Source organism: Paramisgurnus dabryanus, chromosome 12 (genome assembly GCF_030506205.2).
Source record: "Paramisgurnus dabryanus chromosome 12, PD_genome_1.1, whole genome shotgun sequence".
Lineage (NCBI taxonomy): Eukaryota > Metazoa > Chordata > Actinopteri > Cypriniformes > Cobitidae > Paramisgurnus > Paramisgurnus dabryanus.
The window spans coordinates 24,226,165-24,350,611 of NC_133348.1; the positions used below are offsets into that span (position 1 = coordinate 24,226,165).

At 35.9% G+C, this 124,447-nt stretch overlaps 5 protein-coding genes across 6 annotated transcripts; 4 read left to right on the forward strand and 1 right to left on the reverse strand.

Annotated features, from left to right (window-relative positions):
- The first annotated feature begins 27,620 nt into the window (after window positions 1-27,620).
- c1ql1 (complement C1q like 1) lies at window positions 27,621-29,566 on the forward strand. Its single transcript, XM_065256740.2, has 2 exons — window positions 27,621-28,120; window positions 29,282-29,566. The coding sequence occupies exons 1-2, from the start codon at window positions 27,650-27,652 to the stop codon at window positions 29,459-29,461; spliced, it is 651 nt and encodes a 216-aa protein (XP_065112812.1). The 5' UTR covers window positions 27,621-27,649; the 3' UTR covers window positions 29,462-29,566.
- A 2,445-nt stretch (window positions 29,567-32,011) lies between these two features.
- dsc2l (desmocollin 2 like) lies at window positions 32,012-47,135 on the reverse strand. Its single transcript, XM_065257277.2, has 16 exons — window positions 46,871-47,135; window positions 44,056-44,158; window positions 43,296-43,489; window positions 43,101-43,211; window positions 42,852-43,007; window positions 42,598-42,742; window positions 42,278-42,432; window positions 41,994-42,128; window positions 41,666-41,851; window positions 39,943-40,190; window positions 38,344-38,486; window positions 37,652-37,873; window positions 35,540-35,776; window positions 35,153-35,271; window positions 34,750-35,052; window positions 32,012-34,293 (listed from the first exon to the last, which is right to left on the reverse strand). The coding sequence occupies exons 1-16, from the start codon at window positions 46,910-46,912 to the stop codon at window positions 34,081-34,083; spliced, it is 2,712 nt and encodes a 903-aa protein (XP_065113349.1). The 5' UTR covers window positions 46,913-47,135; the 3' UTR covers window positions 32,012-34,080.
- Window positions 47,136-68,199: 21,064 nt separating this feature from the next.
- dsg2.1 (desmoglein 2, tandem duplicate 1) lies at window positions 68,200-80,583 on the forward strand. Of its 2 annotated transcripts, none has more exons than XM_065257279.2 (15): window positions 68,200-68,395; window positions 70,688-70,816; window positions 71,556-71,717; window positions 71,824-71,965; window positions 72,857-73,020; window positions 73,216-73,347; window positions 73,453-73,638; window positions 73,827-74,091; window positions 74,808-74,976; window positions 75,087-75,229; window positions 75,818-76,039; window positions 76,415-76,654; window positions 76,773-76,900; window positions 76,980-77,267; window positions 78,276-80,583. In XM_065257279.2, the coding sequence occupies exons 1-15, from the start codon at window positions 68,342-68,344 to the stop codon at window positions 79,263-79,265; spliced, it is 3,414 nt and encodes a 1,137-aa protein (XP_065113351.1). In that variant the 5' UTR covers window positions 68,200-68,341; the 3' UTR covers window positions 79,266-80,583. The 2 variants fall into 2 exon arrangements, with proteins under 2 accessions (XP_065113351.1, XP_065113350.1); XM_065257278.2 differs by having other exon boundaries at window positions 73,827-74,076.
- Window positions 80,584-81,791: 1,208 nt separating this feature from the next.
- dsg2.2 (desmoglein 2, tandem duplicate 2) lies at window positions 81,792-97,112 on the forward strand. Its single transcript, XM_065257280.2, has 14 exons — window positions 81,792-81,897; window positions 83,969-84,085; window positions 84,198-84,347; window positions 84,660-84,801; window positions 85,120-85,289; window positions 87,719-87,853; window positions 88,062-88,247; window positions 88,587-88,879; window positions 89,067-89,209; window positions 91,290-91,511; window positions 91,832-92,053; window positions 92,191-92,306; window positions 92,393-92,674; window positions 94,834-97,112. The coding sequence occupies exons 1-14, from the start codon at window positions 81,847-81,849 to the stop codon at window positions 95,569-95,571; spliced, it is 2,967 nt and encodes a 988-aa protein (XP_065113352.1). The 5' UTR covers window positions 81,792-81,846; the 3' UTR covers window positions 95,572-97,112.
- A 1,173-nt stretch (window positions 97,113-98,285) lies between these two features.
- On the forward strand, window positions 98,286-121,513 carry LOC135739028 (desmoglein-2.1). The gene is made up of 14 exons (XM_065257282.2): window positions 98,286-98,652; window positions 101,493-101,594; window positions 102,042-102,200; window positions 106,146-106,284; window positions 108,794-108,963; window positions 109,049-109,183; window positions 109,413-109,598; window positions 109,730-110,379; window positions 110,507-110,649; window positions 111,747-111,968; window positions 113,285-113,524; window positions 115,982-116,100; window positions 117,162-117,467; window positions 117,599-121,513. The coding sequence occupies exons 1-14, from the start codon at window positions 98,596-98,598 to the stop codon at window positions 118,481-118,483; spliced, it is 3,513 nt and encodes a 1,170-aa protein (XP_065113354.1). The 5' UTR covers window positions 98,286-98,595; the 3' UTR covers window positions 118,484-121,513.
- The last annotated feature ends 2,934 nt before the right edge of the window (window positions 121,514-124,447 follow it).

Here is a 124,447-nt window from a genome sequence, read left to right on the forward strand (position 1 = left end):
TTTGCATTGTCTTAATTCGCACTTAACGCTTCATTCGTGTCTGGTGTAATGCTTTGAAAAGTTGCCGTCAACATTTTTTGATTTCCTCAAGTTTCACAAAATGCCTTCCAGGAAATTTTTTACAAATTTATCAAATAAAAAGTAGTCCCTCTGCTTTCAAAAAAAAAAAAAAAAAAACGGGAAAACAAATTTTCATCCTATCTATATTTTTTCTCTGTTCATTTTAAATATGGTTCTTTTTCTTAAAAAAAAGAAATTTTAGCAAAAGCTGAAATAATTGCATTTTTGTGAAGGAATTTTGTTAGAGATCAGATTCAGAATGATTATCAAAACACACAGATTGTAAAATTAATGAATATTTTTTTTCTTCAGTTTTTTATTTATTTGTTAAGTGTGGAAAATTGCGGTATTCCAGATAACCATAAAAACTCATCAGGAAAACACGTTTTTTTCATGCAAATGTTTTCTCTTAATTTACGAGATAACTCATCAATGGCGGGGAAACAATTAAAATTAAATGAACAATAAACAAGAACAAGTCTTTATTACAGAATAAAACTAAAATAACAGCCTTATGCAAAGCATTCTGGAATCCAAAATCGGAAAAAAAACAGAAACATTTAATTTCTGGTTCCCAGAATGCTTTGCTCAGGCTGTTATTTTATAGTATTATTTTGTAAAGACAAGGACTTGTTAATGTTTAATTTGAATTTACCTTTGAAGAAACTGTTGCCAGTAAATAACATAAATTAAAATTTACAGTAAGCTACTGGCAAACAACTGCATAACTACAGCAATTTTTTTTTACATTTTTTCTGTTGTGTACATACTGTATCAGGCCCAAACGGAATCTGCCCCTGCAGATTTCCTCAGAAAACTCAGAATTCCGCTGATTTAATGGCGGTCATTGACAAGCACACATTCTTTGCACTTGAGCGTGTTTGTGAGCAGTAGCCGTTATTGACCAGCACACATATCCAGAGCGTTTGTGAGCCGTTATTGACAAGCAGTACTTAAACCCTGTGCATGCTGTTTTCTTTGACCGTTTTTAATAATAGAGAGCATGAAGCATTTGAATTTTGAGATTCAACTGACGGTGAAGTTAAGGAGATCTCACTGTCTGATCTCACTGTCTGATCTTACAGTCAGCACTTAGCAAATGATCATTTCAAATCTGTTTACAAGACAAGTGCTTTTGTTATGTTTAATATAAAGTTTACATTGCGATGAAATTATGAAATTATTTTGATACGTGCCAAATTTATAATGAGAATTTTTTTATTATTTTTTTATTATATAAAATATAATTATATCTTGACATGCACATTATATGCTACATGTTGGTCCTGTTTAATTCAGAGGAGTTATTGGTTTAGTGTATTCATTTTCACTGTAAGCATTTAAAAAGTAATTATTTTAGATGCAATTTTGTAATATTTACAGCTTAAATTCTCTAATATCTTTTTAAAGCATTTCAAAACATTCCACAAATTTTTCACAAAAAAAAAAATCAGCAGAAAAAGTTAAAATCTCCAGATTCTGTCTGGCCCTTTGTTTCTTTGTCTAATTATGCTGTGTTGTTTTAACCCATGGCTGGGTAAATATTGGACAAAACCAACCATTGGGTTATAAATATACCTGTTTTGGGTTGTTTTTGGGGAACAACCAGTATAGTTTTGTTTTAACTCAATCTTTGGTTCTGTTCAATATTTACCCAACCATGTTTTAGATCACGTTTAGATCATATTGTCAAATGAATTACTTTGACCGCTATATTGCTTCCTAGGCCAGATTTCTTTTCTTCCACTAAATTGCACAAGATTTGGAGCATTCGTTGATCATGCTGGGATAACATGGATCATCGGGTTTTGCGCATGATGTCTACAGGTTTCTGGAGTTCATGCCAGTTTGAGTGCATGCTGTGCATGGTGTTCATGTAGCTAAACTGGCAGAGCGTTGCATTAGCAGCACAAAGGTTGTAGGTTCATGCCTAAGGAACAAACATAAAATTGTACTTTGAATAAATGCATCAGATAAAGTGTCTCCTGGATGCATACATGTAAATGCCATAGGATCCATAAAACAAAAGGGGTACTTAAATCCTAAAATAGCCTGAAAAAATGCTATTCTCATAAAATATATAAATATAATATATAATCTTATTGAAATAAGAAATCTGCAAAATATTTGCATTTTCACTCTCCTGAGTATGTGGACCCCACTGTAACATTACAATGAAAAAAATCATGAACAAAGCATTCCTGGGAGAATTAACAAGATGTATAAAGCTGGGATTTTAAAGAAAACACTTAAAACCTGCTAAGCTCCACTTTGATTATTTCAAACCGTTGCTTAATATAAAATGCTTAAGGAAGGGCCTGAGGCAGACTGGTCCTGTTGAGGCTCAGTGCTTCTTTCTCTTTAACACACTGCAAACAATTGCAATAACAAAACTATCTCACTCAAACAAGGTAAACGCAAAAAAGCTTTCATGCATTATAAAGCACTGTCAGATCACCAAATAAAAACCAAAAATATAAAAAGCTGTGATGCACCTTCATACAGAATGAAAGTGCCATATGAGTATTAAAAGGACGCGCGCACAATAAAAAATAGACTGCACAAACATTTCAAATAAAGCTCATAGAGAGACAGATAAATAATCTAAGCTGCAAAAGATTTTCTTTCAAATGAATTGAATTTCAGGAGAACAAGTTTGAAGAAGAAAGAAAGATGATTGAAATAGGTATTAATAGAGAGAGAACACAGCAAAAAATGGTAGTTAAAAGAAAAGCTCAAAGGAATCTGGGCCATAAAAGCCTTTTTTCTTCTTGAGATATCACTTTGCTTTTATTCAGCTACATAGGGAGAGCTCTCAATCAAAAACACATATTTAAATATTGGTTGTACACGTTAACAATAAAATACTCTCTTCACTAAAGTCCCTATTAATGGAAGCAGATAAACATAAAGACTAATGCATCTGGCCTTCACATACCAATGTTTTTTTTCAGGGGCAATTCATCATATTTCTAAGAAATGCACATTTAATATGTTTAGCATGATTCATTGACAAGGTACTTTTAGCTCCAGCTCATTTGGAAGGCTGCGTCCTCCGGAAGTCGCATTTTTATAATTCTTACGCTGAAAAACCTTAAATGATTAGTTCACTTTTTACAATTTACTCACCCACATGTCATCCAAGATGTTCAACTTGATTGCATTATATGTAAAGTCCCAGATGCATATCCCCGAGCTAGCAAATTGTTGTTAAAAGTACTTATTTTTTTTTTGGAAAAAAGGACGATAGTTTTGCTAGATAAGATCCTTATGCATTGGTTGGGATTGTTTAGAGCCCTTTATAGCCAGAGGCGTCATGCCCATTCAAACTGAGGGGGCATGTGCCCTCTTGGTTTTTTTGAGCCAAATGGAATTTGCATGCAATCTCAAAATGAAAGAAGTGTCCATTAATCTGTTATTTGACTTTTAATCTGTTTAATACGCACAATATTATCAATTCTGTGCTGAATCCTTGTAACTTATCGAAAATTTTCGCCGTTTTTATAATGTTTTGATTGTGTTTTATTACTACTTTGGCGGCAGGCGCTGCAGCCAGCGCAGTCGTCATCAGCGTTTGAGCGCGCTCACGAGCTCTTTGCTGTTGCTGCTGCATTTTGCTATCTGAGGAATTAAAACATGTTAGAAACGCTCAAGACATTTCCAAACCCCAATACGGTAATGTGCAGTTAACCTCCTCTGTGTAGAAAATGTATGGTTTAAAATGTGACCGTCTCGATGTTATATTAGTAGATTTCTAGATTAATCTTTTTGGTACAACGCCAAAGTTCGCCAGAGTTCACATGGGCGCGGAATCACACATGTTCATGAGGTAACATTTGATGCAATAATGGTTCCTCTAATAATTTTATCTAAAAAAAAAATTAAATCATTATTGAACATTAAAATCAATCACGTGGCTATAGCTTTGTAATTTTCGTTGTTTATACTTTATGAATTTAAAATTACATTAATTTTATAGGATAATGCAGTTGTTGTGCAAAATGCATTAATGACACAATTAAACAAGTCATTTATTAAAACTTAAATAAATAAAACATGCCGTTTCATGTAAATATGATACCAATATCTCATTATTCTGATAGTATTTGATATGAAACTTAGTCAACACTTTTATTTGGGGGGTTTTTGCATAAAAGCAAGGGTGTTCAAATTGTTAGAAATGTAAGTGCCATGGAAAAGACTGAAAGCTTTGTAATATTTCGTTTGATGTTCGTGTATGCACAAATTTCTGTGAGCTGTGCACTCTGTGCCCCCTTAAAAAAATGGTGCATGACACCCTGTTTATAGCTGCATTGACACTGCAGTTTGGACCTTGAAACCATTGGGCTCCATTGAAGACCACTATTTGGAGAACAATCCTTGAATGTTTTCCTAAAAAAAAAAAAAAACACTGAACATTTTCTACTGATAAATTAAAGACATAAACAACCTGGATGACATGGTGATGAGTGAAGTATAAGGACATTTTGTTATGAAAGTGAACTAATCCTTTAATGATGTATTGTCGAAGCCTCGAAATTGAAACCTGTGTAAAATTACTGCCACAGGAAAAACTTTTACATATGCTGTTATGATGCTCAAATATGAGTTTTAAGTGGCTACAGGGGGACTTTACACATTTCTTAAAAAAATTTCCAAAACCAGATTTAATAGCTCTATATTCTTACGTTCTCTTTGGGAATTTTAGGTAAATCATTATACTGCACTCCAAGTATATGGGCACCATTGGTAAATATAAGCAAAAGAAGGCTGCAACATTGGAAAAATGCAACAAATTTGTTTAAAATATGATCTGCTGTCATGTATTTCAAACAATTGCAAACACAACAGTTTTATTGAAAAACCAATAAGGAGCTCAGATGAAAAATCCTCTTAACGTGTCCTCTGTCAAATAAAGATAATGATATTAACCAAATGCTTTTGGCACTTATTATATTTTCATTGAATACTTTCCCTTAAAATCTGCTTAATCCCAGCATCAAGAAAATCAGAAACGGCGATTTGTCAGCAGAATCCATTAAGAATGTTAAAATAATAATAATAATTTACAAGGAAACATGTCAGATGCACTTTGAGGGTTTTGCATTTGAGCTCTTCAAATGTATTTGTTAAATGTGGCACAATTTGAGCCAATAATTTGTGTACCCTCCCTTTGCCAAGATTCTTTAACATTTCTTTATACATTTGGCAGATGCTTTCGTCCGATAGCACATTCGATTTACACATTTTATCAGCATGCCAACACAATGATCTACCAACTAACATACAAGAACATTATACAGAAACAGCTCTAAATCATTTTAACAGTAAAAAAATAAGCGTGGCATTTTAAGAAGTTATTTTACACTTTATTTGTACTTTCTGTGATTCCTCTGAAAAGTAAATAGAGCAAAATAGGTGCCATACTTTAGATCCAAAGATAGACGTTTATGATATAAGACAGAGATGATGAGAATGGGAATAAGGGACATAACCAAAGTGATTGGTAGAGTTCAAAAGGCTTACATGACTGTCCTAAAGGGGCTTTAGGCAAACCAAAATGAAAAACAGATGAAAAAGAGAAAGCAGGTGATTGACAGATAACTATAAAGTGACAAGGATCATATCTTAGTTTTTTATTCTCTTGTAACTGGTGAACAAAACACAGGGTGGTGCATCGATAGAGTCAACAGTGCGAGTTTCTTCTTCTTGTTCAAAGTTTCAACACGAATTGCATCAAAAACATGAGACTCCCCTCAGCAAGACTGATCGACAGACTCATTGGGACTCTCAGCGGGAGCTACAGAACATCACCAGTTACACATACACATACTTAATAAACTCCTGAAACCCCTCAATACACCCTTAATACAATTTATAGGGTAAGTCTGGCACTAACATATTAAACACCAATAAAATGCTTTACACAAGTTTTTCGTCTTTGAGTGTTTAAGTGATACTTTCGAAAGACTTTTTAAAAGTCAATGCCTTGTTTTGCTCACTTCAATGCACTGATTCACATTTTTCACTTGGTGAATTCTCTCTTAAGTGCACTTGACAGGTTTGCTGCCTTTTTTAAGCTTATGACAGCACCAGCACATAGCATATCATTAAAAACGATAGATCTACTTAGTTGCCTATTGTAGGAAAATGATGCTTAAAGGAATATTCCACTTTTTTTATCTCATCTCATCCAAGATTGTAATGCCTTTCTTTGTTCAGTCAAGAAGAAATTAAGTTAAGAAAAACTTTTCAGATTTTTTCTCAATTTAATAGACTATTGGACCTCAACAGTTTACAGTTTCAATGCAGTTTAAAATTGCAGTTTAAACGCTGCTTCAAAGGATCTAAACGATCCCAAATGAGCCATAAGGGTCTTATCTATCAAAACAATTGTCATTTTCGGCAATGTTTTTTTCCTTTTAAACCATATTTTTAAACCAAAACTTCTCGTCTTGCACCAGCCGTGTGACGCATCAGCGCGACCTTACGTAAAGCCGAAGGTATACTAGGGATGTCCGCGTATGCGCACCGCCAACATGACGTCATATTCGTCATCAGGAATATCCGTGGCCGTCTCCGCGGACCATCCGCGTGCAGCCCAAAATTTGAGACTGCGCTGACAATGGGCGTACAGTCTGCGTACTGTACAACAGCGCATGCGCGTGAAAATATTTATACTCCACTACAAACAAAGGAAATAGACAGCATTTGCACACACAGTATCGTTTTTCTTCTTTAATTTTTACTTCTTCCAAGAACAGAAAGCTTTGGAGCATGTTTGTTACCATAATGTAAGGTATACCCGGTCTTAATAGGTAAGCACATCGAAAGGTCACGCATGACGTATGCATAACCGCCCCAGTGTTTACTAGTGGAATGATACTAATTAATGTCTTTGTGTCAGTTTATTGTTATCGACCAATTCATTAATTGTTAAACAAAATGTGCATTTTACACAGCTATTGCAAGACAAGAAGTTGTGGTAGAAGTGGATATTTTTTATTTTTCTTGCCGAAAATGACAATCATTTTGATAAGACTCTTATGCCCTCAGTAGAGCCCTTTAAAGCTGCTTTAAAACTGTAAACTGTTGAGATCCAATTAAAGGGAGTCTATTAAAGGGATAGTTCGGCCAAAAATTATATTAAACCCATGATTTACTCACTTTCAAGCTGTCCGAGTTGCATAGGTCCATCGTTTTTCAGACAAATACATTTTCGGATATTTTAGAAAATGTTTTAGATCTTTCAGTTGAATGTAATGTTACGGGGTCCACGACCTTCAAGTCCAAAAAAATTGCGTCCATCCTTCACAAAATAAATCCAAACGGCTCCAGGATGATAAACAAAGGTCTTCTGAGGGTAATCCGCGCGGTGTTGAAAATATCCATATTTAAAACTTTATTAACGTAAATAAATACCTTCCGGTAGCGCCGCCATCTTAGACTCCTCTGTATTCAGGAGAGAGTATTAGCGTAGTGTACGCACTTTTCTTAGTGACGTATGACAAATTCGGAGGGGGGGGGGGCACAGATGCAGAGTAACCTCCGTAGGCTGCGTAAGCTCTCATCCTGAATGCGGACGCGACTAAGATGGCGGCGCTACCGGAAGGTAGTTATTAACACCGCGCAGATTACCCTTAGAAGACCTTTGTTTATCATCCTGGAGCCGTTTGGATTTATTTTGTGAAAGATGGACGCACTTTTTTTGGACTTGAAGGTCGTGGACCCCGTAACATTACATTAAATCAACTGAAAGATCTAAAACGTTTTCTAAAATATCCGAAAATGTGTTTGTCTGAAAAACAATGGACATATGCAACTCGGACAGCTTGGGGGTGAGTAAATCATGGGTTTAATATCATTTTTGGAGAAAAATCCTGAAATGTTTTCCTAAATTTTTTCTTAGAAAATGCAATATTACTTTAACACTATTCCCACAGTCTTATGTTAATAAAGGACTTTTTTGCTAACTGTTTGACAATGTAAACTGCAGAAGGGGCAAAAAAACAACTGAATTCAAATGATAATTCATTCGATTCATTGAATGATTCGCTGATGATTTGTAATTTGTGTATTTGACCATTTATTTATTTTTACAATGTTTTTCAATTTTTCTGTGATTATTTTCATTGATTTCAAAAGAAATTTGTAAAAAAAAAAAACAATTCAGCCGCAATTTGTTTAGTTTTTATAGTTTTGTGTGAAAGGGGCCTTTATAAAGGCTGTAAGCACTAATAAATTATAAGTGCTATTTAAAAACATCTGACCTCGCTGTAGCCTGGAAATGGTCTCAGTTAAAACCTGTTTTATTATGTGTGCGTGTCCATGTGTGAAAGTGTGTTAATGCATGTCTGTGTATACACGCATGTCTCTATGTTCATGTGTGTGTGTTTACACAGTGTAAAGTGGATAAGTGCTCTCTTTAAAGGCAAGCACACAGAGAGAATGAAGCCATTTTGTTTTTGCTCAAGGCTCTTGTTTGAAAAGGTTCCACATTCAGACCATCACATTTAACATTTAATGGACACTCTGTACAAGGACAGCACTGTTGTTCAAAGTTAAAAAGAGAGACCCGTGAATGTGAAAAGAAAACAGATGGAGAGCAAAACAAAGTGAATAAGACATAAAGAGCAACAGTGACTCAAAGGTCTTCAGAAGCACTTGAACCACAGAAGCAAAACACTTTTGTAAGCATACCCCGGTGAGAACAACACCTGTGAAAAACTATATTTTCTGTAAAGCTAGGTGATTGAATATCTCTGCCAATGTGAATATAAAGCCTTTATTCCATTGGTTTCATATGATAGTATAATATTTTAGTCCTGTGGTGCAGTGGTTAAATCTACTGGCTGGTAATATAACAAGGTTATTACAGTAGGACAATCCCAAGAGGATCAATGTGTCCTTAAGCAACCTTAAGTTGTAGATATGAACTATTTACTTTGGTTGTATTCAATGTTTGTGCGCAATCATGTTTGTTGAACTATTTGTGTATGGAGAGAATCAACTTATAGGGATAGTTGCCCCATAAATTCTTTCATAAACCTGTGGAAAGTCTGTATTCTGTTGAATACAAAAGAAGATATTTTGATAAATGATCATAATCTGTTACATCCACTATAGCTCTGGTGGCAGTGGCACAACTGAATGCTTAATGCATGTTATATTTGAATTATAGGTGATACACCTGAAGGTTATTACGGGTGTATCGGTGCTAAAGGATGCGCTTTGGTTGTCAATTGTCCCATTCTCTTGCTTTGTCACATCCTGGCCCGGCTTATGCTCAACTTCTTTGAAAATGTTAATCAAATACATTTCTTAATATTGAACTTGAGCCATTTGGTGTGTGTCTCTCATTTATGTCATGGTCCAGTGAGTGTCGACCCTAACATAATTGGGGGCTCGTCCGGGATCTAAGTTGGGTTAAATTGGACTTGGACTTTAGAGAGATTAAACAAGACTTTAGAAAATGCTAAGTTGGTGACTGTGAGTATTTTGATAGGCTTGAGGTATTAATAGGGACTCTTTGGGTACAAATTTGTACTTTTTTATAAGGTTAACACCTCAACTTTTCAGTTTCCAGGCTGGTTTTTGCTGGTTTTTATTTTAAATAAAGCCTTGAGATTTTTATTGAGAATATAATTGAAATGCCAGGGGAGCTTAAAGTACTTCTAATCACTGAAGGATACAGAGACTGCATGCGTAAAAAGCTGCAATACATTTAATCAACTCCATGCTCAGTTAGCTCTACTGTTCTACATTATTCAGGTTTTGCCCATCATTTACTGCGTGTAAAGGGTGAAAATGAAAAACATCTCTATCTGTTCATCTGACACACTATTTTATTTTCTGTGAAATGTGTGTATGTGTGTGGGTGTGTCTCTACTGCAGCCAGATTTCTGCAAAACCTCATGACCCTGCATGCAAATTAAATTGCAGGTCCTCATCACTGAGCTTAGTGACCACAAAATGACATTCTGGACATTCTTAAAGCTACGATCTTCTAGTTTGCATGCATGGGCATTGTGGTTGCTGTACCTGCTAACGTGCATTTCACAGTTTATTACTTGTTAAGTATGGTCAAGGAAGGGTGGCCAGCAACTGTCAGTTACGATAAGTAAGTAAGTTAGTTATTTTAGACATTACAATCTCAGGATTGTCATGCATTCATTCATTCGTTCATTCACCCATTCCCTAGCTGTCACTGAGATAGCACCCTTTCAAAAATCACACATTTGTACATAGATGTGTAGCAAAGAGTGCACATTAGTACTGCAAAGGAACAAATTGGTACCAATACACTGTAAAAATGCAGCATTATATTTTATGCTACTTAACTTAAACAATTAAGTGAATTGACTTGCAAAACCAAGTTGTTTTAAGTTGTTCAATGTATACAAATTTGTACCTAAATATGATCGTTTTAGGGGTACTGCCCCAGTGACAGCTTGATACCATTTTTTGCCCATTTTTTTCTGACAGTGTACAATCACTCAAAAAGTTGTTTTGTACGCTAGCTCATAATTTGATTCATTTCCACCTTTGAATATTTGCTTCAGCTAGAAATCTCTCGTGGTGACCATTAAGAAGCGACTAATTAATCTCACATTGTGATAATTTGTGTGAGTTGTCTCAGACTTTGCCTCTGAGGTAGAGTAGTGGCCGCAGCATTAGCATCGCTGCTATCAGGCACATAATGGATGTAGTGCTTTGCTAATAGGAAAAAAAATTGTCTGACATAATTCATTTGCAAAAATTTAATTGCTATATTAACGATGTGTGGTTCAACTGGCAAGTGCACTGGCCCTGATAAGAGATTTTCATTCAATTCACTTGTTTACAATGCAATCAATTTGGTCAGGCTATTGTCATGTGGATGTGAGAGGTAAGCAGATGCTGTGTATGAGATTTCTGTGTGTCGGACTGCAAAGTTGTAGGTTTTTCTTATTGCGATTACATGCATGTATGTAAAAATGGGGTCCACTAGCGAAATTGCGTCAGTTACACGTATTTGTAGTTTTTACTTAAAAGGAAAATAAAAAGTTGCATTATAAATGAATATTTTAATGAACATTTTGATGACATTTTAATAAATAATTTATTGTATGTCTTGCATTTTGCTTCAATGATAACACATCACAGGGGTGAAAGCAAATCGAATTCATACAAATTAGCCACCTTATAAAATATGTACAAATTGTCATGAGATTGTGTTGCAACATTACATTTTTTTTTAACATTTGATCAGCTTACATTTGACGCATTTCGTCAATATTTGACGACACTTGACCATTCGTCATATGTTGACGTGAAGGGTATACCTTTCGCGTAATTTTTTGACGAACTGGGGACTTCAATACTATTACGTCCGTTGCATTCTCTTTCCTATTTTATTACCATTTGCGCGTCGGTTTAGGGTTAGATTTACATAATGACATCCCTACTCAAACCTAACTCTAACCCCAACGCCAGGTGACAACTGTTTCTAACCCCAACGCCAGGTGACAACTGTTTAATTTCGCGTACACTGTTTAATTTCGCGTACACTGTTTAATTTTGCGTAATCTAACCCTAAACCGACGCGCAAATGGTAATAAAATAGGAAAGAGAATGCAACGGACGTAATAGTATTGAAGTCCCCAGTTCGTCAAAAAATGACGCGAAAGGTATACCCTTCACGTCAACATATGACGAATGGTCAAGTGTCGTCAAATATTGACGAAATGGGGTGAGACTGTTTAGCAAAGGAAGGCAGAAGGACACAAGGATCCAAGTGCAGCAAGGAACAGAGAACAATAAGCACATAAAACAGGAACAGATGTAAAAACTGACCAAAAACACAAGGCAAACATAAGGGCTTTGTATACAGACATGGCTAAGGGTAACAAGTAAATAAGGAACACCTGGGAAGACAATCAAGGAAAAACAATAAAAAAACGGCATAGGAAACAGGAGTCAAACTAATGGGCTCTTACACCATTTTCAACTAAAAATGGAAACCGTTTTGTCCATTTTGCCTGTCATCTACACAACAACAGCATTTTGGGAGCCGGAAAAGAGAAACTTTTGAAAACAGGGTTCAAAGTGCAGGTTTAACAAAATATAGCATTATTGTCACTTTGTTTAAATGTTAAGTGTTCAGATACCTGTTGTTGCATCAACAACTATTGGCCTGACATTCATAATACAGCATTTTAAAACTCACCTTATATGAGAAATTCACTATTATATGTTGTTTGAACATGCAGTAGTTGTGTGTCGCCTGTGTGTGTACACAACCACCGTGTAATGCACAGGCCACACCCACAACTGTCCAAAGTTAGGTTTTATTTCTATTTTAAGTCTTTTTTTACATACTTTACTGTTATAAACAATGACGTAAGGTGATTGTCTCATTAAAAACAGTGTTTGTTTTCAGTATAGATAACAGTAAACAGGGAGGAAAGCAGCAGCTCATTTACATTTTAAGGGTATGTGAACCTACGTGCATCACGTGCCTTGTCGAGATAAGTGCCAGCTACAGGTCTAAAGGGTTTATGATAAAAAAGACGCTCACGTTTGCCAGATACTAGCATAATCTCATGCGTAATCATAGAATACTGTTAAGGGAGTGTCTTACGTGTATTTTGTGAACGTGAGCATCTCTTTTATCATAAACAGTTTTGACGCGTGTGCAGCAGGCACTTATTTTGACAAAACACGTGATGTACATGGTTCACATGACACAACAAACACATATTTTAAAAACAAGAGCAACACACATGACACTCCGAACACAAATTTTGAATTTGCGCCCATCGGAAGAGCAGTCACGAGTCAAAACTGATATAAGTTGACCTTAGTCATTTTCGCAGATCTGCATGAAGAAAAAACATTTTGTCAACTACATACGAAGCTTCAATCATGCAAACACTGTAAAAAATGATTTTGTGGCTTAGTAAATTTAACTAAATAAAATGAGTAAGTTCTATTTAAAAAACTAATTCTTGTTTTTTAACAATTTTTTTGTAAAAATAACACAAAAATGTGAGTAATTCTAAATGAACATTATTTAGTTAATTCAACTAAATTTTAATGTAAAATTTGTAAGAAGGAAATTAAATTAATAATTTTTGGTTGAAACTACTAGAATTATTTAAGTAAATATAACTAACTAGACAGTGGACTAAAAATAATTGGCTGTATTTGCTTAAAAATATAGTGCGTCATTTTTGCATCCACTTTTTAAAGAAAATTTTTACATGGAATTTTAAGCAATTGCTTAAATGGCCTAAAATTCCATGTTAAACTTACTCGAATAATTGAAATTGCTTATTAATTGCTTAAAATTCCACATAAACTTACTTAAAAAGTGGATGCAAAAATTATGCAATTTTTTAGTAAATCCAACGTATTATTTTTTTCAGTGAAGGAAACACTTTCCATTTTAAACCTTTAAACCATTCTTGAAACCTTGTGCAAATTCATCTTTCAACACCACTGCCAACTATTTTCTTCTTCCGAAGACCGCAAAATCTCCTCAGTTTTTATGTCACACACATGTAACTACATCATCACAGTTGAATAAGTGGACCAATAGTTAATTCCATATATATGTATAAATGCCGCATAGACTCGAAATGATTGCAGCACTGCTGTCTAACCCCGTTAGCTTCAGTGCTAAAACAAATCAAAAAGCATCTATTGTCATATATATATATATATCTATAAGGTGGTGCAAAAGAGTGGAGGCAATTTCTAATTTGCATATTCATATCTATGGTCCAAAGTTTGCAGTTGAGTGGAGGCGGAGACTAATTTGCATAGGAGAAAACTTTTACCTGTGCTATTATGATGCTTAAAGAAGAGTTTTAAGTGATAAAGTTATCAACTACGAGGGGACTTTAGAGTGGTCTCAGACGGTATATTTGTGATTGTGTGCGGTTAGGTTAACTGTGCCGTGTCACTTTATATGTTTGACATTTTTCACCCGCTGATTTTCTGAGCGATGAAACTCCCTCTTCTGCTGATTTGCTCTGTCATTTGTCGCTAGAACAAATCTATCCAACACTTGCTAAGAAAGAGACAAATTCTGATGCTTTCCCATTTACATAGAAACACATTTCCAAATCTATTTTATTTCCAAATCAATCTCTATGTTAAAGCATCCGTCTGATGTCCCTGTAAGTATATGTGTGTGTTTTTCAAAACGAATCCCTAGCGGGAATGGATGAAGGCCTGTCTAGTTGTGCCGGTGCCAACTTTTCCATGTTTGTGTATCTGTGTGTGTTATTGTATGAGGCCTTATTGCCAGTATTCACAAGCACGGGCTGAAGTTGCTCCCTCCATCTCTATTTCTCCTCCTGTTAGTGTCTATGGAACGCTGCCATTGACTGTCATTGTGAAAACACACATTCAAGTAAACAGATTCTGTGCTGTGACTTCAAACGCTTACGGCCTCTCGCTCTGTCACACACACAAACAAAAGAACAGCCAGGGAGACTCATAAACTCTGTGAGATTGTCGAGCGGTGGGGAAGCATCTGATGTAAAACGCTGTGTGAACAGACCCAGCAGTCCGGCTTCTGCCAACTGCCTGTCCTGATGCCGCATGCAGAGATCCGGACGGAACATCAGAGGAAAGCCTTCGTCGTACCTGCGTTTCAGACTGATGTCACATTGATTGATGTCGCTTAATAACATATTCAGTCCGTTTGATTTTAATAAATGGCTGTGTTTAAACAGACATCTTAAGTACAGAGTCATTCCAGCCTTTTTTTAATGCGAGCACTCAATCAACCCCACGGCACGAAAGAGAGAGAGAGAGAGAGAGAGAGAGAGAGAGAGAGAGAGAGAGAGAGAGAGAGATAGCTGGGGGGAGGGGTGGGATAGATAGATAGATAGATAGATAGATAGATAGATAGATAGATAGATAGATAGATAGATAGATAGATAGATAGATAGATAGATAGATAGATAGATAGATAGATGCATTTTGTAACTTAAACTGAAAAAGTATCTTTTGCACATCTATAACAACTATACCAAAACATCAGTGAAAGGTTTAGGTTGCATTTAAAACATTTAAGTTGCATCACTGGTGGTACGTCAACCTCACTCGCAATTGCATAAATACACCACAGCAAGGAGTCTACATAAAACACAAAAACTCCTGTTTGTGGAGATAATCCTTACCATGACACCATTGATCTCTGTTTTTCACAGCAGCTCTTCAAATGCCAGGGTGTTGACAAATGGGCACAGGATTTTAAAGGAACAACATTGCCACCTAGAGGCTACATGGTAGAAAATGCCTGTTTTTAAAATACACAATGGATTTACTTGAAGAAAATGGCCATTACTTGTCGGTTCTGAGCATCTGAAAATTACTGACATTAATTAATAAATAAAAATTAAAAAGTGTAAGGGGCTTTGGGGCATGTGGGGCTTACAATCGTATTATTGTTAAAGGTACTGCACAATGGCATATGTGGCACTAAAATGGCACTATTTTCGGCTGAGAACCTTTAACACACATTTTTGTTTCTCAAATGATTTTTATGGTGTAAAATGGTTGACTGAATGACTCTCTGAGAAACTAAAATGCATCACTGTGAAATTTTTAAGATCCTTTATTAAAAATGCATACCATTGGACATAGTCTCCTCTTTAACTCATTCCCTGCCAGCCTTTAAAAAAAGTTGCCAGCAGCACTTTTTGTGATTTTCACAAAAGTTTCACAAAATTCCTTACAGGAAATTTTCTTCTATAAATATATAAACATACAAATATATCAAATGAAAGAACAGATCCTCTGCTTTCAATCAAACAAACAAAACAGGAAAAAAATTATCTTGTTCCATTTTTGTAACCTCCTACATATGGGTAGGTTTCTTAAAAAATATTACATATTGAGCAAAAAGCTGAAATAATTGCATTTTGGTAAAGCAATTTTGTTAGAGATCAGATTCAGAACTATAATCAAAATATACAAGTAGTTTAAAATGTTGTTAAATTCATTTTTGCTTCAGTTTTATAAATTAGGTAAGCCATCTAGTGGATAATAGCAGAATTACAGATTACCGTTAAAACTCATCTGGGAAGCGTCATGGGCAGGGAAATTATAGGTGTGTTTGACCTCATGCGGCGCAGCGCAGACCGATCGGCGGCTGACTTGAAGCAGTGCATTCCGGTTAGTAATTATGTCCAACTTCAGCTGGCGCCACAGGCACGTGACTGTGTCATATGGTTTTTAAGTATCGGGAGAGCGTTTTGAGAGTAGCCGGCTAGCTCAGCCGGTGCAGCTTCTCCAGAGCGGCTGCACGGAGTTGTGATGACGTAACAGCTTAACTTGATTGGCTGCCTCACTGATGACAACGATCACGTGCGTTTCAAGTTTAATCCAACCTTTAGTTCCACTAATAAACATTATAAATTAATGTTTTAAAACAGGAAAAAACACTTTAATATGCTTAAATATGTTATATTGTGTCGTGTAATAAAATAAAAATGAAAATTCCAAACTCTATTTGTATTTTAATAATATAGACTTGTTTCCCGTTATTTTCGGGTATACAGTATAAGCAGCAATTAAAATATTCGATATAAAATGTTTCTGGTTGCAACTTTTTATTAAAAGGTTTGTTTTTATCAAATTCAGCATCTAATTCACTTCATTTGCGATTAAAAACAAGGAAACACGGCGCACATGTCACTACGGCAAGCAGCAGGTGTCCGGCTTGACGGCTCCGTCTTCAGTTCCTCCCTCGACTGCAAGCGGCAAACCTCGCCGATCGGTCTGCGCAGCGCTGGATGATCTCGAACACACCTAATGTTGACATTTGAAATCACCTAAACAAACACGCCCCTACCCCAATAGAATCTGGACCTTCATTTGATAGACCCGCCCCAAACGCAACCCAGGGGCACGTTCTATAGCCGTTTCTCAATGTCAAGGATACTTCCTTGGCATGACTAGTCCTTACAAGTCACTTCCTTCAGAGGCGAGGCGAGGCTCCTTTTAAGCATTCGGAGAACACGTTAAATGGAACAGGCTAGCAAGTGCACGTCATTACGTCATTACGTGATTGAAAGGTGTGCTTTCGGTGCTGCGCGCAGAGGATTGTGGGTGATTTCAGCGCGTGAAGAGCGCGAAGGATACAAATTTGCATCCTTTCCTGTATATGGGATATTTGTCGAACGAAGGACTCAGTCCTTGGCTGAATTTTCGAGGATCCTCGACATTGGAACAGTCCTTCGACGGACGTCGATGACGTAGCATCCTCGAAATTCTAGCTTCCGAGGATCCTTCCTTGACATTGGGAAACGGCTAATCTCACACCGGTGCGCAACGTTTTGCTACGGTTTCCGGGTTGAACGACATGTTTCCTGGAAACGGTGTGCAACGGAATGCAACAGGTTTTAGAAGCGTTTTCTCTTGTTTGGTGGGTGTGTCAGAAATGTCGGCCCAATCAGCGGCAAGATGTTTAAAACCACGCGGTAGTAAAGAGACAGCTCGCTCAATGGGTTCAAGTTGGAATGTTGTCTTTCATTCTGGACAGCAAGGTCAGTGACTGTAACATCGAGGGTATTTTACAGTATTAAACACACATTTATAATGATTTCATCAGGCTTCAGAAACATTTAAAAAAGAACACAAAGCATGGCCTCTCAGCTACCGTAGTTGCATCTCTTGCGTCATCACAACAGGGAGTTCAATGCATCACCGTTTCTGTTTAATAAACGTTGTGCATCGTTTTGTCGGGGCTGAACGCAGCCCAGGTAACAATGCAGACATGCCCCTTAATGCTGATTGGCTACAAGTGTGTTTTGGTAGTCGGCCCGACTCACTTTTCTAAAGTGTTTCCAAAAATCAAGCACCCCGGTTTTAATTGAGATAACTCGTCAATGGCAGAGAAAGCATTAATATGTTGTTCTAATGATGAAAAGATTTCCTTATTTATGTGTCATATGTTATTGTCATAGGGTTGTAATACTATGGTATTGTCACCATAAAAAATGTCTGTAGAAATGGCAGTATTACTGGCAGCTGTTTGTAACTTACTGTAGATTTAAATGTTATTTACTGGCAACAGTTTGTTTAAAGCTAAATGAACATTAAAGGCGGTGCATAAAATCTGAGAGCCATGTTAATATTTGAAATCACCTAAACAAACACGCCCCTACCACAATAGAATCTGGACCTTCTTTTGATAGACCCGCCCCACACATATGCAACTCAGGCAACGATGACGGTTAGTAGACACGCCCCTTACTGCTGATTGCCTACAAGTGTGTTTACTCGGCCGGACTCCCTTTTCCAAAGTGTTTTTTTTTTATATCAGGCACCCTGCCTTTAAACATTAACAAGTCTTTATCTTTACAGAATAAAATAAAATAAATTAAATTAAATTAAATCGCAGCCTCATGCAATTCTGGAAACCATGAAGTCCTCATCATCACCTTTTTTTGTTTGCATAACTGCAGCAAATTTTTCAGTAAATGTATAGAAGTTTCTGGAGTCTCAGGTGCAATAACAAGATTTCAGAAGTACTGAGCAATATATAGAAATGTGCTATAAGCTGATAAATGCTCTTGTTACATCTGAGACTGTAAAATCATGTTAAACATTAGCATGTATCTAAAGCCTGTATCTTATAGCAGCACGGCTTATGGTGTCCTCCAGGCTGATATACACAGAATAGCAGAAATATAATCTCATCTGGAGCACAACTGATGATGTGCCTTACTATTCGAAGCCCCCTCTTACTGTCTTTAATGCAAAGAAACATCTCTCACAGTCTCAAAGCAATAAAGATATCTGCTAACATTCTGTTTTAATAAGGCACACCGCTGCAGACAGAAACGGCACGGGCTTTCATCGATTGCATTATTTTTCATTACACACCTCAAAAAGATCCTCTTTTGAGAATAAAATGCTAGTTAGCTGCCGACTCTTAAAGCTTTATTCCCCGTACCTTCGTAAATCAAATGAATGAAGCAGATACTTCTCTGGCGTGAACAGCAGCCATTGGAGAGGTTTTGAATGTTTGCACATGGCAGTAAAAAGAAAATGCTTGTAAATGTTGTGTCTCACTGAGATGAACACGATTAAATCAGATTTATAGACAAATCAACAAATCCAGGATATGAAAGCATCCCACAGGGGGACGTTTACAAGAGGTTCTTTTTAAATATGGATGTGTGCACCAATAGCAAACTGTGGTCTTTTACATATGCAAGCAGCGGAATTCAACTCAACTTAGAATCACTTAAAAAAATGCAACAACTTTGTCTTGCAAGTCAAATCAACCTAATTTTTAAGAATTGAAGTGTGAGTTGACAAAACAAGTTTAAATTGTTTCATCTAATTTGTTAAAGTACATTAAACATAATGTTGATTTGATATCATTTTTAGAGTACACGTTTACAGTAATATACAATACATGATTCATCTGATGAAATCCAACCCAGACAAATATTACTTTTATTAAATGTGGCCACAAAATCTGTGCAAACAGACGTTTTAGAAATCTCGCTCTCTCTCTCTCTCTTTTCAAGTTCCCTCTGGATGCTTTGGTGAGTGTTACCTTCTTTAAGCTCTTAATGAGATCCTATGGGAGTCTAAAATAGCAGAAAACTTTTCCTCACTAAAGATCCATTTTGTTCAAGTGATCGTGTTTAATTCTTCATTCCTAAAGCACTCTTTAAAGACACCACCTTAATCGATGGTGGCTAATTAAATCTTTTGGGGAAATTCGGTTGAATAAATGGAATAGAATAGCATAGTATATATATAGATACACGGGTGGGTATTTATTTCATCATGTAGTAATTGTGACTGTATTTGACTGTGTACACCTTTACACATTTTCATATAACTGCATGCAGAGTGGATCTCTTCACATAAACATGCTTAACACTATAGATATTTAATGGGTCTTGTATCACCTGGTGGCCGGATTTGGCTGTAGGCCTACACATTTTTGGGTCAAAAAGTGACCAGTTAAGTAGTTGGGTTAAAGGTGCATTGTGTAGGCTAACTTTTAGGATGATATCTTGACATAAATGCGAAATAATATACATAATATATTGGGCATATATGTTTGTCCTGGCATTGACTGAGCTGTTGGTTGCAATTCGGAATTTCACCACCAGATGCCGCTACAAACCCACACCGTACCTTTAAATGAACCCAGAAAATGATTATATTTGACCCACAATGGTTTAAAATAACCCAGCATTTTGGGCATAGGTTAAATTATAACCCAGTGGGTCCCTTTTTGACCCAACGGTGAGTGTACTCAAATGTATGTACAAAATATATTAATTTGGTATGTTTTATCAGCTTATTTGAAAGAATTGCATTGCAAACAGGTTTTTAAAGTATTAAACTGCACCATTCAGGAAGACTTACTGTATCTGGGTGAGGCTGTGTTAATAATTTCAGGCTGTTGTTATTTGTGAATAACAAACCTCTGAATGTCACCACCGACCAATCAGAATCAAGCATTCCAGAATGTCATGTAATAAAACTGCATCTGTCTAATAAGAAACGACCTAAATTTTAGGCCTGTTAATGCATTTTAAGCCATGCAATCTGGTGTTGAAGTGCAGGAAGTGTTATTGTGCTGTGTGTCAAATTTTGACTAGGCATATATTCACACATTTATCTGCTACAAATAAAAGTGGTTTTAAAATCTACCACTCAGCCCCGCCCATGTAAATGAGTGTCAAGTACAAAGAGTCTATTGTTACATTCCAGAGTGGCTTATTACATTACCAGGAAGCACAGACAACAGTAAAAATGTGCACTTGGATTTATTGTTGCAATCAAATTTGTACAGAATAAATGTTGTGTCCACCACCCTCACCTCACCATCCATTTAAAGTTTTATACAAAATTAGACAAATTGAAAACAAACACAGAACAAGTGCATACAACGAACAAACCAAGCCTACCGAATCTAAAAAAGATATAATTCTTCATATTCTTCATATAATATTGAATTCAGTGCAAATACAATGCCCAAGTGTTGCTTCATGGTGAAGATTTATTAGATATTGTTTTAATACAACAGTTTGACGGCAAACTTTAAAAAAAAAAAGAAAACTAGAAAACAACAATGGGTTGTCATTAAAAGTCTCTTTTTGAGGAATTCCTTTCTTCCGCCATGGACTTGACAGGTGTCAGAATGACAGGTAACAGTAGATGATAACTCAATAGTTATAGCCTAATAGTGCTTCTATCAATCTAGAAAATGTGAAAAAAATCAACCCAGTAACTTAGTTTTGGTAAACCATTCTCTTCAAACATGTGAAAAATAGGTAATTGAAATTTGTCTCCCCTTGTGATGTCAGAGGGGGATAATACCGCCCCTTAATCTGCACTATCCAACCACAGCACTGCCATTTAGTGCACGGATCAGCTCATTTACATTTTTTACAGTACACACCCAAAAACAGAACATTTTGCTCACACCTACAAAGTGTCAATTTTAACATGCTATAATAAATTATCTATATGGCATTTTGAGCTAAAACTACTTACCCTGGAGACACCAAAGATTTATTTGTCATTTTAAAAAGTCTTGTGAAATGTCCCCTTTCTCTCATTTGTTATTATTGTTTTGGCGGAGGTTAAGTTAATTTCTATAACTTAAATATACTAAATTGTCATGATTCACAAGGAGGAACGGGACCCAAGTGCAGGTAAGGTTGAACTCAGAAGGGGTTCAATGAAAACAAAAGCCTGCATGGTTTTTATGACGAGCACACACTATTAAAAGATAAGATTGACTTGACTTGGACAACTTTCTCTAACAATAAAAAATCTCACACAAAGCAAACAAACCAAAATGATCCAGCACAGGCCCGAACACACTGGGGCCTTTAATAGGGAAAAGTAAACAAGATAACGAGGGAAGGTCAGGTGAGGGGAGGTAACCAATAATGAATAATTAACAAGGGGCGGGGCAGAGACAAGACACGGCAGCACACTACCCAAACAAAAGGCCATGTGCTACCACACCATGGGTACTGTCACGATCCTGCCACATGAACTATGAAATGCTTTGACACAAAGTCGATTTGCTATTTAATCTTAACGCTGTACTAGAGCACTGTCTTTTTTACTGGACTTTGTTCTTGTCACTGCTACATTAAACAGAATATTTTTTTTTTATATTGTACGTTATTCAGTTTTTAAAAAATCAACGGAAAGATGTTTCTATGTGATCCTTATGGTGTCGTCTCTTGTTTTAATGTTCATGTTACTGGAAAATAAGTCATCAAGTGTCCCCGATGTAATGAGCCAGTGTTCTTAACATTACCCAAGCCCCTGTATGCTAATTCCAAGATCCATTTTTGCTCCATTTCAATGGCACTTCTGGATGGGGACGCGCGTGAATTTGCTCCAGATAAAGAGAGAATAATTGTTTTCATTGCACTATTCGCCAAGTGTATTCTAATTGGCCACATTATGAGACACAATCTCACAACTCTTTTGTTTCAAGTTTGCACATCAATAGTTCTGATATTCAACTACTCTTCTTCTTTGAGAGACAGATTTTAAAATTGTAAATATGATGCGGGACAAACTTTTAATCTAAAACTTATGTTGTTTTTGTTACTTTTTGTTATAGGTCATATATTCAAAACATGCATTTAAAAAAAAAGATGCACACTTCTTGTATCCCGTATTTTGCCTTTTAATTACTAAAAACTGATAGTTTCTTTTTTAAATATTTTACAAACAATTGCAGTTTAATATTGCAAGAGACAAATGGGTCATTCTACAGAAACGTACACTTTTGGTATGGCAAGAGGTCTTAAAATGTATTTATTATGTGTCAGGATTTAGAGGACACAAAACACGAACCCAAATGCAGACATAAATAACAAAGGGATTTATTATAAAAACAGGGGAAAAACAGGAAAACAAAACCCACGAGGGGGCAAAACAAGACAAGGGAAACAACACTACACTAAATTGACACTAAACTTTAACAATACTAACAATAAACTTCTTAAACACAAAACTAGTGATGTTACGTCTGACACCGAAGCTTCGATGCTTGCTTCGGACTCGAAAAGTCCTCGCAATGAACCACTGTTTCGGAGCTTGTATCGTTACGTCACTAGTCACGTGAAATACGACGTCTGAAGCAAACACACTGGTTCATTTCTCTAGTGTACCACACGACATGCTTTGACAGCCCAATCCGGCGTTAACAGGTTTGAAACTTGGCGGCTTTATTTTTCACGCAAGTGAAGCCAAACCATAGAAAAGCTTTCTAAACAATTTTGTGTACTCCAGCATCATCTGTTTCATGCGAGAGAATATTCTCCAAAGCTGGTGAATTTGTAAAAAAAAAAAAAAAATTCGCCCACATCACCAAATGTATAGCCTAACGTTAGAATATATTATAAAATTATTAAAAATATAAACATGTATTATAATTAATATAAAATTATATTTCTGAATAAAAACCACATTATCCAAGCCCTGTCCAGTTGCCCTCTGCCACATTATAAATACATTTTTAAATGCATATATGTCCAGTTAGTAAGTTGTAGAGTGCTGTATCCTACAGCTAAATATTCACACACAAACACATCTCAGGCTCAATGTTTTATTGAGGGTTTGAAACATGAACACAATGTCAAAGCTCTGACAGCCAAAATGGGGCGGGTACATTAGCCTACTCGCATTGTCAGCTTTGTTGCATTACATTTACTTCACCAGCAGATGGTGGTGTATGGAGCTAGAAGAGTCTCAATAAAGATAAATGCACACACTACATTCACATATGCACACACAGGATTCATAAATACACACACAGGATACACAAATGCGCACAAAATTCACAAATGCACACACAAAATTCACAAATGCACACACAAAGTTCACAAATGCACACACAAAATTTAAGAAGCACAGAAGATTCACAAATGTACACAAAATTCAGAAATGCACACAAAATTCATAAATACACAACCAATTAAGAAATGCAAACAACATTTACAAATGCACTCAAGATTCACAAATGAACAGGACAAGATTCAGAAATGTATTTCTGATGCACACACAAATATATCTTGATTTACAAACTGTTTTGGTCTGTGAACTTTACTGCATCCCCTGACTTGGCTCGACACACAAATGCCTTTTTTTAAACTGGGAATGATCTGCAACCAAGGAGATAACTAGCTAAACACTTTAAGTTCTACATACCGCTCCCCTGTGGTTGCCAGAAGCCATGTTGAGGTCTCAACCAACCAACTGACAGACAGAACTCCACCGCGCTAACGTTAGCTCGCGCCCGCACCACGTGCATATCACGCTGTGTAAACTTCTTCTTCTTCGGTTTTATTGGCGGTTGGCAAACCAGCTTAAAGGTTATGTGATTGGCTCATAAGTAAACAATCCCCCACGTGGGGTGAGTTGTTGTGATTGACTAAAACAAGGGAGATATCTGATTGGTTGCAGATCATTCCCTGTTTAAAAAAAGGCATTTGTGTGTCGAGCCAAGTCAGGGGAGTCTCAAAATTCACACACAAATGCAGTAAAGTTCACAGACCAAAAACAGTTTGTAAATCAAGATATATTTGTGTGTGCATCAGAAATACATTTCTAAATCTTGTCCTGTGCATTTGTGAATCTTGAGTGCATTTGTAAATGTTGTTTGCATTTCTGAATTGGTTGTGTATTTATGAATTTTGTGTGCATTTGTGAATTTTGTGTGCATTTGTGAATCTTCTGTGCTTCTTAAATTTTGTGTGTGCATTTGTGAATGTTGTGTGCATTTGTGTATCCTGCGTGTGTATTTATGAATCCTGTGTGTGCATATGTGAATGTAGTGTGTGCATTTATCTTTATTGAGACTCTTCTAGCTCCATAGTATGTGTGCATTTTCTGTTTGAATGAAGCTTCGAGTAATGAACCATTTTCGGCACAATTGTATTGGAAAGCAATAATGCTTCGAAACGCTTCATTTGGCCATCACTACACAAAACAGACCTAGACTTGGAGATATACAAACTTACAGGAATCGACAGGGCATGAGACAAGGCAAAAGACAAGACAAACATGCAAAGAACAGCAAGCACACGGACAATAAATAGGGACAAAGTAAATTACATACACCTGGAAAATAATCACGAGTAAGGGATCGGGGAAAAAGTGACGAGACCCGGGAAATGCGTGGTCAGAATAAACCAATACTACAACCACACATTTCCCACATAGAACATATGTACTGTCAGAACCCTGCCATGCTAAACTAGATCTAAATACCAACAGGATCCGGCAGGATTCTGACAGTATGCTAACATTTAAACTTAGACCACATTATTAGATTACTCTTTGACTTTATAAGTAAACATAAATGACAGCTTAATGATTTTTTATTTTTTTGTGCATGTACTTCAAGACTGCATAGACCTTTTTTGTCACTGGTGTTACCTTACTTCTTTAGCAATATTAAATGTGTTTATGAAACATTATTTTTATTTATTTTTTCAACTTTAAAGCTTAATTCTTAAGTGTAGCAGAATTCAATGAATTAAAATTGATCATCATGTCACATGTGAAAGATTTTATTTAATGTGAAAGAAAAAAATCACAGTAACACCAGTGACACAACAAATCACCAGTCACTGGTGTTAGTGATCTTCACTGCTGTTACCCACAAAGAAGGTAACACCAGTGACAGTAACACCAGTGACAATATTCATGAAAACTGCATTTTACAAAATTTCTGATGCAAAGTATCAAACCACAGGTTGTCCATCATTGTATATTCACTAAATTAAGTAGTTTAATCCATTTGGATTCTAGTTTTTTGCAATTCCCAAACAATAAGGGAGGTCATAGCAGTGACTTAATCTAAAAGCTTCATGTGAAATCATGAGATAAATGAGAAGATGTCTGATAACGGAAAAGAGACAGTGGACTTATATGGACGTCTCTTCATAGATCTCCAGGAAATTGAAAGAAGAAAGTAAAGTGATGTCATCAGTGTGATTTTGATTTAAAAATAAGAGCTTTTTTGTTAAACGGTAACACCAGTGACACAACTCCAGGGGACCACTACTTTCATCATATATTTTATAATATTTATTTAGCATTTTGTATTTTAATGTAATTTACATCATATATTGCAAGTGCAAGTCTAAACAATCAACACATGTAGAGCGCTTAAACTTCCTTTGTTTGTAATTGTTTAACTTTCATAAATAGTTACATTTCAAGTATTCACAACATATAGCCAGTCTAAAACTCCACTTTATGTTTTCTTTTTTTGAAAATATTTTATAGATATGTAGGCTAAACTGCCTTTCCATTGTACACTACATTCGGACACGGCGGTCGGAGTTCGCCCCCTAGTGGCAGTTGTAATGAAATTTCAGTTAAATCGTAAACCCGTGTAAACATGGAAGAGAAGCTCATAGCGCAAGAGCCTTTAATCTGCAAATCTATTTATAATTAATAATTTAATGGTTTTTAAAGGATTCAAGTGTTACTGATAAAGTTAATAAAAAAAATGGTTAATAATTTTCACCTTGCACACAGTGTTTTGACTGGAACGCACTGAAATACATCACTTCCAGTCAGCGTGTCACATGCAGTGTAGTCGCACAAGTTTATTTTTTATGCATCCAAACCTCAAATTCGATCCAATAATTACGCACCCGCAGATGGTTGTCACCCCACCCAGCCTCTTTCCGACTCTCCGTTATTTCATCTGTCATTTGTCATGTACAGTGGAAAGATAAAAGTAACCATGCTGATTATAAATGAGACAAAGATGACCGGCAGGGCAAATAAAGATGATTGAAGGAAAAGATGCTCTTTTTTGCCTGGCTAGGGTCATATTTTGACATTTTTTTCTGACAGTGTATGATTAGAACTGAAGAAACTGAGACCTCTGGTGGTTACATCTGACTCTGCTGACATCTGAAGCTCCAATTATTTATATATGGTTCATAATCCAATTAATCCTATATAGATGTGAATTATTTGATTATTAAATGTGAATGTGTGTTGGATTATGTGTGTGTGAATATGTTCACTATAGATCTTGACATTCAAGAGCTGTGACATTTGGAGAATCTTTAATTTCATGTGACATTTTATGAAAAACGTTGCAGGCATGCATATTATGAATTTGTACAGGAGCATAACATTTGCATCCTTTTCCACTGATTCAGCCTGAGGCCTGTAAAACTTATCAAGCTCAAAAAGCCTAAAAAGACATTTTAGATGTTCACCAGTTCTTCTTTCAAAGCTATAGATGTAAAAATGTATTTTATGTTTGACTAAACCTGCAAAAACAAACAATCAAAAAGAAATGTGGATCTGTGGTCTGAGCTTCTAACAGCATTGTTGCATAACAATGAAACTTTTTTTTAAACATTTAGGGAAGTTTTCATAGTATAACATTAGTTTTTGCTGATGCTAATGAAAGTTGAGTCAGGTGATGAACCATTTCTCAACTCCATCATGTGACCAACTAACTCCACCAATCACAGCATCGATCCTGCTGATGAGATCATGAAACTTTCTTTAATGTTTCTTCATCACTTCTTCTTACTATTTATTCACCATGGCCAAACAGTGGTTAGCAGCTCTTTTTACAGTTCTGTGTTTGACTAAATCAGGTCTCTGTGGGAACAATGGTGAGAACCAGCCAGGATCCTGCAGGATTGTGTGTGACCCTTCAGCAGATCGTTCGAATGACCGAAGCAGTGGGTTGGTGATTCCTCTAGCCTCTGCAGGAGTAGGTCCTCCTGGCCCAGCTGGACCTCCAGGTAAAGCCGGGCCCCCTGGCTTACCTGGAGCTGTGGGGAAAAGTGCCATAACAAATGGAGGTGTAGCTTTCTATGCTTCACTAAAGGATGAGTTCAGCAAGAATGAAGTGCTGAAATTTAATAATGTGATTACTAATCTGGGTGGTGGTTATGACTCCTCGACCGGGACGTTCACATGTAAAACACCAGGCGCGTACCACTTCAGCTATCACATTGTGAAGTCTGGACAGAACATGCGAGTGGACTTGATTCTTAATGACCAAACGGTAAGGTCTCTGCATTAACCCCATTGAGACGGACTTAACATTTCAATTCAAATTTCTTTTTGCATTGTTGTAAACAGTTTTACAGTATATAAAAAATTCCCTTGTTGTCACTGCGATGGAGTACCCTTTTAAAAGGTCCTAATTTGAAACATTTAGTTACAGTCATATACCAATTCCTCTGTATGTACCTCTGAGGTACTAATATGCACTCTTTGGTACCAATATGCACCACTGAAGTATGAACTTTTTAGGTGCAGAGGTGTTCACAAAACGAAAAAATATTGAAAATGTATCGAATACAGCACATATTGCAAACTCCCAGAATTTTATTTTATACATTTAAAAAATGTGTATATATTCAAGTGCGTCATGAGCAACAGATTTAACTCTGGGCGCGTTGCCCCGCCCTAACACGATCGCGAGCATCCGAGAGACGGCAGCTTTCAGTGAGTGGGCGTGGTTTCAGCGGACACGCCCCCAGCATTTGATAACGGATTTTATTTACTTTTCTTTTTATATTTTTTTCATATTTGTTTGAGAGGTAATTAACACATTTTAATGTGGTGTGACAAACTCCGAACTTTTTATATCTGAATTTACAGGGACTTTTAACAATAGCCTAATGTAAGATTTTTTATTATTTACATAAACAAAAAACATAATTTTAATGAATAAATACTTTTCTTCCTTTAAGTCAAACATATCTAGCTGGTTTACTGATTCAATGGCATGTCATTTTTTTCATGTTTAAACTTTTGAAACAAAAAGCAAAATTACTTTTGATTTAGGAACTAAATATGCATATTGATCGAATGTGTATTTAACAGACCTAATGTTCAGTTGATAAGGAACTGAGACAAAAATATTACATAGGCTAAATCAGCACATTCTCAGAAGAAAAGGTAAAAAATGGTAGCCTACTGTGACTGTACCCTTTTCAAAAGTACACATTTGTGCCCAAGGGTGCATATTAGTACCTCAGGGCTACATAATAGTACCAATTTTATTATCTAAACGGTACATAAGACCTTTTTTTTTTTTTAAACAGTACCATGCTATTTTTTTTCTGAGAGTGCAGTGACTGGACTGAATTAAACAAATGAATTGGACAGTAAAAAATATTTGAACAATCTGAACATTTCCATTGTTGTTGTGTGTTAGGTTGTGGCCAGCGCAGTAGCTGTGGACGCCCTGCACACTGACACCGCAAGCAACAGTGCAGTTCTGCAGTTGAAGACTGGAGACCGGGTCTTTGTTCGTCTGAACAACGGCGAACTAGTCAAGAGAGAAGCAGAAAACCCCTTCAGTACCTTCTCTGGTTTCCTGTTGTATGAGATCTGAGATGATAGATTCTTACTTTCTCTTTTAAATTCTTTAAATTTCAAAGAGACTTCTTTACATTCAGATTGTGAGTCTGTTTTTTAATAAAGGAATGCATTTTTGGCAGCCTGCCTGAATGACTTTCACTGAATGTCTTTCAAATCTTTCTGTTTGTAAAAAAGCTAAACCTTAATCTGATACCTTACAGGGCACAAGCATATATTTTAAATTTTACACATTGAGATAAAACAACAGATGTACATGCAAAACTTAGCCTTAGTCACAATCTCACTAGAATAAGCAAACAACACCAAATCATATTCTTTCTAAGGAAGGAGAAAACCAAATACTGAATTATTGATCTCACTTAACCCCACAGCGAGCATAAAGAAATCCACTTAATATTTAACAACCTGGTAAATTCAAAAATAGTAACAAGGTCATCCCACAGCTTTCAAACATAGACGCATGTAAGTTTGCACAATCATTCCTCAACAAGGGCGTAGGTTTGATTCTGGCATTGGTGGGGACATAAATAAAATGGTTGCATTGCAAAAACTGTTTATCACCGTTTACTTGACACAAACAACAGACAACTCAGTATGCACTTTACTCAGTAACATCTGACTCGCCACCCCCGGCCATCCCAAATTTATAATAAACAATTCGTTATGTCCTAGAGCCTAATAAACAGTAACTGTTTAAGTCTTTGTCAAAAAAAAAAAAAGAAAATCACATTGTAAGATATAACCATATTTACTTTATAACATTGAAGAATATGCAATTAATATTTAATTCTTAATTTAAATTTGCCAAAAAAGTCCCAGTGTTGAAGATGGTATGTATATCATGCTGTTTCCTGAACAACGTTTATTAACGTTTCTGTAGTTCACATTAAATCTTCTTTTCATTAACAGACAGTTAATCAGTGTGAAAAAAATAATTTTAAGTTAAAAATGCAACCTTACATTATGTCTACATCTGTGCAAGTAATGACCACAGTGCAGTAATGTAAAGTATTCAGCAATCATGACATGAATTCATGTTTTTACCATGTTGGGGATGTTTCAGGGATTAGGGACCCCTAAATAACCTTGCTACCCCATTTATAAAAGGTTGACAAAAGTTTGCAACTCCTCAGGTTAACATGGGATTGTCGTGTATTGGTGAAAATACTTTCCTTGAATCATTATGTGACACAACTTGTTCCGTATTTTGTGAATGAAACAGTTACAGTGGGTATAATAATACTTTCTTCCTCACTTACCTGTAGCCCGAATAATCACGCGCGTCTTGAGTGAACTTTGGCGCGTTGTACAAAGTGAAACCATCCTATCACACGTAGCGAGTAAAGACAAGCCCATAAAGTGATGTGAATTAGAGAGGCGGGACTCAAGAAATGCTAATCCAATCATATTAGCAATAAGAATAGAGAGGCGGGACTCAAGAAATGCAAAGCCAATCATATTAGCGATGTGAGTTACGGAGGCGGGCATTGCAGAGAACGAAAGTTGTTAACCGTTTGTGTACCACATAGAGCGTCATTTTTACAGAACGGGATTGCAAAAGATTTCTAGTCTCATTTAAATGATTCCTGAAAAAAATATAATAAGTAAAAAATAGAAAACACAAGAATAAGAAGGACATTAGTGGTTATATATAAATACAGATTAATTGTTTGGTCGAAATGATTGCTAGGGACAATTCAGTCTTCCCTGAATATTGCTAGGGACATGTCCCTAGCGTCCCACCCTAAATCTACGCCCATGTTCCTCAAGCTATATCAAACTCTTGAGGTGTGATATTTATGTATAACCCTATAGGCTATAGAACCAGTATGGCCTGCATTTTGTGTTTTTTTATCTGTGTTGACACTGTATCTGTCGCAACAATGTATCTCACATTGTTTATGTTACGCAAACAGTAAACAGAATCACAAGTGCGTCATTTTATCTGGGGGTGTGGTTTAGTGTGGGAAAGAACAAACGCTGGTTACCATAGTTTCAAAAGATTGAGTATTTTAGGGTGAAAACATGCCTTAAAGTGGGACCAATTGGGACCAAAAATCCCAAACTTTTTTTTTCTCGCCAACATATTAAAAGCCACACATCAATCTTTTTTTTACCTTTGTGGGCCACTAAAGGGATAGTCACACAAAAATTACAATTCTGTTATCATGTATTTACTCTCATGTTGTTACACCTTTATACATTTATTTGTGCTGATGAACACAAAGGAAGCAATTTTGAGGAGTAAATGAGTGGCCCCATTGACTTCCATAGTATTCTTTATTCCTACTATGGGGCTTCTGATTGGTTTGGTTACAAACATCCCTCAAAATGTCTTCCTTTGTGTTTATCAGAACAAAGAAATGTATACAGGTTTGTAACAACAAGAGAGTAAGAAAATGATGACCAAGTTTTCATTTTTGGGTGAACTATTCCTTGAAGTATGTTTCTCACATAAATTTGTTTAAATAATCAATTTATATTAATGTGTAAATGTGTAAACTATATTTAATGCCACATCTATATGTTTACTATAAATGTTTACAATACATAGGACAACAAATCAGGGTCTGTGAACAATTTTATTAAAATATTTACAAAACATATCCTCTTAAGAAATCTGACATTAGAGCATCCCCTACATGAATTAGTTATGCTATTGATACGGTTTCCCGCAAATACAAAAGAAATAAAAACAAACTTTACAATAAAACAAAACGGAAATATAAAAAATCTGCACTTTTAAGTGTTGTTATTTTTATCTATTCTTCTAGAGATGCACCCTTTGCAGGGGGTGCAGGTGCATGCCGAAAAGTGGTTTGAGAACCACTGATTTGAAACATCAATGTTTAACATTTTTACATAAAAAAAGTGTTTTTGTTAACTAAAATCACTATACAATTGCAACTACACAGTTTTAAGGTTGTCAAACAACAAGACTACAGTAATACCGCACAGGTTAAGGATAAATTCTGAGTCTTTACACTTAAAAAAAACAAACTAAAATGTTAATTTAAGAGCTATCTTCCATAAAGAATCATTTGGTTGCACAAAACTGTCTTTGTAGTGTAAAAGAAAGAAAGAAAACGTCCTAAAGCTGCGTACACACAGCCAACGACTAGTATCATGACCTCACTCATTTTAACGGAAAAATGGATCATTTCGACGACATGAGCGACAGTGACCCTTGGTAACAGGAATATGTTGAAAAGTTGAGCAACTTGAGAAAATCTCAACTTTATGCAAACCAATAGGAGTAAAGCAGTGGAGTTGGTGTCATCTGTTTTTCTTCAGTTATTGCGTTAGACGGTTACTCATTGGTTTATAATTGTAGGCTAACCAAAATTACAGTATTACACGGCTCGTTGGAATGCTTAATTCCAATTGGCCATCCGCAACATTTTCAGGTTGGTTAAACCCAGATAACAATCACTCAAAACTAATAACAAAGGTAACCAGATGCTCCAAATTATTTTGACAGGTACAGTTTAATATTACACAAAAATTAAATATGAATGTCTAACATTATATTTGCAAATGATTAAACCAGATAGTGTGTACGTGAAAGTAAACGGATTTCATCGCGGAAGGTCAGGATTGGTTTAAAATTAGCTCATTATATATTTCAAATCAACATTTAATGTTCCCTACCTTACTTATGAGAAAAATAGCCATTATGTAAGCGGGATAATCCCTTTCAGTTTGATATAAAACCTCTGCTTCGCACCGGGTCCTGATCACACTGTCAGGGATTACAGTAATTCTGCGATAACAACTGGCTGCATACACATCATCCCTTACTCAGTAACGCCTCCTATTGATCTCATTAAAAGAGATGGGAGACACACAGTGACAAAGTCGCTGGTGATGTCCACGCAGCTTAAGAGTCTTTGACTGAAAGCTTCTTTGGGGAACAAAAAAATGATATGGGATTACTGCAAAAAAAACCTTTTTAGCACCTTCATTTTAAATAGTGTATGTCAGTGCTTTTTGAGCTGAGAAATGCTTCACACATCCCAAATATTAAGTGTCACATTCATCCTTTTCTTGTAAATATAGACTCACGTAATACTTCACAGAGCTGAGAATTTCAATTGACCAGAAAAATACAAACGTCTTTTCTTTATACTAATATTTAAACAGTGTCGCTTCTCTGCTCTGTGAGGATAAAGTGTGGTGTGCAAAGCAGATCCACGTGTAGCAAACATCATTAAAAGGCTTGTTTGGTTGTAACACACTCATACAAAATGTGAAACACAGGCACACAAACACACTCGCACATTATCTAATCCAGCAAATCTTGCACTCCTTTTAAAACAAATTTTCTTCATCAACAGATCTGACGTGCATCTAAACAAAATAAACATCCTTATAACCAGATAAATGTACTTAGATTGCAAAAATATAAAGGTAATATCTTGATATACCTTACACTTAAATCTAATTTATTGCAGTGTACCTAAAACAATAAAAATATATCCTCACAATTTTTACTTCTCAAGTAAATAAATCTTGTTATAAGGATAATGGGATATTTCTTAAAAATAACACAATAATATTGCTGAATATATATTTTGCAGTGTGGTTTCAAGGTCCAATGAATAAAGTACTCTTCTGTGCCAATCAAATCTATTATTTCCCACCACGAGTTGGCCTGCTGCAGATGTCGGCCAGGGGTTTGAATTTTGGTCCTAGAGTGTTTAAAAAGTCTGATGAATCCTGTTCTTCCAGCATGCTACAACATCCTATAGAGCCTGCGGCAGACCCCCTGCCCTCGTTCCCGTAAACCTTTATCAGGTCATCTGCATAACGCCCCTCCTCTTCGTCTCCAAGGTAGGCCAGTTTCTGTCACAGAGCAAGAGTCAAAGGTTAGGTCACATGAAGATAACATTAAAGCACAGATAACATCAAAACCCAGAGTTCCTGTTTACAAGTGCTGAATACAGGAAAAACATTTGCAGTCCAAATTCAGACACTACATTGGGATGTACTGTACGTGTAAAAATCACATTTGTAGTGCAAACTCCCACTTCCAGCTTTTTCTGTTAACCTTTTGTGCTTTATCAACACACTGAAACCAGAAACTTCCTGAAATCCGATCACAAGCGGTCATCTGAGACAAACACTACACTGTCAGAAAAACGGTCCCAAGCTGTCACTGGGGCAGTACACTTTAAAAAGGCCCTATATATACTGATACTGAATATAGGTGCAAATGTGTACTTTTTAAAAGTGACAGCTAGGGGCCATTTTTGACAGCGTACCAGTTGTGTTTTATGATTTTATGACAATTTTGCTTACTTTGTCCAACAGCTGCTTATTCATTTTCCACGCATTCAAGGTTCCATGTCTGAAAGTGTTCATGCTTCCTTGCTTCCTTATCATGGTGCTGGAGCCATAGAGATTGGTATCAAAAATTCCAGATGAGCGGATATTCTCTGTCCCAAACTCCTGGGTGGTGCTGTTGTAGATGCCTCCACCGTGGAAAGATTGCTGACCGTAGCGACTCCCAGACATACCCACATTCTTAATGTCCACAGCCATGTTATTCTCTGACCCATCCATGATATCTACACTCTGCAGCTTCATGAAAGCTCCATCTTTCTACAGAGAGAAAAGCATTTCAGACAAATATGGTCATTTTCTCGATGGTCTTTATGATTTTACTATAGAAAACACATTTAAAACAGAAAGCTTTTCTTACCACTTCTTCCCCAGGAGCCTCAGTGTTGGATTTAAGCAGCATTCCACCAGTTCCATCAACGTCATCATTTATATAAACCTTTTCTCTCTTAGTGTTGCAGATGAAGATGAGCAACAAACCTGATGAAGACAGAACAACACTTTACTCAGAGAGCGATTTCAATAGGGCAGTTGGACTATGAGTTATCATGTCAATTTAGTTGAGGTACATAAGTCTGAGACCATATTGAAAATCCATGGTTATATTTTTTAACATAACCAAAAAGTCTAACCGTAAAGGAAATACGTTTTTTAAAGAAGGTTTTGAAAAGTAAGAAAAAAAAGGTATTATTTTATATACCATATACTGTAGATGTATCAAATATGTGATGCAAAATGGGGAACTCACATAACAATAACAACAGCAGGCCAGAGAGAACTAAGGCGAGAATGCCCCAGCTTCCCAGAGCGGCAGAGGCGCTCCGAGCCCCGCATATTCCCAAACCATGTTCCTCCCTCTCGCAGGAACAAATTCGCACTTTCACATTTTGCTCTTTCCCACTTCCCTGCAGATCCTTCACCATCAGCGGTACACTGTACTCGCCGTTGGGCAAGAATTCAGTTTGTTCCAGCACCACAGAGGAACCTGCCAAGAGAAAAGTGAAAGGTATGATGTTTATCAGCCGTTTATCAAAGATCTCTTAACTCATTCCCCGCCGGCCATTTTTTGAAAAGTTGCCCGCAAGCGTTTTTTGTGACTTTCACAAAATACCTACCAGGAAAATGTTCTTCTAAAAATATATAAACATACAAATATATCAAATGAAAGAACAGACCCTCTGCTTTCAAACTAACAATAAACAAACAAACAAAACTTTTCATCCTATCTATATTTTTTCTCTGCTTAAGAAAATATTTAAACTCTTAAATATGGGTATTTTTTCTTTAAAAATAGTTTTTTTTTTTAGCAAAAAGCTGAAATAATTGCATTTTTGTGAAGGAATATTGTTAGAGATCAGATTCAGAACAATTCACAGAGTTTAAAATTAGTAAATAACGTTTTTGCTTCAATTTTTATTTGTTTTTAAAGTTTTCTCTCTTAATTGACGAGATAACTAGTCAACTAGTCATTTAAAGAGTTAAAGGAACAGTTCCCCTGATTTTTCAGTCATTTCCTTGTCCTAATCAAGCGTTGTAATAAATGTTGAAAATATGGTCGCGTTCTAGTAATGCAAATCACTTTTAATAATGCTATTAAATGAATATGGGCAGTTTCCCGAACTGGGCTTATCTTAGTCCCAGACTAAAATGCATATTTCAGCTGGCTTAATTTAAAGGGGCCATGACATGAAAATCAGACTTTTTCCATGTTTAAGTGCTATGATTGGGTCCCTAGTGATGCTATCAACCTAGAAAATTTGAAAAAGATCAACCCAGTAACTTAGTTTTGGTAAACCATTCTCTACAAGCACATGAAAAAATAGGTCGTTGAAATTTGGCTCTCCTTATGATGTCATAAGGAGCTCTTATTATAATAATCCAACCCCTTAATCCAACCACAGCACTGCCATTTAGTGCAGAGAGAAAATAATTCACAGAACAATTGAGTTTCAATTTCAACAAACCACCATCATTGTGATCAGTGTTTGCACTTGATCTGCACATGTGCATTTTAGAGGACACACCCAAAACGGCACATTTTTGCACACACCTACAAAGTGGCAATTTTAACATGCTATAATAAATTATTTATATGGTATTTTGAGCTAAAACTTCACACATGTGCTCTGGGGACACCAAAGATGTATTTGACATCTTAAAAAGTCCTGTGACATGGGCCCTTTAAAAACATATCTAAACATTTATCACTGCTGTTGTTTTGTCTGAAGATGCACACCAGTATTGTTTTTTGTAAGGTATGTTTGTAAAAACTACTTAAGTGTCCCAATATAACTAAGGCCTAGTCCTGGATCTAAATCGCCCCATAAGTATAACTTACAGTTCAAGCTCTAGTCCCCATTCACTATAATTGCATGAAAAAGGCTTTTTAGCCTATAAATTAGCTTTAGTGATCCTTATGCGAAACTAATATGGGTTTGCAATGGCCTCCTGATTTTGCCAAGTGGTTGATGTCCTCAGGGCAACATTATGTTGACCCGGGGACAACATTTCAATCAACCAATCAGATTTCAGAAAAAGGTTAACAGTTTGTTTTAAGTTTAAGCTTACAACCAGGATTAGCTGTTTCTAGACCATTGTTTTTCACTTATCATGTCCATCTGATTTTAGGGTTTGGTTATGGTGAGGGTTGGGGTTTGGGGCGTGTTTGGGTTTCATTTAGAAAAATGTTGTCCTTGGGTCAACACAATATGTTGCCCTGAGGACATCAACCACTTGGCAAAATCAGTTTGAGCGGTTTGCAACAACATGTAAGTAAACGAGAAATGTTTGTGTAACTGTTCCTTTAATTTTTAGTTAATGAATTGCATGGTTCATTTAAAGTTTTCCACCAATCTCTTACTTGTAGTATCCTTTAGTTTCCATTTGCCATCATTCTCTGGTCCGAGTTCGAAAATGAAGGGAGTTGAGTAAGGTGACTGGTCTTTGTCCTCAGCTTCGACCAGGACCGAGCCCATCTTATCAGCCTGACTACACAAGACCAGCTCAGATGTCGGAATAAGAGGCACGTTATCGTTCACATCTTCGATCAGCATTATAACCGTTCCCTTTCCTTTCTTCTTACCTGAGAGAGGAAAAAATTGCAGTGAGTTTTATTTGACTTTTGATACACTTTCCGATGGTTGAATACCAATGTTGTTTGTCATTAACGACATTAAAGACATATGTCAAATATCTGATGACAACTTTTTTTGGTTTTGTAAAAGCTCGGAAATGTTTTCCATCTCTTCCTGGAATGCCATTAAACAACATTCTGTCCTAAGAACATGTACGATCAAGTAGGGCATGTCGATTATCATCAGATGACGTGTTGCATCACTGAAACAAAACCCTGATTAACCTCTCAGAGATCTCAAGCAAATTCTAAGCACTGCAACCACACCCTGCGAACAGGACCAAATGGGCTTACAACACCCAGGGAGAACACATAAGCATTTATAGAATAAAACAAGGGTGTGTTCGAAACATCTTAGTACTGAATAATGTGCTGCACGTCTACAGCTCATTAGGTTTAACTGTAACTGCATGACTCACTTTCATCCATTGCTTCCACGGTTATGTTGTAAAGGTCGTTGTGAACCAAAGGAGATTCACGGTCAATAGTATTGGCCACTTTCAGTTCTCCAGTGTTCTCCACCACAGTGATCCAGCTTCCTGGGTCACTGAGCTTAGTATACCTAACAAATACAGGAGATAAAAAAGTTAGGATGCGAGAAAATAATTATGACTTTTAGTATATATTATTAATATTATCATAATACAATTTATAATGTATTTTGCAGCCAGATGCTATAGAGAAATATTTGTGGTGGTCACACAGAAATTCTTCCTATTCTCTAATTCTCTGGATCCGAAAAACCAGAAGTTCCCTAAAACCATATAGCCAACCCAAAACAACAGAGGTTCAAAATGTTCAACTTAAAAAATCCCACATTTATATTTACATCTGCAATTACATCTACATGATATGACGCTTAAAATTACTTTTGTTGGTATAACCCCCCTTGATATGTGTAACTACATGAAGAATAACAACAAAACACTTTTTACAGCACTAACCCCGGCTTAAATCAGTGTGGTTAGCTGGATTCCCAAATTTGGTTAAGCTGGTCTAGTCTGATGGATTTGAGAGCTTTTGTACACTAGAGCAGCTGACTGATCTAGAGCAGCAAACAAACCTTTGGGCGTAGTCCATACTAAACCATGCCCAAGCACGTTTGACCCCCAAAGCCTGGTTGGTTTGACTAGTGTGAGCGTTGCGTACTGTACATGCACAATCGCACCCTGGCGTGCTTGTAGAGGTGGACTTAGGCACGGTAGCTGCGTTTCCATTAAAGATTTGCGCAAAACTTTATCGTTATTTTGTAAACGTCGACAAAAAACTATTGCGAAATGACAGCGTTTACATGAACAGATGTTATTCGACTTAAAAAATAATTTAAAAAACCATGGCGATGAGTGTGTTCGACCTCATACGATGCTACGCGACTCAAAAGCACACAAAGCATTCAACTCCATAATTGCTCTGGCTGTATTTTGATGTCATTTGCTTGTTGGTTCTTGTGAAGAAGTCAAACACATCACTTCTGTCTTGTCCTCCAACCAAACATACCACGCAATTCTAAAAGAATGATCATGTGACTTTTACGCACAGTAGGTGCTTAAAATAACGTTTCTGTTGCAGTTTTGCGAAATTGCCTTTTTTTTAATTCGCTATTTCAATTTGCGCAATGGAAATGCAGCTGGTGTTAGTGCAAATCGCACCGGAGCGCAGATCAAAAGGCAAGACATCAATCATTTAACTTCACATATGTCTCTATAAAAATCTTCTAATGCATGCTGTATGGTAACGTTTAAATGTCTAAGCATCATAACCGATAGATCGACTATTCGCTGTGTTATTTGCAACATACCACCGTGTCCCAAACGACTTGAACTAAAAAGTAACAAACGTAACATTGTGATGGGCTCCATTGTGATGGGCTCCATTGTTCTGAGAGAGTGATTTCATGTTTTTTGTAAACACAATCGTATCCTAATGACGAAAGCGTGCTCAGGCTCGATTTAGACTGGTTTACGTTCCTGTTCTGAAGAAGTAAACTCTTAAAGCTTTAACATTGACACAGAACATACTTGATTCCCTTGCTGCTTTTGGTCTCTGGGTCCAGAGCCGTGTAAGTTCCAATGACGGTTCCATTTGGAAGGTTCTCCTTGACTTTGAGACGTAGAATGGAAGGATTGAACTCTGGACCCTCATCTTCATCTCCCACAGAGAGCTCCACAGGCACAGTGTTCCAAGTGGCTTGAACCCCAACCAATGGAGCTTCATTACGGACAGTTACTACCAACTTCACCAAAGGAGTTTGTTCATAATCCAGTGGCTTAGAAGAAAGAAGAGGGCAAGTAAGAACAATACAGACATAAAGAGAGCCAACCCTACCTCAAGGCATTTCGTGGTATAGTCACGAAATATTTGATTTATTTATTCGTGTTCATGGACACGATTTTCCTCTTTTTTCATGTCATCGAGCACAGATTTCTATATATTGTTTTTCGTGTCCCCAAGCACAACTTTATTTTTTGTGTTTTTAATGTATTGGTTTCTTTTTTTTTCTTTTTTTTTAAACCATTATCACTTGGGATTAGATTTGGGGTTTTGGATAGAATGTCATTTTCTGTATTATTTTTTCTTTTTTTTTCTCCCCATTGTTAAACTATTGTGGGTTGGGGTTCAGATCAACCACGGTAGAGGCATCAAGCGCGAGTGATTTCAATGTTAAGTCAATGTAAAGACGTGTTTACATGCGTCTGAAGGTCTAGACGCGATTCCTCATATGCGCATCTAGTTCGCGAATGCCGCGAATTGAGCGTTGTTTGGGAAACGCGTGAGTTGAACATTTTGAACTTTGGCGGAAAAACGTGCCACGTTCACCAATCAGGAGCTTGCTCTAGTAGCGGAGTCACAGAAGCCTATGGAAGGCCCTTCATGAAGCAATTTCCGCGTGAATGTCTCAATGACTAGAATTTCATGCGCGAATGAAGTGAGTAAACTTAAAATTTTCAAGTGGCAAACTAGACGCGGTACATGCGACTTTGACGCCTTTAACGCGGGTGGCGTGAACCCGGTTGCCATGATTTCACCAAGTAAAATGTGATCCTGGTTAAACATTTTTTGTTGATCCTGGATCAACATTTTAATCAAAGATACCCCAACCTACCCTTGACTCAAACCCTAACCATTTTTAAACCCTCAAATTAGTGTGAAATAATAGTTTGAGGAGTATTTCTTAAAAGCCCCTAACCCAATCCTGAAAATAAATCTAACATGCACACTAATATTAATCCTGCAATCTGATTGGTTAATGAAAATGTTGATCCAGGACCAACAATGGTGTTGATCCAGGATCACATCATACTTTAAAAATCACATTCAACAAATGGAGAAGATTGTGCTCAGCGACACGAAAAAAAAAATCGTTTCCATGAACACAAATAAATAAATCAACTATTTTGTGACTATACCATTGTAAAGTGTTACAAAGTTTTTGTGTTAAAGTGTTTGCTGAATTATTTTCCTTAAAAAGAAGATGATGCCTGGCGATTGTACTTCGGTTATAAAAGAGGGTGCGGCTGGTTACACTTAGTGCGAGATCCCAACATGCATATCACACTGACAAGCCTTTTCACACACAGCTCTAAAATGGTGAGCTAACCCTGCAATGCTGCTATAAATAATGTCAACACAACAGTGTCAGGAGTTAACAAGAGCTCTCAAGACCACACGAACACAGCCAACTGGCGAAGAGCAAAATGCATTCAAAAAGACCTTTTTGTAAAGACTTCCCTATTCTCATACCTTTATAACATAGAGAAGCCCTTCGTTGGTTTTAGGGTCTGTTTCCATTCTGAAGTTGCCACTCTCGTTTCCTTTGGTGACCTCATACAGGGCCCGCCAGTTAGGGGTGTTTATTAGATCCCTGTCCTCCACTGGGATTCTAAGAACTAGCACATTTTGTTGGTTTTCCATCACCGTACCCTTATACTGTTACAAATAAAACAGCAAAAGTCTCTTTAAACAGCTGACAAAACACAAGATACATTGGAGGTTGATGCCTAATACAAATAAAATTGTGTTGTGTTTCATATTGTTAATTGTGTGTTATATTTCAGTAAATGGAGCGTACCAACTTCTCTTTAAAAGTGGGTGGGTTATTATTAACATCTGTGAGTGTAACCACAGCAGTCCCCCTGTTGAAGAGCCCAGTTGAAGCGCCGTTCATATCTCTTATTTCAATGCCAACGTAGACTTTCTCCTCAGCCTTGGGAAGGAGGAACAGAAACATGTTTCACAAGCATATCTGCGCATACAATTCCCACGCTATGAAGGTTTGGCAATAAAGCAAGACATTACAGGCATAACACCAAACAATTGTCTGTGACTATAAAAATAATGCAAGAAATACTGTACCTCTCTATCTAAGGTGTTGGATTTAGCAGTTAATGCTCCTGTCTCACCATTGATGGCGAACAAGTCGGTAGCATTGAAAAGACTAAACTTGATCTTGGTGTGTAGGGTTCCAGCCTGATCTTTATCTGTGGCATTTATAATCCCTATAAGAGTACCTGTAAAAAAAATCAACTTTTGAGATGCTAAAAGATCACAAGGCTCGTCAGGTTGGCTAAGGTCTACATATGGCTTACAACTAGCTGAATTTGCAGTTTACACAGATCTGCCTTAAAGTAAGCCAGAGATTTTAGCATAAAAGATTGTTTGTTTATTGTCTTTACCTGCAGAGCATCGTTCTTGCGCAGTGAAAGCACGACTTCCGGAAAACTCAGGGGCGTTGTCATTCACATCCTCCACATTCACAATAACGGGCAGAAATTCGTCAGTTTCTTTATTGGTATCTTTGTCAAACACCTGAGCCTTAAACTACAAAAAAGGAGGAAGAGACACATTCAGTTGTGTGATATTTCAAGCCACTAGCTGTCCTGTTTCCTTTTATTGTTTTCTATATAAGGCCTGGAATGCATAGACTCACAATATATTGTGGGTACTGTTCACGGTCAACGGGCCTGGTCACACGGATCATGCCGGTTGTCTTGTCCAGCAGGAACAGACCAACAGGTTCCGTCGTAACACCCATCCCGCTGATCACATAATACACGTTGTAATCTACAGAAGAGTCGGATGCAATCTGGACAAAGAAAAAACAGCAACATACTGTACAGTCAGCAAAAAAGCAAGAAAGTAAAAACAGTATTTCGTTTAGCTCATATTATAATCTCACCATTTCTATATCCTTAGGGAATGGAGGAGTGTCATTTTCAACGACAGAGAAAGGCAAAGGTCTCCATCTTCTCTTGAAACGCCTCTTAACCGCCACGGACTTCTGGGAGTCCTGCAAACATAGAGGGAAAATCCTTAAGCTGCAAATCCAGTTGAACAAACATTAAAGCTGTTGGTAAAAATAATAAGATTTTACCTCATCTATACATGTCAGGGTGACATCCAAAATGGATTGCAGACCACTGTCATCCTGCACCAGTACATAAAACCATTTTGTGGTGATCACCATATCACGAACTGTGGTGATGGTTCCATCTGTATTTACAACGAAGTCTGGATCGCTTGAAGTAAAGGCCACTGGTCTGACCCCTCCACAGCCTTTTAAATTTACTGTGAAGAATTTAAATTCAATGTCATAAATAGTATATTTTTCTCTTATCACAAAATTCTAGATGTGTAGGATTTTACTGTTTATTTGACTGTTGCTTTCCTGCAATCATTTCATTACTTTGTTAATTCAATGTCAAGCACTGTTGAGCAGTTACTACACCACTGTGTCAGCAAAATGTATTATTACAGCGAGTTTGACAACGCCATGACTTAAGGCTAAAACTAATGATTTAATTAATATATTTTTTTATTATATTTAGTTAATAGTTGTGTTATGTGCAGAGTAAAACCAAATAAAATCAACTAGTTCAACAACAGTCATGTAGTAAACGAATAACATCAGATAAGCAGATTGTAAAGAAACACTTTTGTTTTCACACGCTGCCATAAATTTCCCACTTTCTTAGACCTTCTTTGTTCCCTGCGGGCCAGCCTGAAAGCTTTAGTATAATCTAAACACTGCTGTTAACCATTTAGTAACCAAAGTCTTTACTATTACTAAAACATCAGACACAACAGATAGACCAATTTGTGTCACTTAGATTTTAAGAAAGCATAAAGCATACATTCATCTGTTCCTTTTGAGATAACGTAACCGGCAGGCAGTGTCTTAGGCACAAAGGCATGAACAGGCCCCAGCTCACACGATTCACTGAACTGAAACAGCACCTGAGGGAGTGAGAAAGAGCGAACGAGAGAGAGATTGCAAATGAAAGAGAATATTAATGAACGATGTAAACGAGTATCACATACACCTGTTTGATTATGCAAATCTCTGAATAATAGTTTACTAGCATGTGTAAATGTAATTTAGAGACTCAAAGCTAATGATTAAACATGTCAAAAAATCTTAAGGAAGTTCCCATTCTGATAAAAAATATTTTTTAAAGGGACATTTCACAAGACTTTGTTTAGATGTCGAATAAATCTTTGGTGTCCCCAGAATAGATATGTGAAGTTTTAACTCAAAATGCCATACAGATCATTTATTATAGCATGTTAAAAGTTGATCCCAAAAAGTTGATCTCTGCAGTAAATGGCATAGTGCAAATTAGGGGCGGTATTATCCCCTTCTGACATCACAAAGGGAGACAAATTTCAATGACCTAATTTCACATGCTTGCAGAGAATGGTTTACCAAAACTAAGTTACTGGGTTGATCTTTTTCACATTTTCTAGCATGATAGAAGCACTGGGGACCCAATTATAGCACATATAAATGAAAAAGTCAGATTTTCATGATATTTCATGATATGTCCCCTTTAGGTATCTTAAATGGTAAATGATGAAGTATATGAAGGTAATATATCTAAATATCTCCAAGAGTACTATCTAGTTTCTATTTTCTATTTATCCTTATGGACAAAAACAGCTCTGTAATAATGATATTTCTTGTTACACTGTTGTGCAACATTATATATTTCACGTTTTACTATAAAATGGATGCAATGGATGCTTTTTATACATAAGATAGAATCATTTTCTTTACTACACTGTAAAAAATACTTTGCTGCCTTAAAATTGTTTGTTAAATCAACTCGGATTTACAAGTCATTTCAACTTACTATTATTTATCTTGACTAGAGATGAGTTGTTATATCTACAGGTGAGTTGTTATAACTTATAAAATTAAGTTGACATTTCTCAACTGTATTTTATAAGTTGTGACATCTCATTTCTGTTGACATGAGTTGATTTAACAAAAAATTCTAAGGCAGCAAAGTATTTTTACAGTGTACAGTTTTACAGTAAAAAAAATCTAAATGTGTTAAAAACAAAATCAATTTGCCTAAGATATAATAATGCAACTTATTTTCAATGAAAACATTATTTGTTTTGGGGGATTATTTAAAAGTAATCATACCTATGTCTTAATTCAACAAAATTTAGTGAATAAATAAATAAATATCTTAAAAACGTTAACGAAGGGTTATCTGCAAAGTTTGCACTTTTAAAAGTTTGAGTTCATTCAATTTAAAAATATTAGGTAAATCAAAAAAGTTCGGTAAACATTGTTGTGTCAAGTAATGTTTTTAAGTTGAATTAGCTCAAAATATTAAGACAACTTTTTTAGTGACGGAGCTATAATTTCTCTATTGGAAGTGATATGAATTACCACCCCAGGCCTTTTTTATGGTTTTAACATCAAAAGGATATCATAAACAGTTACATGTGCTACAATCATTGCATCAGTTTACAGAAAAGAATAAAGCTTAAAAATAGCTTGAATATTGCTACCCAAACAATAATAACTAAATAAAATGTGTAAAATATTAGGACAGATGTAAGTCCATCAAGGACACAAAATAACAAAGAAAAACCTTTATTCACTAATAAACCATACCAAAAACATAAACATTTACAGTCCTGAATACTGAAGCCCAAATAGGCTACAAACAAAATATCAATAAGTAACTATGACTTCTTATTATGTCCTCGGATGTCCTTTACTGAATTTACTGCATGCATGTGTTTGCCATTACAGGTACAGGTACTGTACAGTCTGTATGAATGCCTCAACAATCTCAGGAAAGTATTGCATTTCAGTATTTGGGTTTCAGTGAAATCATTTACTAAACTAATTCAACAAAACAAAAGCTACCTTGGAGCAATGATAAGTGCTATAGAAATAAACTGTAAACGATTAACACAAATCTGCCTTTACACAACTGATTGACCTGACATTCACCCTGCATGATATAAAGTAGATGTAGCAGCCTATACTTTTGTATTAACTAGTAAACTGTAGAATAGTATAGTAATTAGCCTAATACATTTATATAGTAAAGTGATAAACTGTAGTATATACTGTACTGTAAGTATACTTAACATTTACTATAAAATACTACAGTATCTATGAATTTTACTATAGTAAATACTAAAGTACTACAGTATTTTTTCGTGGAAATGTCTGATAAAAGGAAACTTGGTAAGAACTTGATAAACCTAAAAAACTTTCAATTAAAGAGTTAAACAAAGTAACTTAGAAAAAAATATCCATTCATAACACGTACTGTAAGTCCCCCTTCATGTGGTTTAAACCAAATAACCACTCGGTTATTACTACAATAAAATGTGATAACATGATATTAACCCCGACTACGTTGACAATAAACTAATAAATAAGTTGCTATAATCACCGAATTATTATTTAATTAATAAAATCCTAACAAAATCCAACGTAGTTAGCAAAACAAAATAACGTTAACGTTAGCTTTTTGAGAACAATATGGTATCATTTAAACGGAAGGAAATACGACAATGAGTAGCTTGGCCTATATTAATATATGACATCAAAACAAATATTAACAAAAGAGCCAAAATAAATGAGCAAACGAACTTTTGACTTAATAAAATCATAATAAATGACAATAAACTTACCAAAACAATGAGGCTAGCGCATATGAGAGCGCGTCGATACATCCTGATGTGTGTCTATGTGATCTGCTGTGGATGAATTTCAGCACACTGTGTGTATAAAGTCCTGTGGGTGCGGTGAGGTGGTGGCCGTTTCATGCCATTGAGGTTTTAAGCATGGGTGGGGCAGATAATAGCGGTACAGCCTCCGAGTTTATGTATCTATAAAGCTAAAAGCGACAGTTCGCTGAAATGAAATGAACAGGTTAAACTTTTTCAGAACTTCAGTCCGTGACGTCCAGTTAGACTCCTCCCCACACTGCCCCTTGAAACTCTCTCTGACTTTGCGTGTGTCTGAGAGAGAGAGAGAGAGAGAGAGAGAGAGAGAGAGAGAGAGAGAGAGAGAGAGAGAGAGAGAGAGAGAGAGAGAGAGAGAGAGGGGAGGGGGAGACAAAGCTCTTTGCTTGTGAGAGAGAAGAGTCAGGTTATATTTTAACAGAGCAGACTTTCACCAGTCGTACCACGTGACTTGCTAGACATGATTAATGCATGACACTTCTAATCTCCATCTGTTTGGGTGGAGTACAAGAGGTATTCATCTGTAATACACAAAGAGAGTCATCATAAAATTTACACATTCAGCAAATAAATTATTGTTTCTGTTCAACCCATTCGCATGAGTCAACTGATATAAAACTAAAGACATACAGATTCATCAAACTTGGAAGCACTTGCAGATTTCAACATCATTGTGCTTTTTTATTCACGTGGGAAGTTTTTCCCAGTCTAGGTGTTTCTTTGGTTCTCTGTGTCATAGGCCTCTGGTTTTCACTATGCCTGATACCTGTGGTGCATTCGGATTTCACAGAAAATATTTGACCTTTCGACCTAAAGACTGACAGAATGTGGCTAGCTGTAGGAGGAATCTGAGAGGAAAGGGTTTAGTACAACTTGAAAACTGTGAAGTCTGGACAGGATGTGTTTCAGCTAAACAAAACTTATAATGCACTTAATATACACAAAAACTTTGAAAGGGTGACTCAGGGTGAGCAAGTGAATGAGAAGTAATTAAATATACGAGAGCTATATACATTTTAAAATGAAATGGAAAGTGTTGAACACAATTTAAGACCCTGTCAGTCATCCATTTTTAAATAATTTAAATAACTAATTTGCTTTACTAAAAATCCTTAAAATGCTGGGTTATTTTCGACCCTGCGCTGGGTCGTAAAAGGACAAACCCAGGGTTAAATTAACTCTATTAACACTAAATTTTGATATTTAACTAGGGCTGGGTATCGATTCAGATGTTCAAGATCGATTCGAATTTCGATTCACAAGCTATCAAATCGATTCGATTTTGATTCATGGTCTGATTTTCGATTTCCATTCTCGACTCGATTTTTATACTCGATTCTTGATTCAACTCAATGAATATAGATTATATAGAATATTACATTATATTATATTGTATTATACCACGGGTCTGTTGAATGCTGTATTCTGATTGGTTGAGAAATGTTCCGTGGGTATGCATTCATTTCTGATAACCGCACACCTAACTTGTCAAATGTCTTAAAAATAGAAACAAGAGCAATGTTTGTGGTAACCGTGGTATAAGAGAAATAATTGACTCCGGTCCTTTGAATTATTTGAAATAAAAATAATTAACGACGCGAATGCACCTTGGGTGTGCATTATTTTCTTATAATTCAATGGCCCGTCGTCAATTATTCCTTACTTATTACACGGCTCTCTGGAATGCTTGATTCTGATTGGTCAGTTGAGACATTTGCAGGTTCGTTCTTCTCAAATAATAACCGCTCCAAAGTAATAACGCATAGCCGGTACTACTTGTACGATTAAAATCCCTCCGCGCCAATAAAGATTACTGTTTGGTGCCATCTTGTGACAAACACTGGACAACCACAATTAAGAATGGATTTTGACATTAATTTTAACATGTACGAAAAAAACAAAACATTTAAACAATGTATAGAAGAACGAACAACGACAAGAACTTGACAAAATAGAGCATGACAGCTACGAAGCCAACACACAAAAAAATACAGAATGGGCATTAAAAGTTCTCAAAGACTGGCTAAAAGAGAAAAAAATGGAGACAGACAAGTATGAAGCAGAGGATCTTAATAAGGTATTACGATCATTTTATGCATCTGTGCAAAGATTCGCGGAAGGATAAAAATGTTAATTTAAAACAAATATGCCAATAAAATGTTTCAAATTCATATTCATGTCCAGTTTTTTTTCTTATGTGGCAAGTAGCCGTGCAATAAGCGGGATAATGTAGAGGCAGCCGGTAGTTATAGGGAAATAAGCCCCTTCAGTGTGATCACACTGTCGGGGCTTATTTCCCGATAACTACCGGCTGCCTCTACATTATCCCTTACTTATAGTATATTAGAATGTAGACTGAATGAATGAATGACAGACAGACTCGCCTCTCGCAACTTGATAACAACGCGCAAGGCAAAAAAAAGGGGTGACATCTAGTGGAGAAGACTAGTAATTAGATTTACGTTAATCTTACGTATAATGTGTGCAGAAATAAAATGGGGAAAAATCGATTCATGGCCTGTGAGAATCGATTTTGAATCAACCACAAAAAAAAAAAACGATTAATCGAAAAATCTCTTTTTTTTGCCCAGCCCTATATTTAACCCAGCAATAGGTAAAAACAACCCAGGTTCATCCCTTTTTACCTAATGCTTGTTCATATCATCAATTAAGCTCAATCCAACATTTCTTTTTATTCACTATTTGCTGTTAAAGTAAACAATGGCTTAATTTTTTAAGACTTTAAGACTCTATCCAATTTAATGTAAATGGCCATTTTTTAGCTTTGAGGTTGTTTAAACCATTGTTGTGTTCCTCCCTGAAAACATTGTTGATAGTTTTGTCCAACTGTTCAGATTTACTGACAAACTGATAAGAAACGAGAGTGAGAGTGCATGCGTGAGTGAATGAGAGATAGAGAGAGAGAGATAGGGAAAGAGAGAGAGAGAGAGAGAGAGAGAGAGAGAGAGAGAGAGAGAGAGAGAGAGAGAGAGACAGAGAGAGAGACAGAGAGAGACGACAAAACAGGTAGTGTTTGTTCAGGAAAAAGGCTGCATTTCTTGTTTCTGTCTGTCATTTATCAGGTTTAAGGACAAACTGGCATGTGCAATAGTGTGGAATTTTGGACCACACCACACTGAAGATGTGCATGTTTTAATCTGTTAGTGTCTGTGTGTGGTGGGGAGTTGGAGGATGGGTTTGGAGGAATGGAATTTGGCAGGGTGCTGTTAGTGAGGCTTGAACACAATTCTGCACTCAGTAACACAGTTTAAAGAACAGCAGCTGATCTATTTACCCCTTCACTAATCTGTGTGAATGGTAGTTATATACGCTCTTAAAAATTAAGGTGCAATATGATGATAATGTTTTCTTTTAATAACTTTTTTCACTACATAGAACCTTTTTTGAAACAGAATAAAAATTTTATGAAACTAATATCAGTTTGTTGAATGACAGTTTTGCTGCCAGTTCAGCAAATGCCCACCCGCATGATGCCCAACTGATGACTACACACAGCCTGGGTTACACATGCAATAAAGTGACAGACTTCTTAACATGAACTAACAATGAGCAAAGTAGCTTCTCATCATTATTGTTAATGTTAGTTCATGCAAACACAATGGTTAATGTTAGTTTATTGTGCATTATACAACTTTTGACTTTAAAACTGTATTAGTAAATGCTGAAATTAACATGAACTAATTGCTGTAGTAGTATTGTCAATGTTAACTAATTCATTAACTAATGCTAACAAATACACACTTATTGTAGCGTGCACGTGTCATCTATCATATTATTTGAATAAATGCCATATATGCAAAAGCGCAAAAGGTCATGGGTTCAGGGAACATAAGTACCAATAAAAATATATCGCTTGTAATGCACTGTAAGTCACTTTGGATAAAGCGTCTGCCAAATAAATAAATAAATAAATAAAATTTTATTTATGATAAGAACACATTTTGCAATACACTGTAACAGGTAAAAAGTTGGATAAAAGAAGTTTTTTTTATTTTTTACTTAAACATGTAACATTTTTTTAACAATTTAGTTGTTACCTTTTATGTATTTTTGTAAGTTGATCCAACTTTTCACTTTTTATAATAATATAAAATATAATTATAATAATGCCCTGTATTTTTGTGTGTGGGGGGGGTATGTAAAGCTTCTTTACATGAATACAACATTGTAAAAATGGCTATAAAAATAAATTTGAATTTATGGAACCATACAGCCAAAAATGCTTTTCTATGTATGCCATCATCGTAATTTATAAGCATTTATATTTATGCATTTAATGCATTTCTTTAAATGCATGTTCCTTTAAAAACAATTCATTGTCGTTAATTAAAATTATTTGTCATCAACAATTATCTATTTTTAAGTGTCAATTACTATAATATTTATCTTATAATCACGTTTTAATCACAAGCTACTCACCAAAAAAAAAAAAAAACAACACACAGCAATTTGAGAGAACAAAGGCTAATCATGCAAAATAACATCCTACTAAAAATCAGTACAGTAAGTCATTTTTAATATACATTGAAACAACATTAAAGGAATGTCAGCACATGTAGTACTACTGTACTTTCTCTTTTTTACAGAGCTCATAGCCTAAGGGTGTCCTATCACCAAGGGAACACCTCAAACAGTTAAGGGATGGTTTTCACATTGGTTCACACTAAGGTCTGCCTATAATTATATATATTGCGACACCCCTGTCCTGCACCGAAGGAACACCCTGTCCTCATGGAAACAACAGCAGGTCTTTTATCGTCTATATCCCTTTACCACATTTTCCACTTTTCTTCAATGTCGTTTTTTTTTACTTTTGGACAAAATGTGTGTATCATCTGCATGTGTATCAAGTTTATGTGAAGTTACAACTGCAGTGTTCTCTGATACAATGCATTATTTGTTTAGTCTAAAGCACTACAGTAGTAGTGAAATTGCTTTGTGAGGTTTTAAAGTCTCCAGTCTCACCCAACAGTATACTCGTAATCATCATTGCCACTTTTAGTAATAGGCCTACAGCAAACGTACTGTATACACATGCAGTTTAATGACAGTGAAACTTCAGATTTGTTATTCATATTAAATAGGCCCAATCCTGACTGTGATCATGAAAGTTGTTTAATAATGTCAAAATAAATTTGGGTGTGTGTGTGCCACACCTGGTCATGCCTTAATGAAAGTAATATGAGGCGTGTTTTTATTTTATGACTGCATCATGAGAAACATCTCAGTGTGAAACAGGGTTGGGCAAAATTTAAAAAGAGAGGAAGAGATACCAGTCACTGAGCCAAGTGTGAGATAATTTAAATATGAGGGCTCAGATGCAAAAAAAAGTGTGTCTGATATGATTTCTTGTTGAATAGCATTTTGATATCATTCTGCCTTAAAAACAATAATTCTGAATGCCCTGAGGGTGGGATTAAACAGATTTGATGCAAAAGTATTATAGTTTGTGTCGAGCATTCTGTTTTAATCATTATCTCATTTTTGACGAAGGTGGCGTTTAGCTGCATTTGCATCTGAACTCCTCATGCAAACATTCCAACAGCCTTCAAGCCCCACCACAAACCACCAACTCACATCACTCCAAAACAGATTATTTAAAAAAAAAAATGTTACAGCATTATTTAACACTCTTTTATTTAATGTGGCTAATGTGGTCTGCCTACACAAGCACTGATGCATGCACGTAACTCTAAACGTGTAGAGTACAGAGATCCCTCAGCTCTGCCTTTGTTCGATTTCAAGCCCAGGTATGTGACTTTCTCTCATTTCCTTTCCTCCATTTGGCAACGAAACAAAACAGTGTGCAGCATAAAGGGCAGGCCCACGCAATAACAATTAAATGTGTTTTACACAGAAAATTTAAAGGATAAATAAAATGTTTTAGATAATAATACATTTCTGATATGAATATTATGCTTTTATATTAGAAATCATTGTTTTAGAAATAAGGTCATTAGAAGTCTTTATTCAAGACGTCACATGGGTGTAACAGTGTAGGTGTGTGACAGGTACGTGACTGGTGACGAATGAGTACAAGCTGCACTTAGTCACTGTCACAATTCAGACTCATTGTCTTTCTGTCTGCACATCAATACACGTTAACATTTTTTAAAATTGTTTACTGCTGCAAAGTTTCATAACACTGAGTATCACTGAGAATGTTTTCGTTTATAATGTTTCTGGGCATACACTTCATTGTGGATTTTGTGTGTTTGAAGAGTGTTGATATGTGATCTTGAAATCCAGACTAAAGTCTCATAATCTAACTTTAACATAGAAGCATCAAAGTTTGATCTTACTCAATGATTTCACATTGATGTCAATCTTTAACATGACCTAGAATTAAAGATATCAAGGTTTGTAGCAACTCATAATGTAATAACATGCACATAATGTAATAACTACACATAATGTAATTATTGTAATGAAATGTACATAGTGTAATGATTTTTTTAAAAACATAATTAAGCTCATAATTTAATAAAATTATTACATGAAAAATGTTTTACATTTCACTAACCAAAAATATTGTCATATTGTCATAATTGTAATAGGCTTTTTAAACATAAAAACGTTGGTAAAAATTACTCACAAAATGCACCAAATTTAAACATTTGTGTAATAATAATAATAATAATAATAATAATATAATAATAATAATAATAATAATAATACATGCGCAGAATAGACAGGTCTTGATCAAACAAGAACTCTGGAGGCATTGCAAATATGGTAGCGCAGTGACATGACTTCCTTAAAAGGACTTTGCTATATCTCTGTATCATAGGGTGTTTCTACATATAGTTCATTTTAAAAGAACCAACCCCAGTTCACTTAAAGTGAACCACAAAAGGAACTAGCCGAATGTGACCTCAGTCCTTTTGGAGTTCACAATTTAATGAAGTTCACAATATAATGGACTCAAAAGTGGACCCAGTTCTTCTCAGACCCCAGCTTTCTGTGCAGCAGTTGATTTTGATACATATCAAAACCACACACAAAGTGGACTGGGACCTCATTGCTTTCACATGTCAAAAAAGAAATCGAACCAAAAAAGAACCCAAAAACACCCTCTGGATGTGGTTTGAGTACGGTTCGCTTTTGGGTTCTTTTTGGGGGGTCTGAGATCTCTTGGTAACACTGAACTGCTCCAAGAGCATTTGCAGGGCTCAAACGAAGTAGATGTGAAAACACCCATAAAGACATGTGGGTGGTCTTGTTTCCTTTGTGGCATGGACTGTAATAGTTGGTGGATGCTAGGGCTGCACAATAAATCGCATGCGATTGTCACACGCTGGGCAAGCTGTAATATCGCATTCATAATTGCGGATGAATCGTCTGCAATTATGAATGCGATATTGCCTATTTTCAGTGAACTATGACTTTGGCTGCGTCCGAAAACTTAGGCAGCTGACTTGTTGTCTCGCTGCCTCATGAGGCAATGACTTCAGAGACATGAATACTCATTTCTTGCTAGATTGCAATTAAAAGGTGTAAAAAGTGACGATAGTGAAAAAAGTGAAGAAAAAAAAGTAAAAATACATATTTATTTACACTAAATTTTTGCTCCAGTTGTTTCCTTGGCCACCATTTTATTTTTTCGAACCCGACCAGGCTCGACTAATCGCATTCCCCATGCGGGCACACGCATACAATTTTGGGACAAGATTTCAGGAGTCAGTAAGTAAACCTAACATTGGATTCGGACATACCTTGATGCTAAGCAATTTAGAGTTTTTGGACGCAGCCTTTGTGTAGTAAATCTGAAAGCAGGTGATGGAGATTTACTACTAATCAATGAACCGGCTTTACTGTTGAGATGCAAGTGACAATCACATTCGATTTATAATGCAGCCCTGGATGCCAATTTACCCCTCGGAACCACCCTTGCAACCACATAGCTACAGTAACCACCATAGATATGTATATAAAGGCTAGATGGCTCGTCCGCGCTGATGGCCAATTGAGTTGAACGTCCGCATTTTGGCGGCCATCTTAGGACAGGGCGCTCGCTCACTCGTACCATTGAGTTTTAATGATGCAGGTACTTTTAAATGACCATAACTTGCTTAATTTTTTACCGATTTTCAAACGGATTGGTTTGTTATAAACGTCAAAGATGTACCTATGACACTGAATACGTATACTAAAAATAAATAAAAAATTCATGAAACATGTTAAAGCATCCATAATTATAGCCACGTTAATAACGTTTGTAAAAAACCAAACCGTTTGTAAATCCGTCAAGAATTCAGCAAGTTACGAGCATTTTAGTTGGCGTATGTCACTCACCTTCCGTCCACAGCAGCAGGGAGCAGCACTATGGCAGCACTGACCTAAGATGGCCGCCAAGTGACGACACAGCTGACTCCGCCTTGAGCCATCTAGCCTTTATATACATATCTATGGTAACCACCCCTGGTACGCTAGCAACTGCATAGCAACCACCTAGCAACAAAGCAGAATACCTTACCAGCCGTTTAGCAGGACCTACACAGCAAATTTTGCAAAGTTAAAATTAAAAAGTAAAAATTTTAACATTTAAAATAAAAAAATTACAAAATAAAAAAATGGAAAATTTTACAATTTTAAAATTTAAAGTTAATTTAACACAAATTAGTGCAAGCTTGATTGTAAGCAAATTAAGTGTTGGTTTTAAAACAGTTTGGTCAATGTGCCAACACTTTCAAAAGTTTTTATATTAAAATGTCCCCATGGGACACTTTTAAAGTGTTAAAAATAACCCTTATAGGGATGGTTTCCTGAACAGGGATTAGTTAAAGACAGGACTAGGCCTTAGTTAAATTGGGTTATATAACTAGTGTTAACAAACATGCCTTACTAAAAACATTAATTGTGTGAATTTTAAGGCAAAACAAAAGGCACTGATGTATTTTAAAATATGTCAGTGCAAGTTGTTTTCAGTTTGGACACCTCTTACATTTATTTTAGTCTAGGATTAGTCTAATCCCTGTCTGGGAAACCGCCCCATAGAGTTATTTTATGTTTCCATATTTTGATGTATATTTCTGATTGTGCACACAGATTCTATATATGATTCTAGAAAACAGTAAATCACAAAAAAATGACATTATTAGCTGACACTATAATCTGTGAAAACTAAAGTCAATACTGGGTCACATATTTCCTATAACAACAATACTGTCAGGGCTTTCTGTCATTCTGCTTGTTTCTCAGTGTCAGCGACACACTGTGTTTGAATTGTGTTGAAATTTATTTAATCTGTTTTATGGCCATTGGCAGACTTCACAATTACTGTTACTGCTTGTTTTAAAAAATGTTTACACCATGTTGTTCGTGTATAAAAACATGATCACACTTGCACAGCTATATTTGCATGTGAATTAACAAACCATAGCCGTGCTGATATTCAGTAAATCAGCACATTACAAACATTAGTAAACATTTGACGATATGGAAGCCAATGTGTGCCCTTAACTTTGTAATTACGGTTATTTATCAAAATATCTTCTTAAAAGAATAAAAGAAACTCATCGTTTTTTTTAACAACATGAGGGTGATCAATGATGACCGAATTTTCATTTTTGGGTGAACAATCCCTTTAATATAATAGATCAAATAGAAACCATGTGAAATATTATTTAGTTATGCTCTCTAATTGATTAAATAATCTATCAAATGTACACAGTCTATTTATAGTAGACAAAGTAGACTTTGAACATTGTGTGTACGCTCTTTTCACTCATGTTAGCAAACAGGACCTCCCGACTCCCGAGTTTTGCCATGGCAAGCATCACTTCAAATTTTCTATAAGTATTATTATTATTATTATTATCATGGTTCATTACTTTTTATATATAAATAAACCAAAAACATGACAAAATCTGTTATTTCCCACAGCACAGTAAAACATGTGAAAACATGGATTCAAAATAAGAAAATAAACTGGCTAAATTAAAGGGTGAGACTGTGAGTATTTGGGAAAATAAACTATTGGGTGGTTTCCCGAACAGGGATTAGACTAGCCCGGGCGGCAGTGGCTCAGTGGTTGATGTTAGTTTGTCTACAAACCGGAAGGTTGGTGGTTCATTTCCCGGCTCCACCTGACCAATTGTCAAGGTGTCCTTGACCAAGACACCTAACCCCAGCTGCTCTCGACGAGCTGGCTGACACCGCCGTTGGTGTATGAATGTGTGAGTGAATGGGTGAACAACTTGTAAAGCACTTTGGATGGCCATAGGTCTGTTAAAAAGCGCTATATAAATGCAATCCATTTAGTCCTAGACTAAAATAAATGTAAGAGCTGTCCAAACTTAAAACACAACATATTTTAAAATAAATCAGTGCGTTTTGATTTGTCTGAAAATGCACAATGTTTTTAGTAAGACATGTTTGAGTACCACATGCCTTTCTATGAGTACCATGAGTACATGAGAATAATCTATCAAATCTAATCACAGTCCGGGAAACCAACCCATTACATATTATTGATTTTGTGGAAATTTGTGACCATTCAGGAAAGCAGATCAAAGTCTATATAGCTTTAAATGTATGGGCTCAAATGGCATGAATCCAAGAGCATGGTCACAATGTAACATTTGTTTATTTATATAGAAAAATAATTATTATATTGTAAACCAGTTATTTGCTATTGTTACCTTTCGAACTGTGTTAACATTAAAAGTTGCCACAGTGTGTTCATAATCTAATACATTTCTCATACAATAACCTATTACATTATGAGTTGCTATTATATGTTTTTTTATATATGATTCCATCTAGTAAATCACAAAAAAATGACATTATTAGCTGACACTATAATCTGTGAAAACTAAAGTCAACACTGGGTCACATATTTCCTATAACAACAATCCTGTCTGTGTTCAGGGCTTTCTGTCATTGTGCTTTTTTCTCAGTGTCAGCGACACACTGTGTTTGATCCTATGTTTTTTTCATCTGTTTTATGGCCATTGGCAGACTTCACACTTAACTGTAACTGCTTGTTTTTACACCATGTTGTTCGTGTATAAAACATGATCACACTTGCATTGCTATATTTGCATATAAATTAACAAACCATAGCCGTGCTGACATTCAGTAAATCGGCACATTACAAACAAACATTTGAAGGTACCCATTGATAGTATTTGTTATTTACTTACTATGGAAGTCAATGTGTGCCCTTAACTTTGTAATTATGATTATTTATCAAATATCTTCTTGTGTGTTTAAAAGAATAAAGAAACTCATAGTTTTTTTTTTACAACATGAGGGTGATTAATGATGACCGAATTTTCATTTTTGGGTGAATCCCTTTAGTTATGCTCTCTAATTGATTGAATAATCTATCAAATCTACACAGTAGACAAGTAGACTTTGAAGATAATAGATTATAGATTGTAAACACAGATTGTGCATTTAAGAAAACATTTATTATTAAAAGTCAAACATTGGGGTTTAATAACGCGTGAAACTGTTGATCGGAATCTGTTGACGTCTATGTGCTGGGAAACACTGTTTACTTGAGACTAACTATCGACACGCCCCCCTGACCGTCTCGCCTTATCTCACAGCTCAGGTTTCAGTCCGTTGCCATGGAGCTGTTTTCTTTTGGACCGAGAGACACAAAGAGCCAAAGAGACAGTTAAAATAAAGTAAAAGACAGAGTTAAACTGAGAACGGGTGGAAAGAGGGAGTCAGAAAGAAAGAGCAAAATCGAGATTGTGTGAAACTGAGAAAAAGAGTTAATAAAACCTAAAAAAAAAAAGAACTTACAAAAGTGCTGTTATGGAACTGAAAGAGAACTGTGGTGCGAAACAAGAAATAAAGAGAAAGACAATAATTATAGGGATGAAAAGAGAGAGTGGAGAGTCATAAGAATGCAAGCGAAAGAATTCTGTAGGCATGGGCGTATCTCATAGGTCAAATGATCAAATACAGACAAATATTCACACACAGCACAATGGTATCAGGTCTTACTTTGATTGTTAAACTATATACAATTTACATAAAATCATCTTACATAACTGTGTGAAAATATAACCTTGCTATCTTTAAAGGGATAGTTCACCGAAAAATGAAAATTCTGTCATCATTTACTCACTCTCATGTTGTTACAAACCCATAAAAATGTCTTTGTTCTGATTAACACAAAGATATTTTGAGAAATGTTAACCAAACCGTTCATGGACTCCATTGACTTCCATAGTAGGAAAAATAATACTATGGAAGTAAATGGGGTCCACGATCGGTTTGATTACAAACATTTCTCAAAACATCCTCCTCTGTGTTCATCAGAACAAAGACATTTCTACAGGTTTGTAACAACATGAGAGTAAGTGAATGACGAAATTTTCATTTTTTGGGTGAACTGTTCCTTTAATAACTAGATCATGTAAAATACTGAAATTAATGTGAAATTAAACATTCGATTATAAGACCTTGGCCTGGATTTCACAGACAGTGTCACATTTGCCTTATATGCAAAGTTGTTTATTATTAGGTATTTGTTACATGATTATTCACACCAACAGGTGGCACTATAGCTATGCAATTTAAACTGCTTGATGCATGACTTTCATATTCATAAATACACAGCAATTTACGAATCTGTCATCATAAACTAGTGTTGAAGTCTCAATACTGTACCATTTTTGAAAGCCTTGGTCTTGTTTCGGTCAGTAGGAATTACAGTAAATTGCTGGTGTGTTGTCTAATTTATACATTAACATCATTAATGTCACTGGATCTATAAAGCAATGAATGCTTTAAAAGCATGTTTTTTTTTTTTTTGTTGTGCTGGTGAGATGAGATGAATGGGGGACTGAAATCTATCAACATTACATTTATACAAAGGCCCACAAAATCCAAAATGTGATTGCAAGAAAAGGTACTTGCATGAGATCTTATTTATTTATGCTGGAAATGGCAGAAATTCACTGGGGGGACTCTAGTTTGGAAGTGGGGGGGGGTCATTTTAGATAACTTATTTTCCTAAATGGGTTTAAAATAACTAATAACATAAAAAAATTATGTTTCCTTCCATGTTTTCTTGAGTATTGAAGTTACACAAACTTTTAAAAATAATTTTGTATTAAGGTTAAAGAAAAATTTTGTAGAGTGTGAAAATTTGGAAATTTTATTAAAGTAGGCCTAATTACAAAATTGAATAGGAATATTTTAAATAGGTAAAATCTGAAATGAAACGGATACATCAGTCAGACAGTGTCACTGTGACTGTAAGGTGTCATGTGACAGGTGTGATGATGCATTATAAAGTAATAGTAAAAAATAAATTACTCATAATGGGTAGTCATTTTAAAATGACTTATCCGCGTATATATACATTAACATAAATTGTTAAAAGTCGTACCTATTATACACTGTAAAAAATTGCTGTAAAAAAACGGGGAATTTTGGACAGTAATTTACCGTTTCTCATAAATACAGTTGAATACTGTAAATAAACATTAATATGACAAACAAAATAATAACAGCAAGCTCCTGTTCAGTCTTACGGGATAATACAGTATTTTTTGGTTTGGTCAGGCATGTCAGACATGTGACGAGCTCATCTGCAACCATGAGTAAAACTGATTTAACTACACTGTTTTTCTGCATTTTATTATACGAGAAGGAAGCAGAATTAAAGACTGTCTATCCATTTTCACTCCGATTGTGACCCTACCAGCACTGAGATGGACGACGAATTCACTTATTTTTTACTCCTCGCCTGTATATCAAGGTAAGCACAAACTGAACAGAGTCTGTGTTTCTAAGTGAAATAATTGACAAAATGTTATATATATATTTGCTTATTTTTGAAATATTTCTAAAAACGATTTATTTAATTTTTAACATATTTAGGGCAGATTGTTAAACGAATTGGCAACTAGCTATATAGGTTTAATACAAATAAAGATGCTAATGTTAATTTGCAATCTAATCAAATGTCTGACTGATGTGCGATTATCTATTGATATTTTTTTTAAATCTACATGAGGGATTGGGCTCTGTTTCACCATTTGTTTATATCTTTTTTCAATGTGTGCACTTTTAATCTTTGTACAGCGCCTCGTGAATGTGTTAACATTTAGCCTAGTCCCATTCATTCCTATGGCTCCAAACAGGGATGAATTTAGAAGCCACCAAACACTTCCATGTTTTCCCTATTTAAAGACTGTTACATGAGTAGTTACACAAGTTTGGCACAAAATAAAACTTTTGTTTGGAGCCATTGGAATGATTGGGGCTAGGCTAAATGCTACATTCACGAGGCACTGTAAAAGATGAAGTGCACGCATTGAAAAAAGATAGGGCTGTATTAATTCGTCTAAGTTGAGGTAAGAACATAGTAAAATATTGAAAACGGCTAGTCCAAGGCTGATACTGCTGGGTAAGTGTAACACTAAGGTATGGAGTATAGAACAATAAAACAGTATGCCTATAAAAAAGTCTTTCAGTCTGTCTAAAAAATCTCTTTCTGAAATTAATATCATTAGCTTTTCTAAGTAATGGATTTGCAGCTGTATAATATCTGATAGTTTTTTGGGACATTAACTATAATTGTTGTCTGCATCAGTTGCTGGTGATGAAGTCACATTTGGAGGTTGGATGATCAGCAGTGAAAACAACATCATCTGTGAAGGAAAGATGAAGCTGCGAGGACACTGGAGTTTGTTCAAAGGTAAATCCTCTACTAGCTGTTCAAGAATGTCACATTGCGTTAAATTAGTGTCTCTTTCTTTTTTGTAAATTGACTTTAATTGCATTAGGTCTTTTAAATAGTAAGTCGAAGTTTAAGCTAGCATGTGCATATAGACATAACACTGGGTTTTGGCTAAATTTGTTGTCATGCTACATGTTTTTGAATAAAGTATTTCTCTCTCATTACTGCGAGAATGGCAACAACCAGAATATTTATACTGTGAATGCAGTTGGTTTTATCTGTCTTCATTGCAATTAATCTTTACTTTTCTCATTGTACTTTGTAGATGCTTAATTGGTGTGAACCCTAAGAGGTGAACAAAAGCCAGGCAGGTGAAGGTGTCCGAGAAGACAGGAAAGCTTGTCCAGAAAAACGCAGCAACTGTTAATCCCCATGTGACCACCCTCATCAAAAACTTCATGGACTTTGAGTGGCTTTCACATTGTATTCTGCAGTGTTGTGATATTTATGTGACATCACAGCATTATGTTTTATTCAGCCCAGTCTCATTAGTGAGGCAGAAACTGACATTTAAGAATGCACTGAATTTTGTTATATTTAATAAAAACAGTGTTTTATCATCATCCTTTGTTTGAGAATTTTTTTGCAAGCAATTTTAAGTGTTTATTTTAAAATTACATTTTAACAGTGCTAGAAAAATCACATTCTACAGTATAAATAACAGCAGGAACCCTAAAATAACAGTATAATGCATCCAAACATCTGACAGTATTATACTGTGCAGCTCCCTTTTTTTACAGTACTGTCTCGTAATATTTGTACAGTAAAAAACTGTTGTTGTAAATTACAGTAGGTAATCTGTAAAATTACAACTATATGCTGGCAAATCTAGCTGCCAGTATATTACTGTAATTTAACAGTGAAATTTTTTACAGTGTATAATATATCGTCTAGAACCAGCTCTGTCTGGCAAGTCGTACCTATTATATAATATATCCTCTATAGCAGTGGTTTTCAATCTTGTCCTAGGGGACCCACAGCTCTGCATATTTTGTATGTCTCCCTTAACTGACACACCCAGCTCTGTTCATGGATCTCTACCTTAATGAGCTGATGATCTTAGGCCATGTTTACATTAGAGCATTTGCGTTTTAAAACGGCATTTTAAAATGAAAACGATCCTCGTTTATACTGGCATTTTAAAAAGAATCTTCATCCACACTATACACCACCATAAACGCATGAAACATGACCAATCATGTAACTGGGCATGCGCATAAAAGTGTAAAATAACTTATTACTCTAATAATAGCTTACCTGCACGTTTACGCATGCAGCCTAGGGGTGTGCGATATTGACAAAAAGTCATAGCTAGATCCTTTGCCGGCCACTACAACAGACACTATTTTTTAACCTATAAAAATGTGTTTGGGAAAGTCTTATACTGCTCTATCTACCCCCTACAACATATTAATATGATTAATAGGTTAATTTTTATTTTATAACTAAACAGAAATGTCTTTATGATTTAAAAAGAAAGCATTCAAGTGAACAGTACTAAACAGTAGCGAACTTGAAGCAAAAAATAAATTTTAGTAAATGCAAACTTCAATCAAACATAGTAAGAGGTGAAGTATTAATTTAGCCTACCAGAAATGCTTATTGCATTAATTTTTAAAAGTGTGCGAGGTCCGTGCACGTCCTCCGCTAGCAACACACAAATAGCTAAAAGCGCAACGCCTAAAAGAGCATTATATATAAATGACGATGAGTTTATTGTTTTTATTAATTTATATTCACAAAACTTATCAACAAAACATCGATTCAAATTAAGAGACAAATTATCTGAAACGAAATTAATTTTAAAGTAGCAAACAAAACTTACATTAAACTGGAAAATAATTTCTGACCCATTACAATTCTCCCTTCATATTAGCCTTTACAACGCCTATATGGCATTTAAAATTACAGTCTATCTTTCGTAAGCTAACTAAATTTAAACAAAACATAAACACTTATACTGTTCTAGCTCCCCCCTACAACATATTAATATGATTAATAGGTTAATTTTTATTTTATAACTAAACAGAAAGGTCTTTATGATTTAAAAAGAAAGCATTCAAGTGAACAGTACTGAACAGTAGCGAACTTGAAGCAAAAATAAATCAGCAAATTCAAACTTCAATCAAACATAGTAAGAGGTGAAGTATTGCTTTAGCCTTTACCAGAAATGCTTATTGAATTAATTTTTAAAAGTGTGCGAGGTCCGTGCACGTCCTCCGCTAGCAACACACAAATAGCTAAAAGCCAAGCGCCTAAACGAGCATTATATTAATGATGTTGAGTTTATTGTTTTTATTAATTTATATTCACAAAACTTATCAACAAAACATCGATTAAAATTAAGAGACAAATTATCTGAAACGAAATTCATTTTAAAGTAGCAAACAAAACTTACATTAAACTGGAAAATAATGTCTGACCCATTACAATTCTCCCTTCATATTGGCCTTTGCAACGCCTATATGGCATTTAAAATTACAGTCTATCTTTCATAAGCTAACTACATTTAAACAAAACATAAACACATTAAACCCAACAACACTCAAACATTCATATAAAACAGACATTATCTATAAGGATACATGTTAAAACTATCCGATATAGCGTTTATAATAGCTGGTTGGTAGATGTTTACTATTTTTGGCAAAACCTCCGTAACAAACCAACATTTACATGAATAAAATAATTTTTACTTTGAAAATGATGCGCTGTCACGTTAACATCAGCTGTTCGTTTACATAAGACTCGTCTATGTTCATTTACACTCAGAGCAACGTCTGAGTTCTCAAACTAAAACGGGGTCTTCAGCGTTTGCGAACGAATCCGTTTATGAGGGTCGAAAACGGTGATGTAGTGTAGATGAAAGGCGTAAACATAGCAAAAGTAACGCGTTTTAAAGGATAAACGCATTAATGTAAACATAGCCTTAATCAGGTGTTTTAGATAAGGGAAACATGTAAAATGTGCAGGGCAGTGGGTCCCCTAAGACAAGATTGAAAACCACTGCTCTATAGAACCAGCTATGTCTGGCTCCCTCCCAAGGATTTTTTCCCCTCTTAGGACTGTTCTTCCATAGGGTTTTTCTCCTAGGGTTTTTTTCAACCCCTAGGGAGTCTGTTGACATTGGCTTAACTTAACTCTTACATAGGTTACATTTTTACTACGCTCGCTAGTATGGTTAATCTTAAGCGCTGTATTCTGCTGTTTATGTTTTAAGATTTTTCTGTGTTTTTTCCTGCATCTATTAATGTAAAGCTGCTTTGAAACAATTAAACAATTGTGAAAAGCGCTATACATATAAAATTGAATTAAAATGCCATTAAGTTGTTTAATATACACTGTAAAATGTAAACAGTTTATTTCGACTTCAAATTTTAAGATTTGAGGTGAATTCAAGGTGAATAAACAAAAACTTAAGTTTTTACAGGGTTTCCTTTTCAATTCCATCATCTTAACAATTTTAACCAGTTTGGAGTAGAACACCTTCCACCTGAAAATTCACTCCCTGGACTCCCCCCCACCACAACCCCACACACACACCATATTATTACTATATTATAACATCTGACATGATCTGAAAATGTGATATTAATTTTATACAATCATTCAATAAACCATCAATTAATAAGCAACTTACATTTTAGACACAATTACAAACAATAACTAAAGTTTTTGTTCTATTTTGGCTATAGTCCAAAACTTATTTAGAACAAATCAAAACTTTTGTGCACTTCTGAGCAACACACAACTTTTGCTACTGAAAATATAAGAACGCTTAGAACATGATTCTGTAACTAGTGTCTACGAAATAAACAAAATAATCAAAACCCTTAACCCAATTGCAATGCCAAGCACACCAACAAAGAACTTATAATAGTGTCGATTGCTCCACCCTGTTCTCAGGAAATTTCCTTGGTACTGATTCACCACCCCTTTTTTTCACTTTAAGCACGACACAACATAACCTAAGATGTCAGAGCCAACCCTAAACCCTCAGGTCCTTCCCAAAATTAACATTACCTACATTACACATTATTAACAGAATTCCTTGGAAGCATCAGTTGCTAAAAAGTACTGCCGATGTAAAGTTTCACATTTTACTTCAGTCTGAAATATTTCAGTCACGTCCATTACTAGGGTGATTAACACGTCTGCCCCACGGCTCCAACATTTTAACGTGTACTCGTATAACCTCTCTTCACTCGGATTGTAAAGAAAATGCATAGTTGAATCCTGTAAGGGGTTGCCGTACTTGGGTGTTGGCTGCTGTGCGACACACCCTGCATGAGGCAGCCAACACTCCCACATGTTTGTGTGAGTCATACGTCTATTGTGCATAGGTGACAAGCATGTGCATGCACCATCTACAGATACAGACCTGTGAGTGTTTATCATCCAAACCCAAGGGAGTTTCCTGCAAGACTGGTTTTTAGTTCATTTTAATTTCTCTCTTACTTTAAAAACACCTTCACTTCTAGCGAACATAAAATCAATATTGATTCCTTGGAAGATAATCAATTGATTACATTTGCGGAAAGTTTCTTACTTTCACTTTAGGGTCTAATGACCTGAAACAAATGTGTGGACCCCCCTCATTGTTCAGCAGTGGTGTCTGAGAAACTGAATTTATGGTGGCCTAAACAGTGCAAGGTTCATCTGAGTGGAGATCACATTCAGGATATTCACTTAATGTATGCAAATGGCTTGCTATTCAGTTGTTTCTATAGAGCCCCTGTAACCATCCTTAAAAAACGTTTAATGTCAGTCTGTTTTCCCTTTCTGTACCTACTTGCTTTTCCTATTTGTACACATTTATTAATTTATTAAGTTGTATTTGTAAACATTAGTTAATGCATTAGATACTGTAACATGAACACTGAAAAAAATGATTCAATGAATTTAATCAATTTTTCAATGAATTTAATCAATTTTTTAAGGTAAGTGGTTGCAATCAATTTATTTAAGCTACATTTAAACAAAAGTTTTATATTTTATTTTACTAATCTTTTTTTGTTTAAATGTAGCTTAAATAAATTGATTGCAACCACTTACCTTAAAATGTTTTTATTAAATTCAATGAATCATTTTTTTCAGTGAACTAACAATGAACAAAACTTCCACAACATGTTCATGTTAATTTCAGCATTTACTAATACATTTTTTTATGTTGTAACTGTTAACATTAATTAATATACACAATGAAATATCATGAACAATTGTATTAACATTAACAAAGATTAACAAATGCTAAAAGTTATAATATGGCTTCAAGTCAATTTAACCTTGTGATAAGTTGGCGTAACTTATAAAAACAAGTTGAAATTGTTTAACTTAATTTGTTAAGTTAAAGAAACATAAAAATATATGTTGATTTGACATAATTTTTACTATGTTGTTAGTACATGTTAATTACTGCATTTACTAATGTTATCAAATACAACCTTATTGTAAAATGTTACCAAAATTAGCTAAAGTAAAATCTTCTGGCAACCACTCTTTTGAGTTTACATCAAAAGTAGTGTTACTGTATTTACAAATATATAAAATGTACAAAACAAATTTGTGGTATGAAAGCTAAATTTTACATCTGAACGATGTAGAACAGTATCAAGTTTGATTTGTGATGATGTTATAAGAGGTCAGGCAACAAGTATAGACAGGTTCTACTGCTTCATACGATATCACAGCCAAACTTAAAAAAAACACTATAGTTTCATTACACTGAGACGATCAAACCCTGTAGACTGTGTTGATTCACACACATCTATTAAAGGACAATAGACAACTATCTGATAATTAAATGGGCAAACCTTAGAAATGTATTTTAGTTAAGCCATCTTATGTATGACCAGCTATAAAAATCCATGTACCATAAGGTGTGTGCCTTTGAGAAATCCATTAATACTACTGTAAGTATCATTGATACACCCCAGAGAGCATTATATCTGGTCTTTAATGAATTTTAATGCAGAAAATCCTGGGCCGGCTCAACAGTGTTTCATCATGTAGGTATATATCTATACATTGCAAGTGAAAGCTCTGTCCTGATAACAATTCCACCCAATTCAGAATAATCTGGGTGTGTTTCACCACAGATCATTATACCTGTGATCACTATATGTATTAAAGAATGTGTTTACTAAGTGCACAATGATGACCAATTTTCCTCAGAAAAATAAAGGTTTCGATTAGCAAGGTGCATGATTACAGTTACGTTACTCATAAACTTCAAGAAGCGGTGTTACTGTTTACTAGTAAAATTGTTTTCATGGATCCATGACACCGTGTCTATGATACATTAAATGTAAAATGCAAATGAGTTAACCCCCATGACCCTCTCTCACTCTCTCTTCCCTACCCACATAAGCTCACTCACTCACTCAGAATATGATTGAAACACATACTCTCTCTCTCTCTCTCTCTCTCTCTCTCTCTCTCTCTCTCTCTCCCACGCACACACCCAGTAGCGTTTAGATCCTCCTTTCAAACCGCAAGGTATATGGGTGTGGGGGAAATAATTAAAGAGCTTCTCTAAAACTTTGCACATCGATCTCAATCTCACTATTGTCTATCACAAAGCAGCGCAGACACATTTGGGCTCTTGTGGATTTTATAAGCAGGTGTTGATAGCAGCGAAGCGGATCTCAGGTGATCAGGAAATAACACGAGCTCCTGCGGCCATGGCCCGGCGTATCTCGCCTGCTTTCGCTTTTCTCTTTTGCTTTGTTTTAGCGGTAAGTATTTTTTTTTACATATATTCATATGATTTCTAATGTTAACACACTTCCTTACTGACTTTCATCTTTTATAACATCACTTATCGTACAAAATAATTGTCATTGTCTATTGTAAGCTAATACTGAAACTGCTCGTGGCTTGTTTTGGGAGTTGGTCTGTTTAATGTATCATTTATTTATTTTTTTGTTGTGTGTGTTTGTGAGGCTAACGTGAAAGCAATTCGCGGAACTGTCCGTCTAGCCTACTTTGAAATGAAGGGGAATTTTACACGTATAGCAACCAGGTCCAAGTTATTCCGTATATTTTACTGTAGATTATGACAACAACATAGCCTAACTGTGCTGATGTCGCACTGGCCAACACAATTGGTTCAAACTGAGTAATAAAGAAATAATAGAGAATTTATGTAGGCTACGCAGCATTACGGATATGTTTTACAACTGTTAAAGATATCGCATGTTTTATAATGGTTTACACTATTTAAGGGAAAACTAGCATCACCACGGTAAAGTCTAGAGTTTATTCAGAATATACAGAGTGTGATAAAGTCATCAAACTGGATCTGCAACTATACAGCCTATTTTAAACAGATCGGTTCAGGACTAAAATCCCCACCCTATGGCAATTGCCGATGTTTGCCATTTTACTCCGAAACTGAAATTAAAGGAGTAGTTCATTCAAAAATGAAAACTCAGTCATCGATTGCCTACAACTTATATTGGTCATAATCTGTGAAAGATAACACGAATGTTGGTTAATTTGGTGTTTGTGGCATTCATTTCAAATACTGCGTGACTGACAGCTCCCCATTCACTGTCACTGTAGGGCAAAGACAGTCTTGACAGTCTTTCTCCTCTTGTGTTGTATAGAAAAAAAACTCATATGGGTTTGCCATGTCTATGGATTTAATATTTTACTGCCTCATCAGTATTTGGGTATATTTCCTAACGTCTAGAGGGCTTCATATCTGTATTACGCTGTATATTTATATCTGGTTCATTGTTTTGGCTTTTGTTTTGGATATTCCGCAAACATTAAGTCTGTGTACTTTCACTTATGTGTCCGCCATTTGGCGTTGCTTGTGTTTATAGTACCTTGTATTGCTGTGTCAGAAATTCAAAGGTTAATTTCACCTATTATAAAAGTTATTATTATTATCATGAATAGGCCTTTAGGGTAGTGCATATAAATAATGTAAATGTGATTTTTTCATGTGTCACTTTACACGTGTACAGCAGCAGGTCTGACATTATATATGCAAACTCAGTGTAATGCGGAAATAAGTTTTGTAAAATGAAAAACAAGAATTCTGTCATAGTTTAGTCACACTTAGGTTTGTTTGTTTTGCTGAAAACCAAGGGTGATATTTGTAATCAAGCAGGAAATCGGAGCACAATTGACTTCCATAGTAGGAATTAGAAAAGAAAAAAACTATGAAGGTCAGTGGTGCTCAAAAAGTTTGGTTAACTTAAGGGTAAGTTCTCGGTAAACTACCCCTTTAACATAACATTATTAGTAAGGTTTTCTTTACCCTCAACGCTGTGTATTTTTCACATCAGGGTTTGTGTGGCAGCAGTCACCATAGGGAAACGGTTTAATAAACGTGCTAAATAATGGCTTAATAAAAAATGCAGAACGGTTTGCGGAAGGGTTAGGCTTAGGGTTGGGTATAGAAAATACCACTAGCTCACTGTAAAAACAGACAGTTTAAAGGCATTGCATGTAATCCTATAGTTAAATAGAATACAAGATGGTTTTGATAATTTTTCTTGTCCAGTCCTTGTGAATAAGAAGTTTTAACACTAGGCCACACAAACTGAAATGTCTGACAACGTATTTGAGGCAGCATATCAAAGTACAAGTTTGTGTTTATTTATATAGCACGTTTAAACACAGCAACCAGGGCTGACCAAAGTGCTGAACAATATAGACTATTAAAAAAAAAAGGAAAGTAATGGAAAGTTTTTTTGCAGTTGGTAATCACAGGCCTTCAATTAACTCTAATATCACCGTAATTTGATCAGATTGGGGTTTTTTGTGCTTCTGTTGAATAAAATAAACGTATCTATTAAATAAACTATACTATACTGTACAGACAGGATGATCTTACTGTACATGAGTATACGTGTGCAACAAAAGAGTTTCAAAGAAATCGACCAGCAAACGCAGCAAAGTCAATTCTCCCCTGCCCTGCCCTGTCCTGTTATGTATGAGTGAAGCGAGAAAGCTGATTGAAAAGGTTGTATTTCTGTCTTTACAACCTGCTGATCACTTTTGTTTCTCTTCAGCATGTGTTTGAATCTGAGGCCAAATATGAACACGTTGTGGCCCTCCGCAGGCAAAAGAGAGAATGGATCATCCCACCTCAAATTCTAGAAGAGAATGTAGATTACACCAAGAGAGATTTCATTGCAAAAGTAAGTGAGCCTTTCTATGTGTTAAATGTGTTGCTTAGAAGTACTCTTATGTATTGTATAAAAGAAATTAATGTCAGAGATTCATACAAATACATGGTTTTTTTCTGATGTTGTTGGTATAAATCATTACATTTATTAATCTATTAATGTATCAGTATTAAAAGTTTAGCACCCTAATGACAAAAAATGACTAAACAAATATAAGAACTAAAGTAGCACGAGGCACAATTACAAGAATAAACACAACATTGCCAACATTTATAACTTAGAAAGTCTAGAGGCAACGGGGCACTCGTTCATTTCAATCATCTTGGGCATAATCTATCTTTGAACAAGAGATCTTTTTGGTGTTTGTATTAATTAGCGCCGGGCATAGATTAATCTAGATTAATCGCATACAAAAGAAAAGTGATTTTTTGCATAATATATGAGTGTATATTTGCATAATATATGAATAAATACACATACATTCATGTATGCATTTAAGGAACCCTTTACATGTGTATATATATTTATTTATATATTCTATATTATATATAAACAAAACAAAAATTAGATATATAAATAAAAATGTTCTGAAATGCATATATGTGTGTGGGTTTAAATACACATAATAATTACACACATTACAAACACATATATTATGCAAAAATGCACTTTTATTTTGTATGTGATTAATCTAGATTAATCTATGCCCAGCACATGAGATGATGTTAACATATACTTGTAATTCATTTAGATTCGCTCAGATAAAGAAGAATTGCAGGGGATAGGTGTGACATACTCACTAAAGGGCATCGGAGCAGATCAGAATCCTTTCAACTTATTTGTGGTGAATCCTGAAACTGGACTTGTGAGAATAACAGAAATCCTTGACAGAGAGAACATCGCCCAATATAATGTAAGTGATGATGAAAATAATGAGGTGCTGTAGCTTTAATATCTACTCTTAACGATTAAGGAAATTGACCACAGTCGTCCGGTTAACCCCTTTCTCGCCTTCGCAGCTGTCTGGGACTGCTAAATTCAAAGACGGCAGAATTGCAGAGAATGATATTGGATTGAGAATAAAAGTGAAGGACCAGAATGACAATCCTCCTGTTTTTGGTCCAATGGAACTTGCGGCTGTAGATGAACTCAGTGCAATAGGTGAGTGACACCATCTTTAGAGCAGAGCAACTTAAGGCTTATGCAGTTATTTCCGCTTAAATAAAAAATGAAAAATATCTCATTATTATCTTACCCTCATGCTATCCCAGATGTGTCTTTCTTCAGTATAGCACAAAGAAGCAGATATTATACAGGGCCATATACAAGATTCAACATTTTGAAGATCCAACAAACGCATACATTTATTCCTGAATGTCTATTGAAGAAATGTTAAATGATAGCTAGTTACAAGACAAGCATATCTTAATTTTGCATCCGGTTTTAATAGTAAAGTTCAGATGCAAAACCCTCTAAAGGGGTTCGCACACCAGGACGAGAAATCCCTGTTGCGCCACACATATAGTTTAACATTAAATACCATCATATTTGTCCCAAATCGTTAGCGATTAATATTGGCTGCTAACCTATATTTTGTATTTTGAAGAAGACACTTTCTGACTAAGCTTGCACTATTTAATGTGCACATCCGGTGTACGATACCTCCGAGTTGTCCTGGAGCACTGCCTAACCATTTGATGAAAATATAATATGTAATATAATACATTTTTGATGATGGTGGTGTTTAGCAGCATTTTCAAATTGTTCAAATTGTTTATTATTATCTTTCTTAAATCTATTGTTTCACATCAGAAGACATTTATAACGCATTCCAGTTCAGTTATATTTCTGATGCATGAGTTCCCATATAGGAAGATAAAATGACGGCATTTAAATATAAAAGTATTTGTTTGTGCTGAAGAAAGTCAAATTCAAAAGGCATAAGGGGGCAGTATATTATTATTACTTTTTTGGGTGAACTATTTTTTTGTAATTTGTAAGATTTGAGTGATTATATCTACTAAAAATATATGTAATCATCAAATTGTACAGGTACACAAGTGATGAAGATTAATTGCAAAGATGCTGATGAGCCTGGAAACCCAAATTCTCAAATCAAGTATGAGATTGTCAGTCAGGAACCGAATGGGCAACAGATGTTTACAGTTGACAATGATGGAGTGGTTCGTGTTGCCAATGAAAATCTGGATAGAGAGGTGAGAGATCACGATTGGTGCATCTGTCATTATGCACATGGGTTACTGATATGCAACAAGTAACTTCACATAAAGTGCCATGTTTTAGCACCAACATTTCTTTACTTCTTTGTATCAAGTCCATGTTTTATCAGCAGTGTAGATGAGATACTTAAAGAGGACCACCTTTGATTAACACTGGATTTCTCTTTACAGACAATTGATCAGTATGTGGTTTTGGTCAGGGCATCGGACCTGAATGGAAGGCCAGGTGGACACACTTCCACAGGGACAATGACCATCAAGATCAATGATGTCAATGATAACCCGCCTAAGTTGGAAGGCCCGGTAAGTCAACACGATTCTACACTGGTTTAGTCTACACAGTATGATGTTGTTACAGAGTTTTAAGTAAATACATTATCTGTTTAATAACATGATTTCTTTTTGAAGTTTGAAGGCAGTATAGAGGAGAACACGCAGCAGGTGGAGGTGATGAGATTTAAAGCAACTGACCTAGATCTTGAGGGGACAGATAACTGGGTGACGCAGTGCAATATTAAAAGAGGCAATGAGGCCGGATACTTCAGCATTAAAACTGATCCCAAGACCAATGAGGCAGTTCTGATGCTTGAGAAGGTTTGTATTGGTTTTGCTTATAGATAAAGCAAAGTGAAAACATGATCTCCTTATTAAGTATTAAGGTCTTTAATCCCTTTAAATTTCTCAGTTGTTTTACTTAAGATGAAACAGAGAGAAATTTGCTCAATACTCCATTTTCTCAGATTTATATAATACTCACCTCTATTATTTTCTTTCCTCCATAGGCTGTTGATTATGAGGATGTCAAAGACCTTAAGCTTGACATTGAAGTAGGCAACAAGGCTCCATTCCACTCCTCCGTGACTGGTTCAAGTCAAGAGATAACTGTTGGCGGTGGAGGAATCGGGGCTGGAGCCGGGGCTGGAGCCGGGGCAGGAGCCGGAGGCACGGGATCCGGAGGCGCGGCCGGAGCAAGTGCTGGTGAAACAAGTGCTGGTGGAACAAGCGGTGGTACATGGTTATCGGGGGCTAGTGGTTCGCAAATTCCAAGTAACCTCTTTTTTTATTTTTGGAATGCAAAAAATAACTTAACTTTAACTTAACTTAAAATATTTGACTTCTTATGACATATTTAATTATCGTTTTTAAATTTAGTTCTTAAACCCTTTTTGGATAAAGAATTAATTAAAACTATAATTTTACTGTACTTTTTTCCTTATTGCTCATTGTCTCAAGTTAATTGAAAATCTTTTTTTTATTTCATGAGACTTTATTCAGAGAGTAAAATTTGATAAGTGTTATTTATGTGGTTTTTAGCAAAGAGAACCACTTATTGTTTTATGTTCAGTTATATTTGAGATTTAGAAGTGGTTTAATATTTTTAGGTTTTGAGTGTTCTCATTGTGCAAAGGTGTGGTGCTTGTTCATAGGCTGTGGGTAGCCAATGGTCATGATGTGTTGCATCACGCAATAAGCATTAAGCTAATGACAGTACTGAGATCACTCTCTTCTTTTTGTTTATGACTTAAAAGTAAAAATTATTTGTCTTATTTGTACTGCGTAAAAATATTGAGTAAATAATGAGTTTAGTTTCCAGTTGGAGCTTTATTAAATGTGTAGATTAAGACTAATTGTATAAGTGGATGTAAGAAATGCAATTATGAACGACAACTCATTTTAAGTAACACTAGGTTAACACATGATACACTTATTTGAATTAGGGCGATCACTTTCCTGAATTAAACTGAACCTTTTTGATTTTACAGCCTATACTGTTAATATAAAAGTAAAAAACCAACCAGAAGGACCAAAGTTCATACCTGGAACAAAGGCCATTACTGTTTCAGAGGATGGGGCGTCATTTGACAGTAAGAAGATCATTGCCAGATATCCGGCCACTGATACAGACACGGGAAAAGAAGCGACCAATGTAAGGTAAGTGGAAACTTAAAAAGGCGTTAAAATGTTCAAAGCAGAAATGTTTCAATTCACGGTTTCTTTCAAAATGAGATGGCTTGAACAAATTATGTTGCCTTTTTTAACAGGTATGCTAAAGGATATGACCCAGATAACTGGCTGAGTATCGATGAGACAACTGGAGCCATTACAATGAATAAAGCTCCTGATCGGGAGTCCAAGTTTTTAACTAATGGAACTTACTACGCCAAGATTTTCAGCATTACTCAAGGTAAGTTTTATTGGTGAAAACGTTATGAGGACAAAAGTTTTCGTACTTTTTTTGTGTTAGATTTCTGTTATTATTCAATATATAATTTTTAATTGAATACAAGTCTTTCAATGCCTACTTGTGTACATTTAAAATAGATAATTTAGTCTGTAAATAATGATCACTTTTGACAGGGCATCCCATATTCATGTGCCACGTTGTTGCATTGCTTGGCAACAATAAACAGCGTATAGCCAAACAATTGTTTTATTGAATATAAATATTTTTTAGTAAATGTTTTTTATCCTATTTATTTTACGCTGCATTGCATAACAAATAATATACTGCATTATTTGACAGAAAACTTTATGAAATACAACTAGTTCATCAGGTACAGGTACAATAAGTGTCCTTTTCAGGCGTTTTTAGCCATTTTCAGGAATACTAAGGGGTTAAAACTATTTCAATATAGTAACCACAAAGTTTCAATTGAAAGTATACAAGCTGTCCTAAAGGTGGCACCATTTTCACATTTAACAATAGTTACTGAAACACTGTGACAGTGTACATATGTATTTTGTCTCTTAAAAATATTATTTTCCTTCACAGACTTGCCTTCTAAGACAGCAACAGGCACCATTGCTATCCAGGTCGAGGATTTTAATGATCATTGCCCCACTTTGACAAGCAGCAATCAGACACTGTGCACTGACAAGGATGCCGTCATAGTTACTGCAAAGGATGGGGATGCAGATCCTAACGGAGCTCCATTCACGTTTAACATTGTCGATGATGGAACTAAGGGGAAGTGGACAACTGAACATTTAAATGGTATGTGTGTTCAAACATAAAGTTCAAACATATTATACCTAGACAACCAAACCCTCCCTACTCCCCAGAAGCACGCACTCATACTGTACTTTGATCGGGCACGGTTTCGTCAGTAGGATGTGATTATTTTGAAGAAAAGTAAAGTGCCCTCTCAACACTGGAACCCATCGTAATGTTAAGTCTGTGTTTTTTTATTCTGAGTTGTTAGGTGCACGATGACACACAGCCCTCTCACATGTCTATCATATTGCTTAGTTGATCTGTCACGTGTGCAGCTCACACATTCACGTATCCCTGCTGCGTGCAACAAAAGGTTTTTAAGAAGGCAGATAAAGGTTGATGCTATTGTCACATGCTGTTTATTCTTCTCCTCAGACACCACTGTCATCTTCAGAACCCATGAGAAACTGTGGCCAGGACAGTACGAGCTTACTGTGGAGGTCAAAGACCAGCAGGGACTCTCATGTCCAGTACCAGAGAAGCTAACGGTGGATGTGTGTACCTGTACAAGTCAGGGCAGTTGTAATAGAGTCAGCGGGCCCGCAGCACGGAAGGGCTCCACGTTAGGACCTGCTGGAATCGGGCTGCTGCTTCTTGGTCTCCTTGCTTTATTGCGTAAGTCACTGAATTTTTTCACTAGCAGTTTTTCACTACTTACAACAAGACTTTTCCTTATCATTTCTCCAACGTTTCTTGGGGATATCCAAAATAAATGAGTGTTTCTCTTCTACAGTCATACCCCTACTGTTGCTGCTCTGTCAGTGTGGAGCAGCTGGCTTTGTAGGTCCCTTCGCAGACATGCCCTATGACACTAAAGAGCATCTCATCGCGTACCACACAGAGGGCCAGGGAGAGGACAGAGTAAGAATTGATTCATAACGTCTGCTTTTAAACTGTAACCCATTATGATTAAATACAAGTTAATATCTTTCTCTGATAGGATGTTCCAGTACTGCCTGATGAGCGTGATGCTAGGGGTCTCTACTCAAAAATAGATACGGTTGGTGGTGTTGCTGCAGTGCGTGATATGTTAAGTATGGCCAATATGAATGAAGCTGGGGGCTTCGTGAGGTCCTCTTTTGGTATGCGTGATACCATTGGAACGTATGGTGGCGCGGGAATGTACGACGGGAATTCGGTGCAATGGACCGCCGGTATGACAGAAGAGGCTGGAGGTTTCGATGGGATGGCCGCATCTGAGCAGTTCTTGGATGAGTACTATTCACAGGTTTGTGTATATATAAACACATACAACCAACCAATGTATTTATGGATGCTTAGAAAATACAGGAAATTTGTAAGCAGTATTAAAAAAAACTGTTTAGTGTGACATTCTCTTAAACTTAAACAACAGAAGGAACCTGCAGGCTCTCTTAAAGTGATACTCCAGCCAAATATCAAACTTACCCCATTATACTCACCCTCAAGCAATCCAAGAAACATATGTCCATCATCTTTCAGATGAGCACATTTGGAGTTATTTTAGTGTATGTCCTTGCTCTTCCAAGCTTTGCAATGGTATAAAACTGGGATGAGGGAACAACTTTAAACCTCCAAAAAGTGCATTCATCCTTTACAGAGGTAATCCACACACAGGGGTTAATAATGTCTTTTGCGGGTAATTGATGCAATTTTGTAAGAAAAATATCCAGATTTCTAACTTTATAAACGTTAATAACTAGCTTTCGGTAAAGATGCCATCATGAGAGTTTTAGCGTAGTGAGCGTTCGTTGCCATGGGTAAGTTGCGCGGTGAATCAGTCCAAGACGGGTCATTACTGGAAGCTAATTATTACAGTTTATAACGTAATATTAATATTTTTCTTACAATATCGCATTGATTATCCCCAAAAGACCTTTATTAACCCATTGAAGCTGTATGTGGATTACTTCTGTTAAGGATGAATTGGGCTTTAAAGTCAGAAGTAGTTCCCTGATCCCGGTTTTCTCCCATTATAAGCTTGGAAAAGCGAGGACGTTTACTAAAATAACTCCAAATGTGTTGGTCAGAAAGACTGATCACACTGAATACTGACTTTTGTCAGAGGAAGACATTTTGTTTGTTTATTTCTTTTATTGTCCGTTTTTTTTTTTTTTTAAATAAAAGAGTGAAAATAAATATGGATGGCCATGAAAGTTGGCTAAAACTACAAAGATGGTGCCCTAAGACTTTTGCACAGTGTTGATATACAGTACGTTCTCAAAAGACTAATGAATTGCTCTTTTTTGTTTTACAGAAAAGCCGGGCTATAGAAGATGGTTTTGCTAAAAACAACATTCTGGAGTACCAAAATGAGGGAATGGGTTCTCTTGCTGGTTCTGTTGAGGCCATTAGTATTGTGGAAGATGACAACGATTTAGCCTTTCTCAATGACCTTGGACCAAAGTTTAACACTCTTGCTTCAGTATGCGGAGGTAAAATGACCACAGTTGAGCAATATGTGCCCCCTCCTCCCCCTCCTAAACCTGTGGAACGTACTGTCGTCAGCAGCGAGAATGTTGGCTTCAACAGTAGTATGGCTGCAAACACGGTGAACATGGCTTCTAGTGCTGCATCATCGACCCGGGTGGAGAACGTGCTTGTGACGGAGAATCGCCCGACAGTGTATGCCAGTGTGCAGCCCACTACAACGCTTCTAGTGCAACAACAGCAGCCCATGTACTACATGGTCGAGCAGCAGCCAAGCACCGTACTGCTAGCCGAAAGGCCCGCCATGAGCTACGGGCAGAATATGTACGTGCTAAATGGCGGCCAGATGGGCGAGGAGGTTGTGCTTCAGGGTGCCAACGTAGCGTCCAACCACGGCGAGAGAATGGTGCTCCTGGAGAGAGGTGGAGCTCAAGCTGTCAACACTGGGGTGCTACAAATGGGTAGTTTGTCCGGATCGCAAGTTCTGCTGGTGGATGGGGGTGCCCAAAGCGGCCACGTCCTTCAGGGGACCCTGAAGAGGGGGGTTGCAGGATCTCAGGGTGTGATGGTTGTGGAAGGTGGACAAGGGGGTGTGGTTCATGGGTCTCTTAGAAAAGGTGTTTCCACTCATGGAGGATCTCAAGGTGGGGTGTATCATGTAGAGAATAGAGGGGGGTCAGGGGTCATTCAGGGGTCTCCTCAAAAGAGTGCAGGGTCAGTTAGTGGTAAAGTCGTATCGAGTGGGTCGACCCAACGAAATGTAACAACACAGAAGGTCATCCAGGAGAAAATTGTGACATCACAAACCACCATGTAACAATGCAACACTGATAGCCAACTTGCGCTGTTGTAACAGTGTTGCAGAGTTTGAAATATATATCTCATGCCTTTCGAAAATCAGCTATCAAAATGATTGTATTATGAATATTTGAGCTCATCTTGTCATTACACACTACAGTAAATCATGGAAAATCCAAATTATTTCTTGAGAAAACCAGTTTTAATGCCTTTGAATGTTTCTCTCTGTATTTGTAGTACATGATTTATATATATATATATATATATATATATTGTGCTCCTCTCTACAGGAAATATATATTATATATATATATATATATATATATATATATATATATATATATATATATATATATATGGAGTTTTTCTATTTTTTCATAAATATGGTATGTGATTTTGAATGTGTTTGTGGGTGCTCAGTTCTGTGTGTTCTGCAGAAGTTATTTGCAGATATATAAGCAGGAGATTCGGTCTTCCCGAGGACCTATAGTGAAGTTCATGCAAATGTGCCTGAGCCCAAAGCTATTTTAATATTAGGCAGATATATGAGAACGTTTGCATCAGCCTAGTAAAGTGGCCCTGGAAAATTAGATCAGGTGCCAGAGATATAAAGTTACTGTAAATAAAGTTTCATGAATCACTTCTGGTATCAAATCAAGTACAACATAATTGGGAATCCGTTATGCTTTTCATTAACAACAGTCTGCATCACTGAATAGCACTGGGAAAGTTTTTTTATGGTATTATATGATTTCATTTGTTTTCTCTGTCACTTTCGGTGGCCAATGTTTGTAAATACATAATGTAAGAAGTATAGATAACAGCTTGGGGTGTTTTTTTGCACTACACTATAATTCATTAAAGAGACCAAACTTCTATTCCAAGCAAAAATGCTAATACATATTAAATGAGTGTTTCTTAAAAGAATAATGTTTTATATTTTTTAAAGTGCTTGTACTTAATAATGCAATAGCTAAACTGCATACCATTTCTTTTATAGTAGGAAGTAAAGGTTAAAACACTAGAGTGGTGTTGGGCTCTTTTGTTTTTGTTTGTTGTTGTTTTTTTAGCTAAATAGGATGGGCAGTTGGTTTCAACTTTACCAAAACTGGACCCATTAGATGCATGGTGGGAAATTATGTTATTGCTTTTGGCAGTAAAATATAAGTTTTTATTTTAACTTTATATTTGTAGCGCACACCATAAATAGCTTTCTACTAAAAGGAGTTAAATAGGCTAAATTTTAAGGATATTTTTATGTTTCTTTTATAAATGTTTCATATGTTTCACTTATTATGGAAATTGTTTTAAAGGACAATAAAGTCTTTTAAAAAGAATTCTGTGTCAGTGTTGCATAACTGAACATTTTTTGGACAGATGTGAACTAAACCAGGTAATGTAAATGTGGCCAGCCATTTTTATAACGCTAGTGCATTAACAGTTATATAAAAGAAAGACATCTGCTGATATTAACAACTGCTTCAATCTAGAAATAATTTCTGATGGTATAAGCAAAATAAATGTCAAGTAAATTACCTTATTTGAAATCAAAGCTAAAGCACTAATTTACTGCACTGACTACATGTAAAAATAATGTAAACAATGTTAGCTACACATATTTTCGAGACCGTCTGACAAACCTTTTTTGCACAGCGGTGATCCATGCTTGCAGTCTCACCTCGTCATTAGGAAACCATATTTTTATTTTATTTTTATGTTTGAAAAGGTATTTGTTCGAGAGGTCAGTTTAGTCAGTCCAGACCGGAAGTTAATCTTCGGTCCATGCAACCGTGGCAACGCGGTCGCGCAGCCGCTCGTGCGTCCGATGAAATCTTCTAAATATAAATTATAACACTTAAGTGTCTTTTCCAGTTCAAAATATTGTTTTGTAGGGATATATAATTTACAATGTATTTAGGGTTCAGTTTATGATTCACTGAATCAAACCCTTCCTAGCTACTAATTAATACAGGAACGAACTTCACATGCTAGGACAGAATCAATAAGAATCATTTTTAATTAAAAATTTAATGCAATCCTTTTTCTTTAATTTTACATTTCTAAGCTATATTCTATTTCAAATTAATTTATTTCATAGGAATATGCCTACCGGTATACTATACCAATAAGCAAAAGCAATATCGTACTGTTTAAATGTATTATTACAATAGCCCATTGTCCTTTATTTAGTTTAAGAGAAATTATAAATTTACCCAGTTTAAGCTGTACTTTACTTCATTCACACACATTACATACATTTATCCATTACGCAGACACTTTTTATCCAAAGAGACTTAAAAGTGCATTTAAAGGCATACATTGTTTAATCATTGTGTGTGTGTGTGTGTGTGTGTTTGTGTGCGTGCGTGCGTGCGTGCGTGTGTGTTCCCTGGGTTCAAACCTATGACCTTTTTCCCTGACCTGTTAAATGCACTACCACTCATCTATACTGAAAGCATGCAACAAACAATAAGCCTCCTTATTTTAGGGAGGAGTCAAAGATGATTTGAGTCAAAAACTCTTGCAGTTTCACAGTTTAATATATGTTTTGCAAATGATAACAGTTTCACAAGAAGGATTTGTTTCAGATGGCCTAAAATATGCTTTACTCTTTGCTGTGTCTGGTCTTCTTACTGTTCCTTACTGTCCAGGTATGTAGAAAGAGATGATGAAAAAGGCAACTCGTATAAACAATATTCTTGCAATAACGTGTTTGTGGATTGTGTTTGTGGTGTTTGTAATGTAAGGAGAGTTTTGGTAAGACTTTTTAAAAATACTAAATATTTACACTGATAGCTTGTGGAAGGTTGTCATATCTACAGTAATATTAATACAGATCAAATTTATTTTTACTACTTTTTATGGATAATAAACATTTAACACACTCATGGATGTATAGTGTTTTGTATTTTTGTGCCTAAACTGTGATTTAGGGCTCTATCTTACACCTGGCGCAATGCAGCGCAATGCGCGACGCAAGTGGCTTTCGCTAGTTTCCACCCTAATTTTCACGTTTAGCGCCGCGTTGTTTAAATAGCAAATGCATTTGCGCCCCCTTTTGCGCCCATGGGCGTTCTGGTCTGAAAACGAGGTGTGTTCAGGCGCTTTGTTGGCGCGTTGCTATTTTGAGGCAACTAAAATAGACTACGCCATTGACCAACAAAAACCTGGTCTAAAGTCTAAAGTCAATGGCGCAATGTGTTTTATGTTATTTAAAGAGCGCAATAGTAAAATGCGCCTATACACGGGAGGACAACGCGGGTTTGCTTATCACAAGGTACATGAATGCACAGCAGCACAAACATGCTTTTAAATATGAAAGATTAAAGGATTGAATGTAAAAGATTATTATTGAGTCTCTTGGACTTAAATGAGGACCGATAATCAGACATTAGAAGACGAAAAAGCGCTGCTTCACCTGCAGCCTGGTAAGTAAATAAATGCTTTGCTTTAAACAAATGCGTCTGTTTTTAAATGTTTTTTTTAATGCTACCTCACGGATTTATTGTATATGATGACTCTGTACCTGTGGATATGGTGAGATGAGAAACATTTTTAAGTGATGCTTAAAAAAACTCTTTGCTAAAAAAAAACGCTGTCCAAAGTGCTGAAACGTAAGGAGAGCCGTTTGTAAATTCTTTATCTCCTGTTTGTTACAAATAAAGTATTTTTAGAGTACAAACCTTATCTTACATACTTGTAAATTATTTTTTGATGATATTGGATAGCCATACATTTAAAGCAATTACAAGCCTGCTTTTTACTTCCATGACTAAAAGAAAACGGGTTTTAAAAGGTTTCAATAAAAAAATAACAATTTCAATACAAGTGAAAAACAACACAATTATTTAACATTAATCTTAAACTGGGAATCTTCTTCCTCCGCTTAGTTTTTCAGTTTACAAAGTCCGTCATCTAAATAGGGATTAGACATAATGCCAGCGCAACTGGCTTTTAAAGGGGATGAGAGCTGTGACTCTCATTGGTTTACTGCACGTTACGCCCAAAATACTCCCATTAAAATAGGACCTACCCTTTTCGACCATGCGCTCGGCGCAAAAACCATTTTTCCCGACGTTAAATTAGCAAAAGTGGATTCGGACACGCCCATTTAGACGTTGCGCTGTGCGCTTTAGACAATGCGCTTAGATCGTTAAAATAGGGCCCTTAAAGTCACTTTAAGGTAAAAAAAATCACTTTTAAATATTTTCGTACAGTTTTTCTTTTTGATATGCTTTAATAAACACAGTAGGTTGTTGACAAGGCAAAATAAAAGTTAGCCACAAATGTTCAATTAATGCAAATGCACTCTGCAACTGTGCCATAAGCAATAACGCCGTTTGTGACAAAGACAAATGATTCATACAAATGTTCGTGTCAAAGCAAATCATTTTAATTAAATACCTGACAAATCTAAAAAATATTCAAATAAAACAATTTCAGGTTAAAATATGCTCATGTTGTAACATTTAAATTACCTTGTGGTTTTTATGTAAAAAATAAGTTTGTTAAATCAAGTTTAAATGGATCCCTAAAAAAATTTGTGTAGCTATAAAATAATGAAAAATGTTTGAGGGTAAAGACTATGTTAGAGGTAGGGTTATGGTAGGGGTTAGGACTTGGTTGTGATGGTTGTATTAAGTGTCATCACAAAGATAGTTATGCAAACGTGTGTCCGTGCTATTGTTACTCTTCATTTTACTCTTTATTTGTTTGATCCAGAGTACTGGAGACTGTCGCATACTATCAAACAAGAAACGACACAAAAGAGAGTGGGTAATACCTTCTAGAAAAGTCACAGAAAATGTGGACTATACTCATGATCCCTATGTGGCCAGGGTAAGGCAACACAACATCAAAGTATCAAAGTCAGTCATTCAATTTCTTTTTTCTACATTTTCTACACATTTTGTCTAAAAACGCAGTATTACAGCAATACTACCTTTCATAGATTCGATCAGACATGAGCGAGTCACTGTACTACACTCTAAAGGGGCCAGGAGCTGATGAGCCCCCGATTGGCCTGTTTGTGATAGATGAGCACAAAGGGATGGTTCGCCTTACACGGCCTCTTGATCGTGAGGAGAGAGAGATCTACACAGTGAGTAAAACATATTACACACATTTAAAAAAAGGAAAAATAAGAAAAAAACACATACCTTCCACAACAAACCAGGAGTAATATCTTTAAAGATTTCGTGAAATCCAAATTACTGATGACTGATCTCGAACTGCACGTTTTGTCCAATCAAATGCCTTCTATTAAACCCTGCCCCATCCTCTGCTATCTGCAAACATGACAGGAGCTTAGCAGTAATTTAACATCGCCTATATTGGCTTTAAAAGAAAAGCTGTGACTAGCAATTATTCTACTATTTTCAAAAATATAATTTTATTTTTATGTTTTTTGTAGCTTAGGGCAATTGCATGGTTCAGTAATAACAGCATAGCAGAAGGCAATATTAAAATAAATGTCACAGTGGAGGACCAGAATGATAACCTTCCAAAATTCATCAAGTCAGAACGAGGCAGCGTTTACGAGGGAAGCTCAGCTGGTGAGACTGATGTGCCAAAACTATTTTATCATATTTTATGAATGTGACCCAGTCTGTGAAATCCAGGCTAAAGACTCATATTCTAATAATGAGTTTCATTTTAATGTCAAATTGATTTGACATTCTCAGTAAATATTTTAGACATCAAGGTTTTCAGAATGTTCTTTACGGTGATTTCATCAGTAAATCACAAATAAAATGACTTTAGTTGGGTTTTTAAAGACTGTGTTTTAAATGATATACCTGTAAGATATTTATTAAATTTCTTTCATTGCTAATCTAAGATTATTTTTGTAATTTCTATGTCCTGATTTCTAGGAACCTTTGTAATGCAGGTTGTAGCCAAAGATGAAGATCAGCTAGGCACACTAAACAGTAAAATAGCTTACACGTTAGTCAAACAAGAGCCAAACAATGGCAAGCTTTACTTTGCCATTGATAAAGACAATGGAACGATCTTCGTGAAGGACCCAACGCTTGACAGAGAGGTATTTACTTCTAATTATATTTGTAAAGGTGTGCTTGTGTTTTTGTACTTTTGTTCTTACATGCATACCTTTCTAAAGTTTTGTGTCACTTGACTAAAATGTGTTTATATGATCTTGAAAACTGTTTAGTTTAAATGTATAATTTGTCCTGCATAATTGCTCCAACATTTCTTTCATTACAAAACAAAATGGGTAGCACTTTACTTGAAGGGGTGTTCATAAGACTGATATGACACCTTCATAATTATGAAATGATGTGTTATGAACATAAAGGATGCACAAATTTTATGAACATTTATGACAACTGTCATTAAGTGTCATTTGTTCAGTTATGTCATTTTTAATGCAAAGATGACATTGTTTGAAATGTCTTTGTTATGACAACTTGACATAAACCAATATATCATAACTGACCACTTTTCATCAGTGATACAAATTGAATTTGTCATTAAAATGTCATTAAGTGTAAATACTCTGTCATATCGTTTTATGACAGCGTCATGAAGATTTTTCTTGACCTCAACTACAGTGGTATAAATTAAATTTGTCATTAAAATGTCATTAAGTGTTAAGCTCTGTCAAGTAGTTTTATAACAACATCATGAATATTCTTCAGTTCATGGTGTTTTTTTAAGTTTCCTCCAGGTGTTTAACAAATAAAATCAATAATTCAGTAATAATAATAATTAAAGTTGATAAAATTATATTTTATTGCATTTGGAGACAGATTCATCTAAAATTAAATGAATACAGTACAATAATAGGTTAAGCCATGCAACGTTGGGTCCATATCGTTGCAAAGTTAATAACATTAATTTAAATTGATTACATGTTTTGTTAGTTTTTTCTTGTCAGAAAATTTCACAACCCTTTGTGTGAGGAAGAACAAGTTCTGTTAGTTGTCAGATTTTTTATGTTTTGTTACTTACTGACATTTAAATGAAAATTTTATGCAATGTTTTTAACCCATAAAGCTAGGTAGTTTCTTAAGTTTGATAATTATTCTACTATGTCACGTTTATGACAGAAGTTATGATGTATTGGTTTATGTCAAGTTGTCATACAATGTAAATTCAAACAATGCCATCTTTGCCTTAAAAATGACATAATTGAACAAATGACACTTAATGACAGTTGTCATAAATTTGCATAAAATCTCCTTCATGTTCATAGCATGTGTAATGAAAGCGTTACCACAAAATATTAAAATTGTTGTTGAAATGGATTTCTTGCACCAAATATTGAAGAAAGTGGCCAAAAAGAGCCCAGAATAGATGGGAAATCATTCAATACTGTTTTTAAAAAGCATCCCACGATGAGACTTCAAGAAGCAGAGTACATTTATGCAAATTCTTCGATGCTTTGAATATGATCAAATATATCTGATATAGTTTAGATTTATTGGGGGTTTGGTTGAGTTATAACGTAAATCAATTAAATTTGTGTTATTTTACACACATATTTTATGAGTTTGCTATCTTTATAACTCAGCCACCCTGTATCCCATGTATGAGCAGGTGTTGCACCATCACATTTATTTAGAACAATTTATAAGCTGTGAAGCCCAAAATATGGTTAGCTTTCTTAAAAGTCCCATCAGATTTATATTTATCTTCTCCTGTAAAGCTCATTGGTGGAGCATTGCAACATTAGCAGTGCAAAAGGTCATGGGTTTGAACTCAAGGGTTCAAGGCAAATTGTACCATAACTTACGAATGCAGAATTAATAAGAATTAGCAAACTTTTTTTCGAAAAATGTGTACGAATTCTCGTGAGATAGTGTTGGACATACTGATGAAAATGTATATACCTTGTAATACAAAACAAAATGTTTCATGAAAAATATTTTTTAAATGGATTTCTTGGAACAAACAGTAGTAATTTTGGATAAAATCTGGATAAAAGCTTTTAATGAATGCATAAATGTCAAATGTTTCATAACAGAACATAATAAGGTTAAAAAGAAGTCTTCAACCACCCACTTCTGAAAAGTATTTGCATAATGTTCATAAAATTTTATATTCTAACAAACTCACAAAACATATATAAGCCATATGTCAAATAAAAGCTCTCACTCTCAAGAATATGTTTACTGACACCTAGTGGAAACAAAAGAAACTGGGACATATTTAATATATATACACATGTTTTATGATATATAGTTTATATACTTAAATCTAACTTTTCATTTGTGTTTATCATTCATTATGAACGAATACAATAGAAATATGAATTATTCCACCCTAATTCTAATTCTGTAAAAAATGCAAAGTATGCACAAGAGCAAAAGAGTATATTATTCCTAAATATGGAAAAAAAGAATACGTTTTTCAAAACTTTTAAATGGTAGTGTACATACAGGTATGTAACTTCAGAAGACCTCTGCAATTTCTGGATGCATCAAGGTTACCAATGTTTTCCACTCTCAGGAACAGGACTCGTATATGCTTACACTGCACGCTGCTGACATGTATGGAAGTGCTGAAGGAAATGTTGACACAACTACTGTGTTTATAGACATCCTGGACATCAATGACAATTTTCCTACCTTGGAGAACAATGAGGTACTGAAAGCATTGGCATGTTTTTAAATCCAGCTTGTGCATTTTCTGGATCAAACTTAAGCGATGGACATTAAATAGTGCAGTTTCCATCATATTCCTCTTAAATTGTATTTTACATTGAGATAAAAGTAGTATTTCTGATCTTCTGATAGTTGTTCAAAAAGACCAAGCTGTGTAAAGTGTGATTTTCGTTTTTCCCATTTAATAGTTTTCAGCGAGTATTGATGAGAATGTGGCACATATGGAGGTGTTGAAAATCCAGGCACTTGATGCAGACGAAGAAAGGACAGACAACTGGTTGGCTGTGTTTGAAATAGTCTCAGGGAATGAAGACGGACGTTTCTCCGTTGAAACTGATCACAGGACAAATATGGGAGTGGTGTTCTTGAACAAGGTTAGGATCTGTTTTGTACACAGTTATAGAAGGTTCAGGAGTTTCTGATCTCTTTGTACCCAATTTTTTTCAGGTATGTGGTATGTCTGACTTTAATAAATCTTTAATAAAAATATAAAATTGGAGCTAAAAGCAGACAAAAATTATTCTTTAGGAACTTATTTTCAATTCAAAAAGAAGCATGTCATAATAAAAGTCACCATCTCATGTTATTACCATTGCACACAATTACAAATCCCTACATCATCATACAAATTTGTATATTAATTTGTATATTAATAATTTTTTTCTAATAGTCAAAATGTCCCTAATTAAAGTACATTTTGTTCTCTCCCTCAGGCTGTTGACTTTGAGGCTGTATCTAATCTGAACCTGAGCTTGGCGGTTGCAAACAAAGCTCCTCCGGGTGCGCCTCTGGGCAGATCAGCAGGTCCTGAGGGCTTAAATGCATCTGAGCAAAAGTTGTACTTACTAAAGATCAATGTGGAAAACAAGCGAGATGGACCAAAGTTTGAGCCGAGGGTCAAGTTTGTATTTGTGTCAGAAGACATCCAAAACAATTCAATTCCAGGAGTGATTGCCACGTACACTGCTATAGATGAAGACACGGGAAAAACAGCAGAAAAAGTCAAGTGAGAGGATTTTGTTTGCTTGTTAAAATGATGTCTTAGTTTGAATATAGGTTCAAATGCAAACTGTGCTGACTATACTTAATGTAAATGCAAATTGTAGTACAAATATTTAGAAGCATTAGTAAGTCTTTATTAAGTTTTCAAATGTTCAATAAATGGAGTTATCCAGTGGTCCCTGTTTGTTTAGATATGCAAAGGGATATGATCCTGATAACTGGATTTCTGTTAATAAAGACACGGCTGAGATTACTCTCCACACTGTGCCAGACCGCGAGTCTCCGTTTGTGGTGAATGGTACTTACTATGTGAAGATCCTCTGCATAACAGATGGTAAGTATCACAGTAAGTCATACCAGCGGAGACAGTTTTATTGCAGTTTAACATTGCAAGAGCCAAATGTTAATAGTTTGACTATGAACATTGCACAAAAAAGTGCAAATAAGCAACACATTTTGTATTGCAATAACTGTTGCAGAGCTCCTAAACTTCTTTTGTTTATAACTGTTTAACTTCATATATTGTCACATTTTAAATATTCACAACATATCCTAAATCTTATCCGAATGACTAACATTGCACTTCATGTTTTTTATAATATTTTAAAGATCTATAGGCTAAACTTTCTTTCCATTGTACACTACGGCAGCGTCTGAAAGCTTAGGCAGCTGACCTGTTGCCTCGCTATAACATGAGGCAATAACTTCGTATGAAGGCAACTCCAGGAAATGCTTTTGGAGAGCCTTCATAGGCAGCGTAATGGATTTCAGTTTGAAATATAAACAGAGAACGCCCTGGGTGCCAGAGTTATACACTTTCAGACTTTAGAAAGAAAAACATCAAAAAGCGCCTTTTAATTTTTGTCATTATTAGAGGACTGACAACAACACATACAACCATGTTTAGCACTTCAACAGTGTTTTATGTCATTTCAAAGGGTTACCTGTAAAATTATACCAAAATTTTGTATGTAAACCTCTCCATGTGGGTGTGGGAAGCCTTGAAATTGGGTAGGCCGAATTCAGGTGGAGGTTAATGCACCCAAAGCTAAGATTGTATCTGAAAACTACGCACCCACTCAACCCCTTTCCAACTCTTCTTCCAGTTTATCAGCCATCATTTGTCATGTACAGTGGAAAGGCGGCTTTAAAATAACCATGATGATATTAAATCAATCAAATATGACCGACGGGCCGGATAAAAATTATTGAGGGACGCATTTCGCATTTTTAGGCATTTCTTTTTTATATATATATATATATATATATATATATATTTGCCTCTTTCGGGAATGCTAGTGGAAACTATTTTTATGTAAATAAAATGTATAAATTACAATGAATCCAAACTTAAAAGTTTATATTTCATTTAATATTTAAGTACACACAATACTTATACGTTTCACCTTAAACAGTGTTTACCATTTTTTTAAAGAAACAGACAATGTGACTCGTTTATTTACGTGTGAAGATACTGAGCAAATGTGCAGTGCCAGAATCTTTCTAAACTTAACTGACAGATTGAATGCCATAAACCACCAAAAATTTTAATTATTTGCAGTGTTTGTTAAAATTAGGCTATTGTATTGAAATAACTATTTGAAGGTTATAAATAAAATTTTGTTATAGATAAAGTTAAGATAAAAGTTAGCTAAGTTCTTTGAATCATTATATTTGATTTGCTAAAACTCAAAGTGGTGAAATCGATGAACATACATAAAACTTTTAAGCTGAATAAACTTTTTTCACTGGTTTGAGTACATTTCACTCATTACATTGTACTGTTCAAGTTTACAGTGTACTATTTAAGTTACCAGAACTATGAAATAAAATATAAGTATTTAAATTTCATGCTATCTTATATTTGAGCTTCTTCGGATCAACAACCCTTTCCCAGGTTGTTGACCCAGGTTATATTAAATATTAAGTACAAAAATACACTGTCAAAAATAAGCTGTAATTATGCAGTTGTTTGACAGCAACTTACTGTAGAAGATAAAGACTGAAAATGTTTCATGTTTATTTAACTTTTAACAAACTGTTGCCAGTAAATAACATAAATGTAAAATCTACAGTAAGTTACTGGCAGCCAGCTGCCATGCCAGTGGCACTGTAATTTCTACAGAAATTTTTTACATTTTTTTTTATTTAAAAGTTATTTTAAATAAATTAATTCATTGACACAATTTTGTACGTTACAAAACTTATTTAAGCATAGTTTTTTTACACACACATTCAAGGCTGTGCAAACTTGTACTACACTGTAAAACTTTTTTTAGCTGTTTTAAATTATGAAGGTTAAGTCAGTCTTTTACAGTGTATCCAAAATGCATACTCCAAAATAAGATCACAGATGGTATGTGTAAGATTTTTCTTTATTTAAGATGATTCACTGGAGCATGTTTTTTGTTTAGAAATACACTCTCGGACATCTACAGGGACTATAGCCATACAGGTGGAAAACATTAATGATATCTGTCCAAAGCTCACTGACAATGTGAAGTATGTATGCAGCGATGATAAAGTCGTGAACGTCACAGCAGAGGACAATGATGCAGATCCATATGGAGCTCCTCTGGAGTTCATTTTGATACCAGAGAAGACAACAGGAAAATGGAGTCTGCGGAAAATAAATGGTAACACCAAACAGAACCTCTATCTAACTATCTTTACCATAAACAGTTGGAGAAAGGCCTCTTTAAGATCTAGTTTGAAACAATATAATAATTACATTTATGCATTTTGCAGATGCTACCCAAAGTGACTTTTACACTGCAGTTAGGGTAAACATTTAATCACTAGATGTGTTCCCTAAAATCCTTTGCATTACCAACTGAGCTACAGGAACACATCAATTAACCAATTCCAAGTTTATATATTATAATATACAGTATCTCCTAAACAAATAACATGTTTTTAAAAAAAATTATAAGGTTGCTGTTTCTTACCTCCTTAGATGTAAGTGCTTCCTTGCTAACCTATGAAGATTTATGGCCTGGCTATTATCAAGTGACAATGGAAATCAAAGACAGTCAGGGTCTGGCCTGTCCTGATGAGCAAGTCCTTCAGTTCGAGGTGTGCACCTGCTCAGAAAAATCTTTTTGTGCTCCACAATTAGAAGTCACGCTTGGGGAACCAGTGATTGTTTTGCTGGGTCTAGAAATCCTCTTCCTTCTCTGTGAGTATGATAATGTTCACTTCACACTAAATTTAAAAAGTTGTGTTTTAGCGCCAGTAGCCTCATGAAACCAAACTGCACACTTCAAAACCTACAGAACGACTTTCTTTTGTTTGTTTGTCTGTCTGTACTTTCAGTGCTGGCCTTGATCTTAATAAAATGTAAATGTGGAGGAGATGCGTTTATTGACATGCCTTTTGAAACCAAAGCCTGCTTCATCTCTTACAACACAGAAGGAATAGGAGAATATAAGGTAAACTCTCATCTCACATAGACTGGAAAACATCTCTATAATAAAGTGACGTTTTTTGGAGCATATAGCGTGTGATCTCTGTGCAGGATGATCTTCTGATGAGCATTTCACCAAAATTCACCAGTGAAAGGGGAAATGAGTTCATAAATGCATCCACAGCAACAGTCATGAACTTCAAAACACCAAGGGATGAAATTCAGACCCCCAGTTCACACGTGACTGCCAATGTGAGTGCTATAGGGTCAGGAATGATCCACAAGATGTTTGGAAGTCTCTATGACGAGCTGGACATGCAGGAAATACCTGTCAATTATCAAGCTATAAATTATGCCTTGCCAGATGCAATACTGAAAGAATACTTCATGCAAGTAAGTGATTCATGTTTCATTTGATTATAATAAACAATTTACAAATTCTAACGCACCACTCTCTAAAAATGTCTGGGTTATTTTTGACCCATAATGATTAAAAATTGGACAGAATACATGCTTGGTTAAAAATGACCCAATTGGGTTGTTGTTGTTATGCAACCATGTGGTTGAGTCAATTTTAACCTAGCAGTGTGTTCTGTCCAATATTTACCCATTATGGGTCAAAAATAACCCAGACATTTTTAGAGTGTAATGTCACCAAAAGATAAATGAATAGTAATTTACTAATTTAAAACACTGCATGTGTCTTCTACGGCTGTCAAAATGCCTGAACAAGTTAAGTAAATTTCTTAAATAATAATAATATTCACATTTTAAAGACATCTTTATGCTAGAGGAATAAAGTAGTGTACACTATCAGAAAAAGGTTTAAAACTGTACCTTTTTTTGTCTCCTAAGCCCAAAAGAGGGCGCAGCACGGTGAGAAAATACACTGTAAGAAGTTGGAATAATTCAATTAATTCGTTTTTTTATTTATTTCTGTGTTTAAATTTTAATCTGACTTCAATTTATAAATTATCAATATTATTCTGAAACTGATCATAATTAATATATTTACCATTGTTATATTTTTATTCTCTTAATTATTTATTATTAATTACATTCACATAGAGATCAAGATGTAATTCTGAAGGTGCTAAGGCAATTCCCTACAGCTGGGTGTTAAGGGATTCATAGAATGAATAAACAATAAAAAATGTTGCACTTAAATCAATCATTTGGTTATTCAAACCCAACAATCAAAAATATCAACATTTATGTTAAACATCACATTAACTAAAAAGATCAGCATAGAAATAAAAGTCACAAAGTCAAAATCATACCTGGCAATCAAAGAGACACAGCCATGCACGAAGTTCTTAATACAGATTTTTTCTTGAATCTTTTGCCAATGTATCTTAAATGCTAACCAGAACAAAGACATCATAAAACTATATGGCTAAGAAAGAAATTTAGTTTGCCCAACTTCAAGTGACCTTATAAAAGCATGGTAAACATGCCAGAAGTACTCTGGCAAAGCTGCACCTCTAAGAAAAATGCATCTTATGTCCTAAGTTTAAAACTTTGGTCCACATTATCTTAGACTTATGAAAAAATTGACCATTTTACCACACATTAATATAAAATTGCAATCTTAGAATCACATATTAAATACATAAGGTCATATATTTTCAGCAGATACCCATTGATGTGAACCTGGAGGTTAGAGGACTGTTTTTAGGTTGAAAAACTTTGTGATGAAGAAATCAAGAGATCAAAGGGGTTAAACGTCTGTAAACAGCAACACTTGAGGTTTTATAGTTGTCTCTTCTTAAAACAAACTTATTTATTGTTTTACCAGCTGTCTTACAACTTAAAAAGTAAGTTACCTGATAGTCTTAAAATTTGAGTTAATTCAACTTAAATATTAGTTGACACTTTTTTTGACAAATAATATTTACTCAACTAATATTTTGAAGTTGAAGCAACAAACCTTTATTCAGTGTATAAACAACATCATACATATTTTACGAGTTGGCTAATTTGTATCAATTCATACGACCACATTCAAGTTTTGGTACGATTTGCCTTGACCCCTGTGGCATTGGGGTTAGGTGCGGGGGTAGGGGTTCGGTTTCGTTATTGTTTTTTCATGAGAATCATATGATTTTGCACAATTAACTTTGTATGAATTGATACAAATTAGCCAACTTGTAAAATATGTATGATTCCTTAATTAATTAATAACTTTTATTGAATAAATCTGAGTTGATTCAACAAAAATATTTAAGGCAGCAAAGATTTTTTTACAGTGCCGTGATGAACCGTGATGTAATGTAACTTTTTCTGTGTTGTTTTAACCCATTGTTGTGTCAAATATAAACATTTTCTAGTTTTATTTAACCCAGTGGTTGGGTTTGTCCCTTTTGACACAACACCGGGTTAAAAATATACCCAGCATTTCTTAGAGAGTTGTCATCGTTCTTCAACAAAGAAAGCAATGTTTGGAATCAACACAGAGCCACAAAGTTTAAAACCTTGCTGATGCAGTGACTCCACCTTAACCACATCAGCAAACAAACAACTCATTTCCATTTCTCTTCACGCTTCTGTAGAAAGCAAGATGTATATCGGGAGCTGCTTATTCAGAGGACGAACCGATGAATTATACATATGAAGGGGAAAGATCTGGTACAGATTCATTGAGCATCTGCATCTATAGTGAGTTTGACAATGACTTGGAGCTCTTGGACGACCTGGGTCCAAAGTTTCACTCTTTGGGTGAGGTGTGTGGACTCAGACAGTCTCCATCAGTACCTACTGGGACACAGGCTGACCCTAAAGTTACTGTTAATACTGTCACGACCAAACCAGCCACTCATGAGACTCCAGTTAATGCGGGATCTTCCAGTCACGTGACAAAACCGGTCCAACCCAGTCCCGTAGAGAAGTCATTACCTGTACAAGCCACACCTAATGACGAACTAGTCACACCTGTATACTACACGATCAACAAGCCAATATCTAGCAACGTTGTACTTTCACAGAATCTGTCATTTGGGCATGGACAAGGTGTGTACATAATTAATCGTTCTTTGGAAACTGAGGGACAAAACATTGATCACCCAATTATGTGTTCACAGATTGCTCCTTACATGCCCGTCATGGTTAGACAAGGCTTAGGTGAAATTATTTCTATTCCGAATCTGTTAACAAATCAGAACCTTGCAATGGTGCAACGACCAATGTTAATTGGTTCACCACAGCTGGTAGAAGTACCTGAAGGATTGGTTGTGTCTGGAGAATATGGGCAGGGTAGAGTGAATCTTAGACATTATTTTACTGTACCATGAGCCCTCAAACACTTTCAGCACCAAGTTCAGTGCTGGTCAGGTAGAGGACAAACCTGTAGAGGTATGCATCATGTTATACACAAACAGAGTATTTGTGAAATCCAGAGTAAAGTCTCATAATCTATTGATGAGATTAGGAGGATCAATGTTTTATTTCACATTAATTTCAAACTTTGACATGATCTTACTCAGTCAATATTATAGAATATCAAGGTGTTATATTTTCACAGAATGATCTTTACATTATGTAGGATGATTTTATGTAAAAACAGCACATTACAAAAATATGACCTTATCAGAGTCTGGGTCACATTAAATAGTAGATTCTTCTTTAGAATGTTAAAACAATGGACATTTGAGTCCAGGAGTGCTAAGGCGAGTGAGAGATTTTAGCCTTAACAGATATTTTTAATAAATAATGTGTTTGTGTGTTTTTAAAACAAATAATGTGTTTGAAAACATGACCTTTACATGCACCCCTGCTTTAAACCATCTTTCATTTTATTATTTCATTACAGATATTTAACATATATTTTTAAAAGTGTATAAAAGAATTGTTAATTTTTTTTACAAAAGTTGTCACTGGGACAGAACATTTAAAAAAAGTTCCTAATATGTAATATTTTGGTACAGATACACTATTAAAAATGAAAGCTGGTAACGCTTAAAAAAAGTAAAAAAAAAAACTTTTAGTTAAAAATTTAAGGTGATTTTTTTATTTTTAAAATACTTCAATATTTAAAATATTTAAACATTTTCAACTTTTTTAAACTTTCAACAATTTTACAGCTAAAGTGAAAACATTTAAGTTGAAAATATTTTACATTTTAGTCGTTACCAATTGAAGTAATTTTTAAGTTAATCCAACTTACTATGTACCTTTGAACTACCAATATGCATCTTTTAGTTACAAAAGTGTAATTTTTGAAAAAGTACCACCAACTTTTGTAACTTCTTGTACCTTTATTTGAGAGTTTGCTAAAATAAATATTTATTTCAGCATTTTATCTTTTGGAATTTGGTTGAAGAGTCCTTGTCGTATTCTAACAAAAAGTTAAAAAAACTGGTAACACTTTACAATAAGGTTCATTTTACACTAGTTAACATGAACTAATAATGAACTGCACTTATACAGCCTTTATTAATCTTTGTTCATGTTATTTTAACTTTATAAAGTTACTTTATAAATACTTTATAAAAATCTTTTTAACGTTAGTTAATTCACTGTGAACTAACATAAACAAACAATTAAAAGCTTAATTTCTATTAACTAACCTTAACAAAGCTTATGAACCTGTAAAGTGTTACCAAAAAACTTAAAGATGTATGGTATGTGTGACTATGTTACTGTTTCACTTTATGGGACAGTAAAAATTTTTGGGGCTTGTTTTTATTCAGCCTGAACTACTTTATGGAAATCACGGAGACGCATTGGGATTGGACTTTATTTACATTCATGCTTTATGAAGAAATCACATTTCTTGCCCTGGGTTATTGATGAAAATTGCATCTATTTAAAATTTAATAAAAATGTTTATTTATATTGCATTTTATTTTGAAGTTGCATTACAGTATTTCAGAGCAGCTTTACTTGTAAAATAAAAACAAATATCACGAAATTATAAAAAAGCAGTCACTCCCATATGGCAAAAATATATAAAATTTGTACAAAATACAAAGTTTTTTTAATGCAACGTGAATATAAAATTATTGCAATTGTAATTTTTTAAAATTATTTTATATTTTGAAATATATTTCATTTTAAAATATATTTTTTTGCCATATGGGCTTAGGGTGCTGTGGTACCTTTAAAAAAATTCACCTTTTTTACCTAAAGGGTGCATATTAGTACCACAAAGGCACAAATTGGTACCAAATGTTTCCATATCTGTACCAAAGTGGTACATATTATGACCTTTTAAGGTACTGCCCCAGTGACAGCTTTCATACCTTATTTTCAGGCATTGTCAATTATAGAATAGAAGATAAAGTATTATTGCAAACTGTTCTCATAAATATATTGTAATCTAATAAAACGTAACATAATTTTTACTGAGACAATAGGACATTTGGTAAATAGAAATGAGCCTTAAAAAGAGAATATTATTAAACGAGAAAAGTATAACATTTGAATTGTACCTTAGCATTACATACTAAACAGGTTAAATAGTGATGTATTCTAGTGCACAATTATTTTGTGTTTAGAATTGCATAGCTATGTACATAAAATAACTTAAACTTATACTGTATTCACACTTCACTATCATAAAAGCAATAAAGAACAAGCTTTTGACCTGAGTGATATTTTATCATTGGCTCCATCTTGTGGTGTGGATTGATCATATATTTCGCAAGCTGCATTTTGTAAGACTGTGAGGAAAACCTAACACAGGTTTCTCAAAGGTAAAGCTCTTTAAATATCTACCAAGCTGTTAAAAATCACTTTGCATTTTATAACAAAATATCCAATCCAGTGACAATATATAAATACAACCACACGAAGCGTTTCACAAAAACGACAGAAATATGACAAAATGACAGATTTCAAATGACAAAACAATACATATAACATTCAAAAACAAAGTAATTGACACTTAAGTTTAAATTTTGTTTTTACTATTTATATACTTTTATATAAACATTTTAAGCATGACAAAAGTCTTACGTAAATAATTTGGACGCCATTGAATTCATGTCCCATGTAACTCTGTTTTCTGAGATACTTACACGCCCATGCAAACTCTTCTGAATCACACAAAAACCCTAAAGCCACTCACTATTTGTTCAGTTATTTTGTTTCAAATCTACTGGATTTGCATATAAGGAGAGAAAAAGAGGTGTGGTAGGGGGCTCCTCTGGGTGTGCACTAGAGAAAGTGTTGTTTTACAAGCCCCTCCCAAACAGTAGCTAGCCCCCATTTTTAACCCTCCACACGAAAACAGCTCTGCTCAACAGGTCACGGCCGTGAGAAAGAAAGGACAGAAGACAGGAGAACTGGATGATTAATTCAACCATTGAGCTCTTATGTCTCCAGTTTGGATAGCCAGAATATGCTTGGTTCTGCTGGTCTGCAGGATTGTGGTAAGTGACAGCGTAAATGTATATTTACAGGTAAAGCAAAAAAGTGATCAATACTTGCTCTTGTTTTGTGTATGTCTCATGCTAAAATATTTTATCATCTTCATCAAAACCCTTTGATCTTTATATGGCTTCTATACACATGAGTTATATATTTTGTCTGAGTATCATTGCGTGTAAATGTATGTATCCCTGTACATTCATTTGAGCAAGCAAGCACCAGATTGAGGTAAGATGAGTGTGATACTAAAAATCTAATTGATGTGGCCTATTTAAGCATTGGAATGCAGAGGTATGTACCACTTTTTACTATAATATTGAGAAATGCCTGTGGGCAGCATCATCTCAGGTTTAAACCTGTGCTTGGTGCTAAAGTAACAGGACATCCTTGTGGTAGATAGACAGACGAATAGGAGGAAGTACTCTTACCTCTGTACATTGTGTACTTATTCAATTTACAGTAACTTACAGTATAAAATAGTTACATAAATGATTTGAAACAGGCCACTGGATTCCATTTATTTATAGATATTAATTTTGCAGATACTTATTCATATTTCCAAATGAGAGAGGATTTATAATTTGGTCTTCGGAGCCAAGTGTAATACATTTTAAAGAATGCTGCATGTTGGGGAAATAAATTTAATTTAATGCATCATTAAAAATGTTTAAATTGTAAATGTTATAGATTGATTTTAAAGTTGATGTAAGAGGTACATTTTTTGGGCCTTTAAATATTAAGGTAATAATGAGGCGAATTAAGTAGCTGATTATAACAATTGTGATCTTGCTTGTGAAAATACAGCTAAAGTAATGTTTATGTTATTTTGTGTTTTTTTTACAAAAAATCATCCTACATGATGTAAAGAAGATTCTGTAAAAAAAAAAAAATTAAAAATAAATTATATTTCAAATAGTGACTGAATAGGCCATATCAAAATATATTAGATTACAAGACTTTAGCCTGATTTTCACAGACAGTCATTGTTTTGTTGCAGATATATACGTGGTACACTTTCAGAAAAAAGGTAAAAGAAGGTATAAAAGTTAAAATTACAGTATTACTGGCAGCTGCTTACCAGTAACTTACTGTAGAATAAAAAAAATGTATAGTCGTATTCTGTAAAGACAATGATTTATTCATGTTTAATGTTTATTTAACTTTGAACAAACTGTTGCCAGTAAATAACATACATTTAAATCTACAGTAAGTTATGGCAAACACCGGCATAACTACAGCGATTTTTTACAAAAGGTAAATTTTTACTCAAGGGTAATAGTACATATAAGTACCTTTTTAAAAGGCACAATCCAAGTAACGACTTTTTTTTACCTTTTTACCTGTGAGTGTATGTTACCTGCACTGTCAAAATTTAAAAAAAAAAATGGTCCCAAGCTTTTACTGGGACAGTAGCCTTTATACAGGCTCTAATATGTACCATATAGGTACAGATATATATTTGGTACAGACTGTGACTATAAAAGTTAAGTTATGTTATAGTCACAAAAAATTGTATTAATTTATTTGTGTCCATGGCACGAAATTCAGCTTTTTTTCGTGCCTTGAGCACAAATGTTTTTCGTGTCATTCGCACAAATTTCTATAAATAGTTTTTCTATCCGTGGCACGACTTTCTTTTTTGTGTCATTTTATGTATTGTTTTCTCATAGTTTTTTTTTTTTTCATTTTCTTACCATTGTCACTTGGGGTTGGGGTTAGAATCACTTTCTATTACATTTTTAGACATCCTAACCCAAACTCCAGGCGAGAATAGTTTTAAAAGCGGAAGAAAAACATGTAGAAACCAATACGTAAAAGTACATCCAAACCCCAAATCCAACCCCCTTAACCCCAAGTGACAATGATTTAAAAATAGGAAAAAAATACATAAAATGACACAAAAAAGAAAGTCGTGCCACGGAAACGAAAAACTATTTATAGAAAATCATGCTAAGTGACACGAAAAAGACATTCATGCTCAAGGCACGAAAAAGCAAAATTTTCGTGCCATGGACACGAATAAATTAATCTAATTTTTCATGACTATAACACGACTTGCCGTGAGATCATGTTGATTTGGTATTAAAATGTATACCTTTAAGGTACTAATATGCACTCTTTGGCACCAGTATATACCTCTGAGGTAATCGGTTTCCTGGACAGGGCTTATCCTAGTTCCAAACTGAAATGCATTTGATCTGGCTTAATTTAAAAACATGTAATGACATATCTTGACGTATATTAGTGACATTGTTTTGTCTCAAGATGCACCCCAGTATCGATTTTTGTAAGGTTTTTTTGTAAAAACTACTTGAATGTCCTAATATAACTAAGGCCTAGTCTTGGATAAGCCTTGGATTAATCTAAACCCTGTCCGGGAAACCGCCCCTTTACGTGCAAATGTGTATCTTTGAAAGGGTACCGCCAGTAGACCATTTTTATTCTGACAGTGTGCTTGAGTATTGTAGCACATTTAACCCACTTTGAATGAACGCTGTTCATTCTTATGGACAAATGCTGTGCGTGACTAGCTGATGTGCTGTCAGAAAGATTACTTACAGCTCACAGAAGTATTTACACACATTCTGTAAAGAACGCGTATGTCAGGACACTACAAAAGACCCAAGGCCCCTCAAACAGTTGCCAAAATACAAACTGTTGACATAACAGTGACATGACCACAAAAGTGTAATACTCGTACAGTATGATTTCAGCTCAAAGGTGGATTTTTCTTTGTCATTAATTTAATTTTGAATCGCTTCTAAATAACATCATTTTAAGACATATCGCAATGCAAATTAAGAAATGTGTAATGTGTAAAAAAAGCATTTAAATTCTTTAGGCATCAAGCACCAGATCTAGGCGAAGGAGGCGCGAGTGGATTCTTCCACCTACAAAACTGCTTGAAAATGTTGACTACAGAAAAGAGGAGTTTGTGGCAAAAGTAAGTGAACGCTTTTTTACTTTTGTACAAAAAAAAAACGCAAATGCAAAAAAATGCAATAAAAACTTGTACATAGCCCAAAGGTGTCCTAAAGCAAATCTTCTGTTGTTTGAGTTTTCATTTTAAATAACTTGACGACAACCGGATCTACTGGTTGCAGAAGTGTCGCTTTTCCACCTACATACATTCTTAAAAAGAGAAGGTGCTAGAAAACCTTTGGTTCTTCAACAAAACTGAGTCAAATGTTTTTTAAAGAACTGTTTCTTGCGTTTTTTTCATTTGTATAACCTTTATCCAGTACAAAGATGCTGTTGTAAAACAGAAAGGTTCTTTATGGGACCATTCAGCCAAAATGGTTTCCCAGATTTGCTAGGCCCACCACTGAGAATGTGTCTTGTATGATCTCCAAAGGTATTAAATGTTAACATTGTCTTGCTGTTTTTCTAGATCCGTTCTGACAAAGATCTTCACGGGCAGCAGGTGGAGTACAAACTTACAGGATATGGTGCTGACAAGCCACCCTACAATTTGTTTGTTATCAATCCTGAGACTGGCTTTGTTCGACTCACTGGCTTGCTAGACAGAGAGAAAACACCTTTATACAATGTAAGTTTAGTGCGCTGCAAAATACATGCAAATGTGGGTAGAACCACACGCACAATTAGTTAATTTGTGGAAATACATTGTAACCGTTAAGAAAAGTATTTGGCTTGGTGGAGGGTACTTTTGCTTCATTTATTGCTTCTGGTGGTTTTAAAACAATAAATGAGGAGCTTGGATGTAAAAGCAGCTAAATCCCAAATCCGTCAACAATGAGATAATGATGCTTTCGGCACGTATTTAAGTTTATCGAATACTTTCAAATCAGCTTAATCCCAGCCTCAGGGCATTCAGAAATACTGCTTTGTTTGCAAAATCTTTTAAGAGTCTAATAAAGTAATTTTACATGAAAACATGTCAGAAACAGAGTTTAGCATTTGAGCTCTTCCAATGTCAATAAACAGTTTATTCAGAGGATGATGTAAGACTAAATCACTCTATTAAAGAAAGGCAAAAATCTTTTGCCTCTGTATCTCCATCTCTGTTTGAAACATAACATTGCAAGTAACTTTGCATACTTATCTTTACATGTGTCAAAAAATAATCAATTCATGGTAAACCTTCACAATATTCGAAATATTACTCTTTCTGTACGTGTGTCATAAAATGTAGTTTTAAAAGCTGTTTAGACAAGAATATACAGGTGCTGGTCAAAAACTTAGAATATCATCAAAAAGTTGATTTATTTCACTAATTCCATTAAAAAAAGTGAAAAAAATTGAGTATATTATATTCATTCATTACACACAGACTGATATATTTCAAATGTTTATTTCTTTTACTTTTGATGATTATAACTGACAACTAAGGAAAATCCCAAATTCAGTATCTCAGAAAATTAGAATATTACTTAAGACCAATACAAAGAAAGGATTTTTAGAAATCTTGGCCAACTGAAAGTATGAACTTGAAAAGTTTTAGCATGTACAGCACTCAATACTTAGTTGGGGCTCCTTTTGTCTGAATTACTGCAGCAATGCGGCGTAGCATGGAGTCAATCAGTCTGTGGAACTGCTCAGGTGTTATGAGAGCCCAGGTTGCTGTGATAGTGGCCTTCAGCTCTTCTGCTTTTCTGTTGGGTCTGGCATATCGCATCTTTCTCTTCACAATACCCCATACATTTTCTATTGGGTTAAGGTCAGGCGTGTTTGCTTGCCAATTAAAAACAGGGATACCATGGTCCTTAACTCTTTCACCGCCAGCGTTTAAAAAAAAAAGTTGCCAGCCAGTGCCAGCGTTTTTCATGATTTTCACCAATGTTTAATGCCTTCCAGAAAATGTTCTTCTTTAAATATATAAACATACAATATACCAAATGAAAGAACAGACCCTCTGCATTCAAACAAAAAAAAAACGTTTCATCCTACCTTTAGTGGTTCTTTTGCAATCAGCTTTTGAATATGGGTAGGTTTTTGCAAAAACACCATATTTTGAGCAAAAAGCAGAGATAATTCCATTTTTGTGACGGACTTTTCATAGAGATCCCATTCAGAGCGATCTTTAAAACAGACACGGACATGCAGCAGCTTGCCATAGGGCAATACTTCCGGTTTTAAAAAGTTCCGCCACCTGGTGGAATATAGCGGTATTGCGGAAAGACAGAAAATCTCGTCATTGGCGGGGAAGCGTTTTCTCTTAATTGACGAGATATCTCGTCAATGGCGGGGAAAGAGTTAAACCAGGAACTGGTAGCTTTGGCATTGTGTGTAGGTGCCAAGTCCTGTTGGAAAATGAAATCTGCATCTCCATAAAGTTGGTCAGCAGCAGGAAGCATGAAGTGCTCTAAAACTTCCTGGTATATGGCTGCATTGACCTTGGACCTCAGAAAACACAGTGGACCAACACCAGCAGATGAAATGGCACCCCAAACCATCACTGACTGTGGAAACCTTACACTGGACCTCAAGCAACGTGGATTGTGTCCCTCTCCTCTCTTCATCTAGACTCTGGCACCCTGATTTCCAAAGGAAATGCAAAATTTACTTTCATCAGAGAACATAAATTTGGACCACTCAGCACCAGTCCAGAAGCGAGACGCTACTGACGCTGTCTGTTGTTCAAGAGTGCCTTGACACAAGGAATGCGACAGCTGAAGCCTATGTCTTGCATATGCGTAGTGGTTCTTGAAGCACTGACTCCAGCTGCAGTCCACTCTTTTTGAATCTCTCACATTTTCGAATAGTTTTTGTTTCACAGTCCTCTCCACAATGCGGTTATCCCTATTGCTTGTACACTTTTTTCTACCACATCTTTTCCTTCCTTTCGCCTCTCTATTAATGTGCTTGGACACAGAGTTCTGTGAACAGCCAGACCTTTTGGGTCTTGCCATCCTTGTGCAAGGTGTTAATGGTCGTCTTTTGGACAACTGTCAAGTCAGCAGCCTTCCCTGTGATTGTGTAGCCTACAGAACTAGACTGAGAAACCATTTAAAGGCCTTTGCCTGGTGCTTTGAGTTAATTAGCTGATTAGAGCACCAGGTGTCTTCAATATTGAAACTTTTCACAATATTCAAATTTTCTGAGATACTGAATTTGGGATTTTTCTTAGTTGTCAGTTATATTCATCAAAATTAAAAGAAATAAAAATGTGAAATATATCAGTCTGTGTGTATTTAATGCAGAATTCCGTTACGTTGCCTAAAGCTTAGTTCAGACCACCAGCGACTTTCTCGCTGTGTGTCGGCCTTCTCTTTTAATAAGACATTGACAAATGAGTACCGTCAACTACAGTCACTGTACGCTTACATTGGTAGTCGCTCCAAAAAATCGCTCATCATTTGCATAAACTTAAACTTTTCTTAAGTTTCTCATGTCGCTAGACAAACCCATATGGTCGCCAACGGTCACTTTGAAAGTTGCCAAGCTTCCATTGAAATGAATTGGATCATGTGGCTCTGCAACTGCTTGACGCTGGCTGTCTGGATGGGGTGCAAGCTTTCGGTCGCAGCCCTTATGCGGTGCGAGGCACAGTGAACAAGTAGCGGGGTTGTGGTTACAAGGGATACAGTTATGGCCAAGATCTCATGAAATCTCATCGGATGAGCGCTGTTTTCATCATAATCCTACCCTCAAACCTAACACTAAACCCAACATATCGCGAGGTTTGGCCGTAGCTGTATCCTCTCTAGCCAGAACTGAGTAGCGGCTAGCTGGACATCGGTTTATCACTCATTATTGCGTTGCATTGTGGGGTTGAATGAGCACACTCAAGTGCAACCAATTAATCTCCACTATGGCTGTTTCTCCATCAGACAGCTGTAGCTTCCGGAGGTTGCGTTTGTAGGCTGCATACGTCATCAAGTCTTATTTCAGAATATTACCAATTATTAAGTTGACTATTATTCTTAGTTAATCGTAAATTGTTGTAATATGCTAATGACTTGCGAATATAATGCTCAGTTAACTTAAAGTCGCAATGAAAGTAAAATAAAACACTGTAATTTGTTTTGTAATATTGTGGTATTTTTTACAAATGATTTATCTGTGAGCTTCATTAATTTTTTAAAATTAATGTGCCCTCATAATCTTTAATCAAAAATGCAAATCTCCTCCCCTCCTAAAAACGATCTCTCTTTACTTCCGGTCATAATGTATGGCAGGTGGGCGGGGTCCGGGAGAATATCGCTGCGATTAGCAATTAACAACACGACACAACTTCAAACGATCCAATCAGATTTCGATGGACAAATTCAAATCCAGTCCTGCCTTATTTCATTTCAGAGGCCAGTTTTACTCAGATACACGTCACCACAGGGAAAATTAGGCAATTGATTCTTCCGTTTCATGGCGACTTTAAATATGCAACCTCGATTGAAAAACGGATTACAATTTCGGACCACTAAAAATGGAATGTTCCCTCAAATACTGCACTTTTTAAAAGTATGGGGGCTATTTTGGACACAGCCAATGAGAACCTCATCTAAATGCATTTTCTTCCTGATCTCTTTTGTAGCTGACTGGCACAGCAACATTTCGTAATGGAACAATAGCAGAGGACAAAATTGAGCTGAAGATTAAAGTTGAGGATCAGAATGATAATCCACCAATATTCAGATTACAAAAGGGATCTGTAAAGGAAAGCAGCAGGATTGGTAAATTCACAACAGTTCTGTCTAACAATTTCTGTTGATATGTGGATGCATGTATGTTTCTTTTCTTTAGGGAAAATAACCAAAAATCTTAAAGGAATAGTCTACTCATTTTCAATATTAAAATATGTTATTACCTTAACTAAGAACTGTTGAATCATCCCTCTATCATCTGTGTGTGTGCACGTAAGCGCTGGAGCGCGCTGCGACGCTACGATAGCATTTAGCTTAGCCCCATTCATTCAATGGTACCATTTAGAGATAAAGTTAGAAGTGACCAAACACATCAACGTTTTTCCTATTTAAGACGAGTAGTTATACGAGCAAGTTTGGTGGTACAAAATAAAACGTAGCGCTTTTCTAAGCGGATTTAAAAGAGGAACTATATTTTATGGCGTAATAGCACTTTTGGGAGTACTTCGACTCGCCTGAAAAGTCCGCTCCCCTTCTCACTCTCATAATGGGAGAGGGAGGGTGTTACTGCGCCAAGTCGAAGTACTCCCAAAAGTGCTATTACGCCATAAAATATAGTTACTCTTTTAAATCCGCTTAGAAAAGCGCTATGTTTTATTTTGTACCACCAAACTTGCTCGTATAACTACTCGTCTTAAATAGGAAAAACGTTGATGTGTTTGGTCACTTCTAACTTTATCTCTGAGTGATACCATTGAATGAATGGGGCTAAGCTAAATGCTATCGTAGCATCGCAGCGCGCTCCAGCGCTTACGTGCACACACACAGATGATAGAGGGATGATTCAACAGTTCTTAGTTAAGGTAATAACATATTTTAAAATTGAAAATGAGTAGACTATTCCTTTAAGGACTCATTCTGCACTACACATTTTTTCAGATGGTCTCTAAAGTAAGAATGCCCGTTACCGCGAAAAAACACCTGACAAAGACTTGCAAATCATGGTTCATGACTGTGACATATCCAAAGCCTTTAAAATGTTTCACCCAGTTAGAAGGATATCAGAACAGAATTGTGCTTATCAAATGAACAGATTTAATAATGTAATATATACAGTAAATTATCATAGAACCAGATGTGTTAAAGGGATAGTCCCCCCCCCCAAAAAAAAATCCAAAACCTCTCTAAGTTTCTTTATTCTGTAAACACAAAAGATAAGATTTTGATAAATGATGAAAAACACACAGTTGAAGGTACCTATTGACTTTCAAAGTAGGATAAACAAATACTAAGCCAATGGGTACCATCAACTGTTTGCTTACCATCATTTATCAAAAAGTTTCTTCTTTTGTGTTCAACAGAGAGGTTTAGAGCAATAAGAGGGTAAGTAAATGACAAACTGTCGTTTTTTGGAATTCACCACCCCATAACTTTTTTACAGTTAAAACGTTCTCCAATACTGGAAAAATGTCATAGGCTACAACATGTGTAGACACATACAAGAATGAAAATCAAGACTCATAAATATTATTGTGACATTTGCCCAGTGACCTACCTGAAAATCAGTAATGACAAAGGAAGTGCATTAGGTGTGGCTCAATGCTCCAGACATTGTGTTGTGTTCAGAAGCAAAAGCACAACAAAGTTGTATAAAAATAATGAATGTGTCCAAGTTAAATGTCAGATTTATTAATTAATCATGTCAATTTAAATAAGAATAATTTTAGGTACAATTTACATAGCAATATGTAAACCCAGTGTCTCTAATGCCGTTTTACACTGCATAGCATGACTTGGTACGGCTAACTTTTTGGGGGTTTTCCAGTGTGTACAATACCTAGTACCAGGTACTTTTTAGTGAGGTTCCAAGCAAGCCATACCGAAACTCAAGGATGATGTGTAAACATTGCAGATCGCTGATTAGTAAGAGAGAATTGTCACTACCAGCATCACTGCTAAATGCAAAATAAGCTTACCCTAGTGCTCCATCAAGCAAACCAAGTTTTGTCTCCATCCGTCCTCAAGTTCCCCAAATCCCTTTTAGAGGTGAAAAACATCCTCAAGCTGAAAATCAACAACATCATTTCATTGATATGCTCCATGTGGATCAATATTGCTCCTGTGTTTTTGGGTTTGTGTCACGTTTATGATGATGTCATGGCAGTAGAAATGACACAACTATAATGATTCTGTACGTCTATAATACAACCCACTTTGAAGTGGTTCTAAACTGCAATAAAAAAGCAAGCAAACCGAGCCAAAGTAAAATAAGCCAGTTGCGTTATGCCGAGCCTAGTCATTCCATGCAGTGGTAAAACACTATGAATGGTTATGTACAATATATTTAAATATTTTTAATATTTAGCGAATAGTGTGTAAGTGAAAGTCTGTGGTTTGGACTGCATGTAGATATGACTGCTTAAAATATCTAAACCTTTATGTAAAAATTATCAATGTGCAAGGGTTTCCCCTATGTTGCCATAGCACCATACCACTGCCATACCACCATGTTGTTGTACTACCACTAATGTTGTGCATCCCTCATAAAATAATACATTTTGTGTTAAAATTTAACTACATGTTTCAAATTAAACAACAGGAACGCCTGTCATGCAGATAAAAGCTTTTGATGCAGATGAGCCAGGCACCATCAATTCCAAAATAGCATACAGTATAGTAAAACAAACACCTGCCGAATCTGGTTTCTTGTTCACCATTGACAAAGAAACTGGAAAAGTCTATGTTAAGGAAAGAACCCTGGATCGAGAGGTAATGGAAAATGTTCACCATTAATGATTACCAGAAATCATTTGATGTAAAATATAATATTAACTATTTAAATTTTCTCTCGCAGAGACATGACAGCTATACGTTAGAAGTCCAAGGAGTTGATATGAATGGCCTACCATCTGGCAACACAGGAACCGGCACAGTTCAAATTCAGGTTTTGGACATAAATGACAACGTTCCCACTCTTGAGAAAGATGCGGTGAGGTTAAATATTAATTATCAAATCCGCAAGTAAATTAGAATGCAAGCTTTAAAAATAATCTGAAGTAGGTCTGTGTATATATCGTTTCCTGTAGCCGAACTAGTAAAGCATGCACTTGCAACACCACCAGTGTTTGATTCCCAAGAAGCACACATTTAGACTGCAAGATGCTTTGGTCTAAGCATCAGTCAATGAATGAATGTAATTGTTATATTTTTCATAACAGTATTCAGGCAGGGTGGATGAGGGTGTGGTTGATGTGATCGTCATGAGAATAAAAGCCCTCGATAAAGATCTGGAATTCACTGATAACTGGCTGGCGGTTTTTGATATTCAAAAAGGAAATGAAGACAATCTTTTCACTATTGAAACAGACCCTAAAACTAATGAGGGGATTCTCAAACTTGTCAAGGTAAATTACTTTAGCCCTTTTATGTTATGATCCCAATATTGAATTTTTATGGATCTTATTTAATAAAACAAATGTTTGTGTGTCCTTTGACTTCTTTTTCTTGACCATGACAACCCACAAACTGTCTGCAGCCTGTTGATTTTGAAAAGATGAAAGAATTGGACCTTAATTTAGTTATATCTAATGTAGCTCCTTTTATAAACGGAAGTGCTTTGGAGCTCGATGTTAATCTGGACAGAGATGGAGTGGGTGCTGGAGCAGGTGCAGGGATTGGAGCTGGGTTGGGTTTGGGAGTAGGAGCAGGGGTAGGGTTAGGTGTGGGGGCTGGACTGGATCTGGGTGCTGGACTGGATCTGGGTGCTGGACTGGATCTGGGTGCTGGACTGGATCTGGGTGCTGGACTGGGTGCTGGACTGGATGCTGGACTGGATCTGGGTGCTGGAGTGGATCTGGGTGCCGGAGTAGATGCAGGTGGTGGTATTGGGATTAAACCTGATGCTGGGCTCAAACCTGGAGTTAAGCCTGGAACCAAGCCTGGCTCCTCACCTGGTGTCCAGCCAGGCGTTAAACCTGGGTCAAAACCTGCCACCAAACCTGAGTCGGGTGGAAAAGGTTATCCAGTTAAGATTGCAGTCAACAACATACCAGATGGCCCTGTCTTCAAACCTTCCGTGAAAGACTTCCCTGTGTCAGAGGATCCAGAAAATAATGATATTCCAAAAGTGCTGGGAACATATGCTGCTTTGGATGGTGACACAGGAGAGCCAGCTGAAAATGTAAGGTGAGTGTTGACACGCAGTTTTACAAGGTAATGAAGGGTATTTTCGTTCAGTTATTTTATTATCTATAGAAATCTTAGTATTTAGTAAAAACATTTAATTTCATTGTTTTTATCATAAATGGAACAGGTATGCTAAAGGTCATGATCCGGATAACTGGATAACTGTCGATGAGGCAACAGCTGAGATTAAACTAACAAAAGTTCCAGATCGAGAGTCCAAGTTATTGGTCAATGGAACCTATCTTGCAAAGATTCTCTGCATGACTCAAGGCAAGAACATCACAGTAACTAATAAGACTTTCCCCACGTTTCTAGATCCATTGCTAATTAAGATACATAAATTGTTGGAGTTGAAAGTGACAGTAGTCTTTAGATCATGGGTTACCAACCCTCTTAAAGGGCTGGAATGGGGGGAACCTGTCCTGCAGATTTCAATTCCAACTCCAATCAAACACACCTAAACCTGCTAATCAAGTTGTTCAGGGCTACCTAACATTTAGAAACAGGTGTTGAGTAGGATCAGAACTAAAATATGCGTTGGAGACTCTTACTTTAGATAATTGTGCAATGTGTAATTGTAAATGTGGTGAAATAATTGTTCCCTGTCCCAGAAGAAATTTGCTCAGATGTTGCTTCCATAACTCTGATGGAGTTCTCAGTTGTGTTTCATTTAAGCATCAACTGAGATAATTTTCCTAAAAAGTCTGAGTTAGCGAACGTACATCAACACCTACTATGTTTACAACATTTCATTTATATCACAACATTAAGTATTTATTAAGTCATACAGTAAGACTATCTCTTACCATTTGTTCATTAGGTGAACTTCATCCACAATGACAACCATTACGATACAGACCGATCTTCCTGTCCTCAAAATGTTGTGGGCGGGGCTAAGATCGGCTGACACCCAGGCTATAAATTACCCTATGATTACCCTGGAATTAACCCCTGTTCATTTACCCTCAAGCCATCAGTTTCGGATGGCTTAAATTTTTCGCACATGTCCATCATTTTTCAAATGAACACAATTTGAGTGATTTAAAAAGAAGTCCTGGCATTTCCAAGCTTTATAACGGTTTAAACAGGGTCCATGACTTTCAAGCCCAAAAAATGTATCCATCCTTCATAGACATAATCCACACGGCTCCAGTGGGTTACTAAAGGCCTTCTGAGGTTAATCAATGCGACTTTGTAAGAAAAATATCCATATTTAAAACTTTCTAAACTATTATAACTAGCTTCCGGTAGCGGCCGGAAGGTTGAGAAGTTTTAGTTTTTGTCTAATTCCGTGGACACTTTTTATTAAAGGTTGAGAATCTTAGTTTTAAATCTACAACTAATATCTATCCCTTTTGTATTTGTAGATGTGCCACCTAAAACCGCTACTGGGACAATAGCTTTAAAGGTGGAGGACACAAATGATCACTGTCCTACATTGACCAGCACCTATGAGCAAGTTTGTGATGATAATAAAGTGGTGAATGTGACTGCTTTCGATGAGGATGTTAATCCCAATGCTGCACCTTACGAGTTTGTTCTAATAGAAGAAGAGACTGTGGGGAAGTGGGAGATGGTGCCTATAAATGGTAAAAACTCATTACCAACATTTCTATCTTAAAAGTGAAATCTTTAATGTGTATACATTTTATATGTTAAAGGCACAATTTGTAAGATTTTTGCATTAATATAAAAAAAAATCACAGACTCAAAACTTTATTTTTTAAGGTCCAGCTCTTTCTGTGTTTTGAAGCTTTGATTGTGTTTACAGTGTGCAATATAACATGTTTCATGTGTAAAAAAACGCATTATTTTTCACAAAACTTAATTATATCTATAGCGCTGTTTTCACTGTCCTCAAAATGGCTGATGTCTTCCTTGTTCTATGAAGTCCCTCCTTCAGAAATACTTAAGGAGTTCTGATTGTGTAGTTTGTTTAGTGTGTTGTTCTGTGACAGCAGCTTAGCTTAGCAGTGCCGTTTAAACTGACTTACATATTCGTGTGGACGTAGTTTATTCAAAAAACTGTTCTAGTGACGTCATTAAAGCAGGAAGTAGAGGGCAGTAGTCCAAACCGGCCGCGCGATGTTGGCTTTTAAAAGGGGAATTCTGTTAAAGAAAATATATCGCCTGACAGGGAACTTTGAGCTTTATGATTTTCCAGGTATTAATTATTGCTATTGCAGCAACATTACACACTAACTAAAGTTTGAAAAATGGGATCAGGAAGAACATGACCTTAAAATACCAGTACCCAAACGTTTTCAACAATGTTTGAATGCAAAGAATTTGCAGTTTTCACCAGCGTTCCACCCCAGTTTATTAGTTTGCTTTAGTTGTTCAATGGTCTCATGTCTGATAATCCTAATTTTCTGCATTTTCTGCCATAGAAACCATAGATGTGTTTGACTTTATATGGCGCTGCACAGATCGATCCGCATGTGACATTAAACTATCAAAACTCTTTACTCTTAAGATACATCAGTGAAAGTAAAGACTAGTATTCCCATTGTTCCACGCTCTTTCATCAAGCTACTCTGTTATTGTTGTTGTTTAGTGACCACTAGAGACAAAAATTACATATTGTGCCTTTAAACTACTTTTCCAATTCCAGCATTAAATGCAGACAATGTATAAGTTCAAAGGTTGATTTTCCAAAATCTGTGATGTTATTAAAATACCCGCTTAAGCATCCTGACCAGCCCAACACAGCAACATTGCTTTAAACAGTGGTGGGACTGGTATCTGTTTTCTAACCAGTAGTAGACAGGGAAAATGTTCAGGACACCTTTATTACGTTTGGTGTCATTATAGCTTTTATGTTATAATGTTATGTGGCAGCAAAGAATATACACTACACAAAAAAGTGTTGATCAAGACGACTAACCCAAGTTTTTCTCTACAGAGACATCAGTGAGATTTCACACGAGTGAGTCTTTGTGGCCAGGCATCTATAAAGTGACAGTTAAGATCTCTGATGCTAAGGGTCTTGCCTGTGAAGACAACCAAAAGTTTGAGGTAGAAGTGTGCAGCTGTGAGAAAACAGGCTCCTGTGCACCAAGATCAGCTTCACAGCATGGATCTTCAGTTAGAATAGGAGCACCAGCAATTGGATTGTTCCTTATTGGTGCATGTTTACTCCTACGTGAGTTAACACACATACACACACACACACATTCATTTGGCCTGTTTTATATATATATATATATATATATATATATATATATATATTATATGGCGCTCTGGTATGCTTGATTCTGACTGGCTAGATATTATATATATAACAAGATTAAGCAATTACTATGAATAGGAGACAATGCAATGCTCAATATGGCCGCTCTGGCGGTTAAAAGAATCAATCATCAATAGATAAAGACTGACAGTTCTTTGGGGGAGGAGCTTTATATCGTCTTTATATAGTCGTGTCCCAACCTGTACATATGTGCAAAAGCTGAAACAACCTCAAAGAAATGTCTTAAGCTAAGGAAACAAAAGTTATGGTACACTTGATGTTAGGTTTAATTATTGATCAATTATGTTGTTTAATTATTTTAGAGATATGTGTCTTACCATCCAGATAGGACTATAGTTTGGCATGACTGAAATAACTGCCTGAAGGCCGCCTTGTAGACCAAATACATGTTCTTCTTGTCTAAACTTTAACTAATTTGAATGAATCTTGGCTTAAAGCCACTAGGAAATGTGTTTTCCTAACGGAAGGTTTGTTACAATCATTTCTAAGGTCAATATTTCATGTCCATATATTGACTCATGTGGCAAGTAGCCATATAATAAGCTGGATAATGTTGGCTGTTATTGCAAATAAATACCTTTATGCTGGTCACCCTGTCAGGATTCTGCAATAACAACCAGGCTGTAAAAGTTACTCAATTCCATCAACCCTGGTACACTTGCGTCAATCTCATGTCATCACCCTGGTACACTTGCGTCAATCTCACGTCATCACCAGCGTGCAACGTACAAGAGGATGTAAAGCACAACCTGACTGAGCATATTATTTGTTGTTTAATGTTATCATCCACAGCAGAGAGCAACAGCTGTGCATTGGAATGCGGAATTCATCGGTTTTCATTGTAATAATCGTGCGTTGTGAAAACTAATGATCGTCATCATTGGTCAAAATACATACGCAGGTTACTTTACTTCCTGGATGAGTGTGTACCCGAGTGTTAGCTGCTTTTACATTCACAGGAATCACGACACAGTCTCAGGGAAAACAAACTTATGCTGTGTAAACACCAAACGCGGGGCATTGCGTTACTCACTCGCTCACTAGCGTCTGGTGTGAACCCACAGTAATGCCACGTACACAGCAAACGCGGGGCATTGCGTTACTCGCTCTAGATTACTTGCGGGATTTTTCGCTCGAGTTGAATATTTTCAATTTGGGCGAAGATACGTTTGAGGCAAATAGCACATGTTTTTTCGCGGCAAACGTGCCGCCCATATCGCAACATTTGCATCGCCCCATGGGAGGACGCGTCTGATCGCGTCTTTGAATTGACTTTGTATGTAATCTACTCACGCAAATGGTTGAACTCGCGTCCGGGGTGAACCCACAATAATGCCATGTACACAGCAAACGCGAGGCATTGCGTTACTTGCTCTAGATTACTCGCAGGATTTTTTGTTTGATTTGAATATTTACAACTTGGGCGAAGACGCATTTGAGGTGAATAGAGCGTGTTTTCGTGGCAAACGCGCCACCCATATCGCGTCATTCGCATCGCCCCACGCGAGGACGCATCTGATCGAGTCTCTGCATTGATTTTGTACGTAATCTACTCGTGCAAATTGTTGAACTTGCGTCTGGTGTGAAACCACACTAAGACCACCTTGTGGAGTTAGTCTCGGAAGCTGTACCGTGTTAGCCTGGCTCCGCCCTCCTACGTGCTTCCGCTTATTTTTCATTTCGCTTCAGCAGTACGTCTGGGATGGCTCTATAGAGTTTCGTTTTCTCCTGCAAAAATCTGCAGGACCAATCAGTGAACAGATGGGGGTGGCTAAGGACGATGACGTTGAGGTCGTGCGTCAGTTTGAGTTGTAGTTCAGTAATGGCAGCGGAGAAAGACGTGAGAAAAGCTATTCGGTCCGTTGTTGAAAAACTGCCGAATATACAGAAGTTAAAGCCGGAGCAAGAACCAGGTTTGCTAAGTTTTGTTTGTCTGATTATTCTGACTTGTTGTTTCCGTCCGGTTTCGGTGCATGATATACGTCACGACCACATGTTAGCGATTGGCTTTGGCAGATCCTGAGTGATTCTGGGCAGATCCAATAGTTTTAAACTTCAACAATGGACCCTCCTTAACGGAAGTAACGCTTTCCAATGGAGCCTGGCCAGACTCTCTGTACAAATGAAATGAATGTACGAGAGTCTGGTTATACCAGGCTAGTACCGTGTTGCAGGAATTACCAATTCTTCCATGTTTTGAGCTAAACTGTCAGTTTGAAAACCACCATGTCCCATTGCTTTAATTATACACAACACACAGGACAGAAAACCTAGCTTATAAAATGATTTTACTGGGTCTCAGTTATTCTGATACCACAAGCCTTACACAAATGTCTCCTGTTATTTCAGTGGTTCCTTTGCTCCTGATCTTCTGCCAGTGTGGGGCACTGAGTGAATTCACAGAATTGCCCTATGAAGCTAAAGAATATCTCATCGCATATCACACTGAAGGAAATGGAGAAGACAAGGTAAACAAGTGTTACAAAAACTGGCTTTCGATCCACATAATTATATGTAAAAAAAAAAATATTGTATGAAAATGCTGGATGGAAACGTGGATATGCTTAGAAAAAGTGAAATACTATGACGAACAGAATACTGAATACATTTCTAAATGCGCATCCAAAAAGTCATGTGACTGCATCAACAAAGTCAGGTGACCCTGAAACATTATGGCATTGCATCTCAAACACTAATCTGCTTATTGTTAAAGGGGCCATGGCATGAAAATCTGACTTTTTCCATGTTTTAGTGCTATAATTGGGTTCCCAGTGCTTCTATCAACCTTGAAAATGTGAAAAAGATCAACCCAGTAACTTAGTTTTGGTAAACCATTCTGTACAAGCACGTAAAAAAATAGGTCATTGACATTTGTCTCTCCTTATGATGTCATAAGGAGCTCTTATTATAATAATACCACCCTTTAATCTTCACTATCCAAACACAGCACTGCCATTTAGTGCAGAGAGAAAATAATTCACAGCACAATTGAGTTTGAATTGCAACAAACCACCATCATGTGATCAGTGTTTGCACTTCATCCGCTCATTTGCATTTTAATGGACATTACCTACAAAGTGGCAATTTTAACATGCTATAATAAATTATCTATATGGTATTTTGAGCTAAAACACATATGTGCTCTGGGGACATCAAAGATTTATTTGACCTCTTAAAAAATTGACAAAATGAACTGTTTGAAACATTGTCACTTCTAAGCTATGTACACACCAAACCGACGCCCGATGGTCAGCAGTCAGGTAGGTTTTGAGCATTGCCTGACTTAATTTTTTCGGTGTGTATTGTGTAAGAAATTAATGGGGCTAGGCTAAATGCTAACACATTCACAACGCGCTGTGCAAAGATGAAGTGCACGCACTGAAAAAAAATTTCTAAGTTTAGGTAAAAAACTCATCCTTTAAAAGAAACACAGTTCAATTTAATTTGAATCTGAAAATCAAGCATCAACAAAACACTTTCTATACAGCATGCGGTTCTAATGTGGATTTTCTTTGTAATCTCACCACAGGAGGTTCCACTTCTCAGCAGTCCTGTAGTTACAGCAGATCAAAACCAACTGTTTCAAGATATGAAGACATCACCCCTAGTATGCTCAATGCCCGTTTATGCAAGTGTCGCTAATGACAGTCAAACATTCCACCAGGAAATCAACGGAGGGTTTACAGAAACTGATAGCAGATTTCTGTACCGCCAAAACACCCTGGCCAGCCAACGCAACAGTGGTATCTACTCAACATTAATCAGACATGAACAACATGACATTTATGAGGATATGGCACTGGGAGATGAATTCCTTTGTGAATACTTCTCTCAGGTATGCTAATAAACATTTTTCTTAGCATTTTATTCATAAACTGCATTGTGTCCCCAGATGCATTTATAAACAGGTAACAGGACACTGTTATGATATTAGGCAACTAATATATTTTTTATTCCTCATCACAGAAAGCTAGTTGTGTTGCAGAGAACCTTAACCTGAAGGACGATCCTCAGATGTATGAGTACGAGGGCAAAGGCTCACCTGCCGGCTCTATTGGTCGTTTAAGCCTCTCTGATTCTGATGATGACCTGGATTTCCTCAACAACCTGAATTCAAAGTTCCTAACACTAGCAGAGATATGCATTCCTCCAAAGCCATCTGTACCTCCTCCTAAAACTGAACAAGTGGTCAAATCTGTACAAAGCAACCTCAGAAGCGAGAGCTCTGTTTCGAGTAGGGCTCTCCAGGTAACCAAATCTTCAGAACAGGTACAACAAACCTCTATTTCGAAGGTTGAGGAGACGGTCAACAAATCAGCCACCCTTCCAATGGTCGAAACAAGTCAGACAGTTTTTGTGCAACAACAGCCTCTATACTACATAGTGGAGCAGCAAATACCAAACACCTTCCTCATTGCCGAGAATCCCACGCAGGGCATGTATGTAATAAATGGGAATGCTGGGGCAGAAGGTTTGATACTTCAAGGACCAAACATTTCACAGTCAACTCTGAGTAGAGGACAGCAGGCAATGTATTTGATAGATGGAGCTAATGGTCAGATGCAAACAGATTTGCAGGGACAGGAAACAGTGTTAGGATTTAGCCCTGTCTTTCCTCCCGGAGGTGCAGCTGAAGGTATAATGCTAATGCAGACCCAGATCAGCACAGAGACACCAATGCAAGGACAGGTTGGAGGGACCCCAGGGTTGTTTTCTGATCTAACGGGAACTCTCAAAAAGCAGCAGATGCTATCTGAACCGTTGGTTAATGTAGAGCAAGCTGAACCAAAAGTACAAGAAACTGTATTAAAGAATCCAGGTAGACAGGGTAAAAACAGGGTACAAAACTAAACTTTTGGGTCACTACATGCTATAATTCTATTACCCTATGTGACCCTTCTGTGAAAAGCAGGCTAAAGTCATAATCTTATTTTTTTTAAGGTCCCGTTCTTTCCGTGTTTTTGAAGCTTTGATTGTGTTCACAGTGCGCAATATAACATGTGTTCATGTTTCACGTGTAAAAAAACTCGGTATTTTCCACACAATTTACTTATCTGTATACCGCTGGTTTACTCTCCTCAAAACGGGCTGATGTCTTCCTTGTATGAAGTCCCTCCTTCAGAAATACGTAATGAGTTCTGATTGTGTAGATTGTTTAGTGTGTTAGGATTCGATAGCAGCTTAGCTTGCCGTTAGCTTAGCTGGTGACTGACGTATTCCTGTGGGCGGAGTTTAGTCAAAAACTGTTTTACTGACGTCATTAAAGCAGGAAGTAGAGGGCTGTAGTTCAAACGAGCCGTTCACTATATGCTTTGAAAGGCGAATTCTGTTAAAGAAAATAAATCACCTGCCATTGAACTTTGAGCTTTATTATTTTGCAGATATTATTTATGCTATTATAGCAACATTACACACTAACTAGGGTTTAAAAAATGGATCAGAAAGAACGTGACCTTTAAGATTTGGATCATTAAGAGTTTGATTTTCTATCTTTGACATGAACTTAGTTAATAATATTAAACATATCAAGGTTATATTTTCACAGAATGTTCTTTATGTTATGCAGGATGATTTTATGTAGAAAACAAAAAATTTCGTATTATGCCTCTTGTTCCATGGATATTCCAGCCTGATCTCATATTTAATAAGTTGGCTAATTCGTATGAATTCATACGAAGTTAATCTTGCAAAAATGTACGATTATTCTAAAAAAAAAAAGTCAACTTCACGGGCAAAGGCAAATCATACAAAAATGTACAAATGCGATTGTACAAATTAATACGAATTATCATGAGAAGATAGTGTTAAATAATTCTGTATATATAGCATTGTGTTAACAACACAAAAGGTCACAGGTTCGATCCAAAAAAGGCACATATTGACAAAACATGTATACCTTAAATGCATTGTTAGTCGCTTTGGATAAAAGTGTTTGTCAAATGCATATAGTAAATGTAAATTCACTGTCAGAAAAAAGTACAAACAGTAAATATTTGTTCCTAAGGTTGCGTTTTGTCCCTTATATATACTAACCATAATACAATGTTGTTCCTTTATGGGACATTACTGTACCTTAAGGACCTATTGTGTACCTTAAAATGCACAGTTAACTGCTTTGTAGGCATGGGCCAGTATGAGATTCTGGCGGTATGATACCCATGCGCAAAAATAACAGAATTTTGCGGTATTGCCATTATAACACTAAAATGTCTGCGTATAAAAACATCATCTTTTCAACTGGTCACAATACATTTTATTTTTAAGCAACCTACAACGTTTATGCCAGGTAAAAATAAAGCCTTTAAATGATCATATTCTTTCAAAAATATGTAATTAAAATGTTAACATGAATTCAATTATATGTTTTAATTCATTTTGTGTAAACACAGTTCATACCTTGAAAATGGTTTCACAGAAAATTTTTGTGGTTTTGAAACCATGACTCTTTAAAACCTCGGAATACCTTGAAACCGGTAACCGGCCCATGCCAATTGCTTTGTACCACTTAAATTTAACTGGTACAAAATTGTTCCTTAAGGTACACAATAGGCCCTAAGGGTATAATATTGTACCCCTAAAGGTATTGCGTTGTATATGCGTTGTATTCCCATAAGGTACAAAAATGAACATTTGAGAGTAGAACCCCAGCGAAATAAAAGGTACTGTGTTGTATCCTATTTTTCACAGTGTGTAATAATTTGACCTTGAAATTAATTATATCTCTTAACCATTTTCCCAAAAATCAATAAGGTGCCTACATAAACTGCATTTTTTTGGGTATCAGAGGGGTTGTCCAGACATGTAGGCTATTTCAGCAAGTACAATTACCATAAAATACCTCATAACTTAAATGCAATACATTTAGAAACAAATATACAGCAAAGTATTTATAGGAAATAGTTTGTGTCACATATTTATATTAGTTATGCAGACATCAAAAAAACGTTTGCTAAATCTCTAAAACAGTTTACACGATGAGCACAATTCGCTTTCAACACAAGAGTCATAAACTTCACGAAAAATAGGCTATTGATGTTTGGGGAGGCAAATGCAGACATGCAGAGACTGGACAGCCAACCAGTTAAAGTAAACCAGCTTTAAAACAGCCGATGTCTGTCAATCAAGATAAGTCAATGTTTCACGAGGGAGTCCCTTAAAAGTGCTGGAATTTTTTTAATGTCTTAACCGACATGATGATGGTTTGATCAATGACAGCTGAGCCTGAAGCAAAGTACATACAGCAAACAGTTCAGTTCTCAGCAGATGAGTTCTCATCAAACATTATAGTGGCTTTGTTTGTCTCAGCAACTACAGCTTGTTGATAAGAAGAGAAGACAGATTTTTTGATATTCAAACATAGATATTCAAATGCAGATATATACAAATCATCCCTTCTGCAGTATTTTTACAACAGTGATTTAAAATGGGCGAGGCTGAGAAATTTGAGGGCGAATTATGTTCTTTTGAGACTCATGTTGCTTTGCATTTTATGGCCATTAAGACATTAAAATGAATGCTTAAGTTTCAACTTATCTAAGAAAATAATATTTCAGCCTAAAAGCTCTACAGAACATGCAACCTGCTTGGAAGATCATTGTAGAGCTGTGGCCTATTGGTAGGCTTGAATACAATTTATGTTATGTTCTAGTGTATAAAAACTTTCTTTAAAAAAAATTATCTATAAAGATAAAAAAAATTCTCAGTTGCTTTTAACTTCAAAATTCAAATTTCTTTATACTTTTCACCAAAATGTATATAATCTTTAATCACTGACTTGTCTATTTTCATCCTGCCAATGATTTTTGTATATGAATGTGTATTAATGAACTGCACAAAAATCTAATGTGGGAAATACTTTAAATAAAGGAAATTAAAGCTCCAGTTTTTGCGAGTGTCATTTTATGTGCTTCATTTTGTCAGCTTTACAGTTTTCCAGTTTACCCCGAGGAACTGTTTCAGAAAATCTCATTTGTTTTTCACGCTACCTGATAAAACCTGCTGTACCAGCAAGTCATAAACTTGCAGCTATAGCTTTTGACTTCTTAAATGTAGTTACTCACTGCCACAGGGTTTGAGCTGAAGAATGACAACTCCCCTCTACATTTTAATAAAAAGTCAGACTTTATGTAAAACTATCCGTTCCCACAGTCTGTCTCATGCTCTTTCAGAAATTCACACAGATCTAGTGATGAGGACGAGACCGCCTATGTCGGGTCAAGACCGAGTCTTTGAAGGGTTGAGACTGAGAAAATTCTAATGGTTTCCATTAAAATACCAATAGGAACCATTAGCTTTTACCATTAAAACCACTACACTTTCTGTAGTGTGTTTTGGACCATATTCCATTAGAACCAATAAAATTCCCAATAAATACCAATAAAACCATTAGAATTTGGTTTTATTGCTTTGTCAGCAGGGGAAGCAAGTCTGAGTCAACAACAAGTCCTTCAGGAGTCAAGACCGATTCTAAACCAAGACCATAGAACATTCATATTCATGGTTTTAATATCACCCCAGTTAATAATCATCAGTTAGGCCTTCAGACCTAAGTTAAGCTATTTTCATATAATGCCCGTCAACATTGCATTTTATTATTATTGTTATGTGTTGTGTGTTATATGAACTTATTACACGGCTCTCTGGAATGCTTGATTCTGATTGGTCAGTTGAGACATTTGCAGGTTCGTTCTTTTCAAATAATAACCGCTCCAAAATAATAACGCATAGCCGGACTACTTGCACGAGTAAAATCGCTCCGCGCCAATAAAGATCAATAAAGATTACTGTCTGTTTGGCGCCATCTTGTGACAAACACTCGACAACCACGACAAGACACAGAGAGCTTACTGAGACTGAACTTGACAAAATAGAGCATGACAGCTACGAAGCCAACACACAAAAAAATACAGAATGGGCATTAAAACTTCTCAAAGACTGGCTAAAAGAGAAAAAAATGGAGACAGACAAGTATGAAGCAGAGGATCTTAATAAGGTATTACGATCATTTTATGCATCTGTGCAAAGTTTCGCGGAAGGATAAAAATGTTAATTTAAAACAAATATGCCAATAAAATGTTTCAAATTCATATTCGTGTCCAGTTTTTTTTACTTATGTGGCAAGTAGCCGTGTAATAAGCGGGATAATGTAGAGGCAGCCGGTAGTTATTGGGAAATAAGCCCCTTCAGTGTGATACAAGACCCTCCGCTTCGCGTCGGGTCCTGATCACACTGTCGGGGCTTATTTCCCAATAACTACCGGCTGCCTCTACATTATCCCTTACTTATTACACGGCTCTCTGGAATGCTTGATTCTGATTGGTCAGTTGAGACATTTGCAGGTTCGTTCTTTTCGAATAATAACCGCTCCAAAATAATAACGCATAGCCGGTACTACTTTTACGAGTAAGATCGCTCCGCGCCAATAAAGATTACTGTTTGTTTGGCGCCATCTTGTGACAAACACTGGACAACCACGACAAGACACAGAGAGCTTACTGAGACTGAACTTGACAAAATAGAGCATGACAGCTACGAAGCCAACACACAAAAAAATACAGAATGGGCATTAAAACTTCTCAAAGACTGGCTAAAAGAGAAAAAAATGGAGACAGACAAGTATGAAGCAGAGGATCTTAATAAGGTATTACGATCATTTTATGCATCTGTGCAAAGTTTCGCGGAAGGATAAAAATGTTAATTTAAAACAAATATGCCAATAAAATGTTTCAAATTCATATTCATGTCCAGTTTTTTTTTCTTATGTGACAAGTAGCCGTGTAATAAGCGGGATAATGTAGAGGCAGCCGGTAGTTATCGGGAAATAAGCCCCTTCAGTGTGATACAAGACCCTCCGCTTCGCGTCGGGTCCTGATCACACTGTCGGGGCTTATTTCCCGATAACTACCGGCTGCCTCTACATTATCCCTTACTTATACCACGGGTCTGTGGAATGCTGAATTCTGATTGGCTGAGAAATGTTCCATGGGTATGCATTAATTTCTGATAACCGCACACCTAACTTGTCAAATGTCTTAAAAATAGACACCAGAGCAATGTTTGTGGTAACTGTGATATAAGAGGAATAATTGACTCCGGCCATTGAATTATAAGAAAATAATGCACACCCGCAGTATAACCGCTTCGCCTCGTGCCGCATTGCACCTTGGGTGTGCATTCTTTTCTTATAATTCAATGGCCCGTCGTCAATTATTCCTTACATAAAAAAATGCATTGGTCTCGAGGACTCGATCTGAAATTACGAGTCCTTCTCCTCCCACTGTGGTCCGAGACCGAGTCAAGACCGAGTCTTTGAAGGAACAAGTCCGAGACGAGTCCAAGAAAGCAGAAATCTTTTTGTCTTGAGACTGGACTCGGGGAAATCACTACACAGATCTGACAAGTAGATTACCTTTGTTCAAATCATATCTAAAGCAACACTGACCTAACGTTACTGTGTAAAATGGGTACTATATAATTTATACAGTGTTAACTACAGATTGGCTGCCAAACTTCCATTCACATAGCGGTGATCAATGATCGCCGTCTTCCCTTGTCTTTGGGAAACCAAACCATTTGTCAATTCTGATGAGGTATTTGTTACAGAGTTCAGTTTAGCCACTAGCCAGACCATTAAACAAACAGAGAACGGAAGTTAAGTTCCGTCCAGATGCGTAACCGTGACAACGTGTGTATGTCCATATATTATGGCATATTAGTTTTAAAGGGGCCATAGCATGAAAAATCCAACTTTTTCCATGTTTAAGTGCTATGATTTGGTCCCCAGTGCTTCTATCAACCTAGAAAATGTGAAAAAGA

Excerpts from the sequence above, each read along its gene's own strand:
- c1ql1 (XM_065256740.2), top strand. The coding sequence starts at position 27,650 with ATGGCCAAACAGTGGTTAGCAGCTCTTTTTACAGTTCTGTGTTTGACT. Across the intron at positions 28,121-29,281 it reads TGATTCTTAATGACCAAACG|GTTGTGGCCAGCGCAGTAGC; the intron begins GTAAGGTCTCTG and ends GTTGTGTGTTAG.
- dsg2.2 (XM_065257280.2), top strand. The coding sequence starts at position 81,847 with ATGCTTTACTCTTTGCTGTGTCTGGTCTTCTTACTGTTCCTTACTGTC. Across the intron at positions 84,802-85,119 it reads TTACGAGGGAAGCTCAGCTG|GAACCTTTGTAATGCAGGTT; the intron begins GTGAGACTGATG and ends CCTGATTTCTAG. Across the intron at positions 89,210-91,289 it reads GATCCTCTGCATAACAGATG|AAATACACTCTCGGACATCT; the intron begins GTAAGTATCACA and ends TTTTTTGTTTAG.
- dsg2.1 (XM_065257279.2), top strand. The coding sequence starts at position 68,342 with ATGGCCCGGCGTATCTCGCCTGCTTTCGCTTTTCTCTTTTGCTTTGTT. Across the intron at positions 68,396-70,687 it reads TCTTTTGCTTTGTTTTAGCG|CATGTGTTTGAATCTGAGGC; the intron begins GTAAGTATTTTT and ends GTTTCTCTTCAG. Across the intron at positions 73,021-73,215 it reads ATGAAAATCTGGATAGAGAG|ACAATTGATCAGTATGTGGT; the intron begins GTGAGAGATCAC and ends TTCTCTTTACAG.
- dsc2l (XM_065257277.2), bottom strand. The coding sequence starts at position 46,912 with ATGTATCGACGCGCTCTCATATGCGCTAGCCTCATTGTTTTG. Across the intron at positions 43,008-43,100 it reads TCCCTAAGGATATAGAAATG|ATTGCATCCGACTCTTCTGT; the intron begins GTGAGATTATAA and ends TTCTTTGTCCAG. Across the intron at positions 42,433-42,597 it reads GCAAGAACGATGCTCTGCAG|GTACTCTTATAGGGATTATA; the intron begins GTAAAGACAATA and ends TTTTTTTTACAG.
- LOC135739028 (XM_065257282.2), top strand. The coding sequence starts at position 98,596 with ATGTCTCCAGTTTGGATAGCCAGAATATGCTTGGTTCTGCTGGTCTGC. Across the intron at positions 98,653-101,492 it reads TGCTGGTCTGCAGGATTGTG|GCATCAAGCACCAGATCTAG; the intron begins GTAAGTGACAGC and ends TAAATTCTTTAG. Across the intron at positions 102,201-106,145 it reads AGAAAACACCTTTATACAAT|CTGACTGGCACAGCAACATT; the intron begins GTAAGTTTAGTG and ends TCTCTTTTGTAG.